This window comes from Prionailurus viverrinus, chromosome A3, assembly GCF_022837055.1.
Source record: "Prionailurus viverrinus isolate Anna chromosome A3, UM_Priviv_1.0, whole genome shotgun sequence".
In the NCBI taxonomy this organism is placed as follows: Eukaryota; Metazoa; Chordata; class Mammalia; order Carnivora; family Felidae; genus Prionailurus; species Prionailurus viverrinus.
The window spans coordinates 9,423,106-9,542,094 of NC_062563.1; the positions used below are offsets into that span (position 1 = coordinate 9,423,106).

The 118,989-nt window shown below is 43.1% G+C and overlaps 1 long non-coding RNA gene across 1 annotated transcript; it reads right to left on the reverse strand.

The window, feature by feature from the left end:
* Positions 1-13,391: 13,391 nt before the first annotated feature.
* On the reverse strand, positions 13,392-108,942 carry LOC125161569 (uncharacterized). The gene is made up of 3 exons (XR_007150672.1): positions 108,846-108,942; positions 105,406-105,460; positions 13,392-13,511 (listed from the first exon to the last, which is right to left on the reverse strand). It is a non-coding gene; the product is annotated as an uncharacterized LOC125161569 (long non-coding RNA).
* Positions 108,943-118,989: the final 10,047 nt, after the last annotated feature.

Sequence of the window (118,989 nt, forward strand, 5' to 3'; positions counted from 1 at the left end):
AAGTTTTCCACGAGGCCCTGTCAGCAGGTCTTCAAGCAGCACGGCTTATTTTAAATTTTATTTAAATCAACAAATTGTACACACTTGAACACGGAAACAGAATACAAGGAAAACACAAGCTGCCCTAACAGAGCAATGTCTAATAAACATTATGCTACTCAGAGATATTTGCTGTTTAATCACCCCATGAAAGGATGCATTCAGCCAAAAGATGTCAGATAGCATCTTGCTAAAGGCAATGGTGCCAGCTTTCCTGGCTTCTGAGTTCATGAAGTTAATTTTTTTTTCTCTTCTCCCCATTTGCCTCTTGCTTTTTTTTTTTTTTTTTTTTTTTTTTTTAACACCAAGATCTGAGAGGCTCTATCTCTTGGCCATTCAGAGGATAAAACATTTGTGCTTTGAGTAAGAAGAATAATATCCATTTATTCCATAGTTTCTTTTTAAAAAAATTTTTTTTAAAGTAATCTCTACACCCGGCATGGGACTCGAACTCACGACCCCAAGATCAAGAGTCTTACGATCTACCGACTGAGCCAACCAGGCACACCTACTGAATAGTTTCCTTGTCAGGACTGGCTACATGCTTTGTGGGGCCCAGTGCAAGTGAAAATGTGGTGCCCCTTGATCAAAAATTTCAAAATAGTGACAACAGAGCATTAAAACCAAGTGTGGGGCCTTTCTGAGTGTGGGTCCAGTACAGCTGCCCGGGTTATGCACCCAGGAAGCCAGCCTTGATTGGTGGCCATCTGGGGGAAGATATCGTTTCTTAGCAGCAGAGTCCTCCCCTGCTTCTCTGCTCCAGGAAAAGGCAACATGACTGGATCAATGAAACCCCATGAGTTTGACAGTGGTTGGCCCCTGAAGGTTTTCGAAGGATGGACCAGCTAACTGCTAAGCTTATTTTGCTGGCTGTTATGCAAGCTGAGAGCTAGGTTACTAGGGGAAATAGAAAATATTTGAAAGGCAGCATTGGGAATTACATAGGCCAGAAGAAAAGGCCAGGAAGACTAGAAAACATGGTCCCCTGAGGAGAACTTTGAGGAAAGAAAGATTTGAAGAGAGATTTTTATTTTTTTTTTAACTTTTTTTTTTTTAACGTTTATTTATTTTTGGGACAGAGAGAGACAGAGCATGAATGGGGGAGGGGCAGAGAGAGAGAGGGAGACACAGAATCGGAAGCAGGCTCCAGGCTCTGAGCCATCAGCCCAGAGCCTGACCCGGGGCTCGAACTCACGGACCGCGAGATCGTGACCTGGCTGAAGTCGGACGCTTAACCGACTGCGCCACCCAGGCGCCCCAAAGAAGAGAGATTTTTAAGATGACGTTTCAGTACATGGTATGTTGATGTGATTCCTTCTTTTCCTTAAAAATGCTTCAGCAAAAGCTACTTAGTCACTAAAGCAATCAGGAAGAATATGATAAGATGCCATGTATGGTCTTGAGGAGGGTGAAAGGGGAGATCTGAGGCCACTCACTAGAGTATCACTTTATGTGAGTCCCACATAAATGATTTATTTCTCTCGACAAAGCTATAATAACTTCATTACATAACTTCATGGGCTCATTTCCTATGAAGTGGCTGATTTTCTGAAAAATACTGATTTACAGGATTTCTTGGTAAGGAAACTTGTCCTTTGTCACATGAGTTACAAATATGTTTCTCATTTGCCTTAGTTTTGTTTTTGGCATCTTTCTCCCCATGCAAATTCTTTGTAAATATTTGTATTAGTTTGCTAGGGCTGACGTAACAAATTAACCACAATTGGGTGGCTTCAAACAACAAAATTTATTCCCTTACAGTCTGGAGGGTAGAAGTTCCAAATCAAGATGGTGGCAGGGTCATGCTCTCTCCATTGGCTCTTGGGAAAATCCTCCCTTCTTCTTCCAGCTTCTGATGGTTACCAGCAATCCTTGGCGAACGTTGGTGTGGTAGCATCTCCAATGCCTGACTTTGCCTTCACACAGCCTTCTTCCTTGAGCATCTGTGCATCCAAATTTCCCTCTTCCTGTGAGGACACTAGTCATTGAGTTAGGGCCCATCTTAATCTCTCACAACCTCACCTCGATGTGATTACATTGGCCAAGAGCAAGAGATTTTTCATTCTGTGGCAAAAAATTCTTCCATATTTTCTAGGACATAACAGGTTCCACTTAGTAAGTTACATTTAAATGCTTGAACATCTAGTGTAAGTTTTAATGGAGTGAGGTAGGATTCCTTTTGTTTGTTTGTTTTCAGATAGCTATTCAGACGTCTTCGCATCACCTATCGAATAATCAATCTTTTCCAAAATGAAGTTAGTGTCGCTCTTTTACGTCATAAATTTCCATGGCTATTTGTGCCTATTTTCTAACTTTATTCTGTTGCATTGATGTGTTTTTTCTGCACCAGAATCATGGTTTCGTCATTGTAGTGTTAGAATATGTTGCTGAATTTCCCCGGCACTTTTTATTTATACACTTTTTATTGAACTTTACAATTACATCTTCTAGCTCAAAAAAAAGTGATAGCGTTTCTACTGAAGCCATGTTAAATATATAGGTTTGCTTGTGAAAATGAAAATCATGCCAATATCCATTTTTTAAAAGTCTTTTGGGGCGCCTGGGTGGCGCAGTCGGTTGAGCGTCCGACTTCAGCCAGGTCACGATCTCGCGGTCCGTGAGTTCGAGCCCCGCGTCGGGCTCTGGGCTGATGGCTCGGAGCCTGGAGCCTGTTTCCGATTCTGTGTCTCCCTCTCTCTCTCTGCCCCTCCCCCGTTCATGCTCTGTCTCTCTCTGTCCCAAAAATAAATAAATGTTGAAAAAAAAATTAAAAAAAAAAAAAAAAAAGTCTTCTTCTAAGTCCCTTAGAAACAATTTGAAGTCATTTTCTTCAAAGTCTGTCCCACTGCTTTTTAAGTTTAATGCTAGAAGGAATTATCTATCAAGAAAGGATATTGACTTCTATCAAAAGCCTTTCAGCATCTATGGTGACACATTTTTCTTTTGATCTATTAATACAGGTTTTCCTAGTACTGAATTGTTCCTGAATGTTAAGAAGTCAGGAATTGAATTCTTCTTACACTTACTAGCTTTGTCTCCTTGTGAAAATTCCTTCGTCTTACAGAGACAGTTTCCCGTAAACTGGAAACAGTTGTAGTGCTATCATTTTTGTCTGCTCAGATTTCTTCTCCTTCGTGAAACCAAAAAGGGATCATCTTCCTTTGGGAAGTCAGCCTTCCCCACTCTCAGTGCACGTGGCACGAGAGAGGCTGACTCCTTCACCAAGCCCAGGGGTGGGCACTTAACCCAGGCACTTCCCCCACCCCAGTGACATGGATTTGTTTAAGGATAACACAAGCTGGGCCAACGGGAGTAGCTCTGGCCTTTTTCTGGAACTTACAGCTTTTGCTGAGCTTCTAGAGTATGAACATGTTCATGGCTGTCTTGTCAACACTTGGGAGAGGGCTTAAGAAACAGAGGAAGTAAAAGCTGAGAACAAATGAGAGGGTGACAGCAAGAGATTTGATGAAATGCCTTGAACACTCAGAACTATCACTCCTGTTTATCGCCTGAGTTTTTACTCAAACAAGAAGGGGAAGGAGGAGGCGGAGGGGGAGGTGGTGGGGGAGGAGGAAGAGAGAAGAAGAGGAGGAGAGGGGAGGAGAGGAAGAGGAGGAAGAACAATAACTAATAATAAAATAATAATAATAATTAATACCATAACAATAACTAACATTTACTGAGCTCTTACTATGCACCGGATACTGTTGTGAGCACTTTTCAGGCATTGACTTTTTAAAAAAGTCTTCAAAATAATACAGTGAGGAGCATGTTCTTAGTATTCCATTTTCAGATGAGAAAACAGAGGTCCGAAGAGTAGTAGTGACTTGTTCCATGTCACAGGGCTAGTAAGAACAGTGCTGGTATTTAAACCCAGGCTGTCTTGTTCCAGCATCTAAATACAGTCTCCGAATTATGATGGTTCGACTAACAATTTTTCGACCTTACAATGGTGCGAAAGCGATACGCATTCAGCAGAAACCAGTTTTGGGAGTCTGAATTTGGACCTTTCCCTGGGCTAGCGGTATGTGAGCTGATCCTCTCCTGTGATACTGGGCAGTGACAGCTCCCCATCAGCCCCATGGTCCCCGGAGTCAACAACCGATACACCGACAGCCATCCCGCACCTATTCACCATTCTGTCTTTCACTTTCGGTACAGTATTCAGGACATCAAGTGAGACAGTCAACGCTTGATTATCAAATAGGGTTTGTGTTAGATGATTTTGCCCAACTGGAGGCTAATGTATGTGTTGCGAGCACATTCAAGGCAGGCTAGGCAGAGCGGAGATGGATGGCAGGTTAAGTGCAGTAAATGCACGTTGGCCTGACTACATTTTGAACTTCCGACGGGTTTATCAGGAGGTCACCCCATCAGAAGTTGAGGAAGATCTATACTTGTGCTAAGAAAAGAGGTTTCTGCTCCAAGTCTGTTTGAGAAGTGTTTCTGTCATCTGCAACAATAACAATGTAATTTTAATTCCATCATCATGATACTTACTTTGAAAAGTTGTTGAGAGCCTTATGGGATTTTGGCTACGTCACCTCACTTGGTTGGTGCCTGGCACAGAACATGTGTCCCAATATTAGATGCTGCTGCTGCTGCACTTTGTCATGGGGTCTCACTGCCCGATCTTCTCAGAGAAGCATAGAGGAGTAAAGACTAGCCTTTTGGAAACTACTTATATTAGTCTTCTTGCCTGGGTTTACAGAAATTGCTGGAAATGCTAACCCACATTCTTAGAGGGGCCAGGTTCAGGATTTCTGATTTTTAGTACTACTGATGTCTTGGGACAAGTAAGACTTGTTTGTGGGGCTATGTTGTACATTGTAGGATGTTTAATAGCATCCCTGGCCTCTACCCACTAGATGTCAGTAGTACCCCCCAGAGCCCTATGGGACAATCAAAAATATTTCCAGATGCCGCCAAATGTCCCCCCCAAAGGGTGAAGTTGTCCCCAGTTGGAAATTACTGATGTAAGTGAATGAGGCCTATACTTAGAGTCTGTGAGCCATGGTGCCTGGTTCACACAGAAGATGTTGCTTCTTCTAAAGGCGGGGGGGGGGGGGGGGGGGGGGGCGGAGTCTCTACTCACCTCCAGCTGATTGTTGCTAAGGAAGAATATGGACCCATTCCTGTCAGATTGCCAGATCACCCAAATTTTCTAGTTTTGAAATTTGCTAGTCTATATATATATACATGTAAATAAATAAAAATATACAAATATATTTTATATAAAAATTATGTATATAACATATATAAAATAAAAATTATATTATATATAATAAATAAAATTATATATATAATACATATTATATATAAAATAAATAAAAATTATATATATTACATATATATAATTTTTTAAAGATTTTTAAATATTTCTCTACAGGGTTTTCATTTTTCTTATTAGAGAATGATATTAGAAATCAAGAGTTGGATACTTGAAAGACACAAGTTACTAACAATGGCATAAAAAGAACTAGAAATTCAAAATAACCCTAAATCTATTAAAAAAAACTTGATTTTATAATTACAGCTCTTCTCATAAAGTCAATTCCAGGCCCAGATGGTTTCACTCATAAATTCCATAAGATATTTTGAGAATAAATACTACTAATATTATACACGCTCAGAAAACAGAGACCATTTGCTACCTCATTTTTTGAGGACATCAATAACATAATGCCAAGAGCAGACAGAGTTACAACACGAGAAAATAACTACAAATAACTACCTCACGAACACAAGCACAAAAATCGTTAACCAGTACTTGTAAATAGAATCCACTGTTAGATGCAAAAGAAGTAGAACATCATGACCAAGGAGCACTTAATCCCAGAAAAGCAAAGTTGGTTTACTATTTGAAAACTGATAGAATTCACCATGTAACCGAATAAAGGGGGGAAAATACTGCCAGCAGAACAGATGCAGAAATAGTATTTGACTAAAATCAATATGAGCGCAGGATAAACATTTCCAACAAAATATCAGTAGGAAGAACTTTCTCCACCTGAAAAGGGTACCAAGAACAACCAAAAACTTCCACCGTTCGTGCCAAGTGGGGAAGGGCTGAAAACTTTCCCCCCAAGATCAAGAATAAAGCAATGAGGTCTGCTCTACCAGTTCTGTCCTAGTTGTCCTGGAGTCTTAGTGCAATAAGTCAAAGAAAAGTAATAAAAGCCTTTCCTAGGAAGGACAATGTTGAACTGTCTTTATTTGTAGATGGTATAATCATGAACAGAGAAAATCCTAAGAACTTTACAAAAAAGCTACTAGAACTAATTGATGAATTTATCAATGTCACAGGCAACAAGGTTGATATTCAAAAACAGTTGCATTTCTAGATACGATCAACGCAGAATTGGTAAATGATATTTAAAAGTATGATTTACAATAGCATCACAACCTATGAAATATGTAGGAGTATATTTAAAATAATATTTGCAAGAACTGTATGCTGCAAATACAAAATATTGCAGAGAATATTTAAAAAAAGACCTAAATACATGGAAAGGCACACAGGATCATGAATTGTGCATGGATTGTGCAGGATGATTCAATATTGTTAAGATGTTAGTTCTCCCTAAAATGGCCCACAGAGCCGATGCAGTCCCATTCACAATCTCACCAGGCTTTTGTAGAAATTGATAAACTGATTTAAAAATCTATATGGAAATATGGAGAACAGCCTAAATAACCTAGAATAGCCTTTTGAAAATGAAGAACAGGGGTGCTTGGGTGGCTCAGTCGGTTAAGCATCCGGCTCTTGGCTTGGGCTCAGGTCATGATCTCGCAGTTTGTGAGATCGAGCCCCACATCGGGCTGTGTGCTGACAGCATGCAGCCTGCTTAGGATTCTCTCTCCCTCTCTCTCTGCCCCTCCCTGGTGCTTGCTCCCTCTCTCTCTCTCTCTCTCTCTCTCTCTCTCTCTCTCTCTCTCTCTCACACACACACACACACACACACAAACACACACACAAAAAAAACAAACTTAAAAAAAAAAAGAAAATGAAGAACAAACTTGGAAGTCTTACACTATCTGCTTTGAGGACTGTGTGTACAAGTACTATGATCAAGACAGCATGGCATTCACATAAGAACACACATACAGATCAGATGGACTTAAATGCAATCCGAAACCACAACTCTATAGTGCTGCATCCCAAGAATCACTAAAATACAGTAACTGACAACAATAAGTGTTGATAAGGATGTGGAACAATTGGAACTCTCAAATTTTAATGCCAGGAGTTTAAAATGGTGCAACCACTTTGAAGAACGTTCTGGCAATTTCCCATTAAATTTAGCTTAGTAGGTGATCCAGGACTCTTACTTCCAAGTATTTACCTAACAGAGAGGAACGTGTACGTCCATACAAAGATGTATATACAAATGCTCACAGCACCTTTACTTATGATCACCTACAAACTAGAAACAATCCTGCTGTCCATCCACAAACGAATGGATAAAAGCATAGCGGTATATCCACGTAACGAACAGATCCATACCACTCAGGATTAAAAAGGAAGAAACTTATTAGACACGGATAGATCTCAAAAACATTATGCTAAGTGAAAAAGTCAGAACAAAAAAAAATACATGCTGAATAATTCCATGAAGTTAATTTCCAGAACAGATAAAAATACAGTGACAGAAAGCAGTTCAGTGTTTGCCCAGCGTTGTGGAAAGAGCTCAGAGTAAAGGGAATTAATTACAAAGAGGCACCAGGAATTTCTTGGTGTGCTCCAAGTGTTCTATGCCTTTGCTGTTGCGGAGGCATATACGTTCTTGAAAACTCATAAAACTGTACACTTAAAATGGGTACATTTTACTGTATATGTATTATGTCCCAGTAAAGTTGATGTAGAGGGAGAAGGTGCTTCGGAGAGAAGCCAACTTGCTCCGATTTTCTCTGTGTTTTCTCTTGGCACATTATATTTTTAGCTGCTTGAAGAAAATGACCAAGAAAAAGATGTTCCATTAGGATACAACCATATTCAAGAGAATATATAGAACTTGAGGGATGCCTACCCAAGAATATACCAATATGGCACTAAAAGCAAGGGTCGGCTATGATGTCACAAAGGGTCTATTTATTTAAATATAATGTAAGTTGGCTAACATACAGTGTATAGAGTGTGCTCTTGGTTTGGGGAGGGGGTAGATTCCCGTGACTCATCACTTTCGTACAACACCCAGTGCTCATCCCAACAAGTGCCCTCCTCAAAGCCCATCACCCATTTTCCCCTATCCTCCGCCCCTCCCCCCATCAACCCTCAGTTTGTTCTCTGCATCTAAGAGTCTCTTATGGTTTGCCTCCCTCTCTGTTTGAAACTATTTTTTCCCTTTCCCTTCCCCCATGGTCTTCTGCTAAGTTTCTCAAGTTCTACATACAAGTGACTACTAGGAATTTGCCCAAAGGATACAGGAGTGCTGATGCACAGGGGCACATGCACCCCAATGTTTATAGCAGCATTTTCAACAATAGCCAAATTATGGAAAGAGCCCAGATGTCCATCAACTGATGAAAGGATAAAGAAGATGTGGTTAATATATACGATGGGATACTACTTGGGGGTGAGAAAGAATGAAATTTTGCCATTTACAACAATGTAGGTGGAACTGGAGGGTATTGTGCTGAGCGAAATAAGTCAGTCGGAGAAAGACAGTATGTCTATTTACTGCAGAGGTCACAAAATCTCTCCCTATGGGCTACAGGTAGGTCCGTGGAAGCCCAGATGGGTGCCCCTTTTGCTCTTTAGAATCTAAATTTTAAAAAAAGATCATTTTCAACATTCTAATACTGGGAGATTTACACAAAACTCTGCATTTTGGATTTAGCTGGTACAGTTGAGCCCACATTCTTTCACGGCACATTGAGCTGAGCTGACTACTTACATCTAGACCTGTGTGCTCCAACATACTGCTGCCCAGAGCCCTATGAGGTGGCATGCCTTATTTGTGTCACCAGACAGACCATGGAGCATGCGAATTTGTGCCCCATAAAATCTTCTTGGTGCCATGCTTGGCCTGACACTCAATAAATGCCGGTGAACGATGTGGCCAGATACTTGGCTGTCAACACCAATGGAAAGGCCTCAAGTTGGCTCAGGGACTTGGGGCCTTGGTCACATAGTCCTCAAATCTTCAGAAATGGGAGCAAAACCAGTGACATCGTCTTCATCGTCCTGTCCCCTGCTTCTGTTTCCTTTCTTGTTCTTTTCACTTTTGTCATAATTTGTTTTGCTCTCCCTCCCTTCCTCTACCTCTCTACACCCCCCGCTTCTTTCTTTTTCCACTTTTTTGCACAACTGGGATTATAGCATTTAAGAAACAAAAATAAGAATGTTTACAATTAGATTTAAAGAATTTGTAACGGGAAAACTAAAGATCCAACAGACTCGGCTAAAAAGAGGAGATAAACAGGCATAAGTCCTTACTCCATGTGGGTTTGTGTTTCCAGGAAAGTAGATACTTTCATGGTGACTAAGTTTTACTGTAACTTTACTGTCCTAGGTTTCTTTGAAACCCGCTGAAAAGCCAGGAAGAATTTTGTGGGGTGTGCACTTTCCTTCATAGACTAGCCTTTGTTTTTTGCAGATTCCCAAAATATTCATGACCCCAAAGATACAGAAAACACCTCTTTAGCTATTGCTCTCCTGTCTCCGTAGGACAATAATCACTGGGACTAATTTCAGAGTCCCTAATAACACGACGTGTGGAATTTACACTCAACACTAGGAAAACATCGAGAAAATTGCCTACGTGTGTGGAGCAGACTGTATAACTGCATGCCTTTGGTGAAACAAATCGGTGAGGGCTTTGTACATACCTCAGGTTTATCAATGGCATTTTAATTAATGTATACTGAGGAAATAATCAAGAATGTGTTGAAAGATCTAGCCACAAGAATGTTCATTACTGCATTACTTATAACAATGAAAAACTGAAACCATTTATACGTTCAGCAACAATAGACCGTCTAAAAGAGGATAGTGTGTCAACCCAATGGTATACTGTGGCACCTTTAAAAATGGTGTTGAAAAATATGAGTGATGAGCAAAACATATCATCCTGTACCAGGAGTCTGCAAACTATGGCCGTGGGACAGATCCTGCCCCCATCACTCGTTTTTGTGAATGATTTGGTTGGAACATGGCCACACCCTTTCATTTTCTTACCGTTGATGGCTGGTTTTATAGAAGAGGCTTGCCAGCCTCTCTTTTATATCATTAAGTGAGAAAATAGTGTTATTTCACAGGGAGAAGGAGGGAGGGAGGGAAGAAGGAAGAGAATAGTCAAAATACACTGAAACGGTAAACAGTAGCTAGAATCGCAGGTAATTGGTGGTTTTATCCCTTTGCTTTTCAGTATTTCAAAATTTATATACTATTACTTTTGCCATCGCATACAAACGCACTTTTTTTTTCTTTTACATTGAAAGAACACCATTTAAAACCCCCACTCCATTTTCTCCAGCCTCCCATCCTTGCCCTGTGGTTACAACGGCAGCAGAAGAGTCCAGTTACTTTGTTGAGTGACTGTGAGGCTACCGATCGCCCTGTAACCAGGTCCTGTTCAGTATTCTACCTGGGAGGATATAAGCAACAGGAGAAGGAGGAACAAGGCACCAGTGCTTGGAGAAAATTAAGATCTGCAGACGTGACATTTCCTAGAAATCAGCCTGTCTTGGGTTCTCCCGTAATTATTCACCATTTTGTTTACAAATGGGAAATAGCATTCTCCTGTTCGGTGTCTTCCAAGAGACTGAAGTTAATTTGAAATCATCCTCCAGCAAAAGCACCAATAAAAGCATCTGGAACGCCCTGATGCCATCCCCTCTGGCTACTGACACGACATTATTGATACACAAATCAAAGCTGACTGCTCTGGTAACATTGAGTCCCCTGGCAGCAAGAGCTTACAACAGAGAAGGTGTTCTTTCTTAAGACAGGGCCAACTTAATACAAGATCTCATTGTAACAGCCTCAGTTGAGGACATTAAAGGGATCCCAAACAGAAATGTTCAATCTCCTTCCATTGTTTTCTCTTAGATAGAAAGGGCCCAGCGCGCCCCCCCCCCAAATATCATAAATAAATAAAAGAAGAAGAAATTCAAACTATGCAAAGAACAGACTCATGAGGCGTAAGGGAGGCTACAAATGTAATGTGATTTGAAGCCTGTCACAAGATTTCACCTGGCAGAGGCTGTGCTGGGCAACTTACGCCTGCCTGAAGTTTTCACCATTAGAGACATTTCGTTGAGACACGGTGTGTTTTCAAAGTCTCTGCTCAAATATAGAATTATTGAACTTCTGGATTTAAAAGGTCCTTAGAGGTCATAAATCCATTCCTGAACTGACATGTGAATCCTCTCTCCAGCATCCCTGCTAAGACATTACCCAGCCCCAGCCTTGGAAAGAACTTCTCCCAAGACAGGGAACTCATTACTTAAAAACAAAAAAAAAAAAAAACAAAAAAAAAAACAAAAAAAAAAACAACACAGCAGGTACTTCATTTTGAGTGGGCTTTAATTATGTCAAAGTCTTCCTCATGGTGAACTAAAATCTGCTTCTCTGTATTTTTTTTTTAAGTTTATTTATCTTTTGAGATAGACAGAGACAGCGTGAGAAGGGCAGGGGCAGAGAAAGAGAGAGGGAGAGAGAGAATCCCAAGGAGGCTCCACGCCATTAGCATAGAGCCTGATGCGGGGCTTGGACCCATGAAACTGTGAGATCGTGAGTTGAGCTGAAACCCAGAGTCAGACACTTAATGGACTGAGCCACCCACATGCCCCTCCCTCTGTAATTTTTTATTCTGTGAGCATTAGTGCTGCTTCATTCACTCCAACAAATATTTAATATACGTCCTTTCAGACATGGTCAACATAGTGGCACGCCAGATAATCAAGGTTTTCTCATCTCACAGGGCTTATGTTCAGTGACGAAGACAGCTAACACACGAATAAACCAATAAATAGGCAGGATAGCTTCAGACACGGTCAAGACAAAGTAAAGCAATAATGACCAGAGAAATGTGGGGCGAAGCTACTTTGGATGGAGAGTATTGTGGGTGGAATTGTGTCCCCCTTGAAATGATATTAAGGTCCTAATATAAAGTCCTGGTACCTATGGATATGATCTTATTTGGAATATGGCGTTTGTGGACGTAATCAAGCTAAAAGGATGTTCTTACAGGGATGTGACTGGCGTCCTCATAAAAAGAGAAGAGATATTTGCTGAGAGGGGACAATGTGAAGGATGTCAACCACTGAAGCTATGAGAAAGATATGGAATAGATCCTCCCTTAGAGCTTTCAGACAGAGCATGGCCCTGCCAACCCTTTGACTTTGAACTTCTTGTTTCCAGAACTGTGAGAGTTTTAAGCCATCCAGTCTGTGGTACTTTGTTGTGGCCACCCTAGGAAATAAGTACAGGGGGGCCAGGGGGGCCTCACCAAGAGGCAACATTTTGAGCTGATGAGCCAGCTTTAATCAGGAAGAAGACTCTTCTAAGCACAGGAGCCAGGAAAAGCAAAATCCCTGATGTTGGAATGAGCTTGGACTATTCCAGAAACAAGGCCAACGGGACAAGAGCACTGAACAAACCTCGGCAGGTAGGCTGGTGCCAGATGATGGCCGCAGAGGTTCCCAGCCTTCTGTAGGCAAAAATGCAGATGCCCAGGCCCCCATCCCAGGTATTGGCCCATGATGGGTCCGAGCATCAATATTTTTAAAAGCTCTCCAAGTGATTCTGAGAACCAGATCACCAAGTGATTCTGAGAACTTATATAGAGCTTCGTAGGCCTGGTGGGCAGTTGGGAATGTATTCTTTAAGCAATAGGGCAGCTACTGGGTATCTTAGTTCATGTGGAAGCTCTGCTCCTTCACAGCCTGCCCTCTCCAGTATTTGAAAGCAGCCATTGTATGCTGCTCCCAGCATCCCCCACTCCTTCCCCCTGCCTTCTCTTCTGAAGATCACCAGTCCCTAGTATGGTTTGATAAATATCTACTGCAGACCTAGCAGGAAGCCATTAAAGTAGAACACACGTATGCTCTAACATGAAGCACACATTTGTCTGTTAGATTAGCTAGTTCAGTGACCCCTGGCATTTTCTTCTGTCCCAGGACGCTTACATTCCCACCTGTCTTCCATATGCAATGTCAACCCTGGAACAGATTTGAACACCTGCCCCCTTCCCCAGCAGAGCCTCGGTTCTGCTTTCCTCCCAGGGGAGGATAACAGAATGGACCGGTACCAAAGAGACCCAAATGCTCAAGACATTTTGAGGTGGAGAAGACAAGAGTCGCCATGATTCATTCAGCAAATTTTGAGGCTGTCTCATAAGCCTTACCTGTTGAGGTGAGATCTCGTTCTGATTAGCAGGGAGTGTCAGCCACTGCTGTTGCCGGGGATGGGGACTGCTAAGGCAGATGGACGTGGCAGAGTCACTGCAGACACACTTCCTCACGTTCTGCGGGTTGAGAAGCAAATTGGCCAAGCGATGTCATTCACACAGTGAAAGGTTTTAAACCTCCACACTGCAATTTAGCCCGAAGGTATTTGTGGAAACCCCTTTTCAAAACCTACATGTAAGACCACGTTCAGACTGTATGCTTCTTCATGCTTGGTCCTTTCCAGAAATGGGCAAGAATGCTCAATGAACACACTTAGCAGCTCACCAGGCAACAAATACCAAAAGACCAGAGCAACAAATCGCAAAATTGTGAGAAGATGCACTGGCTTGTCTCTTCACCCTGTCTTCTATGGACCTTTCTTCTGTGAGAGTCCTTGACCATTCATTGCCCATGTCCACAACAGAACGGACTCCGGACAGAAGTGATGTGCTTATTAGAGGAGCGCGTACTATCTAAGCAGGGTAGGCACTGGTATGGCTCAGCCACCTGTTTACAGCCTGAGTCTATTCTGATTGAGTGGCATCTTGAGGTAAATACACGTAATGTTACTACTTTTTTCTCAGGGCTCATACAGAGCCCTAATATAGCAATGGAATAGCTGTTTTAAGACTCACATTCTTGGAGGACAATTATTGGGTTGCCTTCCAGGCTTGTCGTGATCACTGTCCTGGTTACCACCCTACTCTGACCCACACTGCTGGACTCACGGGAACCCCTTTATGCAATGACTTTGGCCTCACCCCCATCCGAGCCACATTGATGGGTTCAGGAGCCAGGGCTGCTCAAAGTCCTATCTCTAAGAACTAGGTTTGGACCCAAAAGAAATTAAGTCTCTCTGTCTCTCTTATTTGGTCTCACTCTGGTTTTTTTTTTTTTCTCCCCCCCCCCTTTGTAATGCGAAAACTTTTACAGCAGCCGCCATATTGTCTGGTCTAGAAATTGGGAAGCTGAACATGGCTGCCTGCAATAAAAGAAAAGAATCTATCTGATGCCATTAAGCTGTCTATAATTTACTCCAAATTATACTGAACCAGATGAAATTGCCAATCTTTGACCATTTGAAAATTGACCACACTGGATAAAACTGACATGAAGTATATTTCTAGCTGTGCTATGATTCACGGTGGTGTCATCCTCTTCCGTGTTCTCTGATAATTGATTCGTTTTGCTATTGTTTCTTTTTCCTGCAGAACTAAATATTACGGTATCGTCACACATACTGTGAATCCTTACGGCATACCTGAGCAAGCGGAAACAACAGTTTGGCCTTGGGAGAGGGCTTTGCTAGCCCACACCTACTCTGTGGTGGTTTAAAACTTTTGTTGTGGGTTACTAAACCTGAAAAGTGGGCCTGAAGGGAGGGCCAAACACATTTTAGGTGAAGATCGAGTAGAAGCCATGCTAAAAGCCAACCTTTAAACCACAGTGTGAGGCCCTTCAGCGTATTTAAGAGTCTCCGTGGAGATAGTTTCTCAGGAGCTGGGTAAAACTGGGAAGGTGACAAACTGGACAGCCACACCAATGGATGGAGATACACTTGCGTGCATGTTTACTGCTTAAGATTCAAAATGGTAGAGACCTCTTTTTGAAGGAAAATATGACAATAAATCTATGACAACAAATGGATACTGGTAGGCAATTGAAAGAGATCTGGACGCTGGCTGGAAGTTGAGGTGGCCTTCAACCATGTTAGAAAGTCATCGTTATGATCAAAGAATGTTCTGGTTTTTACATGGTGGTCTATAGAAAGCATAATGCAGCTCTTCTTTTGAAGGCTCTGTGAAAAATAACCACAGAATCATCTTGTCACAAAGTTTTCCCAAGCTTGATTTGTGACTGGTTCTGGGATCCTGCTGCTTTGGCAGACTCTTGATCATGTCACCATCATTAGGAATATGCTGTTAGAGCTACGGTTGGGAAACCTAGCCTACCAGCCAATTTCAGCCCACCACCTGATTTTGCACAGCCCAGGAGCTGAGAATCATTGTTATACTTTTAAGTGGTTGAAAATAATCAAAAGAACAATATTTCTTGACATATGAACATTATATGAAATTACAATTTCAGTTCATAGGTAAAGTGGATTGGAATATGCCAACACTAATTTGTTTACATATTGTCTGTGGCTGCGTTCATTGCTAAGACAGAATTGAGCGGTTACAACAGACTGTACTGCTTGCAAAACCTAAGAAACTTACTGGCTCTTTACATTAAAAAGTGTGTCCATCTCTGTGCTAGAGTACCATAGCCTTTAAGTACCATAGCCTTTGCTTCTGGAGGACTTTTTGAGCAGGATATGGTGGGGGTAACTCAAAGGAGAACACTGGGTCTTCATCGATAAGGAAGAGGCTATGCCTGTTCTGTGCCTGCTTGTTAAGAAATAAATAACAAAAATCTGGGGTGCTGGGGTGGCTCGGTCAGTTGAGCATACGACTCTTGATTTTGGCTTAGGTCATTCATGATTCCAGGGTTGTGGGATTGAGCTCGACGTTGGGCTCTGTGTTGATGGTGTGGAGCCTTTTTGTGATTTTTCTCTCCCCTTCTTCCCACTCCCCTGCATGTGTGCTCTATCTCTTAAAAAGAAAGAAAGAAAGAAAAAAGGAAGAAAAAAAAAAGAAAAGAAAAAAGAAATCACAATCTGGCCTGAGATTCACTTTCATTGGAACCTGATTGTGAATTGTGGGAGGAGACTCAGAGCTAACACATCCCTCTAACTGTTGGGAGTTAATGATAATGACTATCAGGACTTAATTGCGGAAAGCCCAATTTGCTTAGACACCTTGTAGCAGATATCCTGAGAGGGGCAAAACTGAGAGCTGGAACAAAATATTCATTGACATTTTAGCACCTAGTTCCAAACCTATCCCAAGACCCTGTGGCTTTACCACCTTTGCACCCCATCAAACATGGAATATCTTTAAAACGAATCTCTTTGGGGGCACCTGGGTGGCTCAGTTGGTTAAGTATCCAACTTCTGCTCAGGCCATCATCTCGCCACTCAGGAGTTCGAGCCCTGCGTCGGGCTCTGTGCTGACAGCTCAGAGCCTGGAGCCCGCTTTGGATTCTGTGTCTCCCTCTCTCTCTGTCCCTCCCCCACTCATGCTCTGTCTCTCTCTCTCTCTCTTAAAAATAAAATAAAAACATTAAAGAAAAAAACGAATCCCTTTTGTTTTGCTTAAGCCACATCCAGCAGATTTTTATCATTTGCAACCAAGTAGAATCCTTATTTATACACTCCTGATGGTCAACAGAAAGGACAAAGACACAAGAGTTGCAGGCATTCATTTTATGGAGCCATAAGATCTTCCTGAATTATTTAGGTAACCGTCCACCAGCACTTATGACCACGTACCTCTCACACTTAACCCAGAAATCTTAGTTATTAAGGTGATGCTTCATAATCTTTGCATCGGGCAACAACATGGCAAAAATACTGATACACCTTAGGTGAGACTGGGGAGTACATAGTGTGTTGATGGGTAATAAGTAACACACCCCAGCTCTTTTAAAGAGAGCACAAGACAACATACAACTAAGACAAACCAAATGCCTCATCTATTATTCACAGATAGTTCCAAAGATTCAGTAGGTGATCAAACTGATCTTCCAAAGATGTATCCCGGGTCAGTGCAAATATCATGTGAGAGCCAGTGGTTCACTTTGACTGTCGTTCATTCTTTGTCATGTGTGCCTTCCGTCCTCTCACACCCCACCATCACTGTCCCCACCTCTACTCTAAAGTCACCCCTTCCGGCTTTCCCACCAGTCTCACTGTTCGGTGACAATATCAGGAACTAAACGATGAGAAGACAGCAGGAATGTACTATCTGCACGGACACGCAGATCAACAAACACCTCCGTGCAAGCCTGTCCCAGTTAGTGGGTAAATGAGTTCCTGCTTTAATTACTGAACAAGAATTGGCAAGAGTCAACGGATAGGCACTCTGTAAGACATGAAATATTCCTAATACTGAACCGAATTGTGTGTCGCTTTCTTTGGATTCCATCATTTTCATCCTCCCTCCTAACAAATCAGAACGGAAGACAGTCTGCTGACCAACAACATGCCATGGAAGGACCATTTGTGAATTTTCCATTGATACAACATTTTGCTCTTTTGTGTCCACTTCCAGGGACATTCATCTTTTGATGAACCCCATGGTTCCTCTTGGTAGGAGCACCTAGGAGCCCAGGGAATTCTTTTTCTAGTCTACTCTAGTGGTAGAAACACATCAGTTTCAAAAAGGCTGTGCTACATCGAGCACTCACTTTCCCTGCACTAATTCCAATAAATCCAGGAGAGAGTGTGGCACGAAATGGATGGACCAGTCCTGACTCAGTATAATGGAGCTTTTATGCTGACATGCTCCATTAGGGACCACCACACACATCTTCCTCAATAAACAAGCTTACTGCTCAAGTAATAAAGTCATTTATGGAGAGAAGTCAGCCAAAAGACCAGGACTTATGGGAGGTTCTCAGAGAGGAATCATACCAAGTTGGGTTGAAAGAGAATCCCATATATTCAAATCAAGAGATCATCTTTCAAGTGGGAGCCCTAATTTTTATGGTCCTCACCTTACCTTTTCTTCACGGGTTCAGAAAAGAAGGCTCATGTGTACCGTCCCAAATAGGGAAAGGGAATTTGGTGACTTTAAAGTCAATTAAGCCCGTCCTGAATATTAGAGTAGTTTTCTCTGCTTTTTTTCCAAAACATAAGAATTTCTGATCAAACAAGAACTTTTCCACGTTTAATTAGCCCCTTGTGTTCTGAGAAGAAAAGCAAAGGGGAATGTTAGAAAAAAGTCTCTTATTGAAAGTCACTGTTGCAAGGATTTTAAATTTTTTAGTTCTACTGATTATTAAAAGATGTCACAAAGAAGTGGGCATTTCCTTTTCTCCGAGTTCCCGTATGCTCTGTGGTGGAGACTAATTCTGTGCCTTTATCTAGGACCTTGCAAATCCAGGAGCTACAGGAGATGTGTTGATAAGGGGTAAACGTGAGATCAAAGAGAAACTTCTTTTAGAACATGGCTGCCTGGGAAAGAGATTGGAAGTCCCTAATATGCTTTACTGACCCTCACGACATACCACCGGCTCTTAATAGGACGCAATACATGCTTATTGACATTGCTGTGTATTTGCATACATATCTCTTCACATACAGGATATAGGACATATACATATATATATGCATAGCTATGTACATAAATATATATATAAACGTGTCTCTATTTATTTAGCAATCTAAATGAGGGTGTAAAGACCTCTGTACTTTTTTTTTTTTTGGCAATTTTAAATCTTTTTCTCCTATATTAAGGGCATCATATACATACAGTAAAGTGAACTTCAGGTGTATAAGGTAATGTTTTAGAAGTCTATGCCTGGCTAACCATCACGTAGATTGAGATAGAAAGCGCTCTCAGGGCTGAGAATTAACCCCAATTGAGCAGCTGCATCCCACAGAGAGGAGAGCAGTACCATTAGCACTGAGCAGCACCCCTAATTTCACACCCTAAATGGTTGGTGTTATTACAAATCGCTCTAGGAGGTGGAAAATTCCCAGTGACCAAACGCTGGCAGATGTCAACCCAACCGGTAATTCCACCCCCTGCTTCCTGATGGGAAGGGGTTCCTCCCACAGGAGAGTCTGAAAACACCAGCCAGCCCTTTCCTGGCCTCCTTTGCAGCTAGCCCATGTGACTGTTCCAGCCAATGGGGGCCTTCCTTGCACTTAACTTATGCGACTATGTTCCAGCCAATGGGGGCCTCCTTGCAGCTAGCCATGGGACTATGTTCCCCGCAGTGTGGGCTGAGAGAGGTCTCCCAGAGTCTTCTGGTGAAAGAGAGATACCTGAAGAGAAAGCTCTGTCTCTCCTCAGCCAGGCATCTGTAGACATGGTGCTTCCAGCTGGGGCAGCTGTTCACGAGGGAAGGCGAGGGCAGTATGCTGAGGACAGCAGGAAGATGGAGGGCCAGCCCTTGAGGATATGGTCAAATCTTGGAACCAGGGATCAGGAAACTTGTGTAGTGAAGGGTCAGATAAAAAATATTCGGGGTCACACACAGTCTTTATTTCATATTCTCCTCCCCTCTTTTTCTTTTCCTTCCTCTTCCTCTCCTGATTTTTCCTCTTCTCCTCCTCCTTCCTCTTTTCTCCCCCTCCCCTCCCCTTCATCCTCCCCCTCCTCCTCCTCTTCCTTCTCCTCCTCTTCCTCCTTCTCCTCCTCCCCCCTCTTCCTTTTCCTCTCCTCCTTCTTCCACCATCGTTCTTAGTTTGGGGGCTGTACAAAAACAGACGATGGGGTGTATCTGACAAACCAGCCATAGTGTTCTCTTTCTCTAGGCCAACCCAGCAACCACCTATCCCTTGAGTTCTTATTAAGGAATAGGATTTAAAAGACAAACCTGCTGTTTTTAGGCTACTTTAAGCCGGATATTTTGTTACTAAACACCACCCCCATGATACCGCAATGGGCCTACGTTCTCAGACTTGAAGATGTGGCACCTTAAAGAAAAATGAACAATAGGGGCAGAAGTATCTGAGGGGCCACAGGGGAATATGCCAAAAGTGTATGAGGACTTTGTTCTCATGCTTATTTCTTTATTTTGAGAGCGAGTGTGTGAGCAGGGCAAGTGCAGAGAGGGAGAGAGAGAGAGAGAGAGAGAGAGAGAGAGAGAATCCCAAGCAGGCTCTGTGCTCAGCACACAGCCCACTACGGGGCTCAGTGAACCATGAGATCATGACCTACGCTGAAATCAAGAGCCCGATGCTTAACTACCTGAGCCACCCAGGCGCCCCAAGGAGGTGAGAAACTCTTAAGAGCAGAGCCCAAGTACCAGTATTCCCTCCCCCCCCCTCCCAGCCGAATGATTTATACGGGTTGCAGCTGGCATCTCACCCCCTTCCACACCGTCAGTTAGGGTTAATTTCATGTGTCAGCTTGGTGAGGCTCAAGCAAACACTCATTGAGGGGTTGCTCTGGACATATTCCGTAGGCTGGTTAGTATTTGCAATCAGTTGACTTTAAATGAAAGAGACTACGTGCAATCATGTGGGTGGCCCGGCCCTTATCAGTGGAAAGTCTCCAAGGGCAAAACTTGAGGTTTCCCTAAGGGAAGGAGAAATTCTGCCCCCACACTGCAGCATCTGTTCCTGCCTAAGCTCCAGCCTGCTGGCCTCCCTTCTGAATTGTGACCTTGCTAGCCTCCCACAATCACGGGGAGCTCATTCCTCGAAAGAAATCACAGAGGTACACTTGAAGCTCATTATTCGTGGGTTCAATATTTACAAGTTTGCCTGCTTCCTGAAATGTGTTTGTGACCTCAAACTTAACACTCATGCGGCTTTCAGTCAATCGCGACATGCACAGGTGGCAAAAGACTGGAGTCCCCTGATGCACGCGTCCCCAGCTGAGGTCCAACAAGGCGGTGTTCCGCCTTCTTGTTTCATACTTCCCTCGTGCTGGAAATAAGCGTCCTTTGGCAATCTATTCAGTGCCACGCTTTTTGCATGCATTGTGCGCGCTGTAGGCGGCTTCGCTGTTTAAAATGACCCCCAAGCATAGAGCCGAAATGCTGCCTGGTTGTTCCCAAGAGCAAAAAGGCTGTGAGGGGGGCTTGCAGAGAAATTGTGCATGTTAAATAACCTTTGTTTGAGCGTGAATTATTGTGCTCTCGGCCGTGATTTCGGTGTTAATGAATCAACAATGTGTTGTAAATAAGGTGCCTTTAAACACAAACACACATAAAACAAGGTTATGTATTGATCGGTTCATGAAACCATTGCGACCAGAGGTGCACCGGAACCTAACTCTGTATCTCCCCTAGGATCGATGTCACTAATGCAGCGTTTGTGGCAACTTTATAGAATATACCTACCACAAATAGAATCTGAGAAACAAATATATACAGTAGTATACATACTACTCTATACCGCCCCCTGCCCCCCAACGCCACCGCTTTACCCATGGTTTTACTTTCTCATGGTCACCCCTGCTCTGGAACCAGGTGATCCCCGTTCTCCTGTCTTGTCAGAAGATCAGTGGTACCTTAATACAGTGTCACACGCTCATGTCACCCACCTCACTTCATCTTAGCCCTTAGGGCATTGTATCCTCTCATGTCATCAGGGGAAGAAGGGGGAGGACAGTACCCATACGATATTTTGAGAGAGAGAGAGAGAGAGAGAGAGGGAGAGAGAGAGGGAGGGAGGGACTACATTCACATAACTTTCTTACAGCATGTTGTTATAATTATCCTAGTTTATTATTAGTTATTGTTAATCTGCTACTGTGCCTGATTTCTTTTCTTTCTTAAATTTTTTTCACGTTTATTTATTATTGAGAGAGAGAGAGAGAGAGACAGACAGAGGATGAGCAGGGGAGGGGCAGAGAAAGGAGGAGACAGAATCCGAAGCAGACTCCAGGCTCCGAGCTGTCAGCACAGAGCCCGACACAGGGTCTGAACTCACACACCCAAAGATCATGGCCTGAGCTGAAGGCGGTCGCTCAACCCACTGAGCCACCCAGGCGCCCCTACTCTGCCTGATTTCTAAGTTAAGCCTTAACACAGGGGTGTATGTATAGGAAAACATACAGTATGGATAGGGTCTGGTACCATCAGTGGATTCAGGCATCCACCGGGGGTCTTGGAATATATCCTCGCATATGTCTTATGTACATACACACACATATTTTTCTGGAGAACCCTGATACACCAGCTCATCAAGTGTGGGCTCCCCAAGGGCAGGTTCATCAGAGAACAATGCCTTCCCTCCCTCTCGGGATAAAACCTGAGAAACCAGATCATGACAGACCATTGAAGCCAGCGGTGATCTGAGCCCTGCAGACCTACTGAGCCTCTCCTCCCTCTGGCCTGGGTCTGGCCTTCAGCTGACCTCAACCACAGTCCCCGTCCACGTGACCCCATTGTCTTCGCCCATCTCTTAGTCCCCTGCTTTCTGGCTTTCGACTGTCAAACCTCTACGCGCGGCTTCAGCCACATTCCACAACCATCGGAGTCTCACTTGCCCTGGGCCAGCATCCCTGGGCCAATATTTCTGCAACCTCAGCCCTGTTCCGGCATCCCTGCCCCCTCAGTCCTGTGCCAGCATCCCTGGTGTCCTATAGCCCAGCCCATCTCAAGACATGTTGGTACATGGTTCCTCTCCCTAGAATGTTCTCTTACCCCATCTTTTCTAGTTAACACTTACTTTTCTTCCATAACCCGGCTCCCACTTCCTGACTCCAGGAAGACTTCCTTGGCCTCCCTCGCTAGGTTCTCTTTGCTATTTACCTTTCCTCTACAGTACTTGGCACGACTCTCAGTTTTGTCATCTTCCGTTAGTATTCAGTCAGTTCTTAATAATTTTCTTAACGCTTCTGTTCCATGGATCCTCCCGGCAGTTTGGGAAAACCAGAATACTGTTATCAAGTGCGTGGTACAAAATACAGAAGATCACAAAGAAACTTGCATTTCAATATAATTGGTTATCAAAATATTTTCTTAAATGCCGCATGCTAACAGATGTGCTTTCTTATTAAGACATTAAATAACAAGATCTAGTGGAAGGTCTAATAACCACTGTAATTTTGAGCGGTGATAAGTACAAGTGATATTTTATAGCATCTGCAACAATTGTAATAAGATACAAAATATGGAATTTAGGGAGCAAAGTGAACAAAGCCACAGAGATTGCTAACTCTATCAGATTGTTGCTTAAATTCATAATGGAAAGGAATGGTAAACAGTTTTGAAAGTAAAGATAACATTTATTTATTTATTTATTTATTTTTTATCCAGCTTCACAGATTCTCTACCCCCTGCTGAATTCCATCTGTGTTCTCTGGATTAAAAGTCCAGATTTGTGTCTGAATTCTCTACTGGATCCTGAAGCTCTGAAAGGCAGTCCTGTGTGATTTTGCTCACCATTGTACGCAAGGACTTAGGACATAGTAAACACTTAATAAAAAGCTGCTGGAGGGCAAAATGGAAGGAAGAAAGGGACTCCACGGTATGCTGGGTATGCTCGGCTGAGCAGCCTTTCAGCCAGTGTTTTACAGCTCAAGTCCATTTTTATCTCTTGCAAACAATCTTCCGTGCTCGCTCTCTGCAAACCCACTAGGTTGGCTGTTCGTCCTCTGAACACTCCTATCATGAAGTACTTCCTTTCCACCTCGCTCTTGCGGAAATCGATGATTTCATTATCTGTCCTCTCACTCCTACCTTTTGAACGGGAGCTTTATCAAGGGTAAGAGTCGTGTCTGATTTCACGCTCTGTGTCACCGGCCTTTTTACCAACGCCGGGATCGGGATGCGGTTTTGTACTCAATGAATTTGTAAAATGAAATCAAATTCGGTTCTCTCCCTTTTCTTCCCCCCACAGAAGTGCCCTCTCTGTTCCTCCTCTCATGTCGCGTGGGACCCAGGCTGCTCTGTGACTCACTCCCCTTGCCTTCCACAGTCCTGCGATTCCTCCTCCCTGGGCCCACGGGTCACGGGTCAGGCAATTCTACATTCATGCCTTGGACTCAGAAACACACTCCATGAGCGGGAACAATAGTACGCATTTCATAAACCACAGAATTTGCTTTCTTTTCATCAGTCACCGGGAAACCAGGGACACGTATGTTCTTTGAAACGTGAATAACTTTCCTGAGAATCCCAAAGCAGCATATCTACTTGTATTTATCCCACCCAGCAGAAGAGAGCCAAGATTCAGTGGCCCCCAGAAGTCCCCGGCTTGAATGGCTGGGATCAGCAAGACGGGCACAGCCTCTAACCCCCTGCTCCTTCTGTCGCCCTGGAGTTTGCCAGAGGGATGGACACTGGCCGATTGGGACTTAGGCTTATTCTATTTGTCCACGGATTTGTTTGACGAGTCCCTTTGCTGGCCGGAGGAAGAGGAGGAAGAACAAAATACTTTGGAACGCGTCTGAAATTAAAGCAGCTGCTGTGGGCAAAGGGTTGCTTATGGACGGAAGATCTCCCAATCTAAACAAACACAAACCTTGCTCACTCACTTTAATTGCTGCATGAATATACCACTTTGGGTTTATCCATTCCCCTGTGCACAGGCATTTAGGTTTTTCTAGCCTCTCAGTATTACAGACAGAGCATATTCATTTTTGCAAGAGCCTCCTTGGGTACGTTTTTGGAGAATTTCCCTAATGATACACACTAGAATAGAATTTCTAGGTCATGGAGTGTGCATATCTTAAACCGCATCAGAGATAGCCAAATTCTCCTCAAAACGCTTCCATTAGCAATACAGGAAAAAGTGGCTACTGTTCCAAAATGCGATATTATCGGACTTTTTCATTTGAGCGATTTGAGGGGTGTGAGCTGGTAGACAATTGTAATTTTCGTGTGCACGTCTGTGACTGGTACCTTCTGGGAACTGTAGCTACCCACAAGTGCTTCTGATGCATTAAGGACATGGTTGTAATTAATCTGTCTAACAGCCCCGTAAGGTAAGTATGACTCTGCCATATTTTACAAATTTGCTTTCAACCCCACAGCTAGAATTCAAATCCCGGCTATTTTATTTACTTATTTTTTAAATGTTTGTTTGTTTGTTTGTTTATTTATTTATTTATTTATTTATTTATTTTTGAGAGAGAGAGAGAGAGCGCGCGTGCACAAGTGGGGTAGGGGCGGGCGGGGGGAGATACAGAATCTGAAGCAAGCTGCAGGTTCTGAGCTGTCAGCATAGAGCCTGACGTGGGACTTGAACCCACCAACCATGAGATCGTGACCTGAGCCAAAGTTGGACACTCAACCGACTGAGCCACCCAGGTGCCCCAAATCCTAGCTATTTTAAAGCATATACTTAACTACCCTGTGTTATAGCCACTCCCTCCCTCTACGCCAACAGGTAGACAGTCGATCATTGCTAAAGATTGAAACTCAGTATATGCCACTGTGGTTGTCACTTAGCACTTTCTCTCCGTGCCCCATCACTGTCGCTAACTTAAAAACCCAGTGAGCCTCTCTTCACAACCCCAGGGCCAAGTACAGGTCTATACACACAGTAGGTTCACAGTCTGTGACTTTTATAACAAAGACAATAATGGTGGTAATAAAACCCCAGTGAATTTCACAGACATGATAAGGTGGTGTGTGCTTTCTCTCTTTGTGGAATTAAGCTCCATACAGGTTAGAATCTTGTGAATGCAATGATTCTCCATTCTCCTAGAGTCTTCCTTGGAAGCTGGGACTCTCTTACCCTTTTCCTCCTCCTTTTCTTCCCCATCCCTCAATCTCAGGCCTTCTCTGTCTGTCTCTCTCTGTCTCTCTTGTTGCCTCTTTTCTCTTCCTCGATGTCTGATGGAACTAAACTTTTTTTTTTTGTTGTTTCCTTTTTTGACCTTCAGGAACGAATTTGCTTTGTATATCACTATTGTGAGGACTGGAGGGGTGATATGAGAGTGCTTCTGATAGAGTGAAGGCAATAACCAGATAGAGTTCCTTGGGGGGGATGATTTCGTCAACTGTATTGACTCATTTTTATTTTAAACTGGACACATCTGCTGAGGGACCCGGCAGGGGGGATGTCTCTTTATCATTCGAGACGATCCTACGAGACAGGCTTGCATAGACAGAGCGGGGCTTGATTTAGGGCTGTGTCCCAGTTGCCTGAGTGAGGTCTAGGGAATCAGACTTTCCATAATACACCCCGGATTAGTCATTCGGCAAGCAGGTGAATATTTGCTTTTGCAATTGTGCCTCCCTAAATAATCCAGAGAGATATAAAAACAGTGAATTCAGCTGCTCGTGAATAGTATGGATATGTGAGCTTTTGTGTGGTACCAATCCTTAGCAATATTTTTTTGTATTAAATACTATGAATCTACTTCACCTGTCAGCACTATTCAAAACACAGAATGCTGTATGAATAGAAAGGATGTTCTGGGATCTTGCAGATGATTACTGTTGCTAGGAAAACCACTTCCTGATATCTTTGTGCTTGCTGTATGTGTCTCTCTTTGTGTACAGCTTTGCAGTGACAAGCAAATTCATAGCACGGTATTGGGGAGGGATTGGGAAAGTTTAGAAATGTTTAAAGAACACTGCTTAAAGTTAAAAAGGGGATGTCATCTAAAATAATAGTTAAGAGTTCTGCCTGCTTTCATGTGGAGAATTATAGCTCTCAAAGGAGAGCAATGGGGCTGCATTTGTGCTATGGTGGTGCCGACTTCAGGGCCATTCCAGCCATAATTTTCTGGAACCTCAGAACTGGGTTATGCTTTTTTGGTGCCTGAGGAAATGACCGTCTTTTTCTCCTTGTGAATATTATGCCAATTATTGTCTCTATAGTGTCAGCTCTGCTTAATGTTGCTACTCTACAAGACCGATGGGAGGGAACCACACGCACTGTCTCTGGGACATAGCTGGGAATGAAATCAGAGCCCAGTAAGATAAGCCCATTCATTCATTTGCTCAGGACGGGCATTCTTCCCAACTCTGCAGCAGAGGTGAGATAGGTATGGCTCGTCCCAGAAACCGGAACTTCCTGGGAGACCCAAAAGCAAATATGGCGTCGGTACCCATGCCGGGCACAAAGCCCTCCCCACAACCCGTGTGACACGAATACATAAATCATGGCAGTGACGTCACATCAAACATCTGCATTCTCGCAAGAGCCCCTCATCGTTTCTGTAGACCATCCACAAATTGAGGGACCCGGGATCAGGTATTTCACCCCTCTGTCCTCATCTGTAAGATGGAGATAATGTGCTCATCCATTTAATAAGGCCGATGAGGGGACTCAGTGGCAAATGCATGCAAATAACTCATGACAGTGCCTGAAACGTGTGAAAGATTTCATTAAGTGTTGCTTTAAAGACCCAGGAGAGAAATAGCATGCCCTAACATCTAGTCTGTTCCTCATGCCATGCTCACTTATGGATCTCACTCTTCTTCACAGACTGATGTTCCAGATGTTGACTTACCATTGTTTTCTTGAAATAGGTCAAAGAAATAATCTTGCCAGCATGGGTTACTGGGTTTTTTAAACGAGTAATGTAATCATCATCATCATCATCATCATATTTATTAAAATGTTTATTTACTTTGGAGAGAGCAAGAGAGTGAGCGAGCATGCAGGAGAGGGACAGAAAGAGAGGGGAATAGAGGACCCAAAGCAGGCTCTGTGCCGATAGCAGAGAGCCCAATGTGGGGCTTGAACTCACGAACTGCAAGATCATGGGATGCTTAACCGGCTGAGCCTCCGAGGCGCCTGATCATCACCATCATCATCATCTTAATAACAACAATGATAAAGTGAACACTCTTCAATTATTCTCTATTAGCCACCCAACTGCACTTTTGTTCTCCCATTTGAGCCACCCCTGTCCCGTCACCTCGACCACACAGGAGTAGGAAAGGAGACCCGGAGGCCCAAATAAAGCTGGTGGGTTGCCGAAGGTCCCGGTGAAAACAGGACGAGGCAGCACCACCAACCCACCCACCAGCTGGTTCCACCATGGAGAGCCACCCACGGAGCCATGAGGGAGAAAACCGAGAGAACGGTGTGGGGGATGCTCAAACGTTATTTCAGCGATCAGGACCCTCGTGCCTGTCTCTGAGATTCCATCCTGGTTTGTCATGAAAATTATTTTCATATCTTGACTCCAGGAAAGGTTTGAGATAAACTGCTTCTGAAATTGCAACAGGGAACCAGGACGTGTGAATCGGAGACTTTTCTGTCTATGTTTCAGTCCCACAGAGGCCGTGGAACATTCCCATTCCAAGGCCACTGGGAGCCAGGACAGACCGTGACATCAGGCAGACTACAGGGTTTTAGGGATACCAAGAAAATGGACTTCTTTTCTAAGGCGCACCCTCTGTGAGCCCCACCACAGTGTTTCTGCCTTTATGGAATGGAGAATGAGGGCCAAAGCCATCAAGTTACAGTCCTCTCGCAGAGGACCCAATCTCTAGTTGATTGGTTAGAGTAGCCTGATCCCTACAGAATCCCATGCAGAGGGAACATGGTTCTGTTGCATCTGGGGCTGCAGAGGGTCTGGAGTGCGCACTGGGGGTGTTGCGGCGTCGCCGAAGGCAAAGATAGAAAGCGAAACAGGAGATGAAGGATTTGTAGAGATAAACACCTTCCTATTTCACTGGGGGCAAGAGGTGACTCTATTCTCCCTGGATCTGAGATAACGGGGTAGGCAGCTCTTGGAGCGTAGCCTTGGATGACACGTGCCAGATACCCTTACGTCCAAAGTGTCACGTTGGGCGTATCTTCTTTATGACTGCTGGGAGAAGCAAGACAAAGCCACCCCAAGCTTCCAGTCCACTGTCAGCACACACAGACGTAAAGGCAAGGCCTCTCATCCAAAGACTCTGCCCCCCCCCCTCCCCACCCCGTGACTGCCACCCTGGCACTGAAGATAAACTCTGCATGGCTCTTGATGGATGCATCTGCTTGGGGGTGGGTGGGGTCCAGCGACACCAATAGCTCCTGGGCAGGGGTGGGGCTGTGATGGATGGGATCCAGTTTATCTCCTGGCTTCCACTGAGCCAGGCTGCCTGGTGAGCCCTCCCCCAGAGTTACTTTGCAATAAAGAGAACAAGGAGTTCCATTACATTCCGTCAATCGCTCATTTGTATTTACAACTAACATTTTTTGAGGGCTTCCTATACGCCAGGCCCTATGCTGTGCCTTTTCTATATGTTATCTCCAGTGTGCAAACTGATTTTCTCTTAATGTGTGAACGTTACAATTTACATATTTGAAGCAAGCCCTCATGGTTTAGTTTTCTACCGCGCTCCATAAAGGTAGATACTTGATTTTTAAATATCAAAATTAATAAAATGCAACCCTGTAATTCTAGTCTCAGGGACTTTTCCTAAGAGAGCAATCAAACAAATGTTACAAAGACAGACGCACAGGATGAGAACTGCAGCAAAATTTACAACTTAGAAAAATTGAAAAATAACCTAAATGCCCATCAATTAAGGATATGTGGGTATCTGTGTGTGTGGGTAAGGATATGTGGGTATCTGTGCGTGTAGGTGTGTTTATGTGTGTCTAACCAAGTATGTCTATGTGTGCACATGTATTTGTAAATACATACACATCTGCATGCACATACGTACACACGGGTATGTACACAAGCACATGGGTACAAATGTGTGTGCCTGTATCTATATGATGCCGGAGGTATATTTCACATATTCAAGGTACATTTTCGATGAAAAGGCCAAGTTTATCAAAATGCTAGTCCCATATCCTTACAGTACGTACGAATGAAAACCCAAGATGGACATGTATATACATAAATTGCTCACAGTTTTTTGGTTTGTTTTTTTTTTCCCCCCAGATGGGGGAATTTATGGGCAAAGACGTCATCTTTCTACTCTATATATTTCTGTATTTTTTAAAAACTAATAAGCATGTATTGATTGTGTAATCAGCTTCCCCCGGATAAAGTTATTTACACCTGGGAGGAAAAGGGAGGCAAGGCGTACCACACACACACGTTGTGCAGCCGTGAGACCTCAGCCGTTTAATTACCACCAATAGCGATGAAATAGTTTTATTTTCTTCATTTGCCTGATTAATTATTTTTTATCCAGGGCATTCGACACATCGAAATGGTGATTAAATATATAAAAGGAGTCTCGGAAATAAGAGAGCAAGTAACTGAGGTAAAATTAAGTACTTTGAGAGGTCAACACACTCATTTTTATAGGCCAACAGTCTAGAAAGGCGACAGCCTTTGGGTAAACACAGAACTCATTTTGATGAAAACAGGATCAACAAAATCCCCTCTGTGGGGTATCAGGACTCTTCTTGAAAGCTCTTACTTCCCTAAACACGCAAATACCTATAATGGGCATTAGGGGCCAGAAAGCCCCAGAAAGACTTGTATGCAAACTCAGAGCAAAGCTCTCACGGAGCTTTTGAGGCATAGCGGAAGTATATAGATTTGAGTGTCGTTAATACTGGAATCAATCTCAGTTCCCCCAAATACAAGTTTTAAAACAAAGGACAGGTGCCTTAATCTCTCTGCAACTCAGTTTCCTTATCTTTAAAATGGGAACAGTACCCACCTCTCTTGGAATGAGACAAATGCATCATGTTTCATACAATAGGCAAGGAACAACGTTAGCAACTTAGTGGAGTTCATACCAGCTCAACAGACATTTACTAAATAGTTATGTTCGCACCATGAACTTTACCAGGTTTGGGAGGATGAAAGAGTTATAAAAATCCACCTCAGACCTCAAGATCTTATAATGCAGAAGGAGGGATTTATTTTCTTCAGTTATAGTTCTTTATTTTCTGAGACATACTACCATAACACATTCATAAAGCCTGTGGCAAATAATGCATTACTGCTACCAAAATCCTGAAGTTTGTACATTTCAAGTTTTACAAATTGTCCGTGTCAATTTTGTATAGTTTGCAATTTTTATAAATTTGAGTTTATAAGTTCATGCACATGACATGATCAACTCTTTCTTTCTTTACCCCTTCCTTCCTCCCTCCCTTTTTCTTTCTCTTTCTTTTCTTTTCTTTCTTTCCTTTCTTTCTTTTCTTTCTTTTTCTTTCTTTCTTTCTTTCTTTCTTTCTTTCTTTCTTTCTTTCTTGTCTCTCCCTCTCTTCTTTCCTCCCTCCCTCCCTCTCCTTTTCTTCCTCTCTCTCTCTCACAGCTTTATTGAAATAGAAATCTACATATCGTGCAATTAGCCTGATACACTTTCTTCATTGGTAGAAAAGGGTAAGTGGTTAAAGAGCTGGCACAGGGAAATGATTTATGACCCCAAGCCTTCCATGCTTGGGCCGTATCCTTACTTGTTATAATGCACCTTTACAAACACCATGTTAAAAAAAAAACAGCCTTTTTTATTCAGCTGCAGATTATCTATTTGGGGGAGGGGGAGGGTGGAGGGATGGCATCAGAAATCAGAGTGTATCACTGTAAACGGACATAATCCATCAGGAGTGCTGGGGTAAGAAAAATGACGATGTGATCCACTTATCTAATGGAGTGCTGCACACAGAGACTTTACAAATAGACTCCTTCTCTCTGGGAGCTCTCAAAGAGCATGGATGGAGACAAATACAAGGATCTAATTTATTTGGTAGATAAGAGAATTAATTGCTGTTATCTGCCATAAACACAAACAGGGGTGTGGGATGGGGAAGGCGGCTGCTGCTTTGCTCCTCTGTTGCGGAAAGACTTCCTGGAAGGGGCGGGGCCTCGGGAACCATGTGACTGATGACAGGGGAAGAGAGTGCCCAGTCTGGAGACACAGGGAATTGGGGGCCTCCGAGGGAGGAGGCCATTTCCCTGCCTGCTCTAATGTGTCTGTGTCAAGACAGACACACTGAACGGTGACAGTGAGTAGAGGTGACACTTCCTCTCCATTGTGTGAACCATTTTCATCAAATGGTTGGGGGCACTCAGAAGCATAAGCACATGTGCGTCTCTCTCTTTGTCACTGTCTCATTCTCCCTTTCCTGTAAGAGGGACGCCTAGTAGACGGATACTCTCAGCCCCAGGTCTGTCTAAGGGAGTGAGCCAATGGAAGCAGGATTCAGATGCAGGAAGAGGGCAACAATTAAATCAAAGAGCCAGAACCCCACTGGGCACCTGGTGGTGGATGTGAGCAAATCGCTCCATGCTGTGACCGATGAGGCCATATGTTATCTCCAGAAGTGACCCCTCCTTAACAACCAGTCAGGCGGCCTTATGAACAGATTTCCTGACTCATGTGGAAGTTACCCGTGTGAGGCCTGATACTGAGGAATACAGCCAGCAGTTTAATTTATTCAGGCTCCAGATCGCTCTCAGAAAGAAAACAGGTCCCTATCTCAAGGCACTGCAGAAGATTCACAACCCAAGTGTGAAAGGAGTGTTAGGTTTCAATAACAAATTAACTTTTACATCAAGCCTTTTTGCTGCTGGCTGGAAGAATCGTTGTCAGTTCATGGTTCCTCAATCAAGTTATAATCGCGGGTCGACGTTCCGAGATATTCACAGGGCAAAGACACCAGGATGTCTCAGACCTGCGCAGTCTTAAGAAGGTAGCCACTAGCCGTGTGCAGCCATGAAACTGAATTAGAATTAACTGAAATCTGAAATGCAGTTCCTCAGTTGCACGAGCCACGTTTCAGGTGTTCAATAAGCACGTTTGGCTGGTGGTTGTCACACTGGACCACGCAGATATAGAACATTTCCACCATAACATTTGCATGATGGTCTACACCGACATCATCTAGCATCATAAGAATTTTCTGAGCTGCCCTCACTCTCTGCTTTTCAGCCAACGAGGCTGAGATTCAGAGAGCTTATGGAATTTGCCAATGGTCCCTCAGATTCTAGGTAGCAACACTGCGACTCAAACTTCTTCCTGGGGGACCCATAATTCTTTTGCCAGTCCCTTCTCTTTCCCATCACAAGCCTGGGATGGGGGGAGTCTAAAACTAATCAGAGAATGAGGTAACCTGCCTCTTGAGCCATGCTTGCCGTGAACTAGTTATCACATAAACTTCATGCCATCTTAAATTAAGATTTTCAGATACTCAGGGGCACCTGGGTGACCCGTTTCAGATTCTACGTCTCCCCCTCTCTCTGTACCCCCCATCCGCTTGCACTCTCTCTCTCTCTCAAAAATAAATAAACGCTAAGGTTTTCAGATACTCAAATGTCCAGAATTGTGAAACTCAAAGATTATTCTCTTTATTTCTCCTATTTTCACATTTCTCTGAGGAGTGACGGCCTCCCCACCTAGCTTGGCTGAAGATAGAAAGGCAAGTCCCCGAATAAAAAGCACATCAACTAATATAACAAAATATTACTCAGACTCCATAGGTCTAAGTGAGAAGGACTGGGTGGATGAAGGTAGGTCTTCACCGACCCCATTGCCTCAAATGAGTTCAGCCCTTCCAGTGTAGACAATCACCTTTAACTCTCAGAGGCTTAGCCCATACAGTTCATTTCTTATTCATACAAAGTCCCCTGAAGGTAGAGCACCTCCCGGCTGTGTGACTCTGTGGGTACAAATCATCCCGACCCGGTGACTCTGGCCACCTAACCCGTGGCCTTTCTGCTCACCATCTAAAGGAACGAGAGAGCGTGGGGAATCCCACAGGGACTTTGCATCTCTCAGTCCAGAGTGACTCCTTGACATGTTTCACTCCCAACAGCAATCTCAGTCACATCATCTGCCTCACTGACAAGGCACAGAGAATGGTAGGGGAGGGAAAGGACTGGTGGGTGGTCCTGCTTATCTTTGCCACACTGGTGAGTGCAAAAGGTTGACAGTAACAAAAATAGCAATACTTGATGGAGTACGTGCCTGTGATCGAATGCTCTGTGTGGAATATCTCATTTAATTCTTACTACAGATGGGAGGTAAGTGCTACTATTCTCTCTCTTAAAGATGAGCACAGAGGAGCTTAGATGGGTTAAGAGACATGGCTCAGGTCAAGTGCATAGCAGATGGCAAAGCCAGAGATGGAACTCAGGTCTGACCAATATCAAAGCTTTGTTAGGACTGGTTAAACATCAGATTTTATTTTTTTAAGAAAAAACTAAAGTTGCACTCTAGAATGGAACTTCGGTAGAACTTTGTGCAAAGATGAAAATGTCACTGCATCTGTGTGAGCCAATATGGTAGCCAGGAGCCACATGTGGGCACTGAGCACTTGAAATGTGACCAGTGTGACCAAGGGACTAAAATTTTAATTTCAATTTAAGTTGCATGGAGATTTAAAAAAAATTGAATTGGTAGTATTATAATTTAACTTTCCATGTTTAACTGCTCCTTCTTTAAATATAGAGTGAAGTTCTTTGAGGTCGAAGATCATAATTTACTCATCTCTTTATCTCCTTTAGGTTAGGAAGAGTGCTTTGCAGATAAAGATTGCTCAGTAAATGTTTATAGATTATTTCTTAATATTAATCCACTGCAGAACTTTATGGCTTATTAAGAATGCGGATTTACAGTGACCCACTCTACTTGCCTAGAAAGGGTCAATGGACTTTAAAGCTCTCTCTGACCAGCAACTTGCTTCTTCTTTTCATTTCACCTACAAGATTAGCATCAGCAATGAGACATCTTTGGGTATTTTCAGAACTTGCTTCCAAGGTTTTAAAAAAAAAATTACTGGTTTTTTTTTGGGGGGGGGGCGGGGAGTACTGAGTCCCTCATTTTCCCTACTGATTTTTTTAAAAAGGAAAACGAAGACCTAGTTTTAAGTGCTTCTTTCAGACCAAACAGGAACAGAATGAAACGGAGAAACTTAATGGATCTCTTTCTGTGAACAAAATGACAGATAAAATATCTATTTTGCTCACATATTTTTCATTCACAGACAGTTCATTTCAGTAAATATCTTACCACCTGCGCTTGTCTATTTTCCAAGGTTTTGGGGAAATTTCCAGTAAGTTCAGTGGGACTCTATGGTCGGTATTTATGAGGCTGTGCTTAAAGGGAAATTGCATCAGGGATGTCATCAGCTCACTTTTTTCTGTGTTTTTCTTGAATGTATAGTTGGCAAGCTCTCAAAACCCTTATCAGGTCATAATGCAAAGATACATGTGGCCTCTACAGCTGGGTTAATATTTGCAAAGCATTCTCTGCTCCCAGCCTTTTTCTTGTATGTCCCTTTCCCGTGGTTCCTGCCTTTTCATAGGTCTGTTATATGGAGATTGGAAGAGGCCACGTCTATACTGACAGAGAGTGCTTTCTGTGGCCTCCCTGCAGAGGAGCTCCTCACTGAATCATTAGGACTCAGATGCCAGGTTTCTAAATGCTCTACACCAGGGTTTCTCGGCCTCAGCAAATTTAGCATTTGGGGCCACATAATTGTGTTCAGGGGACTGTCTTGTGCTTTGTAGGATGTTTAGCAGCATCCCCAGCTTTGAGGGGTTAGGATGCCAGGAGCATCCCCCCACCCAGTCATGGCAACCGAAATGTCTTCCGATGTTGCCAAATATCCCCTGGGGGGCAACACTCTCCCTCCGCTTCATCCAGGTGACACCTATTTTAGTTGTCAGCTCACGTGTTATCCCCAGGGGATCAGGACATGGGTCATGTCTGTGGTTGTCGCTCTCTTAGGACCTTTGAAGCATATACTCTCAGTTTGTAGCTACCTGTTCCTCAATGACCATCGCCCCTGGTCCTGAATTATCACTGTGATGCACATGGCAAGGACCCAGTGAAGGTTTTGCACTAAGTAACTTGCTTTGAGAAGTGCCTTCTATTTTCAGAGTTCAGCAATACTTTTTGGGTTAGTTTCCTCTCCTCATCACACACAAAGGGTCCTTAGCTCCTGTGCCTTCATAGAATTCACTTGACCCTGGCGTGAAGTTTTTAATAACAAAGATTAGAGGTGAGATGATCACAAACTTTCCTTAACAGGATGATGGATTTAGTGTCATGGCTCCGACCTCTCTTTATGATAGAAGAATCCATTTTCAGTTCAAAATTAGCTTGCAAATCACATTTTCCAGCAGAAGAGCAAGACTGTGGAGCTGCACAGCAAGGGTAGTGCCCAAATGGTCTGGAAAAGACCTCAGACCCTCTGCTGATTTATGCCTTTAACAGATATTTCATATTTGTTGACTGAATGGATAAGCAACTGCTATAGGCCAGGTTTTCTGCTAAAGCTGGAAATACAATAATGAGCAAAAATAAGTGTGGTCCCTGCCATCTTGGAATGTGTCTAACTGTAGGATGACGCTAACTAAATAATTATATCATTGAATGTGTAGCTACAGACTGAGATTATATGCTTCAAAGGTTCTAAGAGAGTGACAACCATGGGACATGACCCATGCCATGTTCTGCCTCCCCGAGGATGACACTTGAACTGAGAACTGAAACATAAATACAAGTCAACTAGATGAAGTAGTGGGGAGAGAGTGCCAGAAAAATGGACCTATCGGACAGGGATTATGATAAGTTAAAGATTCTGGGGAAAACCCAAAAGGCAGCGGGTTTGGAACACAGGAAACACAGGGCGGGATGTGCATCGGGAGGCCATGTTGATAAAATTTACATGCTGTGCGTAGATCCCATGAAGCCGGCTGCTCTTTATCAGCAGAAGCTCATTGCTGAACTTTGAGCAGCCAAGTGAAAGATTATATCTGCCCCGTGCAGAGGTCTCACGCTGCAGTTTGGAGAATGAATTGGGAGGTTGTATGCAATGCGGTGGGAGAGAATAAACTCAGGTGGCTGTCCAGGTTAGAGAGGAAAGAACTCAGGCCAGGAGGGTCTCCTGAAGACTGAGAGGTAACAAGGAGGAGTGTTACTTGGAAGCTGAACCAAACAGGTAAGGTGAAGGATTTGACCAGTAGGTCCCACTGGGGGCAGACCAGTTACAGCTGGTATCTCTCCTGGTGGGTTGAAGTCCTTTTGAACCAGTGTTCGACATGCTGCCTCTCATCCCTAGGAGGATCAGAGAGGGAATTCAGGGGGAGAAAATGGTTCAGGCTGCCTCTTAAGGTTTTGGCATACAGTATTGGAAGGTTGGGGTCATTTGTCCAGCGAGTGAACACTAGGGAAGAAACAAGTGTGTGCTAGGACATCATGAGCTTTGTTGAGGTGCCTTTCCGATATTACGGGAAGAAGAAATCTGGTTTGCTGCCCTGCAAGGGAGGAACTTTCCCAAGGATGAGAGGTATTAACTGGGGGTGGTCATTTTGTAGGACATGCATTAGCCCTGTAGTACCTACTGTGATATTTGGACAACTGTTAAGCAGGGGCTGATTAGTATTAGCGAATGGCAACAGAATTGTAAAAATGAAAAAGTGACATTTGTCAACCAGTGTCCTTCCTCGTCCCCATTTCAGCTAGTCCTTGAAAACCCAAAACACATCCTGTGCACAGCTTGCTGCATGGGCACCTGGTGCAAGGAGAGGCTGCTGACAATATTAGGAATGCCCCATCCACTTCTGGACGGAGACAAGCCACTTGTCATGTTACGTCTCACCCAGGACATCTGTAGGAGAGATTCTCCTTTTCTTCACCTTGCATCTGCTCAGTATCTTAATCCCAAATTGTGGGAGTGAAACTCCGGCAACCTTTAAGGATATAATTTGCTTCCTATTACATTATTTCTTCCCGTACAGGAGAGACCAAGTGTTTGTCATTTACGAGTGTCATGTCATTACATTCCATATTGCAGTGTAATGATGTGAAATGATTAAATGACAAAATGCCAGCTCACTGCCAAAAATTTAAAGTGGCATACTTTTATTTGTAGATTGGAAAGCTATTATTAATTCTTATATTGACTTTGCCAGATGAAATGAAGCAAGCAAAATGGTGCATACAGAATTGGGGTGCCATTAGGTGAGGTCCTGAGCCCCAGTGCCAGCGTAAACAGGAAGAGCTCTCCGGTTCTGGCACCTTCTTCAGGCTACACGTCCAGAGCTAAACGTATTAGTTTAGAACAGTCCTGTCACCTGATGAATGTGGAGTGACAGGCATCAAAATACAACCTGACTGGAGTTTTTATTGGAAGAAAAATGGGAACTGAGAACAGGTGGCTAAGAAAATAAAATGGCCTGTGTTCTGCCCCCTCCTTCACCACCTTTTCTCCACTGGTGCTTATTGGGAAATTGAGTTTTATCCTTTTTTCTCTCTTAAGGGGGCGGGGAGAGGGGGGAGAGCCTACAAATAGCGTTTCGTTTCCGTCATCACATCACCAGAAGACTCTGCAGTTGGTAAAATAACAACGTCTCCTCTTTTCTCCCCCTAGGCTATAAAATCACACACGGAGATCTTTGAAGGAGGGTTAAAAGATCGCATTCTCAGAACTGTATGTTTTTTAAGCTTTTAGAGTTCAAATCTGTATGACCTCGTGTTTGAGGATCTGTGAAGAAATGTGTTCACACCTGCCATTTCTATCATTTATGCTCTCATTCTAGGAACCCATTTATCAGGCAACTTCAATAGAATGTTCTTGCAACCATAGTCGAGTGACTGTCTTTTGTTTCCTTTTGTTTTCTCTCCTCTGGGCGATTATATATTCCTAGTCTCTGAGGAGACGAGAGAAAAGCCATAGGTCTCAACCCGGCCACGTATCCCACTGGGTCTTCTACCTAAGCGATGCTCCTGCCTTAGGAACTCTCTGCCTTGACGTGGCAAATGAAATCAAGGTACACGGTGTTATTTTGCTTCATCTTCTTACTACCTGTGGACCCTCGCAAGGCTACTCACCTGTGGCACGATCATTTTAAAACAGGAAGGACACCAAACGCTAATGAGCTCCTAGATTTATAGACAATAACTTCAGGCCTGCCAAGGTGGCCAACAATCTTTGCTGTTGCTCCAATGCAGGGGACATGTCGCCTTGTTTCTGGCACACTGGCAGGGGCACAAAGAACACATTCTTCATGGAAAAGGACTGAAGTGGACAGTGGTTCAGGTAACAACACTGTCAGGAGGCCATTTGACTTGTGGCAAATACTTAAAGGTTTAGTGATTGGAAAAATATCACTCTGTCAGACAGTCCTCTCTGGAGATAAGATGGCTTGCCATTTCATTTGGATTTTCAATGAAAAGCCCTGTGTTGCGTTCATCAAAAAGTGCAAAGTGGGCACAAGCTTGTGCCTACAGCACCGTGCTCAGGAAATGCTACCTCTCCTGATCTTTCTGTCCATTGCTTCTTTTGAGGTTTCGCTTTCTACATCTCTCTGGCACCAGCTCGTATTTGGCAGATAGCGAGAACTGAAGGTTCTCTTGGAAGACAATACACGGAAGAGCATTGGAGGATTTTTTTCCCCCTTTATATATAGATGGCTTTGTCATTCTGCCCTAAATCATGAATGCATAAAATAGCTGCCAAGAACAGCTCAAATGGCTGCATCAAGGACCCTGAAATAATAGGCTGGTACCACCCACATCTGCAAAAGAGATCATATTATGCGTGTTCTGACTGGCACACATAGAAGAATGGGTTAACCTAAGACCTCTGTCACATTCTCATGGCTTGTGGGTATTGCATATTTTCATGAAGAAATTCTGTTCTCCAGTAAGTCATTCGCTCTCCCTGAAATCACCGAAAACCCGGGCCTTCTCCCTGGTGACACCTGTTTTTTTCATTTTCTCATGTCTTCAACACCTGCTTAGTTGTTCGTCAAAGCGCTCTAGGTAAGTGGTGAAAAGGACAGATACTGTCCCCGGGGTCATTGAGCTGAGGTCCCAGGAATGACTGAGAGAAAAGGAGCAAATAAGGAAGACAATTTCAGATGGTGAAAGTGTCATGGGAAGGTGATCACACAGAGCAGTGTAACTGAGAGAGAGTTAGGACTGGGCAAATACAGCTGGTATAGTCACAGAAGGCTTCCAAGAGGAGGTGACATTTCAGTTGAGAATGAACGCTGGAGTGGCAGTCACGTTAGTCTAGGGAAGCACCTTCCCGGCAATGCAGATGCAGGCATAAAGAAAGACTGTACATTAGGAACGAGCTTGGGCAGGAGGCAGTCAGTGTGGCAAGATAGCACTGAACTGCAGGAACATAAGAACTGAGACCACAGCAGTCAACAGGGGCCCCACTTGTGCAAAGACTTGCAAACTTAGGATGCAACCCCAGGCTTGCCTGGCCTTCCCTGGCCTTTTGTTTGTGCATTTTGGTTTTGCGCATATATATATATATATATATATATATATATATATATATATATATATCACTCCACTTCCACTTTCTGGACAATAAGAAATACCACCACCAATATAAAAAAGTGGTTCTCCAGTGATGTTCTGGGCATAAATAGGCGGCTAAATGTGGACCAAAGTGTAAAATTGAGCTTTGCTACACCGAGGGATACATATACTTACGGCAAATCTGTCAGCTGCAACAAGGGAGTATAAAGGATGCCCACTATCTAGTGGAACAGAGTACAGTTTACACTGATAATAGGAGAGGCCCTTCTCCCTCCTGCTGCCTTGAATGAGGGTGTCCTGCCTAGAGCCGTGGCCACCGTCTTCACATCAAGACTGGTAAAGGGAAGATCATCTCAGAAATTCTGAGCCCAACCCCAGATATCCTTGAATACTGAGCCAGGGTCAGCAACCACCTAGGTCCAGACTTCTTGTCATGTGAGAGGGGGAAATCTGACTTGTTTAAATTAACATGGTAAGTAAGAGCCTAGAATTGAGCTCAGCTTGCCAAAGGAAGAGCAAGTGTTGGTTAAAAATATGAGCACTTTGTCTCATGAGTGTGTGAGAGAGCTCAGTGGGGGCCACAAAGAGCCCCCACTCAAGCAATTGTCCAAAATCAAGACGGCCTGAGGGCATGGAGAACAATGGTGGTGAGGTAAGGGACCACTGCAGTGATGGTTTAGTTGTAATTACTACTATTTCAGCACAGCTTAGAGGTTTTGCTTTGGTTTTTTGGTCAAAATACAACCCACATTCCAGTGTGTAAAGAATAACAACAACAACAACAAAGTGTTACCCACTGACACAGCCAGATTAGCAGAGAGGAAAGACACTTCCCAAGAAGCAAAATGATAACCTCTGTCTGGCAGGTGACAGGTATTAGTATCAAGATCCTTCTGGAATCGCCATCCTGCCACTGAGGACAATTTATTCTGCCTGCTTCAGCCTGTCCACTCCTGCGCAGCATCAGTGCCAGGCCCTGGTTTGAGTTCCCTGCCTACATCATGGGACATGCCTTCTATTTCTCAAATCCTACTGTCTTTCTCTCCTTACCTCTACGTCCTCAGATTTGTACTGAGTAGTTTGGAAGGCCTGGCTAAAGATAATGATTTGCAAATATGTATGGGTGGGGGTGAGGGCTGTATGAGAAGCAGATGGCTTTCTTTGAGGAAAATTTTATAAGGAAACCCACTCGATCATAAGTGGAAACATCACAGTGAAAACAAAGTGGTGGTCTTACAGTCCCACGGACCCCATCTCCTGTGCTCTGCCAGCAGTCCTTGAGGACAGTGCCCATGTGGCAGAGATTCACCCGATCAAGAGAACTTTCAGGAAGGAATAAAGAGGCTCAGGAAACACCAAGTATGGGAAGGACAAGATGGGTGGCTTGGAAACACACCTGCAAACACGCCATGGTGGAGAAGGTACCTGGTTCCGATGTGGATTAGGTACTGTCTGTGGAGGGTCCAGGTCTTTAGTATGCATCACCCTCACCTCATCTTCATTATAGAATGCTGACTGAGAGATGGAATCTGGTCCCACAAGGGCTGTGTTCAAAGTCTAGCGTGTCCACTTCCCAGTGGGCCACATTCAGCAATCTGTTCAACCTCTTTGAGTTTTAGCTCCATATCCATGAGTTGGGAATAATCCCCAAGGATACTCAGAGAGTTTAAACCACCCATTCAAGGTCATTCATCATCCAGGGGCTTTGAGTTTCAAATCCTAAGTCCTCTTATTCTTTAAACGACAACAATATCCTGCTACAGATTCAGAAATGACACGAGTCTTGAGAAAAAGAGGGAGTGGAGAAGGAAGGCAGGGGAGGAAAGAGGGAGAGGGACCCCAGGGAGATGCAGAAGAGCAGGGGAAAGAGGAGAAGGCAGGGAAAGAGGGAGGGAAGAAACAGTGATTCTGCAACCACAGACAACTAGGCATTTGCCAAAAAAAAAAAAAAAAAAATCTGGAATTGGTTTGAAATTTCCACCATTAGTCATTCATTGGATTAAAACAGCTATTCCTTTCCTTTTCCTGATGGGATAATTCTCTTCATGTTGCCAAACTTTTATGATTACCACGAGGTCGATGCTGTGAAATGAAGCAACTTGCAATACAACGAACATGGCGTCATCAAGCAGCTCCCAGTTCACAAACAAGCGATTGAGATGATGCGCTGCCTCTTGAGTTGAGAGTTGGGCAACACAGATTGGACCTGGAGAGTCCCCATCACTGGATGGATGAGAGCAGGGCAAATGAATTCCAATCATATGGCGGAGACCTGCCCTGTGCCTGGGTGGGGCATGCAGGATAGCCGAGGAAGGGAGTGTTCATAAAACCCTGTCGCCAGTTCGCTGATCAGCGTTAATCGCACCAGAGGGCAAGGTCTTGAGGACATTGGACAAAAGACAAATAAGGAATTGATAGGGGTGGGTGAGGGTACGAGGCAAGAAGGTCAGGAAATATTTAAACCACAGAAGACCAGAAGCCAGGTCTGCCTCGCACACAAATGAAGAAACCTTACATTGTTCCCTCTTCTGGCTATAAAATGAACTGGGGGTTGGCGGGGGCACCTGGGTGGCTCAGTTGGTTGGCTAAGTGTCTGACTCTTGGTTCTGGCTCAGGTCATGATCTTGCGGTTCGTGGGTTCCAGTCCTAACTCCTGTCAGTGCAGAGCCTGCTTGGGATTTTCTCTCTCTCCGTCCCTCCCCCACTCGCACTGATGCGTGCGTGTTCTCTCAATAAATAAACAAACAAACACACTGTAAAAAAAAGAAAAAGAAAAGAAAAAGGAACTGGGAACCCTAACCCAATCTCAGCCATGCACACGTGAACTCCTGTTTGGGATGAAGCTGTCAATGGCATCAACACGAACCTGTCCATTCCCAACCATTTTCCTGCATCAAAGAGTCTCCGCAAAGCAGGAGGCCAGGGACTTACAATCCCTCCTTCATAATGAAAATGCCAGGAAGTGGCTGATTCACAAAACCCTCACCAAGGGATGAAGTTGACATGTATTATCTTAACATCTTCAATTTTCTTTCTAAAGAAGCATGGCTCCCTTCACTTTTGAAAGTCATTTTAATGACTACTCTCCCAAAATACTAGATAGAGCCTGACTTTCCAAAATTTATTTTGGAAGAGAGAGGCCTCCAACAAGTAATTCTCAATATTATTAACATTACCACGTTCAGATAAAGCTGGTAACAATAGAAGTACTTTTCTACCGGGAGAAATGTTACATTAAAACTGGAGCTCGTATTTGGCCGACTTCGGTGGGTTGACCAAAAATAGAAATTGGCTTACGTATCTTGCCATTTTTAGGGAAGGTGAAGATATGGATTTAGACACTTGATTTTCTTAGCTTAGGGAACACTGTAGGCTAAACTGCTTTGGCCCCGAGGGACTCTTTGCTATTGGCAGCCGTGGGCAGGGTGAGGTTTTTAAAATTCATTTCTGATATCCCGTTGACATGGATTTTTTTAAGTGTTTAAAATTGTACTGGTCACTACTGCAGCCCTCAAAGAATTCTGCTCTCCCTGCCTCCTAGTTCATGCTCTTCCTTCTCATGTCTCCCTAACTTCACACTGAGTTCTCTTTCCCAAGTTGGGTGTTTGGCACTAAGCCTAAGCAGGAAAGAAATATGTGAAAAATCTGGAAACAGGGAAAGCCAGGAGCTAGCTACATACAGACATCCCCTCACACCCAGTGGCCTCCCCGGGAAAGAGAAGGAAATGCGTTTGCAATAATCCAAGCAGGGTCCTGCTAAAGAGAGGCATCAGTACCTGATGATGGGTACTGTACGGGGGGCGGGGGCAGCAGGGAACGTGGCTAAGTAATGCGGTCAGTTGGGTCACACCCAGATCTTCATAGAATCAGAATAAGATGGAAGCCGATGTTTCATTTTTCATTTGCAGCTTCATTTTGGGGCTGGCATCCCTGTAAAAGGGAGCATGATGAACAGACTGTGTCTCCTCTCCCACCCTGGACTTTTAAGACCTACACAAAGCAGGAAGGGCTACATAGCTCCTAGAAGCTAAACGTCCACACCCCCTGAAGACAAGCCATTTCATCAGGTTTCAGAATGCATTGCTAGGCTAAGAAATTCGCTATTAAGGTGATTATGGAAAGACTGATGTGACTTCTGCTTACACAAAAACCATAGTGAAGGGTATAATGAAAAACTTGCTGGATGAGGAGTTTCAAAAAGGGTGAGTTTCTCTTCCTGGCTCTGCAATTTGCCGGCTGTGTGACCTTAGGCAAGTTGCTTCGCTTCTCTGAATCTCCCTCACACGTCTGTGATGCAACAATTACGATTGCTGTTCTGCCTACATCACAGAGTTTTTGTGAGGATCCAGTGAATTCATGCATAGGAAATTGCTTTGTGAGTCAAAAAGCATTATACTAACACAAATTATTATCAGTAGCTTATATTTTATTTATTTTTCATTCCTGGCTTCATAATTCCTCAGAGAGGAAGACCACAGGGGAACAAGAATATGTATTGCCTTCACAAAGGAAAGATGGAGGGGTGTTATCCCATCAAGGCTCTCTGCCCCGTTGTCCCCACATCCCCAAATTACCTACCACAGTAGCAAGGTAATGACTTAGGAAAGACATCGGTGTTCAGGGACAATGAGTGAAAGCTGCTTGGCAAGGGGGTGGGGGGCACCATAACCCCTGAAGTGGTTGGGAGATGGAGGCACCCTTAATATCAAGCACAAATCACTCGTACATGTGAGACACTTATGACGTGGAACTATAAATACTGACCAAGGATGACCAACAAAACGTAGGTGAGACTGTCAACAATTTCCATTCACAGAAGAGAAATCCTTTGTGAGGTTGGGAATTCAAGATATAGAATTATGAATAATTGGTGTGTATATGTATATACACATGTATATAGCATAGCATATGTGAGATGGTATATAGGAAACACACACACACACACACACACACACATATATATATATATACACACACATATATGTATACATATGCATATTTGTCCATGTATATATATCCATTTATATCCAAAAATATATATGTATATTATCTATGTTACATACGTACATATATTTGAATCAACAGTTGCCAGATACAAACTCAAGAGCAGGCAGAAGTCAGCAATGGGTATAGCTTCGATCAAGGGCAATCCAGTGGAATGGTTTTCATATTTCAATGAAAAACATTACAGATGATTATTAAAACTCTGGTATTTCAATTTCAGGTTTTCTGGTCTAAGTCCCACCCAACCAAGCAATCTTATCTAATCTAATCCAATCTGACTATGGATTTTGCTAAACTCACTTAACAAGTCATTTTTTAATTTTTACCAAAAAAAGTGATGACTATTAAAATATTAGCATTTCTACCTGAATAACAGATTTTTTAATGCAGAAGAATGGGAGAAAGAAGTAGTCAACTTGCAAGGAAGCTTCTGCTTAAATAAGTGAAATTGGAAGAACTAATTGTGGAAATCTCACACCTTTCAACAGTGTGTGCAAACTGCGTATCAATCCTGTTCTGTTGAGCAGGTGCTGTCTGCAGTTTGGTTGGGAGGGCAATGTAAAAATGAACCTTCTAGCTCTAATTTTCTCAAAGTGTGTTTATTCATCTTTCTGGAATCCAGTTAACAGCTCTTTTAGAAATACTGACACAGCTAATTTTGTCTAACGTCATGGACATATTACCCTCCACGAATATGGTTTCTCCCCATCCAAGAACCAATGGTTTCTTTTTCTGTGACTTGGCTTTTCATGGACCTTCATGGACAGGGATAGGGAATGGCCCGTGAGTAGAAAATTACTAGGGCTGAGTCGGATTGGAGAACTAGGTCTTCAAGATCCCCACCCCCCCACCCCTTTCCCTCGAGTAGATGGTCTGGGCAGAGGTGCCTCTGGAAAGCCTCTGCTGAAGTCCTTCACTAAAGAGACCTCCAAAGGGAGGCTCCTACACTAGCCATAGAGCCCTGCATGAAAGCATGGCCAGCAGGGGCTGATCCTTTATTGCAACTACCTTCAGAGACTCTAATGCCTTGGCTGTGCCCCAAACCTGGAGTGCAGAGGGCAGCTTCCTCCTCTGAGGTCTAGCCAGAAAACAGCCTTTGTAACTAAGTGTCTACGGTCAGGTCTGAAAGATCACATGTAGGTTTTTAACGAGGATCCAGACTCCAAACAAACCACCCTATATTCTTACTATAAATAAACCCCTCTCTTTATTTCACCCAATAGACTGAGCAATTTCTGTTGCTTGCATCCTAATTAATAAACCAAAAATAGATCCCAAAGTGGGACGCTGTCAAACAATGAGAGATGGTGAGGGTTAGTGACAAGGTAAGTATAGACACGGGAAAGATGAGTGCCACTGCCCACAAGAGGACATCTGAAGATATCCTGAAGGCTCAGTGTTGGGACAAGAGTTTGAGCCTGGAAAGTATCAGTAGCAAGCCAAAGAGCCCAACACAGGAGTAGGAGCTAGACAACAAGTGAGCAGTGTGGTCTATCCCTTAGATAACCTGCTGGCATATTCCCTGCCAGAAATTTCTATCATGTAATAAGAATGATAACAGGTGGGAAGAGGAAGAAGACAGGGAAGCCTTTGATTCTCTCTCCAAGTTCATCCCCTCCCCCCCACACCCCCGAGTCTCTTTTTTCTGTTGCCAGATAAGTCCACACCTTGGGTCCTGTGCCTGAACTGCTCTCCCCTCCAGCCCTTGTGTGACTTACGTCCTCGTTTATTCAAATCTCTGATCAAATATCACCTCTTCCAAGGGGCTTTTCCAATGATCTCATCCAGAATGGCAGCTCTACCACCTTTCACTTCCTAAAACTGTTTATTTATTTTTTCTCTAAAGCACTTATCACTATCTGACACAAAGATCGATTGACTGAAGTTTCTTTGTCTTCCTGTACCTGCGCCAGAACATGAGGTAAGGACTTTGTTCAGTTCGTGAAGCCCTGCATTCTCAGAGCCTACACTAGCTCCTAGGAAAGAGGGGCTACTCCATAAATAGTAACCTCATTAGCGTGTCAGTGAACGAATGAGCCAATGAATGAAGAAAAGAGTAATGGAGAAAGAAAAAGAGGAGGGTAGGGGAATAAAATATTTTAGGGTCTCTAATTAAAGGAGAAAAATGGAGTATAAAAACCGAACATATATTAGAAAAATCTGTGTGCCTTACCTTTAAAGTTGACCTCTTTGGTCTGTTTCATTCACTCACTTATTCCTCTGATAAATATTTATCATCTGAACAACGAGGTCACCTTCAGACGTGACCAGAGAAAGCCGGATCTTAAAGGTGAAGACCCAAAGAGGGGATAGTTAGATCAAAGGAAAAGATCCACAATAGGAATCTATAGAGAACTTCCACACATCAGGCATGTCTGAGTGCAGCTGGGGTGGGAAACGTTTTGTTTCCATGAATCAAAACCTACAGTATATTTTCAGATGCAAGAAAACAGAGGAAGGGACGGCCATACCACAGTGGCTTATGTCAAGTAATATTACGTCTTGGGATGGTATAGACACTGTGGGACACAGGAGGGTAGTTCCTAAAAAAATCAAAATAGAATTAACATATACCCAGCAATTCCACTTCTGGGTATGTGTATACCCCCCAAAATTGAAAATTGAGTCTCAGAGAGATGTTTGTACACCCATGTTCACGGCGGCATTACTCATGGTACTAACATGCCCAAGCAACCCCAGTGTCCACTGATGGACGAATAGATAAGCAAAATGTGGTCCATCCATGCAATGGAATATTATTCAGCCTTGAAAAGGAAGGAGATTCTGCGACATGCTGTGACACCAATGACACCTGAGGACATTTTGCCAAATGAAATAAGCTGGTCACAAAGAGACAAATACCATAGATTTCTCCTGTATGAGATACATAGAGTAACCAAATTCACAAATACAGAAAGCAGAATGGCGGTTGCCAGGGGCTGGAAAGTGGGAAATTAGTGTTTCATGAGTACGGCGTTTGTTTTACAGATGCAAAGAGCTCTGGAGATGGATGGTGTTGGGTGGATGGTTGCACATCATGAATGTATTTCATGCCGCTGACCTGTATACTTAAAACGGTTAAGATGGTAAATTTCACCAAAATATGTGTATTTGGCCATAATAAAAAATTTTAAAAAATAATGTCCTGTCTGGTGCTGCCGCTTTACCGATTGATGTGAACCAATTTCTTGGAATATTCTATTCCCGTCCTTGTGTGTAGCTTGAGACCTCATGGTTACGAGGTGGCCTTTGCCCTTCCGGTAGAGGTGACGTCCAACATATTCAACAAACGGCACAGGTCTGGAGACCCCTGCTGGCCCAGGCTTTCTCCTTTTGGAACCATAGGGAGGTCCAGTGGGCTTGGGCAATGCACTAGACCAAGGCAGGGGCGTGTGGGGACTTAGGAAAGTTGCCATTTACCAACATGGAGTATTTCATGGGAATACTTCATGGGAGTATTTCAGCATCAGCACAGCTGTACCACCGTATCTGTGATAGCAGACAAATATCAGTCCTGCCCCTAGAAATCAGGCAGAAGGAGAGGAAAGCAGAAGGGCATGAGGCCGTCTTTTAGCAGGGCTTTGTGGTTTTCTCATTTGGGAAGGAACATTCTCCCTAGAGACAAATACCCAACTCTCAATGGACAAAAATGAGTCACGTGACCACCACCACCAACCGCAAGGGGCAAATATTTGAGTTTTCCAAACCTCTGTAATCAAGGCAGGCAAGGGAAAAGGGAACTGTAAATGACTTCTGGAAAACCAAGTCCCAATTTCTGCCGCAGTTTACCATTATAGCTCAGGAAGAACACCAGAAAGGGCCAATTCATCTATCCTAGAGGTGGACAAATTGAGAAGGAGGATTTCAGAAAGCCAAAAGCCCAACTTGAAGTAATGCATTATATTTTCAACACTGAATGTTTGACAATACATTTCACAGCTCATTTCCTGCTACTTGTGAACGCTAGTAAACACTCAGAGAGCGAATTCACATTTTTCATGTCAAATATCCTTACAGAGCTCCCCTCCTCCAGCTTGTCACCAGTTAAACAGACCCTATGAGGACAGTCTGTTCACACTATAATCTTTTGCGACACTAAACCTTAATCTGTCTTACAACTTCTATTGTTTTCCACTAAAAGGTTATTCCAGAAATATTTTATAGTGCACATTCATTCTCTTGGCCAAGAATAAATTGTATGATCAGAGACACTCTAACCAATGCTGAGTCTCCCTTCCCGGCCCAAATTTAAGAATTTCATGCGGATTACTCATTGCCATCTATCTAGCTAATTCAGTGTCATTATTTTTCTTGGGTCTAGGCAGAATTTACCCTTCCCTGAAATGAGCTTATCTCATAATAAGATATTGGAGGAAGAAGGACTGAACTGGTGGTGGTGAACTCACTGAGGTCCACACATCCATTCCCAGGCCCGGGATTAAGAGGCTGTCAATACCTTCCATTAGAGGCTGAAATCTGGGTTTTAAAAAAAAGGATCGCAACATGCTACTTAATTTTTTTATATCATGCCACTGACTTTGCAAAACATGGCCTTCTCTAAATATTTGGTTTTCCTTTAATTCTATCCCCCAACGCCCTCAGCCTGCTCCCAGCCTGAATCTTGCTGACTACCCAGGTCACAGTTGATGTGTCTCTTGCCTTTCTCTGTCCCCAAGACTGAGAAAGGAACTTGAACTGCCTAGCCCTCTACTCACGTTTCTAACCTCCTACCAAGTACGCATCATAATGCATGTGAAATGCTGTCCAAAAGTAATAGGATACCAGCCACATACGCAATTTGGAATTTTTTAATAGTAGCCATGTTTATTTAAAAAAAAAAAGTAAAAAGAAACAGACAAGACTAATTTTAATAATGTATTTTACTTAACCAAATATGCCCCAAATACAGTAGTCCCCCCCCCCCCTTATCTGTGGGGGATACTTTCCAAGATTCCCAGTGGATGCCTGAAACCATGAAGAGCACTGAACCCTCTATATACTATGTTTTCATACCCATGAGACAGTTTATTTCATTAATTAGGCACACTAAAGGGATTAACAATAATCGATCATAAAAGAGAACAATTATAATATACTGTAGTAAAAGTTATGTGAATGTGGTCTCTCTCCCTCTCCGTCTCTCTCAATATCTTACTGTACTGTACTCACCCTTCCTGTGATGAAATGTGATGATAAAATGCCTACATGAGGAGACAAAGTGAGGTAAGTGACGTAGGCATGTGCCAGAGCGTCAGGCTCACTGACCTTTTGACGCTAGTCAGAAGGGGGATCGTCTGCTTCAGGACCACAGTTGACAATGGGTAACAGAAACCACGGAAAGCAAAACCATGGATAAGGGGGGGGACTACTGTACTATCATTTCGACATGCAATCAATAAAAATATTAGTGGGATATTATACAGCCTTTATGTAAATTCCATGTGCGTTTCAGACTTATGGCACCACTCAGTTCAGACCAGCCATGTTTCAAGTGCTCTATGGTCACATGTGGCTAAGGATTTCTAGGCTGAATGGCACTTTCTACGGTATTTGAATTTGTATGTCCATGTGTGTTTCCTCCACGTTGCGCTCAAGAGTGGGGATTACATTTATCTCTCACCATTGTACTCCTAGTGCCAAGTACATAGTGGAAACCTAATAAATGTGTGATGAAAAATAATTGAACAATCTCATCTCCGCCACTATTTAACCGTGTGACTTTGGGCTAGTTGATTTCTCTGGAGCTCCTACCTTATTAAAGAGGAGGATGTCATATTCCATGATTGCCAAGGTCCCCATAAATGGGAACATTCTAGGTCACTTAATTCAGTACCCGCTCCCCCGCCCCCCCCCCCCCCCGACTTAAAGCATCTAAACATATTCCCTTGATTCTCATGAACAGTGTTTTAATGCCAGGACCCACCCAAATTTACCATGCTCCACTTTTCCACATTTTCCCAATTGGTCCTTGGATCTTAGAGACATTTAGGATTGTGATGCTGTTCCCCTTTAAAAATAGTGTTCAGTGTTTTTCTTTGATTATAAAATAAAATACCTTCATAATAGAAAATGTGTACAATAAAGAAAAGTATGCAGCAAACAAATTGCTTGTGTAGCTACTGCACAGAGATAAACACAGTTAATATTTCTGTGTCTCCCCTTCTGGTGTATTTTCTCTATTTATGAGTAACAGTATGTGTATAAATACACATTTGGCTCTCCCTTTAGCAAAATGGGGGTCATGATGTGTCCTCTTGTTTCAAGTTACCCTTTGTTATTTAACAATATTTGAGGAACACACCCTCAAGTTATCAAAGGTTATCTCGCTGGATACAACATATAGCATCGTAAGACCACACGAAGCACCACCTTGAGGACATGAAGGAGCAAGCCAAGTGGATATCTGGGAGAAGATTGTTCCCAGCGGAGGAGACAGTAAGCGCAAAATCTCAGAGGTAGGAACAAGTCCCACATGCCAGCATGACTGAAGATGAATGTGCAAGGCAGAAAAAGGCAGAAAATGAGGTTGGGGCGATTATGCAGTGACTGTGGGATCTGAGGGGTGAGGGAAGCCACTGTAGGGTTTTCCGTGTCACAAGTGATGGTGGTGGGGTGGGAGGGTGGTCCTGTTCTCTCATAGACAGAGACCAGGGATGCTGCTAGATATTTTGCAATGTCACGAACGGCCCCTAACAACAAAGGACTATCTGTGCCCAAGTGACAATAGTGTTGAGGTCGAGAAATCTGGCTCTGTAGGAAGACAAGAACAGTAATCAGAAGACCAGACTAAGAAATTGTTGAAAAGAAAAATCGAGGCTTGGAGTGGGGTGCTTTGGACCCAGATGGGAGTGCTAGAGGTGCAGATCAGTAGGCAGATTCTGTCCAGACTCTGAAGATGGGGAGTTGCCATGGTTTGGTGATGGACACGCATGGAGAAAGAGGGGAGGGCCAGGGCTGATGCCAGGGCTCGGGGCCTACGCAGCTGGCAAGACGGAATTTCCATGAAGCAAGATTGGGGAAGAGCTCAAAAGGAGGTTGCGGAAGAAGGTTAGGAGCCTGGGTGGTAGAGATTTTAGAGACAGACTCAAGAGGACTTGAAAGTGAGAAGAAGAGAAGAAAGATCAGTGGAGAATGACCTCAAGTATATGGGCTGTGCCATGGGGCAGATAGTAGAGTCATGAATGGAGACAAGGACAGGGTTTTGTCTGTACCTGGAAGATGGTGGGTTTTGGCTTTGGTCATACTTAGTCGGGGCACATCCAAAGGAAGGACAACATCTATTCCATAACCGTCACCTGTCTCTTTGAGCATCAACTAAAGTCATGGAGGAAAACCATATTGAAAAGTTAAAGTCTCTTACATACAAAAGTGATCTTCAAAGTTGTATCAGTTAATACGGCTTTGAGTTCCTCTAGCCAATTTCCTGGGAAGCCATAATGTATGTCCTGTCACATTCTGCCCTTCAAGATTCTGATGAGAGTTGACTCTCTGCCATCAGGTAAAAATGCATATTTACTTAGGGTGTTTGAAAATTAAGTTTACAGCAATCGAACTTCCCTTTATTTGGCTTCAGAGCACATTAACATTCTTTGAACTACATGTTAAGAACATCTTAAGGGTTATTTTTACATCAGTAAAAGGCTTTTGGAGCCAGAGAGCACACAGAATGTATCATTCTCAAGCAAGACCAACCCTAGGTATAATGCGGAGACAATTTTCTTGTAAGTGGTTGATAGAGCTTATTATTAATTTTCATTGAGTCATACTAATAACACCATACTAGTCAGTCTTCATGTTCCTCATTCCCTCTAATTCTTTCAGAATCCTAGGAGGTATGTTCTGTTATTTCCTGCATTTTGCAGATAAAAAAAAAATGAAGTTCAGAGAAAGGAATCAACATACTTGGGGACCACTGGGGAGAATAAAGTCACAACACAGGTAAAGGATGGACGATGAAGAGATTTTAGAGGTCATTTGTTCACCTGACTCTCCACTTTACAGATGAGCCAAAGGATGCCCACAAGGCTAGCCATACATGACTTCTATCATCACAAGGCAGAAGAGGCCTCCAGCGCCAGAGGCATAAGATGGAATCTGGTGTCCTTGGAATCCATAAGCAGCTTTCTACCAAAGGACGTTCATGGAAGGAAGGGAAAGTCAGTCAAATAATGAGGCTGGAGGGTCTGGAAGATCCCAGATAAGTAAACCATGTAAGGCCTACCTTCAATGGCCTAGACTTCATCCTTCACCCCAGTATCTCAAAGCATGTTCTGCCCACACTAGTTCCTTGGGAATTTGCCAAGTGTTCCTTGAATGTGTACAGCGGTTATGAAGATTCAGAAATGCCGGAAACCCCAGAGCTTGGACCGCTGCGCACATCGGGACTCTCAAGGATTTGGTGGAACACACGACAGTTCCCAAAAAACACACCTGCCCAACGAATCTGTGTCCTCCCACAATGTAGGCGGAACCAATAGCCCAGAGAACACCAGTTCCAGAAATGCTGCCGTAGGGGGCAGTTTTAAATGATTTGAAATGGGGAGTGAGAAATGATGACAGTCACTTTTAGAAAATAGAATTTGGCATAAAAATCTGATTTTTTGTCAGCAGTTTCCTTTTTTTTTTTTTTTTCTGGGTTGCTGTACTGTTTCACACCTGCTATTTGTGGAAGGTGTCTGATAAGAGGTTGTGTGAAACAGTGGGGGAAGCTTTTCCTCCTTTTCTCCTCTTGCAAAGTTTCAGACATTCCTGTTGAAGTCTGTCGGTCTGCCGGTTTGTTTTCCCAATAGAGAGACGCCAAAGTAGACTCGCACTCACTTCTGGAATCCACTCACTGAGGGCTCCATCACACATGGACCGCACTCTGCTTCCCGTCCTCTGCAGGACCTCAGCGCCTGGGACACGGAAGTGGTCTCCTGTGCCCCACACTGGAAGGGAACGTCTATACTTTTATAGCACTTGGCACGCCCTTTTTACTCCCGCCTCTCTTCCTTCTGTCCCCTGGCAATGTAACGTTGCTAAACTACTTAACCTCACGGTTGACAAATGTGGGCACGCCAATGAAGAACCATGACTTGACATCTCCATGTATCCGGCATCTGGCACAGAGCTGCCCTGAACTTTATTTACCCACTGTCTATTTTTGTGGTGGTTTTTTTTGTTTGTTTGTTTTTAATTTTAGCTTTGATGAACTATGATCGACCTATAAAAATGGTAAGATATTTAAAGTGTACATTACGGAGATTTGGTACATGGGTACAGTGTGGAAGGATTCCCCACGTCTAGTGAATTAACACACCCGTCACCTCACATCCTTATCTTTGGGTGTGTGGGAGAGGACACTGAAATTCTACCCTCTTAACAAAGTTTAATTACACAACAAGAGTGTTATCAGCTACAGTGACCATGCTTTACATTAGATCCTCAGACCTTAGTCATCTTAGAGCTGAATGTTGGTGCCCTTTTACCAACCTCCCCTGATTTCCCCTACCCCTTAGCCTTTGGCAACCATTTTTCTACTCTATTTCTACTTCTAGGAGTTGGACTTTGTGTTTGTTTGTTTGTTTAAAGATTCCACATATAACTGATACCACCCAGTATTTATCTTCCTCTGTCTGGCTTATTTCACTTAGCATAAAGCACTCAAGGTTCATCCACGCTGTCACTAATGACAAGATTTCCTTCTTTCTCATGGTTGAATAACATTCCATGGTATATATACACCATAGCTTCTTTATCCACTCATCCATGGAAGACACAGGTTGCTTCCATCCCTCAACTCTTGGGAATAATGCTGCAATAAACACGGGGGTGCAAATATCTCCTCAATATGCTGTTTTCGTTTCCTTTGGCTATATACTCAGAAGTGGGGATTGCTGGACCATAGGGTAGTTCTACTTTCAATTTTTTGAGGAACCTCCATACTGTTTTCCATAGTGGCTCTGCACCAATTTACATCCCCACCAACAGTGCCCGAGGGTTCCCCTCTCTCCACATTCCTCATCAACACTTGTTATTTCTTGTCTTTTGGATGATAGCCATTCCAACGGGTGTGAGACAATATCTCATTATGGTTTGGATTTGCATTTCCCTAATGATTACTAACGGTGAGCACCTTTTCATGTTCCTGTTGGCCTCCAATGACTCTTTTTGATCGTCTATTACGTGCCAGGTATTTTGATCAGTCTGGGTATCTACTAATGAATAAAACTGACAAAGTAACGGTCCCATGGAAATCAGAGTTGAGTGGAGAGAGAAGTAACAAGCAATGAATGAAACATCATATAATGACAAACTCGGACTAGTGCTATAAAGGAACTAAACAGGACACAGAAGGGGGTTGATAATAAGAAGTCTGACTTTATTTTCGACGTTAGGCCACTGACAGCTTTGAAGCTCCACAATTCTGCCCTCCTCCATTTCTCCCTACCCCACAAAAGCTTGGGATCTCCCTCACTGGGCATAGGCAGGAAGTCCAAACCATGTAAACCCAATCCTGCCCCTAATCACCATAACATCCTACGCCGGTCCCCCCATCTGCTTGCAAGGCTCTGCTGCTCTCCCCCAAAACCTCACTGTGTGATGAATAACCCTTTCCATAATGTGTCACAGGTGCACCTGTGTGCCATGACCAGTCTCTTTATCTGAATCAAATTATGGGTGGCAGTTTCAGCCATTCTGTGAGATGACCACAACGGGATTGTCACATGGATAACATAGTCCCAACTAATATACTATACTCTACTGTAATACGATATAATAACAATGTAATACAATACATACAATATATTATATTTATAAATCAGTGGTTTTAATTTGTCCATCCCTCTTACTGTGATGGAATAACTTTTTAAAGAGTTCCAAAAATAAATCTTAGGTAGACTTGACATATATAGATTCATATTTATTATATAAAAGCAATAAATTCCATATGGAATATATATCCCATCATATATTATTATTCCATATATACCAAAATCTTCCATATATTGCTTTTGAATATTCAGACAGTATATTCAATTTTGTTCAAACTAGGGTCAGCTCTTCAGATAAATAGGCTGTGTGGTCTGGCATGCAGGTTATCACAGCCCCAAACTCCTACCCCAGGGATACCCACCATTAGACTCACTGTCAAGGACTTTCTGAAGTCATTTGTGGTTTGTATGTATATATGTATGTATTTGGAAATCATTTGTGTTTTAATCATGGGAAGGCATCACATGTCCTGCAGAAAGGGCAATTCTGAGGAAAACTATGTTAGGAGCAGTGACATCTGGAAAGAACATTCTACCTGGTGTTAGAAAGCCTGGACCAGGGCGCCTGAGTGGCTCAGTCAGTTAAGCATCCAACTTTGGCTCGGATCATGATCTCACGGTTCATGATTTGGAAGCCCTCATCGGGCTTTGTGCTGACAGCTCAGAGCCTGGAGCCTGCTTTGGATTCTGTGTCTCCCTCTCTCTCTGTCCTTCCCCCACTCACACTCAGCATCTCTCTCTCTCTCTCTTTCTCTCTCAAAAATAAACATTAAAATTTTTTTAATTAAAGAAAGCAAGCAATCAAGCAAGCAAGCAAGCTTGGACCGAGGTCCAAGCTCTACTGGCTTCAACCTGTGAGGCTATGAACACTGTGAGGCTATGTTTCTCATGTTCAAAAATTGTGATTTTCTTCTCAGTTTCTTTTCACTTCTGTTTTAGCCTGCCTCATCTGATTGAATGTAAAATGTGTGTGACCCTGAAAGATCCGATAGGGAAACAAACTATCTCTTTTGTAATCATTACCTAATGTCCCATCAACAACCAAGTTTTCCTGAGGGGTGAGGCAGACAGGTTAGGAGAGTGTCAGTTGGGGCGTAGGGCTCATGCTGTCAACGGGGCAGGAATTTTGGACTGAGAGACCCAGGGGCCAATGCCTGGCTTTGCCAGTTCCTCCTTTTCTTTAGGCATAAAACAGGGATTGTTTTTTAAGTTTATTTATTTATTTTGAGAGAGAGGGAGAGAGAATCCCAAGGAGGCTCTGCACGGAAAGTGCCCAGACGTGGGGCTCGAACTCATGAACCGTGAGATCATGACCTGAGCTGAAACCAAGAGCCAGATGCTCAACCAACTGAGCCACCAGGTGCCCAAATAGGGATCTTAATAGTAACTCCCTGATAGCCTTGAGGTGAGCATTAGGCGAGATATTTCAAGAAAAGCTCTGAGTAAACATTCAGTAAATCTTAACTGTCATTATTATTAGTATTTTTATAATCATTCTGATACTTTCTAGAAGGATGGGGAGACATGAGGGAAGTTTCCAGAAGCAGTCTCTAAAACTAACTGTGCCAGTTTTCCCCAGATCTGACTATCATCCTAACACTCAAAGGTCTCCATGGTAATTTAAAAATGAACCTTGAGAGGGAGAGAGAAAAGTGATTTCAAAATATTTTCTATGAAGTAGTGTTATGAGTGTGCAAGGAAAGATTTACTTGAAGGATATTGTTGACGCTTTTTGTAATTTATTTTTAAACTAGGATAAAGCACTTAGCTAAGCAGAAAAGGACTCTCAACGCCAGGTATTTGAGTAGTATCTGTGGCGGAGCGGTTATACGCACGATATACAGTCGCTTCATAGTCATGGGCTCTTTCCTTGAACAGACTGACGTGTTGCTCGCATAATGGACGTGCTGCATACAATGAGCACCAGGCACTGTTATTTCTCCCACCCTCGCACCTCCGAACAGAGCATCCGAAGTGTAGGTGAACACAGACCATTTAGGAAATAACTGGTCCGACCCAGTAGTGAAAGCAGCCATTTTGGCAACAGCGAGAGAGGGGTTACTCAGGTGACAGGAGACAATGAGGCTAAAATGTGAATGTAAGATTTCCCCAGTTGTCAACCTGTCAGCATAGCAAATAAAGAAAAATTACAAACACAATCCCAACCTTTTTGATGCTCGTCTCTTCAGATTCAGTTAAAAAAAAAAAAAAAAAAAAAGGCTTCTGTCCCATCAGTTGAACTAAAGTAAAGCAACTGAGTTAGGAAGGTTTCCTCTGTTTTGTTTTGTTTTGTTTCGTTTTCCTTCTGGTTTTATTACGTCTATATCAGGGGTTAGCCCATTATGGCCTGTGAGCCAAATCAAGCCTGTTTTTTATAAATCAGGGTTTGGGAACACGCCCGTCTCATTCTTTTATGTGTTGTCCACACCTGCTTTTGTGCGGCCATGGCGGACTTGAACGGTCGTGCCGAGAACTTGAGACTAACAAAGCCTAACGTGTTTCCGTCTGGCCCTTCACAGAAAATGTTCACTGGCCCCTGATCTGTTGTCATAGGACGATCAAGGTCATTCTCTTTTCTTTGTATGAAGTCCTTACCTGACATAATGGTGCCTCCGGAATAAGTCTAAATTGTAAGCATGGTCGGAAAGATCTACAAACTACCGTCTCTCTGCCAAGTTCACTTCATCATCCCTCTCCCACCCCTTAATGCTTTCTACTCCAGACACACGAGACTTCCAGTTCCTCTGAGAAACCTTCACTCCTGTCCCTTTGTATATGCTCTTTCTTCTACCTAGAACATTCTTCCCCACCTTCCCTCACTTTCTTTACCAAGGTCGCTATGTTTGTTTTGTTTTGTTTTTGTTTTCTTGGCTGGCAAGGTCTTAAATTGCTCTATTCCCTCTATTTATTCAGGTAGGAGTTCTGCTTGACCCTCTCTTGCGGATTGAACGTTCCTTGAGTGGTGATTGTGGAGCTGTGGATTTATTTTTGGTGAGACTTGGGAGCGGAAGCATTTGGGCAGCTGCTCTTGTGAGCACAGACACCCCATATTTCCCCCCGCTGCTCTGAATCAAGTGCCTCCATTTTCTGCTCTCGGCTGCATGTAGAGACCTCCCTGGCTGCTGCCTGGTTCAAAATGGCGGGCTGTACGAGTCAACCATTCTGGCCTGGCATGCCAGTGAAGTATCTTTCACTCTCCCACCTCTGCCTTTCCCATCTCGGGGCATGGAGCATTCTAATGGAAATCCAGTACTAAGAACAGACTATTTCTTATCCTTAAGTGAGATTACATAGTCCCTTTCTTAAAAAAAAAAAAAAAAAAAGTTTTCTACCATTTCTAGAAATTTAATGCAGAAAGATAGGGCCTGTAGCATTTCCTCAGCCTGTCAACTTGAAAGAGAAGATATTGTTTATCATGTCTCTCCTGCTAGACTATAACCTCCATAAAGGTGTGAACCACCACATCTGTCCTTTATGCCATTGTAGAATTGGCAGCTATTACAAAATCTAAAAGATGGCAGGTGCTCAATAAATATTTATTGAATGAAAAAAAAGAAGAGTGGCAGATTATTGGTACGTTGTGTTCATTATCAGAAGAATCAGCCACCCACAACACGACTGAGCCTAGAGCCCAGTTTTACAAGACGAGGAAGGAGCAAAGATTCTTAACCAAAATCTCCTTATGCTTTCAATTCCCATCCATGTCTATCTTTGTTGTAATAGGAAGAGGGTCTCTGGCTTTTAACAGGTGTTCAAGTACCAGTAAGCAATTGAATGACGATCTTTAGGTAAAATCATGAGGGAAGTAAAGGTATAGTCATGTCCCCCATTCGTGACTTTCCCATGACTTTGTAGTAGTGTGAATATCCTTATGTTGAGCCCGTTTCAATCAGTGACAAACCAACTCAACTCTCCCCAAGATACACATTGAAGCCCCAAGGAAGCATGTTAGTATTGACAACACTATTTCCCCCCATCTCCACAACCACCCTTCAAAACTTGTCTTGTATTCCATTCTCTTGAGCCTCTGTTCTCAGCTAAATAATCCTCTAACACTAATCTCATGTTTTCCTAGATTGTGAATCAGTGTTGCAACGCTGGATGATATCTAGGCAGTAAATTTGTGGATGCAATTTACCTTAAAAGGGACACATTTATATGATGACAAAATGCATAACCAGCCGTATCACTGGAGCATCAACCCCTTAAGGTATGGCTTCAAATTCAAGTAAGTTTATTTGACTTTAAATAGCCGTAGAAGAAACTTAGACAAAAATATTGAGGGACGGCTAGTATAAGAGGCATGTGCATACAGGGGAAAAAAAATTGGAAAGTAGTTTTCAAAGGACTGGAGCCTTGGAAATACCTCACTAATCATGTTGCCATGACGAAATGATCTCACCACTTAATGCCATACACTTCCCAACTGCAAAGTCATATTTTTTCTCTGGGACGTTTCTAGAGTCCTTCTTTTATCCAAAATATATGACTCTGTCCCATGCAACAGTCAGAGCAAATTCAGATGAGCAGCATTTACCCCTCTACAGATGGCATTTTTTTTTTCTCTGCAACCTCTTGACTGGCCCGAGGCTGGTATCTTTTCCCAAAATGCCAGGCTCAGGTATAAATCAGCGGGGCTATAAAAGGTCATCAAGTTGTATCACCTCCCTTCATGCATATTTAAAACCCATCCAGGACACCTGATTATCCATTTTCTTCTGAAAGAGCTATGGGTATCGAGATAGGCCCTCTCCCTTGTCGTTTCTGTGGTTTTTCAGGACATGCTACTGATCCAGCATCTCTGGTGGCACGGGGAAAGGCACTTTATCCCGTGCTAATGAGTGTAAGTTTGTTCTGACAAACCCATATCCTCTTACATGATCTTTTTCATGTTTAGCAAAGCCAAGTACTTAAAAAAAGGGGGAAAAAAAGCACTCAGCTTGACTCCAGCTTCAGCTTTAATGTGTAAAGAGCTTGGAAATCACCATCCCCACCCTTATGGCAAGAAAGAAATGGACAAATTGAAAACCAACCAATGTTTTGGACCCATCAGAGAACTGACTTCACAGGACAAAGCTACCACCATAAAATCTGCAGAGACAGGCAAATGCAGAGTCAAAGACGAGACCTGCGTATGCCCCAAGCAAAAGCTGTGGGAGCCCCAAACTGGTAGGAAACCTTAAATGGTACTTTTGATGATTTGCCAGAGGCTGAGTATAGAGGGTGAGACATCGTGGGGTTCCAGCCTTAGCGGGAAGGCCACACTGTCATGGGCTTTACTTCTAAGAACCAAATCAAGATGTCTCCTGGCCCTGGCAGGGGGAGGAGGACAACAATCACTGTGAAACAAGCCCAGGAAGTCCTTCATAACAATGGCTTTCTCTCCAGGAGAAAAGATTTGCCAGAACGCTGTCCCAGCAAGGGATTGGGAATCCCTTTTGCTTGAGCCTGCTCCAGCCCGCTGACAAAATTGGAATGATTTGAGTGACAAAATGAGTAAAGTAATATTGGATTATAACCCCAAGGATAAAATAATATCCATTCTGATAAATACATGATTGGGTGGATTAGTATACACATACATACCCACATCCACACATTCGTGGGGAAGAATTAACCTGCCTCGTGTGCAGAACAACTCCAACTTACTTAAGTAGATCGATACTCTGCCCTCAAGGAGGTAAAGCAAAGCTCCTCACTCCTTGGGCATGGGCTACGCAGAGCAACTTCTCTCCGAAGAATACAGTATGGAAAGCGGGGAGGGAATAACTTTGGAGCCAAGAAACCTGGCCAACACTACCTCAGCCAAGGGTGCAAGGTGAACATCAGTGGCATTAAGTCAGGCCGGTGGTTCTTACCCTTGACTTGAGATAAATGTAGCACTTCACCTCCGTGGCTCTTCCTCCCCCGCACACAAAACACGTCTCATCCCGAGAAAAACATTAAACAAATCTCAACGGGAGGGCATTCTGCAAAGTTACCCAACCTGTCTTTCTCAAAACTGCCAGGGTTATCAACCGCAAGCCAAGTCTGAGAAACTGTCACAGCTAAGAGAAACCGAAGGAGACACGGCAACGAGGTGTAACATGGAATCCCAGCTAGGATTCTGGAGTAGAGAAGGACATTGGGTAAAAAACGAAACAAAACAAAAACAAAACAAAACAAAACAAGGGAACCTGAATAAGCTGGATAAACTAACAAAACTACAGTATTGTAGTTAACAATACTGTATCAATAACGGTTCATTAATTGTGACAAATACACTAATGTAAGATGATAAGAAGAAGAGAAACTGGTGTGGGGTCTATATGGGAACACTCTGTACTATCTTTACAACTTTTCCAAAAAAGTTAATTTTATTCTAAAATAAAAAAGCTTATTTATTTTTTAATTTTTTAACGTTTATTTTTGAGACAGAGAGAGACAGAGCATGAACAGGGGAGGGTCAGAGAGAGGGAGACACAGAATCCGAAACAGGCTCCAGGCTCCGAGCTGTCAGCACAGAGCCCGACGCGGGGCTCGAACTCACGGACCGCGAGATCACGACCTGAGCGAAGTCGGCCGCTTAACCGACTGAGCCACCCAGGCTCCCCAAAAGCTTATTAAAAAAAAAAAAAACACAACACTCCCTTTACCCTAGAATCAGCAGCCAATATCTGATAAAAGCAAGTGTCTTATAGTACCAGGCACAACTGGACTTCTCATCATATCCTACCTCATTGCCCATTTTCTGGTTCTTTCTGCAGACTCCAGCTCCTGACCCTAGTTCTGTCTTTTGTTTATGGTTCAAGGAAGGAGGCCCCTAGGACACATACAAGATTCTTCTTCCTCTATATTTGGGGATGTCTGGTCTGATGTCTCCCCCCACCTCTCCATCAGAATTCTGTGCAGAAGAAGACACTTAAAATGATTATTAGCACAGTGAGGTGCAGCGTATCTGATTTAGTACGGCTCCAAGTCCAGTAATCCTTCCGAAATGCAGTTTTCCAGTCGAAGCTGTGTTGGGGAGCATGGACATTAGAGGGCCGACTCTCCCAACCCTCAAAAAAAATTGCTGAGGGAAAGGAAGAAAGGAGGGTGGGGGTAGAGGGGAGGGGGGTGGGAGTGGGGAAACCAGTTTCCCTTAAGGCAAGGCTGGTAGTTTCCATGATGGTGTTCTGTGCCCATTTACACTTTGGACATTCTCAACAAAACATAAAAGCCTAAACATGTTTCTTTAGGGCAGAACTTCTCAGATCTTTTGATATGCTGATACAAGGAATATCTAATATGGAGATATAGAAGGCAAGAGTTCCTAAACTTATTTAATTATGGATTTTTTTGTTGGTGGAGGTGGGGCGACATACCTATTAGCATCATGAGGTTTAACAAAAAGAGAGTTTCAAAAGCACTGTCTTAGAGGCATAAATGACCCTGTGTCCCAGTTACAATATCATCACCAAATATTTGAATGTAAGTCACATGTAAGACCATGGCACAGGCGTAAGCCTGCTTCTCAGGAGCTACGGAAGTGGATTCTCCCGCCTTGCTCCAATTCCTCCCACGAAGGGTAGATATTCTAAGGGTCAGGTCAGGCAAAGCCGGTGCACAAATTACTTAGTTGTCTTTACTTCATCACGGAAGTCGGCTGGAGATAGAAAAGGTGCAGTTAAATCCCCGAAAGCACCTTCCTGTCCATTGCTTCAGTTTTCCTAATGCTTCTTGGCCCTTTCCTGTCCAACGTGCAGCTGGCCTCCTCCAATGTACCCTGGCTCCTCTACTCAGTTCTGTACCTCATTTGCAAGCGGATGTTCCAATATTTACGTCCAAAGCTTAGAGAGGGGACCCACGGCCCGTGAAAGCAGACGTGGTTAAGTAGACTGCTGCGAAGCCTCACCACGACTGACACCTTTGCTCTCTCGGCTTAGTCAGGGACCAGCTGTACTTCTGATGCCCTTAAGGGCTGTGAACGTAAGACGGCAAATGTTCTGTGGTACACCATCTTTCTGCTTGGCCTTTCTCCCCTCGCCCCACCCCCAACCATTTCCAAGGGCTTCGTTTTACTTACATTTACTGAGTTAACTCCATTTGTGCTTCCTAACGGACATTGGAAACTTTGTCTAACAAAGCGATTTCCCTTTTGATTGACAATGCATTCTCAATACTCTCTAGGCACAAGAGAGAATAGAAATACTTCTCTATGTTAATAATATAGGGAAATCTAAGGCAGAATCTAGACGTAAACTAATAAATGACTATTTTATTGCATGCCCTTTAAACCCTTTAAAATGAATTGGATTGGAATCTCGTCTTTTAGGACAATAATTGTTATTTTCCCCCATTGTGCACAAGGAAGGGAGTCTACAAAAAGTCTATGAGACTTGCCAGTGTGATCCAGCTGTTTTAGACTTAGGTCATTGAACATCAAAAATGGCTGCCTCCCAAAACAGTGACTTCAACAAATTGTGCTGGGAAAACTGGATGGCTACCTGTACGAAGATGAAATTGAAAGAAGAAACTAGACCACTTTCTTACACCATACACAAAAATAAACTCAAAATGGATCAGAGACCTAAATGTGAGACCTGAAATCATAACATTTCTAGAAGAAAACATAGACGGTAATATCTTTGACATCAGCTGTAGACACATCTTTCTAGATGTGTCTTCTTTAGCAAGGGCTACAAAAGCAAATTTAAACTATTGGGATTACAACAAAATAAAACTCATTGCCCTGTGAAGGAAACCACCAACAAAACCAAAAAGACAACCTTCTGAATGAGAGAAGATACCTGCAAAAAACATAACTGATAAAGCGTTAATATTCAAAATCTGTAAAGAACTTATACAACTCAACACCAAAAAACCAAATAATCCATTTGAAAAGGGGGCAGAAGACATGAATAGACACTTTTCCAAAGAAGACATCCAGACGGCCAACAGACACATGAAAGGATGCTCAACATCACTCATCATGGGGAAATGCAAATCAAAACAACAATGAGATACCACCTCACACCTGTCAGAATGGCTATTAGCAAAAAGACAAGAAACGACAAGTGTTGGTAAGGATGTGGAGAAAAAGGAACCCCGTGTGCTACTGGTGGGAATGCAAGCTGGTGTCGCCACTGTGGAAAACACTATGGAGGTTCCTCAAAAAATTAAAAATAGAACCATATGATCCAGTAATGTCACTACTGGATATTTATCCAAATAAAACAAAAACCCTAATTCAAAAAAATACATGCACTTCTATTTTTATTGCAGCCGTATTTATAATAGCCAATATATGGAAGCAACCCAAGTGTCCATCAATAGACAAATGGATAAGGCAGATAGTGTGTGTGTGTGCGCGTGTGAGCGTGTATACTAACACGCGCACACACACACAATGAAATATTACTCCGCCATGAAAGAGAATGAAATCTTGCCATTTGCAACAACATGGATGGATCTAGAGGCTTTGGTGCTAAGTGAAATCAGTCCATCAGAGAAAGACAAATTATTATTTGATGTCACTCATTTAATACTCATGTATTAACAGTGCACTTTTGATGAGCACTGAGTCATGTTTAGAACTGTTGAATCACTATATTGCACACCTGAAACTAACATACCAGTATATGTTCATTATACCTAAACTTTAAAATTAAATAACAATTTTTTTTAAATAGCTGCCTCCCTATAGGTGCTTTTGTATGCCTCTCTGGGGGTTCTGGCAAACAGCATGCTTCATAGAACAGCACCTTTCAAACTGGGTGGGGACAATTAACACATATTTTGTGGTTCTTGTTTAAAGGAATACATACTATTTTTCCCCTTCCCTTCCCCCATGGGCATTGAGGAGGGCACCTGTTGGGGTGAGCACTGGGTGTTGTATGTAAGTGATGAATCATGGGAACCTACCCCCAAAACCAAGAGCACACGTTTATAGACACTGTATGCTAGCTAACTTGATGATCAAATAAAATAAATAAATAAGAAAATGCATTCAGCTTTAAATGAGAAACATAAATGAGGGAATGCATAAATATCTAAACACTGACAACACGATCACTTTATTACTCTCTGATTTCCAGTGTTCTCAAAGTATGTTGCTGCTTCTTGGGACTGATTTCTAAGTGACATGCAGGTGACCACTGCAAAATTACAGCACTTCCCTGATTTACTAACGCACATTCAGAGGATTTCTGGCGTCGATTTTCTATGCCCATCAGATCTTCTGGACTACTATCCTCTGAGACTTTGGTTCGTGGCCTGCTGCGGAAGGGCTCAAAAGACAGCACATTCTGGAGTTCTGATTTCACTCCAATCGGAAGGATGTGGTAATGAAATCTTTTCTTTTTTTATTTTCTTTTTTAGTCTCTTCTATGCCCATCACGGGGCTCCAACTCACGACCCCGAGCTCAAGAGTCGCATGCTCTGCCGACTGAGCCAGCCAGGCTCTCCTGAAATCATTGCTGCTAAGATGTTTCAGGTGTATTAAATAAGCATATTGATGAACTCCCGTTTTGTCTGAACGGGGCTTGTCATGGTAAACTGATTTCAGTGTCTGTGCATCAGGAAGAACTGAGCTTTCTCAGGATGATTTTAAGAATTAATTATTTAGGTTTTGTTTCTACTTCATAATCTCTACAGATTAGTGCATTAGTGCAGATTTGCAAATGTGTCTAATTATCGTTCTTGGTAACACCAAGCATCACATTCTTCAATGTGTTCATTCCAATCTGTGGGAAGGATTGCTGGGCTAGGGCCTCTGTAGGTAAGAAAAAACTTCGTAGGGCCAATTTACTAATAAAACTTGGCATGACGCTTGCTGCAAAGATGCTCCCTGTCAAGGGCTTAATCAGGGAGAATAATCTTGCTCACTGTTGCATCCGGGAAAGTCATTCCATGTGACTTCAGGGACTACTCTCTGGTTAATTCAAGAGCTAAGCTGAAAGAGAACCCTTCTAGAAAAGTACTCGAAGGGCTGGGGACTGCTTATTTAGGCTGTTTTCCACTAGTTCCACATCAGTGAAACTTCAAGGCAGAATTATAGAAATTGTTCTAGATTGAAGTTTTAGGGGGAGCTGGCTGATCATCTTCAACCTCTCCACATCATCTACACATAGCCCTGACCAGTTCAAACTTCAACCTGAAGGCATAGAGCAGCTGCTGCTGTATGGACGCTCAATACTTAATGTGTGGTACTCAGACCAGTAACATTGGAATCACCTGAAAGCTTGTTAGAAAAACACAATCTCAAACCTCATCCCAGACATACGGAATCAGAATCTACATTTGAACAAGATCTCCATGTTACCATAAGCACGTTAAAACTTGAAAAGCACTAGTTTGGAGCATTTACCCCAAGAGATGGCCAAGAAGATTCACTGGGGAATATAAACAATGTAAGAATGTATTTATCTTTGTAAGCTAGTATAACCTCTATTTTGTGAATTTTAGTAATGTGTGTAATATTGTAGAGTAGAACATGAATTAGCCTCATAAATAACACATATTGGCTCCACATGCTCAAAATTTGCTATTATAATCAAAAGGCTTACCTTGTACTAGTCTTCCCTGGAGCGTGGTCTGCAGACTACCTTCCTTCATGAGGATCGTCTGAAGGGTGCAAATCAACCATTTAGATCCCTGGGCTCCAGCTGGACTCACTGAAACTATCTCTGTGGGGTGGGCATCAAAAATCACATTCCAGGGGCCCCTGGGGGTTCGGTTGGTTAAGCATTCGACTTAACCCCACATTGCCCCACATTGGGGAGTGAAGAGCCTTCTTGGGATTCTGCCTCTTACTCTCTGCCCCTCCCCCACTCATGCTCACTCTCAAAGTAAAAAAAAAAAACAAAAACTTTAAAAACAAAAACAAAAAATAAAGTTTGACACAAAATCGCATTCCAAGCAATTTTCACTGACAATTCTTTGTACTAAAATCTGAGAACCATCATGATAGACCTCCGTTGGAGTGTGATGTTAGATGATGTTGATTTGCTCCCCAAACTTAATTACCACATCCATTGTTTTTTACTTCACCTGACACCCCACCACCAAGGTTTTAATTATCTTTTTATGACACTTATATCATTTGTATATCTTTATATTGTGTCATGAAGCCATTTAATAAAAAATACTGCTACTATGATCTTAGAATATGTTTTAGGCTCTTTAGATATATGTCATCAACAACAACAACAACAAAAACCCACAAGAACATCTCTACATACCTTCTTTCTCTAGAATTAGTTGATATCAGCATTTGTGAACTCTCCTTCCATCCTCCAAGACTGACAGAGACAGACGATAGCCAAGACCGATAGGAACTCAGAAACCAACAGTGGTCAGGAGGTTATTCACACAGGTATCATTTATTAACACTCTTCTCCACTGTAGTGAGGGACCACGTGTGGATTCTACAGGTGTCTTAAATTTGAAGTTAACTCTAACCCCGTCCCTTATTTGCAGGGAGGCCCAAGAAATAATTTTAGCCAAAGTCACATACCCCTCAACGCACTCCTGATTTTCTCATTTGTTTCCCACAAAATTTAAATTTTTTGAAATCTTTATTCATTTTGAGAGGGGGGGGGTAGGGGCAGAGAGAGGGAGACACAGAATCTGAAGCAGGATCCAGACTCCAAGCCGTCGGCATACAGCCCAACACAAGGCTCGAACTCACGGAGCGGAAGTTGGACGCTTACCCACTGAGCCACCCAGGTGTACCTATTTAACGAGCATGCATAGTGTAAGCCAACTCTTCATGTGCTCCCACTGTGCACTGGACGCACACAGATAAGCAAGGTGCATTGAAGTGCGGTATGAAAGTCACATAACCAGTTAAATATATTACAATGTGTAAAATGAAAATAAAATGAATTTAAGGCAAAAACCTATGGGAATAGTCAATGAGAGAGGAATTCCTTCTTTCTCGGCAAGGTTGCGGGAGGGGGGGGGGGTGGGGAAGGAAGGCCACCCGGCACTTGCTAGGCTAAGCTTGAAGGATGAATGGAATTTCACTGGTAAAGAAAGGAGGGATGAAACAGAAAGGAAATTCATTATTTCTAGCCTCGACTCCTGCTGCTTCTCATATCTGTTTTACATAGTTTTCATATCATGCAGTATGGGTGGGCTCATTCTATTGCCGTCATCATTAACATCTCCCTCAACAATATTGTCAGTTTCTTACTATGTACCTTGCACACATCCTCCTATATGTATTTTCTAGTTTGATCCTCAAAACCACCCTTGGATTATGTTCTATCATCACCCCTATTTTACAGATGGGGAAAGAGAGGCACAGAAGGGTAGGTAACTTGCCCAAGGTCACACAGCCCGTAAGACACATGATGGGATTCAGACCTATGTATATGGACGCGTGATGTCTCTCAAAATGACTTGTTCTTCCTGAATCACTGGCCCCGTTAACGAGACACACATCTATTGGCAGAGCCAAGGGCCATGGTTGTGACACCAGTCCCTGAACGAACTCTTCGGGTGAAGTTAATTCCATGAACAGCTGCCCCTCGTTGACCAGGTTGAAGCGCTCTTCAGAAAGGCGGCTTGTGCTGTATCATTTTTGTTCCTGAACAAGGTGATTTGTTGTAATGCTGCCAATTGCCTAGCAATCAACCGCCAGCTCTGGAAATAAACCCTGCTATTGTTTGGAGAGCAGTAAAAGGGGAGCCCTTGATGGCTGAGAGTTGACAGGAAAACGTGGATCCACCACCATCTAAATCCAACCTATGTGAAGTTAATCGTCCTTGTGGTGCCTGGATGTTGACCCATCTGGGCTGCGAATTTGGTCCCTGTCCAATGCACTCCTCGGATTATGGATCTGTGTCTCCAGGACTGTGAATATGGTCCTTTTCCCCAGCACTAAATTTCTCCTAAAATTTATTTTCCAAAACATTATTTTTAATGTTAAACAACCCCAAAATGCATTTTTCATGTTTATTGCCAGTGCATAAAATTACAATGCTGTGAACATTTTTAGCAGCATACCAATATCATGATCCATAATTTAAAAGGTGACTTTAGTACGGCAATAAATTTCACGAGACACGGAACCCTCTGCCGAAAGTATACAAATTAGGGGCCAGCCATTCAGCCAGCATTTAGGGGGATGTGGTTAATTGCTATGTTTCCGCCATTAGAGAAAACTGTGGGAGCGACCATTGCTTGCTCCATGGTAGACCTACAAGAATAATGAGGCACGGGCTCTGCAAACCCTCCTTTAGGAAGATGGCGGTGACATTCAGTACATGCAGCAAGAGTGCGGAAATCAGGGTAAGAGACATATGCCTTCACAGATTTCCCCCATTAAAAAAAAAATCAGCAAACGTACACAGACACACACCCAGACTCTGTTGCATTTACCAGAAGGTGAATGCTGTGTGTCGGAAATGGGGCTATTAGCTCTCGCTGGCTGAGTTTCACAGTTTGAAATTAATTTTTTTTCTGTATTTTCGCCCTCCTGAGGTCCTGACCAATTGCCACTTTGTCGGTGAGCTTTTTTAATTTTCAAGGAAGGTAGGTGGTGTGTGAAACAAATCAATTGCTCCTTCAGAAACCACATCTGTATGGCTTCCTCACTTGAGCTTCTGCCAAGCTGGAGGCAACTCAGATTTTTTTTTTTTCTCCGAGAGGTACGAGGCCCAATTAGGAAGCCAAGTGAATATGGAAACTGTTTCATCAGGCAAAGAAAGTGCACAAAGATCGCTTTCTTAGCAGAGGGTAGGCCACTGATGGAGGCTGGGGTAAGATTCTGGAGGATGAGCCGCGTGCCTTGCAAATGGACACCGAGGTCCCTCGTTCCCTCTGCGTGATCACACGAAGGGGCTCGGTGATGGCAGAAAGGTAATTATCAAGTGCAAGGCTCTAATGAAGCCAAGGAAATTAGCACAACCTTACAAGTTGCAGGGCCCAAGCCATGTGATATGCCCACGCAGCCGCGCACACACATGCCTGCCCCAGATTATGTGTTTAAGAAGACTCCCCACATTGGCATCATTACTCTATTTAGGCTAATGACGCCTGAGATAATCAGAGCTATCACTGCTCTGAAAATGATAAGTACCATATAGAAAGGCCCCCCGGGGAAATTTGGCCTGTTAAGGCTTTTCAGGTCTGATGGATTTTTTTAATCTATCTGCCAGACTGCTTTGAAAGCTAAATAGATGCCCATCAACAGGCTGTCAATGGTCAACAACTTCACATATTTTGCTTGTGTTGACATTTTTGTTTCAATGTAATGGGTTGTTTGCCAGATGGCTGCTGTCCTCATTAGGGTCTCTTAGCACATCAAGTGAGTATTCTTTGGGCTGATTTATGTACAAAATTGGGTGGCCCTTTGTTTCTATTCTTTTTTAAAAGATCTGAATTAATTCATGGGTGTTTTAAGGGATATCTGTCCATGGCTATCAGGAATGTGTATGAATAAGCATACATGATGGGCATTGGCAATATCTTCTCGTCTACTTAGCTGAGAGTAGAAACTGTGCTGCATCATTTCTCATAAAAATATAAATTCAGGAAAGTTGAACAGTAGTTAGGACATTATGTAGCTGATGGCAATTGAAAGTTCAAACTCCTTAGAAATACTGCCTCAAGTACTTCTCAGCATCATGGCTTCTGAGGGCTGTAACATTTCTCTTTAGAGTGTGACATTTGGCACTCAAACGAAAGATATTTTGCAAAGATTTAACCACTTCCTGTGGATAAGAGGCAACCAAAAATGCTTTTTCCCCATGGGACCCTCCAAAATGGGCCGCTCCCTCCTCTGCTCTCCTTCACAGCAAAATTTCTCAGTAGCGTTCTATGAGGGTTCCCTCCTTCCTTACCTCCTATGCAGGCTGTTAGGCTCTTGTAAGCCCTCTCCCTACCTACCCTTCTGTGTTCTCAACTCAACTTTCCACAGAGGCTCCCATTCCTATCACCCGATTAAAGCTGGTTTTCTTTGCTAATTCCCACCATGTTTCAGATCTATTACTCAAATCTCATGTTACTTAACACAATGCTACACAACTTACTTAACACAATGCTACATTGCCTATGTTGATGCTCATCCCATCCACCCTCCTAAATCTCTCTTCCTATGGTTCGTGTGGCAGCCTCTGGGCATCTCCATTGTCTCCTGTCTTACTTTTTCAGTCTTTTTCTTTTTCTTTTTTTTTTTTTTTTTTTTGCCAGTGTTCCATTATCTGCCGACTTCACTATGCTGACTTGTTCCATGGTGTGGTTCTCAACTTGTCTACTCTTCCTTAGCTGTACTGTTTCCTTAGGCAGCTTCATCTTGTGTTATGGTTTTAAATATCATCTGTGGTCTATGACTTCCAAATTGTATCCCAAGTTTTTTTTTTTTTTTTCACTGAGTTCCATTCATATGTCCAGCTACCTATTTGATTTTTCTATCTGGATGATATGCATCTCAATCTTTTTTTTTTTTCAACGTTTATTTATTTTTGGGACAGAGAGAGACAGAGCATGAACGGGGGAGGGGCAGAGAGAGAGGGAGACACAGAATCGGAAACAGGCTCCAGGCTCCGAGCCATCAGCCCAGAGCCTGACGCGGGGCTCGAACTCACGGACCGCGAGATCGTGACCTGGCTGAAGTCGGACGCTCAACCGATTGCGCCACCCAGGCGCCCCTATGCATCTCCATCTTAACATGTCTTCATAAAGACTTTCTAAGTGTTCAGCAAAAATGTTTCTCCTACAGGCTCCCATGTCTTGCTAAATGGCAGCATCATCTAACCAGTTTCCCAAGCTGAAGGACTGTGGGCCATCCCTGAATCGTCTCTTGGCCTCATTCCCCACAAGCCACCCATCTGCAAATCTTCTGCCGACAAAATATCCCTCATCTGTTTACTCCTCTCCATGTGTACTACCACCAGCCAAAATTTCACCGTGGACTTTTGCCACTGGCCTCCTAACTTATTTCTGTCCTTTTACTCTTGTCCCTCCACAACTCACTCTTCGTAGCATCAAAAGTTATGTTCAAAAAAAAAAAATTCAAAATGTGAGAAAGGAAGCCATCAAAACCCTAAAGGAGAACGCAGACAGCAAGCTCTTGGTCCTCGGCCAGAGCAACTTCTTATTAGACACATCTTCAGAGGCAAGGGAAACAAAAGCAAAAATGAACTGTTGGGACCTTATCAAGACAAAAAGCTTCTGCACAGTGAAGGAAACAATCAACAAAACTAAAAGGCAGCCTATGGAATGGGAGAAGATATTTGTAAATGACATCTCTGATAAAGGGTTAGTATCCAAAATCTATAAAGAACTTACCAAACTCAACACCCAAAAAAACAAAAAATCCAGTGAAGAAATGGGCAGAAGACATGAATAGACACTTCTCCAAAGAAGACACCCAGATGGCCCACAGACACATGGAAAGATGCTCAATATCACTCATCACAGGGAAAGACAAATCAAAACCACCATGAGATACCACCTCACACCTGTCAGAATAACTAAAATTAACTCAGGAAACAATAGGTAGTGGTAAGGATGTGGAGAAAGGGGAACCCTCTTACACTGTTGGTGGGAATGCAAAATGGTGCAGCCACTCTGGAGAACAATATAGAAGTTCCTCAAGGGGCGCCTGGGTGGCGCAGTCGGTTAAGCGTCCGACTTCAGCCAGGTCACGATCTCGCGGTCCGTGAGTTCGAGCCCCGCGTCGGGCTCTGGGCTGATGGCTCAGAGCCTGGAGCCTGTTTCCGATTCTGTGTCTCCCTCTCTCTCTGCCCCTCGCCCGTTCATGCTCTGTCTCTCTCTGTCCCAAAAATAAATAAACGTTGAAAAAAAAAAATTTAGAAGTTCCTCAAAAAGTTAACAATAGAACTACCATATGACCAAGCAATTGCGCTATCAGGTATTTTCCCAAAGGATACAAAAATGCTGGCTTGAAGGGGCACATGCACCCTGATGTTTATAGCAGTGTTATCAACAATAGTCAAATTATGGAAAGAGCCCAAAGGTCCGTTGACTGATGGATGGATACAGAAGATGTGGTGCATATGTAGACAATGGAATAGTGGCCATCATGAAGAATTAAATTTTGCCATTTGCAACAAAGTAGATGGAACTAGAGCGTATTGTGCTAAGCAAAACAAGTCAGCCAAAGAAAGACAAATACCATATGATTTCACTTATATGTGGAACTTAAGAAATAAACCAGATGAACATAGGGGAAGGGAAAAAAAGAGGGAAGCAAACCATTAGAGACTCTTAACAATAGAGAACAAACCGACGGTTGATGGAGGGACGTGGGTGAGGGATGGGCTAGGTGAGTGATGGATACTAAGGAGAGCGCTTGTGGTGAGCACTGGGTATTGTGGGTAAGTGATGCATCACTGGGTTCTACTCCTGAAACCAATATTACACTATATGTTAACTAACTAGAATTGAAATACAAATTTAGAAAAAGAAACAATAGAAGGGAAGATTCTGACTGGTGAATGCTTAGAAAAAGGCAACATAACTGCTTCCAGGGAGGACAGTGAGGAATGACAGGAAAAAAAAAAATAGCAGACCATGTTAATTTCCCATCAAGCCCTATCGGTGGCTTCACAACACACATAGGACAAAACCTCAATTCCTTACCATGTCACCTTGCAGGACTGGGCCATGCTTACCCCTCCATTTCCACTTCCTATTATTTCCCTTCCCCCACAATGTTCTAGAGATGTCCTAGAGATGTTCTAGAGCCTGCCCAGATTGTTGCTCGTAAGGGCTCCTGCATTTGCTTCCTTTTTTTTTTTTTCTTAGCCTGGAATGTTCTGTAAGCAGTCTTTATATATCCTGCTCCTTCTTGTACCTCAAGCTTTATCTCAGAGATTCCTGACTACCCTATCCAGAGTACCCCATCCCTAGTCACTATCATGTTACCCTGTTTTGATTTCTTCCATCACTTACCACTATCTGCAATTGTCCTGTTCACGTATTGTCTTTCTGGTTTACAGTCTTGTCTCTTGGAGCTAAAATGGAAGTTCCATGGACACTGTCTTGCTCACTTCTGTATCTCTGACATGTGGACCGGCAACTAGAAGGCTTCAGTGCTTAACAAATACTTATTTGCTAAACAAATGGGTATACATGTGCAATTTACTACAGAATTACATATATTCTTCGCCAGTTAAAAGAGTTTCGGGTCTTCCTCAACCAAATTAAAAGCTCTTTGAAGGTAAGGACTCAGATAATTCCTTACTAGGATCATTAAAGTACTAATAAATCCTCGTTAATAAAATGATATAGAAATAATACCACCTTTTAAGATATTCTTCCCAAAAGACAGTTATATTTCCTAGCTCTCTTCAGTTATACTCAACAAGAGGCACACTGAAAATAAAAATAAAACTGTGTTTATGGGAGAGCTGATATATATTCAAATACATTGAAAATTTAACAGGGGGATTTGTAGCAAAAGAGAAGAAAACAAAGGAATCCGGGGAAACCAAACAAATCATCCACCAAACGTAGAAAATGCAATTCTGAAGATCATTGTAAACCAACCCATGAAGTCAGGATTGTTAATTACTTTATTTACTCATTCGGAAAATATACAGAGATGTCAAACTACATGATGGGCTTTATCTGGAGAATAGTGACCTATTGATGCTATTTATGACCTTGGAGGATGACTGACTAATGAAGGAGACAGACAAGTGTGCAGGTAATTATGATCTGGGATGAACAGTAGTAGGATGGATAATCACAGGGATTGGAGGGGCCCAGAAGGCCTCATCCAGACTTGAGGGTCTAAGAGAGCGCCCCAGAAGAAGTGGTTCACCCCATAGTGTTAATGCTGTGCTCACCACATTAGTGCACTGAAGAATCACCTAGTCAGCTTATTAAGATGCAGATTTGTAACCCCTCCCCAAGATCTTGATGCAAGTGGTCTGTACATCACACTTTAAGGATCTATTCTTAATGAGCAGGATGAAGTTCTTTGACATTAAACACTTTTGGTTTTGAGTCTCATCTCTGCTTGCATACTCTGGATGTATGGTAAAATTTCATTCCCTCTTTTACCTCAGCTCCCTGACCTATATAGAAACACTCAGCCAACATTAGCAAGTATCACCATCATCAACGTTATCATTAACCTAACAAAGAAAAGGGGAATGTTACAAGCAGAAGAAACAAAACGGAGAAAAGCCAAAGGCGTGTGATAAAATTTACTGTAACTATGGCTGTAATGACCTACATGAGAGACCAAGAATCCCAGCCATTACATACAGTGTGATGTAGTCTAAGCCAATGGCCGAAATCTGGACCACTGCCTCTTTTTGTAAATAAAGTTTTATTGGCACACAGCCTTGCCCATTCATTTATGTATTGCCTATAACGGCTTTGGCACAATGGCAGTTGTCATACAACAGAGATGAGAAGTTGTGACAGAGACCATATGGCTTGCAAAGCCTGAAATATTTACTCTCTGGTCCTTTATAGAAAAAATACGTTGAAGCCTGCTCTAGAGGCAGTATGACATGATGCTTACGGGCATGGGCTCTGGAGCCAGACTTCTCGAGTTTGAATCCCAGCTTTGACACTTACTAACTGTGGGACCCTGGGTAAGTGACTTAACCTCTTTGTGTCACAATTTCGTTTTCTAAACACTAGGAATAATAAAGATACCTTCCTTGTGGTGGTGTTGTGAGGTTTCTAATTAGTTAACACAGCCAAAGTCCTTAGATGAGAGCCTGGCAGAAAATAAGCACTCTATAAATATCGGACAGTATTATTAGTAGTAAAGAATAGGTCTTTATTGACTGACTTAAAACTGGCTAGAATAGGGTATCTCTAGATATTCTGAGCCAAGAAGATGAAGGTAGGACAGACTGACTAATAGACAAAGTGAAGAACTTAGTAACCTAAACAGCTCTGATTGTGCCCTTCTGAGTATTATTTCATATATATATATATATATATATATATATATATATATATATGCATGGAAAGTCAACTAGACCCTTCACAAAGGTCTGGCAACAGATAAGCAGTCTACCCCAAACATGATCCGATTCCATGTATGTGAAGATACCCTTTTATTTTTTTTTTTTTTCACACATAGAATTTTATTTCGTTGGCCTGGCTACCTCCCTGTCTGTTGCCTCAGCTGTGGTGGCATTCTCTTAATAAATCCTGTGCAAACTCATTTTTCTTCTCTTGATTCCTTTTTTCAGTCCTTTCGCATCTTACAAATCTGTGTCCTACCTTAACATGGCTCTTTTGGAAGGTGGCGTAAACAGATCTGCTGCATAAGAGATGAACACAAGCACAGTGCTGAAGTCAGACAGAAAGACCTGAGTTTGAATTCCTTCTCTGCCCCTTACCTGCAGGCTAACTTTTCTCAGCCCCTGTTTAACCACCTGCAAAATGGGGAGTCCAATGATCCCTGCTTCATAGCGCAACATGGGAAGTCAGTCAGATAACGTACGCGCTACACTTGTCCACATGTAAAGAGTTCTCAATAGGTGAGAACTCCAGTGTTGTTTCGCTTTGTTTTGTTTAGTAAAATGCAATACTTTGAAAAATTGTGGTGGGTGCTTTTGAGTAACACTGCAATGAGATGTCTCATTCTGAGTATTCGGCAAGTGAATAGATTCTGCCCTCTTAGGAACACCATATTTTTTCTTCAAGAACATTTAGGTACTTTCTGACTGTTATTAAATTAAAATGTTTATCCCTCAGGAGAGAAAACAATCAACTCCCACACCAATTCTATTTATGAAACGAAATGCTTTGTTTTTTTTTTTCTACTCAAATCGTACAGTCTCTTTGAAACAGCAAGGTGTTTAGAATAATCTTCACACACACAATGTGTGTGTGTGCGCGCGTGTTTGTGTGTGTGTGTGTGCGTGTGTGTGTGTGTGTGTGTGTGTGTGTGTGTGTTTATGTGTTTGTTTCAGGGCTAAGTTGATATTTGGGGCTTGTCTTGAGCGCCATTTTTTATCTGTTCTAGGATAGAAGCCAAGACCATGGTGGCGGGGGTGGGGGGTTCTTGGCAGCAGGAGAGCTTCTGAGCCCTTATGGTGTGGGTGCTACAGAGCTATATGGAAGGTGGAAAGCTCAACAAGAGGCGAATAAGACTCAAATTTTCAGACATTTGTTATCTTTCTTGTGGAAAATCAGACATAACCAGACACCAATATTCTAAAGTTCAGCTGAACGCACACATCCTTATGAGGTTATGTTCACATCTGTGTGCAAGCCCATTCCTATTCCATAGGTTAAGCTGTCCGTCAGTATAAGGTCAATCCTGGGGAGAACCAAGTATCTTTCTTTACTTCTGTTGATGGAACCCACACTTTATAGTCCAGGTGAATGGAAATACCATTTATTTGAAATCATGAACCATGAACTCGATCCTATTTCTCCTTCAAGACTGACATCAGAGGTGACTTTCTCTGGAAGTGTTCTCACGCCCAATCTCGCGTATAACCTTCATCAGGGTTAGGTCACTTTGCAATTCAATTGCATGTTGTGATGGACCTATTGCATTCAAGCTGTTACTGTGTTGCTATTGTCTTTGGCAGAAGAGACTCTGTGCATCCCCACTGCCCAGCCAGTGCTCAGGAAAAGCTTGGTGGGTGACTGTGGTATGAGCATCAGAGGAAGAAGGAAAGAGAAAGTCAAGCAGAGTTTGAGGCATGATTCCTACTAGCATTTTCTGGATAGGGTGACTAGCTCATCTCAGTTTGCCAGGGAATTCCCGTTTTAGCAGTGAAAACCCTAGGCAAACTGGGATTATTAGTCACTCTACTTCTCGATGAGGAATCTTGCATAAGCTGTCAGATCACTCCAGATAACACTTTCTCCTCTTTTATCATCAGAACCGTCATCTTCAGAGCTGTCATTTAGTGCTGCCCAAACAAATGGAGTAGCTGTCTACTGACTGTGTCTGTCCAGTCTTCCATTTTTCCCTTCTGGTAACAGCACCCAGATCTCCTTTAGGGGGCCATTCCTTCTCCAAACTTAGTCTGAATGGTTGCCTCCACCCTTGACTCCAAGCTTGGACACATAACCCAATGGCCAATTGGAGCCATCTATCCCCTTGGCTGCCACGATTAATTAGTTTGTAGATGATCGTGTGACCCAAGTTAGGTCAAGGAGACACAATTCTCAGACTTTTGCTAGAAATTCAGAGGGCGATGTGTTCTCGCTTCATCGGGGCTTTCAGCTGATAGGCTAGAGGTCTGATGTCATAGGGGACAGCCATGTCAGGGAATGGTCTCCTTGAGTGTGAAACCAACCCAGAGAGAAGCAAATCTGAGAGATGGAGAGACACACATCCTGCCAATATCTTTGAGCCATTGGACCAAGCCCTGGCAGATTAGCCCTGGAGATCTTAGTAATAAACATAGACTCTCGTGTTTCGGTTCACCTGATGTGAAACCAAACTTGGGACCAAGGAGTCCCAACACAGCAGATTCACATCAGTACAAGATATTAAAAATCAGATTTTATATATTTCGCTTCCTAGTTTCTGAATCTGCTTTAAATTTTTAATATTAAAAAAATCTTTTCGGGGCACCTAGGTGGCTCAGTCGGTTGAGCGTCCGACTTCGGCTCAGGTCACGATCTCGCGGTCCGTGAGTTCGAGCCCCGCGTCGGGCTCTGGGCTGATGGCTCGGAGCCTGGAGCCTGCTTCCGATTCTGTGTCTCCCTCTCTCTGCCCCTCCCCCGTTCATGCTCTGTCTCTCTCTGTCTCAAAAATAAATAAATGTTAAAAAAAAATAAAAAAAAATCTTTTCTACCCATGATAATACAGTTTTGCATTTTATACTTAGGAGCCAAATGTAGTATGTTCAGCAGCAGATGGTAAATAGTATCTGCCCCCATCCCCTTCCCACTGAACTCTTACTGCAACTAGACACAACGTCACAGGCTTTCTATGTATCACTTCGTGTAGAAGTCAAACAACAGCCCCAGCAGGAGGTATTCTTATTGTCCCCATTTAACAGATGAAAACCAGAAGCTCACTAAGGTGAAGTAACTGAATCACCACTACATAGCCAGCAGTCCCAGAACTATAAAGGGAGAGGAAGCATAAAATAATAAAAATGTGTTCTTTTATTTATATATTAAACAAATGTTAGTAAGTGTCTGCTCTGTGTCAGAAACAGTTATAATGTGCTGAAAATACTGAGGTGAACAAGATAGTCGCGGGGATTTGCATTCTAATGGGGGGACATAATGCACAAGAAGCCACGGGAATATAATTTCTGGCCGTTATAAGAGCCAGGAGGAAAATGAAGGGGATTGTGAGTGTCTGTAGAGGGGCGACCACTTCCAGCAGTTTGTCAGGATAGCCTCTCTTAGAAGGTGATGTGTGTATGGAGACCTGAGTGCTGTGGGAGGACTGGAGCGGGGAGGACTGGGGCGGGGAGGACTGAAGCAAGGACGGAGGGGAGGGGTTGTGGAGTGCTCCTGGCAGGGGGGGCATGCTACCTACCCACAGGGCAGTCTCATGGGGCAAAAGAAAGCCTTTACAGGAAAGCCCTTGGTAAATTACAAATGTTATACAGTTGCTCACTTTTTTTTTAACGTTTATTTATGTTCAAAAGAGAGAGAAAGAGAGTGCACGGGGTGGGGAGGGGCAGAGAGAGATGGAGAGAGAGAATCGCAAGCAGGCTCAGCACTGCCAGTGCAGAGTCCCATGCGAGGCTCGATCACAAACCTTGAGATCATGATGTGAGCCAAAATCAAGAGTCAGATGCCTAATGGACTGAACCACCCAGGTTCCCCATACCATTGCTCATTTTTGATCTTCATTTTGAGTCAAACATCAGTGACCCCCCTGCCCCCATTCCTAAAACTCTACATAGGGCTGAGGCTCCGGAAATAAGGCTTGGCTTCTTTTGAGGTCTTCAAACACCATTTCCTTTTGTTGCATTTGACTTCTGTAAGCCAGTTTCCTCATGGGTAAAGAATGCACATAAAGCACTTTGCATGGTGCCTGCATACAACAAGCACTCCATAAATAATTCTTTGCCATTGTATTTAATTTGGGGAATGCATGAAAAGGATTCCTGTGGGGAAATGTTCTTTTCTCTTTAACATTTGTCTGTCTCGATAGGTATATCCGTTAAGATTCTTGTTAAGATTCTTTGGCTGATAACAACAGAAATCCACTTGGCTATGTTAAGCCAGAGAGAGAGAAAGAGAGCAAATTTAATGGAAGAGCTTAGATAATGGGCCACAAAGTCAAAAGCCAAGCTGGAGAACCAGGTCTCAGAAAGTATAGGAAAGGGGACTGCTCCATACACCTGCAGAGAAGAGACTGATGCCCTGAAAGGCAGTGCCAGTTAAACCAATATTGGACTCATTTTTTTCCAGATTCAAATCACAAGGGAATGAAACCATTTGGTTTAGCTTGGGTCACATGCCTACCTGCTGGCCGAGGCATGCTAGAGAAGTTTGGTTGGCTCTCCCTCTAGCTCTGTAATCAAAGGCAAAGGAATGGCATCCGAAATACAGAACAGCAGTAGTTATGATTCTGGGCAGGCAGAAAGCATTAATGGCCACTACAATGGGCAGATGCAAACATCGATGGCCAAGGAAGGAAACCGTTTTAAATTGTAAATAATGTACAAGGGCAGAAAATGAAAAAATATATACTCTAAATTGGTTTTTAGTATCCTTTGCAGAGGAAGTCCTGTATTATCATGAGGGGCATGAGATCTGGTTTCCAACCATTGGGGTTTGAACCCCAACTCCTCTGCTTGCCAGCTCTGTGAATTTGGGTGAGTGACCTCTCCATATCAGTTCCCAAGGCCTCATCTAATCATCGTACTTGCTTTATAACATTGTTGTTAGAATTAATCGAGCTCTTTGGGGCACCTCGGTGCCTCAGTAGATTAAGTGTCCAACTTCGGCTCAGATCATGATCTCGTGGTTCACGGGTTCAGGCCCCACGTCGGGCTGTGTGCGGACAGCTCAAAGCCTGGAGCCTACTTCATGGATTCTGTCTCCCTCTCTCTCCGCCCCTCCCCTAATCATACTCTGTCTCTGTCTCTCTGTCTCTCTCTCTCTCTCAAAAATAAATAAAACGTTAAAAAAAAAAAAGAATTAAATGAGCTCATGTATGCAAAGTTCTGAGGAGATGCCCAACATGTGATAAGAAATCAATAAATTTTAGCTATTCTTACAATAGTTGATATTATTGAGTTCTATATTTAATGTAATAGGTAGAATTTTGGCATTGTCAGATTAAAATGTGGTTCTGAAGATTATTGACGTGCAGATTTGTGTATATTCTGAGGCACAAACTGGCACCTTCACTGTGGTATGGTTTCCTTGCTCTCTAATCCCAGAAAGCGGTTAAACCTTTGTTTCTTTATGAAAAAGACCATAAGAAGAGTGAAATCTCTAGAAGAACTATAAAAGGTAATTTGGAGTCAGGTTGTCTTCAGGAAGTGGCTCTTGATGGAAGTGCATCAAAGAGAAATCCAGGAGCATGGAAAAAATTCCATTGTCAAGAATCATTGTTAAAACTTGATTTCGTATAGTTTGATCTGCTTAAAAAAGGTGATCATATAGCACAGTTAGGAACAGGAAGTCTACCTTCAGCAAAAACAGAAAATGGAAAATGGAGAAGTCAAGGAAGGAAAAACCTTCCCCTGCACTCCCCTCCAGTTTGTGGTTTGTTTGGTTTTGGTTTTTGGTGGGGTTTTGTTTTTGTTTTTGGGTTTTTTTTTTGCGTTTTCACATCTTTAGTGCCCATACTTACGTACATTACAGCTTTTCCAGAATTTCTTCCTAGTAGCTTTTCCAAACCCAGATGAGTCTTGTGCTAATCTGGCTTTGTATCCAGAAGCAGGACGATGGATTCAGGTGAGGTTTTCAGGATTCTAGTTTTGGAAATACACATTCTTCCACTTGGATTCCTTCGTGGCGTCAAATGTGAATTCAACATGGGACTTCTGCGGTCGGTCAGGAAATGAACAAGCTCTGTGAAGTTGGAAGGTACTTAGGGAATAAAGAACAGGACTCCATCCTATGGCAGTCCCTTCTCTCCCTCATCTCTCTTTGTCTGCATTTCCTTTTAACATGCCAGTGGTCAAAGTGAATAATGATGTTTTTGTTGTTGTTTAAGAGAAGCCCTTGAAAGCCATTCTGAGACTGAGGTCCAGAAATCTAATCTTTGTTTGATTCTGTGTTTAGTGGGGATTCAAATCCCAACTTAATTTAATCTTTTGACTTATCCTGCAGGTACTGCCTGATTATATTCCATTGCCACCAGTAATAGGATTGCAGGGACAGAATCTTGCTATTAGCACTTTGAGAAACAAAAGCAGAACAGAAACCTTCGCTGGTATTAGTCAATGAAACCTGCCGTAAATGAATCACTACCTCCCCCAGCATTTTCCCCACTGCCTCATTTTAATAAGCTATTGCAAGGATTCATATAGAAAGTTGCAGATCCCATCGATCTTCAGAAAACCTTGAATTTCAACTAAAATGCAGAACCTGAAATCCTCTGCCAATAGATATGTTAAAACAGGAACCCCCCACAACAGACAGGTTGTAGTAATGATTTGTTAGTAATTTTGATGATCTCCTCATATGTCCGTTCTTCTTAGGGTTTTATGATAGTTGGTGATTTTTAATCAACAGAGAAATAACATAGAGCCTAGTGAAGTGGAAAAGGTTTCCATCTCTGTAATTAGGCTTTGTGGGTTATAGTCTTCTTGCCAGTTGGTGACCATAGATGAGTTAATAACCCCTCTCTGGTTTAGTTTTCTCATCCATGAAATGGGGACAGTGATATTATCTATCTCAGGGGATTTTTGAAGGATTAAATGAAATAATGCATGGAAAGCCCTTGGAAAATTTGTTAGCTCATAGAAAACAGACAAGAAATAGTACCTATTATAACGATTAAGAAAAGAAAAAGAAAATTCAGAGACGTGGAAGAAAGAAACATAACACTCCCTGTCAAAGAGCCATGATCGGCCATGTTGTGTGCTCTTCCTTTAAGATTCTCCAACTTCATTTTCTATGAGGAAGGTGGAGCGTGTTCTATGGGGGGGGGGGGGTAAAAGCAGAGTGTAAAAGCCAGTTGACAAGGAAACATGTAAAAAGGTTCTTAAACTCAATAGTGATCTTTAAAATTTTTTTCAATGTTTACTTATTCTTGAGAGAGGCAGACAGAGCGTGAATGGGGTTGGGGCAGAGAGAGAGAGAGAGAGACACACAGAATCTGAAGCAGGCTCCAGGCTCCGAGCTGTCAGCACAGAGCCCAACGCGGGGCTCGAACTCACAAACCACAAGACCACAACCTGAGCCAAAGTGGGACACTTAACCTACTGAGCCACCCAGGCACCCCAACAGTGATCTTTAAAACCAAGGAGTATCAGATTTTTACCCGGCAGATGAACAGAGATGAAAACTATGTCAATACGCGTTGCTGTGGAGGGGTGCTGAGATGATATATTTATAACCATAGGGGCCTTCCTTGCATGGAGCAGTGGCCTATTTCAACTGATTTTAGCAAGACGGTAATTTGTCATAATGTTATTGGGTCACTCACAGCATTTCTGGGAAAGCTGGGAATGAAGTCCAGGACTAGTGGCCAGCCACATGGCCTCAGGCGACATACACAAGTAGCCCCCAGCACTAGGTGCTGCCATGTGGCCTGTCAATACTCCATGGCATTGAGTGCTGTCTCAGCTCCCTGCCAGTGTCCCTCTAAGAACCTGCTCTGAGGCTCAGAACCCGACAGCTACTGGGAGGATGTCCCTGCAGCATTTTGCTTCTTTGCCTCACCAGCTCCCATTCTAATATTGGGCAGGTCTGGACATCTCAGTGCAAGAGCTGACACAACACCTTGGCTTCAAAGCAACATGGAGACATACACACGACCATTTCAGCAGCTATAGGGGAAGGCAGCCTCCACCGCAAAACCGAGGGGATTCTTTCGACATAAAAAAGAGTCTATAGTATAAAGGGGAAAATATATTTGCACCATTGAAGGACAGCGTTTTATATTACCCATGAGAGTATAGCGTGGTTTATTCTTTATCTGAAAGCAATTTTGCAGTATGCTTCAAGAGGCTTAAAATCGTTCAGATCCTTTGACTTTCTAATAATCCCACTTCTGGTCATTTATCCAAAAGAAGTTATCAGAGAAGCAAATACTTATGTACAAGGACGTTCCCTTGAGAGCTTCATATCTTGATCCACACAAGTTGACAATCCCTAAATTTTTTAACAATTAGAGGATGATCCAACAATGTTAGGTCTATCATTTTAAATATTATTTAAACTAAGGGGAAAAGTAGGAACCGGGAAAACTCACATTTCCAATGCAATTTTGTGCTGGATGCTGTTTTAAGAGCTCCCCATTGTCCAACCCAATGGCACAGTGTCACCAAACTGGCACGTGTTAAGTGCTATTTTCTGAGGCACAGAAGTTAAGTGCTATTTTCAAAGGGAATTGAAGTAAATCGCCTCAGGGGAAGAGGAGAGAGGAAAGGAAGAGGGCTTGTAGAAGTAGAGTTGTTCAAGGTGGTGGGTACACTTCTCTTTGTTTGAGAATCTCCCCAACGTGCACCTTTGTTTCAGCAATAGGAAGCAGATTGTCAGGGTCTACTGCAGTGAAGCAGTGACAATTCTTTTTTTTATTTTTAAGCTTATTTATTTATTTGTTTATTGAGAGAGACAGAGAGACAGGGACAGAGAGAGAGAACAAGTGGGGAAAGGGAGAGAGAATCCCAGGCAGGCTCCGCACTGTCAGCACAGAATCTGCTGCAGGACCCGAACTCAAACCATGGGATCATGACCTGAGACAAAATCAGACACTCAACTGACTGAACCACCCAGGTGCCCTCTAAACACTAACATTTCTGATCTCCTTTTTGGAGCTGGACTCTTTCCTTCCCATATGCCAACCAGATAACGTTTCTTTTAATCCCCAGCCTCACTCCTCATGCATCACTCTCTATAAAGATGAACTGTTGTTTGCCTTAAAAAAAAAAATCTATTTTATTTTAAAATGGTTTTATATTTACAGAACAATTGCAACAACAGTATAGAGGTCCTGTCTACCCCACACCCAGTTGAACACCTGACATTAGAACAGTGCATTTTTCACAATGAATAAACCACTAGCAATACACTATTATTAACTAACGTCAATACTATTATTCAGTTTTCCTTAGCTTTTACCTAATGTCCTTTTTCTGTTCCAGGAGCTAACCCAAGATGTCACATGACACTTAGCCATCATGTCTCCTTGGGCTCCTCCTGGCTGGGATAATCAGTCACTTACCATATTTTTGACAACCAGACAGTTTTGAGGAACACCGGTCAAGTATTTTGTAGAATGTTCCCCAGTGAGGATGTGTCTGATGTTTTTCTCATGATTAGACTAGCGTCGGAGATTTTTGGGAGGAAGACCAAAAAGTGCCATTTTCATCACATAATAGTACATCACACAACTTATCAACACAACTTATCACCATTAATATTAACCTAGATCACCCGGCTCAGGTAGTGTTGGTGAGGTGTTTCCAATACAAAGGGACCCTCCATTTTCCACACTGTGCTCTTTGGAAGGAAGTCACTATGCAGCCCTACATCTGAGAAGAGGGGAGTTATGGCCCCTCTCCTTGAAAGCATAGGATCTACATAAATTACCTGGAGTTCTCTCACATGGGATATTTGTCTATTCTTTCCCATTCATTTGTTTATTCAATCATTTATATCAGCAAGACTCATGAATATTCGTATTACACTTTGGGCCAAAACTACTTTTTTTTTTTTTTTTTTTGCTCATATTGTTTGCTCTTAAATATCAGTAACAACACTGGATAAAACCATTGTCCAACCCAAACCCTGAGATACCTGAAGGCAGTTAAGAGTCAATATCCAACAAATATTTATTGAGCACCTACCGTGCACCAAAATCACATGGCTTTCTGCAGCAGATAATAATGCAGTTGACCATCAACCTTTTTATTATTATTATTATTATCCTTTGTCCAAGATCAGGTCTTTAATCTCAGCATGGAGCCAATCTGTCCAACGACCGGCTTCCGTGGCCCTTCCTTTAAAGGCTTCCTTGGGGAAATGTCTCTAACACACATTCATTCACTGGTGTGTGAGTGGGATCAAAAGCTTTCCCTAGTCTGCCATCCAGTACTCTAGGTCAGCAGCCTCTCTCATTCTTCACCATGCAGATTTCTTATCTTTCACCGGCTCCTTAACTGTCTCCCCATTCAGCATTGACATTGTTCTTCTGAATAACGCGTTAATTGGAGAGAAGATTCTACCGCGTGGACTCGTTCATCTTTCTTCTCTTTCATTTCCAAACTTACACATACCGACTTCCACCACCACTCTCTTTCATTATGCCTCCCATAATCCCAAGCCAGTTTCCTCACCTCTGTTCTTGTTCCTCGCCTATTTCCCTGGAGACTAACTCCATTAAATATCCAATTCCTGCTCTTTTAATCTTCTGTCATTGTCAACCTGCAAACACATCCACCTTCATCATTGTTATCAATGCTAACATTTTTTCCGTTCTTAACCATGCGCCAGATATTGTGATGAGCACTTTATAAGTGTTCCATTTAATCCTAACGTCAACCCCATAATGTAAGCAATATTAGCCTTGTTTTACAAAACAGGAAATAGGCTCTGTGAGATAAAGGGATTTGACCAATATCTTGTCACTGGAAAGTGGCAAAGCCAAGAAGGACCTTACAGCAAGGTTCTGCAGAAATGCTCTGATCTTCCCATTGACTCAAAGGATTGTTTTCTCTGCCTCTCACTGCCTTTGCTCTGAGCAAAATATAAAATACACTTCGCACAATTTTCCCCTCCACCATACCACAAACATACTAATTCGTGCCTCTCCTTCCAAGAGTCGATGTTCAAGTAAATTTGAAAACAACCATATTAAATCCTCGATCCTCTCCAGAGGGGACGGCAGAGGAGGCAGCAAGAACAACAAATAAACCTTGCAAACAAAAAGGTGGATTATCCAAAGTCACCAGGCGGTAAGTTTTAAGCCAGGCTAGGTGGGAGAAAACGGTATGCTTAACACATGCATAATGACAAATATCTCAACAAATGACATCCTCAGGGGTAAGAGTGTGAAAGGTCAGAGGAGGGAAGATATGTATCTTGGGTCCCCAGGATGAATGCAAAGTTAAGAAAACAGGGCTTTGATGTTAGCCTCAAATGCTTTTGATTTCTTTTCTAACCTTTCTTTTTTTTTTCTTTCTTTCTTTTTTTTTTTTTTTAATGGACGAAAGAAGCCTTCTAACCAGCGAGGTAAATAGCTCATGGGTTATTTATTTTATCTCTATTCCTAGTTAAATTGAGTTCAAAATAATTAGATAACCCTGGAAAAGCCGCGACTGGTACTGCTAATTCCACCTAATGATTTTCCCGTGTAGTTGCCCAGCGAAAGGGGTTATCTGTGAAAACAAGCTTTAAACTATTAATAGAGCAAAATTACAGCTTCAGCAGCTAACCCCAGGTAACATGGTTGTGGTAGGGTATTAAGACTCCGGGTTGGGGGCCAAGTTGCTCACTTCTCCCAAATGACCTTTCCTTTCTTACGCGGAGTTGACGGTTCCATACCAGACCTCACGGTTAACTTGCTCTCGACACCTTACGCTATTTGTGGCCTTAATTGAGGGACCTAAGCAAACAAATTAATCACCCTGGCCCATAAAAATGACAGAATTCATATGGTAGCATTCTTCATTCTCTCCAATTTGTTTTCCTGAAATCCCCGCAGCGATTTATTTGCTGAATATGCGAGTTTTTCCCCCCTTATGAAAATTACAAATTGTTGTCAAGGTTAACGAGTTAATATTCTCATTCAATATTTATTTTATGGGGAGACGGCAGAAGCACAACTATTCCTGTACTTCTCTCCACTGCAAAGTCTGGTTTCTTAATCAAAATGACAAGGACACTGTCCTTTGTATGATACTTGGAATCATCGAGACTAAAAAATGAGCTTTATTAATCAACAGACCCTGATTAATTATTATAAAGTGTGGTGCCTACATTTCTGTACATTTTAATAATTCCTGCAGAAGGCTAACAATGTCCCTGGAGGCTTGGAGGCTTTGGAGTTTGAATGTTTCTAAGCAATGTCACAATAAATAGTCGAGAGGAACCGTGTTCTTTCTCTAAGCCACTTTGCTTCAAACCGACAAACCAGGGAAAACCTTCTTTTTCCTATTTCCCATCTATAATTCATCATTTGCATACAAAGTAAGGAGCCAAGAGCCAGCAGCTTCATCAGCTTTCAAAATACCAGGGGACAGAGAGGGTGATTTATCGCAGGCCACGTGATCTAGTTCACATAATCAGAATATTTCTGCAGAAAACATCCCGACATGCTTTCTTGATAAGAGTGACCACACAGAAGATCAACGGGAGAAAGGCCAGGGGTCTGAGAACCTCCTGTGAGCTGTGATTCCCGGACCTCCTTTCCCAGACACGCCCAGTCGGAGTCCCTGTCAATAATGGGACATAGCCCACCCCAAAGGCTGCAGGCATACATGCGGTTTTAAGGCTTCTGAACCACTCTTTTAAAGTATCATGCCAAAAAAAAAAAAGAAAATTAAAATTAAAATAAATTTGAAATAAACATAAAAATAAAATAAAATAAAAAAGCATGAGAAAATCACCTAAAGCCATGGAGATCTTCTCTGTCTTGACTGTGGGGTTACCTCAGGGCATATGTTAGACAAAAGCATGGGCTCGTGCCCTTAAGATCTGTGCATTTCACTGTATATCAATTTGACCTCAGTTTACATGTTGGAAAAAAAAGAGCTTACAGGAAGTAAGAAGAGAATTAAAACAGCTATGTATCTATGTCTCTAACATCATTATCATCATCATCATGAGATATATGTATATGTAAATATATGTACGTGTGTATATAAAGGTATATATATTTGTATGCATATACCCACAGTCTATGACCCTCCACATTCTCCTGTTTCTTGTTCTCAAAATGGTTCTCAAAATACACAGCGTATAATAAACATGCTGAAGCTCCAGCCATTGCATCAACATTCCAAAGGGGGGAAAGGCCAGGAAGCAGGAGAAAAGCAAAGAAGAGTTAGACGTTCCATTTTCATCTTCTACATACAGACCTGTGCTTTCGGCTCATTGGCCACCAGGTGTTACACGGCCCCTGCTGGGATCCAGTATGGTTGGGAGATGCTGCCTCTTCGCTGGACTCACAACCTGAATGATTTTGGATACTTGTATCAAAGGAAGTAAGGGAAGATTAGATGTTAGGAAAGCGATGCGATGCGATGCGATGAGCCGAGGAGCCGTCTCCACACCAAGGTTCATAGTAGAAACTAAGTTGACTCCAAGAGCATCAGAGATACTATGTTTCTTCTTGCAAATTTGAATATATGGCCTGAGATCTGCACCAGCTTCATCGTTTTGTTTTTTTTTTTATTTTTTTCATGTTTATTTATTTATTCTGAGAGTGAGACAGAGCACGAGCAGGGGAGGGGCAGAGAGAGAGGGAGACACAGAATCCGAAGCAGGCTCCAGGCTCTGAGCTGTCAGCCCAGAGCCCGATGACGCAGGGGGCTTGAACCCACGAACCGTGAGATCATGACCTGAGCTGAAACTAAGAGCCAGATGCTTAACCGACTGAGCCACCCAGGCCCCTAGCTTCATCTTTAATAACGTAACTCCTTGAGTGGGAGAGACAAGGATGTGGCCACAGACAGAGCTCATGGATTTGGGAAAAGCACACAGACTTTCTTTTCCATGGTGGAGCCCCAGTAACTATTACAATGTGCCGTTTTCAGTTTTAACAGTTACGAATTACTTTCAAAGTTACCTCTCAGTAAAACTCTTTTTAGACTTCACCAAAGTCCAAATGCCCCCTCTGGAAATCCTACAGGTGACTCCATCACCCAAACCAGATGTTACCATGGTAAAAAATTGATCCTGAACACCTGGTCTGCACATTCCAAAGAAACACAAGGGGGGGGGGGGGGAATGTGATTCTACCTCATGATGTTTCTGGAAGGCAGTCCCTCTTCTTTTTTTAAGTCAGGCGTTTCTATCACATGTATGATAGAATCCTTATAAAACATCTATCGGAGACCTTCACGGGACTCAAGCAGTGTGAGTTCAGGACACTTGCAGGTGCCCAGGTCAGAGTTTCATGGCTTTTCCTGCACACTTTTGCGATAGAAGCTCAGTGGGTACATCTCAGGGCTCTGGAATCCTGGGCCTCATCACTGTGCTTCCATTTTACCCCGTAAAGTACAAGTTCAAATCACAGATAAGAAGTAAATGAGATTATGATGTTAGCTTTCTCCAGAGATAACAGCAGTCCAGGTCATAAAACTACCATATGGCAGATTTGGCAGTCTTTCCGGAGTGCCATGGATTAATTATCACATAGACAGACTCCAGTCCCCATTTGCAAGCAGCTTGGTCCCCCTGTGGCAGAGATTGGCAACCCGGTGAAGGCGAGAGCTTGTATTATGTTTGGCAGGGACACGATGTGACCTTACTGTGGCCAGTTCTGTCATCTCTTAACATTTCGCTCATGATTAAGTTTATCATTTCAAATAAACACAAAATGTCAGGTCTCTGGGTCTACTTAACATGGAGAGCCCAAATAGACCTCTCTTTGATTTAAAAGGGTCCAGGCCAAGGAACGATCTGATTAGCTCTCCCATCTGACTTTTATTAGAGCTATCAGATAATACAGTGAGGGCAAAATCCTTGCTCCAACTGGCTAGTTGCCACAAACCAGACCCCCACAGGGTATCTGCCATATTTCCCTTGACATCTCTAGGTTACTGACTCAAAGCGGTGGTCACTGGATTGATCCTCCTGGAGTTTTGCCTTTCATCCTGGCACCTACTCACCCTGAGTCAATTCTGCCCACGTTTATCCTGGTTCTCCATCCGTGGAGGATGCCTGATTGGCCTGGACCTTTCTTCTGTTCTGACTCTCGCTGATGAGGACAGATCAGAGTGCTTGTCAACCTCTGCCCATCTGGGGCTCCGGTAAATATTCCATTCTCTCAACAGACACCTTGCCACCATTTGCCACTGGACACAGGGTGTTGAATGATTTACTTCTCAAGTGCTGCTTCACTCAACTGAAACCACCAAGCAGAAGGCTTGAGGGGAAATGCTCTGAGTCCGTTTAGCTCTAAAGACGTTGCTGTAGATGAGAGGCAACCAGTTGACGTCTGTACTGAAGGTGCTGGAGACTTCCAACACTTCTGCCTTTGGTCCAGTCTCTGGTTTGTTTTGTGGTTACATCATGAATAGCTGTGCTAGTCAATATCATATAACTACAGACTCCGTGCAGCTTTTCAGTCTAGAGCAGAAGTCAAAGCCTCTGACTGCGCTGAGCTCATTCATCCGTTCATTTATTCAGTAAGCATTAAACTGCTTGCTCGGGCTCCATCCTGTCATCGCGCCGCTCTTCCTCTTCGTCCTGCAGTCCAGTGGGCCTTCCCTTTGAGCTTTGGACAAGCTGAGGTCCTTCCTCCCCGGGGAGACTTCTGCCCTGTTTCTTCATTCAATGTTTCCCTTCTCCATTCTATTTGACCACAGCTTGCCTGCTTCCCTTTGATGCGTTTTCACATCTCAACTCAAGGGTCCCTTCCTCAGAAAGAAAAAGGGAAATCCCATGGTCCGCCCTCACAACAAGAAGTAGAAGCAGAGAATAAAAACAATGATCACAGTTGTAATTAATAAACTGTGCTGATGACTTATTAAATATTAACCCCCCTCGCCAGCTTCGTGAAAGTCATGACTCTGTTTTGATTGATGCTGATCCTCGATGGCTAGCCCAGTGTCTTGCCCGAAGTGATGCTCGACAAATATTTGCTTATTGATACACTGAGCACTTACATGTGTCTCCAGGAGGGCTGCTGCTGAAGTGTTGGGAGAAGTGTTCCTGGAGGAGCTCACAGGTAAGGCATGAAGGGAAAACAAAGGATGGCAATCGGTGTAGAAAATACTATAATACATTGCAGGTCCTGCGATGGGTAAAAGGTTGGTATTAAAATATGTAGATTTCCAATACCCTTTACCACATTGCTACAACCCTCACTAACACCTTTGAGGGGAAGGTAGATACAGATACAGATTTTTTTTTAAAGCCAATTTTCAATTCATTGAACTCGTCAAACAAATGATACTGTGAAAGCCTAAGTGCTCTTGATTTTCAAGAACCAGGCTTGGTTCAGAGGAAAAGAAGTGGTTTTATCAGAATTCCAAATATCAATGGAAGAGCTTAAAAGACTGTGGAAATGCTGTTTCATAAGGAAAGCAAACAAGAGAAGCAGATATATGATGATGTTGTAGTCTTATTATCACCTGGTAAAGAAATTTTCTTTAAAAAATTACACTGGGTGGGAGAAGAGTTTTGGAGAACAGTATCTAAGAAGCAGCCCCGGCCTTTCTCCCCTCATAAAGAACAACCTTTAGTGGGAGAAGTCGGGTGTCGGACAAAGTCTCAGATAGGTTTGGAAAATCCTGGGTCATGAGTACTTGTAAGTCACTTCCTCTGGCATAGCCCAGTCAGCCTGTAAGCCACTTAGAAAAGGTCCTCTCCCATTCAACACACTACTACAAAAACATGGGGCCAGCAAAACCAATATGGCGCCCATGCAGTCTATTAGCAAGGGCTGAGAGACGTGTCCAGATGCAGAGTTCCAAGGACAGTGTCATAGAGCACCGATTGTGCCAGTATGGTATGAGGAAACCAGCCAAGAGTTCCTGCGCTCCCAAGGAGCACAGGGTATACGCTAAGATGTAGAGAATGGACAAAGAATGCAGAAATGCTAGCTATGAGAAGGAGATTCCAGAACACGATCCCCAAACACCAGATGAAATAACCTATTAGTAGTGGAGACCAGCAGAGCCAGAGGATGGTATGAGCCCTGGACAGTTTCTTCTTCGATGCCAGGATGACTGTCTCGTCAACAGCAATGCTTCAAAAATTATAAAACCCAGGAAGGAGGAGGATAGGTAGAGCATCTTAGACATTACGGGAAATTATTTTGGTGGTGACAGAGGTGATGAGATTAAGAGTTTTCAGCCATTGGTGGAAATCAAGGCACTTGAGTTAAAATTTTATTTTAGTTGTAGGAAGATAAGTCTACGTTTCTGCAGCATAGATTATGTGACTGTCAACACGTTGAACCTGCTACAATGCAGGTTGCCGAGAGCTAATGAAAGGAATGACCAGGTCTGTCTGTCAGTGAATAGAGGGAAGGTATTTGAGTTGGGTCATGAAACCTAAGTAAGAATGTATCCACTGAAGGTGGTCGGAAGTGAATTCCAGGCAGAGGGAGTAGCGGGTACTCAGGGAAAGGGGCACAGAAGAACACGGCCCAGTCAGGGAGCAGAAAGAAGGTCAGAGTAGCTAGAAAACATCAGCGTTTCTAAAAGAATGAGTCTGGGAAGTTGGGGTGAAGCTAAGTTAAGGAAAATATGCTCAATCCTGCAGCCTCTGAAAATGGAAGTTTTTAAGAAGAGAACGGAGTTGTCAGAGTTTTCCACAATGGGAGGGAAATGGGAATCACTTCTCTAAAGGATAATTTGGCTTTTTCTCTGTCTTAAATGCACATGACTTTGACCAAGGGATTCTGTTCTAGGAATCTGAATTAGGAATGTTTGCTTGCCCATGTCCACAAAGCTGTGTGTGCCTAAAGATGATTACTGCAACAGTGTTTAAAATAGAAAAAAAAAGCAGGTAGCCCCAATGTTCACTGTAGGGGACTCTGATATAGTGAATGGTGAAATATTATACAAAAGTTAAAAGGCGTAAGATTCATCATTCCTGAAATTGAAAGATATCCAAGGTATGATCAAATTCCAGCTTCATCCCTTTAATAACGTATGTTCTTGAGCAATTACTTTAACCTCTATGTGCCTGTTTTCTCCTGTGCAGAACAGGGATAGGAATATGCATATCTCACAGAGTCATCATGAAGATTAAATGAGTTAATACGTATAAAGGGCTTAGAAAAATATCTACTGAATATTAGACACACTATGCATTATTGTTATTATGTATTAAGATAGAAAAATAGCATAGCACAATATGCATAGTGTCATCTCGTTCGGGTTAAAAAGACATAGGAGGGCACCTGGGTGGGGGCACCCGGGTGGCTCAGTTGGTTAAGCAACCGACTTCAGCTCAGGTCATGATTTCACAGGTAGTGAATTAGAACCCCATATGAGGCTCTCTGCTATCAGCACAGAGCCCGCTTCAGATCCTCCGCCCGCCCCCTACTCTCTCTGCCCACCCTACATGCACTGTGTCTCTCTCTCAAAATAAATAAACATTTAAAAAAACATATGAAACTTAAGTGACTGAAGTATTTCTAATACCTTTTTTTTTAAGTAGGTTTCACACCTAACACAGAGCCCAAGGTGGAGCCTGAATTCACAACCGTGAGATCAAGACCTGAGCTGAGACCAAGAGTCGGATGCTTAACTGACTAAGCCACCCAGATGCCCCTATAATACCTTTCTGAAAGAAGGCCAATGGAACTGTTGGCAGGTGATATATCTAGGAGTTGGAACAGATGCTCAAGACTGGCAGGGGAAGGGGGCCATTTTATCATTTTATTCCCTCCTGTACTGTTTTTAATTTAAAACACATAATATGGGAGCACCTAGGTGGCTCAGCTGGTTAAGCATCCAGCTTTGTCTCAGGTCATGATCTCACATCTGGTGGGTTCAAGCTCCGTGTTCAGTTCTGTGCTGACAGCTCGGAGCCTGGAGCCTGCTTTTGATTCAGTGTCTCCCTCTCTCTCTCTCTGTTCCTCCCCTGTTCTCTCCCCCTCTCTCAAAAACAAATACACATTAAAAAGATTTAAAAAATGTTTTAAACAAATCATATGCTTGCATTACTTGTAAAATTACCAAAAAAAAAAAAAAAAACAACCAAATTAGGGATGATGTTCAAAATATGTATTTACTAAATCACTTGAGGTAGATCTACATGAGATGATGTCAACAAATACAATATTTAATGGAAAACGGTGGCATACAATAAATGTCCCGGTCATTAGGATGCTGTAATAGGTTTGGAAATTCTCAAGCTCAAAAAAAAATGACCACGGCCCTGTGTTCATTCAAAGTGCCACCTTGGAGGTGGAAAGAAAAGGCTTCCAATTATTATTATCATTACTATCAAATATGAACTATAATTATTAAATATTATGTCAATATAATTATCATTATCATTATTATCTTAGCTTCATAATGTACTAGCATAGTGACCTTGGCAGGTTTTATAACTTCTCTGGCTTCTTTTTCCTTTGAGTATAATAATGGTCCTTGGCCCCAGGTAGCAGTGAGGATTAAATGAGATAACGCATGTAAAGCACTTTGCAAAGTGGTTAGCATAGAGCAAGGGCTCAAAATGCATAATAATAATAATAATAATAATAATAATAATAAGGATACTACTAATAATAAATCACCTCTTCTTATATATTTTTTAAATTTTTTTAATGTTTATTTCTTTTTGAGAAAGAGAGAGAGACAGAGCACAAACAGAGAGAGAGGGAGACACAGAATCCGAAGCAGGCTCCAGGCTCTGAGCTGTCAGCACAGAGCCTGATGCAGGGCTTGAACTCACAAACCATGAGATCATGACCTGAGCCAAAGTCGGATACTTAACTGACTGAACCACCCAGGCACCCCATCACCTTTTCTTATATTAACCATACTCAAGGTCATTTTTCCCCACTGAGGCCATTCTTCTGAACCCCATGCAAAGGAAGAACTGATTCAAAGTAGTTTCTAAGAAATTTGAGCTTCTTTCTTATGGACACCATTCTCTACATGGAGAGCTTAACCCTTCTGATAATGGAGATACCTGATTTAAAAAAGAATAGTTAATGAAAAATTGACCTACCACGTTCTAACAATTTTGAAGCTCAGAAACTCTGGCAGGTGAATATATTTGGATAAAATTCACTTCCAACTCCTGACAAAAACGAAAGCAAATAAAATGACAACAGTTGCTTTCTCTGCTCAAAAGAAAATGTCCCATGTCCCTGTCCTTTGATGAGATGATATCAAGAAGCCATCATTCAGTGCCAATTCATGAGAATCAGCAATGCACTGTAGTAAGATTAAGTCATGGCAGGGATGCAGGACAGGGGTGTAATTAACACTGATGAGTGCTTGGATTTTTTTAAAACCAACATCAGGAAAACCACACAAAACTACAATGTAATGTAAAACATTCTCCTGAGCTGGCAGGGGAGTGGACAGCATGACCCACAGGGTCTCTGTTCCAACTCGAATTGCTATTATTCTCTGGGATGTGATGTCTTAATCAGAAACAATAGCTTGTCTAATTGACTAAGGTTGGGGGGAGCCCTGCTACCCCTCGCAGATATCTCAACAGCGAGCGCAGTAAATGAGTAATGCAGTGAAATTAAGAAAGGACAATTCAGACAGTGAGATCAATTAGATTGTGAACAGTCATACAAGCAGAGGCCCAGAAGCTTCTTCACTTGAAGTGCTTAACACTAGAAAGGTGACACAGAGACATTTTCTGCAGAATTATCTTTTATTTGCAAGATTACATGGGCTATTTTTTTTCAAGAGTAATATTGAAGAATGGCTCGCATTTATAATGTGCCTCTCACTTAAGGAGTTAAAAAATATTCACATGTATTAAGTGTATATCTCTAGTCACCATCACAAAATAATTTATTATAATCCCAAATTCGCAGATGTGGAAATTAAGACACGAGTGATCTATTATCTCTAAAATACCATATATATTATCATACATAAAGTAAAATATAATATACGAAGTATCTTAAATGAGAAATAATAGTCCTGGTACAAAACCCTAATGTTCCCTAATATATATGAGGAATATTGCACATAAACCATATAGCGTGGCTATTTTTGTTCAAACCCTTGCTGGCATGTAGCTGGACAAAAGCAGGAGAATCTTCTCTCTGAAAGTCAGTTTGTTAGAGAGGATTTGCTTAGGCAGTTTGAATATGGCTTTTCCATAAGTTTGACTGCCAAGTTAGAATGCAGTTTGAAAGCAAAGGATATGGGACTGAGAGCCAAGAGGCCTGCCGCTTCCTGACTAGGCATGTGATTTTTTGGACAGGTCACTAAACATCTCTGGAGTGACATTTCCTTAAAGTTTCCACTGCCAAGGACTCCCTTCCTCTCTCCCCTTTCTCTTCCATCCCAAGAAATTCACACTTATCAATTGCACTGCACTTACTATGTATCAGACCAACCACCCCAACCCCTTATTTATTATTATTATTATTTTATTATTATTATTATTATTATTATTATTATTATTGCTATTTGCTCATCACCTGCCAATAAGAACCTGATTAGGAGGCAACCGTTATTATTATACTCAAGTGAACCAACAACTTGATCTGTTGCTTTATTCTGGGTAAGATGTACACTAATACTGTAGAATATTAAAATGGGTCCATGTCTCTCCATTCCTCCCTATAGGTCTTCTACAGGTTCAGGAACCCCAAGTCTGGAGCCACCAGACTAGGTTCCTCCAACTCCAATGAACAAAGAAGAGGTGAGAAAGGACAGGGCTGATCTGAGAGCCTTGGTCCTCTCAACAGCTCAGAGCTATTCTGTTTCACTACAATTGCCATTGGTGTGGGATACCTAGAACCAGATTGAGGACCTTCCAACCTTTAGATAGAAACTGGAAATCCCAGCTTCTATGCAAAACGTCATGTTTAAATGTGGGTTACCCTGCATTCATCAAGTCTCAGATGACATCGTTCAAAATGCATCGTAATTTCTGAGGAATTAAGAGGTAAAAAAAATGTTTTCTAGAAGTTTTTAATCGTTTTCTTTTAAAATTAATTTTATTTAGAATTTTGAAAGACATAATTTCTTTTTTTTTTTTAATTTTTTTTTTCAACGTTTATTTATTTTGGGGACAGAGAGAGACAGAGCATGAACGGGGGAGGGGCAGAGAGAGAGGGAGACACAGAATCGGAAACAGGCTCCAGGCTCCGAGCCATCAGCCCAGAGCCCGACGCGGGGCTCGAACTCACGGACCGCGAGATCGTGACCTGGCTGAAGTCGGACGCTTAACCGACTGCGCCACCCAGGCGCCCCGGAAAGACATAATTTCCATGTAAAAGGATCATGGGGCTGAGTATGCCCTTTGGGTCACCAGCTGTTGTTATTGTCGTTGTTGTTGTTTTACTTCTGCCTAGTCTCCATGTTCTCCAGTGTCCCTTCTTGCTCTGTTATTCGACTACTCAGTCAAAACACTGAGATGATCATAAACGTAAACCTCTTAAAATATAATCTTCCCCAGGAAAACCAGTATGTGAAACAGATCAATCGAGAACTCGGTGAGTCCTAGATAGACGTATCGAACACATCCCACTTTAAATAAGCTTATATAGAGCTAAATAAGAGTTGGTTACAGCTTGATTCATTGACAAAGCTGAATAATGCATAACATTATTATGCTTCATCTAAAATTGATAAAGGATTTATCTATTGTTATTGAGTTACATTTTATATTTTAAAGCCATGATTTGTATTTTCAGGGCTCAAATATTTTCATAGAGTATCAGAAAACTTTTAGCCCCCCAGCCCTCAGCTTGTGTTGCCCCATAGATGAAATGGCCATATGCAAAACACCGGTCTATTTCATCCTTCAAGTGAGGACCCATTACTTGCCAGGAGAGTGTGCGTGGTATGTCACTTTGTCCTCAACTAACACTTTGAGGTAGGTATTACACACGTAGCTTCAGCTTGCTAAGAAGGAAATTTGGACATGATAAAAAGACTGACTCAGAATCGTAGCTGATTATGCTGTCCCTTTCTGGTTCCTTCTATACCAGCCCCTCATTTGCAGTGTCTTGGGAGGCTAAGCAGTATACACTACTATCAAGGGTTCTTCTTCCCAAAGCTTCTGGTTGGATTTGGCCAATAGGGAACACCACCAATAAATTAGAGGGGAAAAAAGAGAGAGTGATCTCAGTGTATTTCCCTTTAGCTCCCTCCCTGTGTGGAGCAGAACCCTCTTGAGATAAGGTGGTCATCTCCACATGGCCCTTGGTCTCTTGAGTCTACACCCACCTCTCCTTCCTCTTGCCTCTGAGGCACAAGGGTCACAAAAGGGCCTCTCTGTGAGTATTCCTTGGGTCTCCCTCTATCCTGGCGGTTTCTCTATACCTGCCCACAGTTTTGTAAATAGTCCCTTTATTTAACTCTCTTCAAAAATCTGCTTATTTTTGTGGCTGTCAAGCCCAGACAGCTCCAGGAACCAACCAGAGTTTCAAGCCCAGGTCCTAATAACTCAGAATCAAAAATACTTTCCAGCAAACCACAGAGCTTCCCAAATTATCTCCTTAGGAAAGCTCTGAGCCTGTGGTATTACAAGTCTGTTTTAAACGGGGGAGGGGGGGGAGGAAACACTTAATAAGATAGACAATTATTTCCTGTCATGTAACATCTTCTTCACTAATGTCAAATACCATTTCTTTGAGAACCATCTAGTACCTGTGAACTGTTCGGAAGAAAAACGCTATGTAAATCCAAGGTATTAATAGCGTATCATTTTTGCCTAGTGATAAAAGCCCCAGCGTCACAAGGCTACTATAGGATAAAACCATTTCAACAGGAGAAAATCTTCAGGAAACAGATTCTACTACAAAGACATTCAGTTTGTTTAAAAAGTATAGGTTTGCTGAACTCATAAAGGTGTTAGAGGATTTGCTAATGCGAGGAGGAACACAAGATTACCTGTACGTGGAGAACAGAATGTTCTGTTTCCCCTGTCACAGTCAGCGGTATCATTAATCGCATAGGTAGTCACCTGGAGCTGCTTGGGTGCACCTCAATGTTTGGTTCCTACCGACATTATAAAACAACTTCTCTCAATGCCAATAATATCCCCCTCTTATTGTTTTCAGCCACACGGTTTCTATTTATATTCTAAGTAACTCACCAGGCAATTCTGGGTTCCGGTTTATTTTTCCGTAAAACGAATAATATGGTACAAAGCAAAAGAACAAATACTTTTCATAAACACTTACTTGGACTGGGCCACCGCTAAACTGTGTCTTTGCATTTTCTCAGTGGGCATATTTTATTCAACTGAATGTTTACAACATACTATACCAGTACACTTTATTATCCTCGGGTTACAGATGGGGAAACTGAGGCCCAGTGTGTTTACTTATCTTGCCCAAAGTCAGCTCAGAGACAACAGAACGCAGGCCTGAATCTCCTGCCAAAACACTCAGTTTTACGCGGGGTTACACGGTCAAATGCAAACTGAGACGGGATTGCTGCACAGACTTAATGGAGCCAGCAGGGGAGGATGATGAAACTGGAAAGCAGGTACCCCACCTAAAGGGACAGTCAACGTCCAGCTCCAGCTGACCGATCATTCCCGTAAAGAGTGCGGACACAGGACAGCCATGTCTTTGGCTTTTCAAGGGAAGTGAAAATCCTGAATGTTTCTATGTGAATCTCCTGATTTTTTTTTTTTATTTGTTTATTTTGAATGAGAGTGTGAGCATGAGCAGGGGAGGGGCAGAGAGAGAGGGAGAGAGAATCCCAAGCAGGCTCTGCGTTGTCAGCCCAGAGCCAGAGGCGGGGTTCAATCTCATGAACTGTGAGATCATGACCAGAGCCCAAATCAAGAGTCGGATGCTTGGCTGACTGAGCCCCCCAGGTGCCCCTGAATCTCCTGATTTTTAAATGCAGGTTATCAGCTCATAAAAATAGTTTAAGTGTTCAAGCTAAGCTCACGGACCACAGGTCTGTGTGCTGTGCCTTTCCCTCGACTTCTTGGTGTGCAAAGCCAGGAAGCTCAGCTCTACAGTACCTTGACCATCTTAGCTACTTTCAAGGCCGGGAGCATCACACAGGTCATGGAGTTGGTCATGAGGGTGACCAAGCCATCCTCATTTGCCTGGAACTTTCCTGCTTTCAAAGCCACAGGACCCTCGCCCCAGGAAACCCCAGCCCCAGACAACGTGGGGCCCTTGGCCACCCGGTTAAAGCAGAGAACTGACTTCTGGCATCTGCAAAACTCCAGAAGGTCAAATAACCTGACCTTTAGAATGTGTCCTTTCTGGGGAATCTCACTCTCCTTGGAGGTGCTAATTTGCTAAAGCTTTTGTGTTTCCACTTCAAAAATTAAGCTGCCTCTGAAGTCAGGGTGGAACATTCCCTAGGACAGCCCCCCAAAGCAAGCGTCCCAGAAACTCTCCGCAAATGAGGAGAGGAGGGCACTGGAAGGCAGGCGACGTCCCCGAGAAGGCTTCTGGTTGTTATTTGTCAGAGCATCCTAATTCGAATCCAAATGGGAGCGTGCCATTATCGGGGATTCACACAGCTCCAGGTAAACAGCTAATGAGCAGGCTGCCAGTTCCATTTTTATCAAGAGCCCTCCGAGACTCAACCGTGCCATTTCATAAAATATGCAGATGATAGTGCGCGGAGAAGAGCAAAGGCTTTGAAAATGATTCACACAACCTAAAAATGATGTTGAAAGGGAGGAATTAAATATTCACAAAGTGAGAGAAATTAAGGCATATTAACGGTTCGAATGTGGAAATGAAATGAATAACACGCACAGAGTTGATGAGAACGGCGTGATTACAGATCTGCCCAAAGTTTCTAATTCTGACACCGTGCGGTGTGGAGGTGCCCGTGTGGCTGGTAAGGGCAACACATGAGGTATGGGACAAGGCTCACGATGCGGACGGATCAGAAGCAAAGCGAGGAAGACACAGCAGTGATTAACATGAGGCTCCGTTCTGTGCTGAGGGTGAACTCCACGTTCACAAAATGAATACTAATTACGAGCACAAAACAGACTTTAAGTTGGCCAGACGCTTGATGTTGAATGTGGCTATTAAGTCCATAATGAGGAAGGCAAGGGAAGGCGTTAAGTCTGGAGGGGCTACATTCGGTGAGGTCACCCTACCCTCCACTTTGAAAAAGGGGACAGAAAGCCAAAACTGTGGCCCATCCAAACTAGAATTAGCAGTAATTATTATATAATATGTAATGATGAGATTTAAATGGCTAACACATTTTCTCTGCTGAGATCATTTAGACATGATTCATACAAATGATGAAATTAATAGATCTCCCCCTTTCAGACGGCCAGGCAGCCTCAACTAGATTTTTCAACAGAGACGGATCCTAGTGAAATCATATGAATAGAGAGATTTACGGAAATTGCAGGAGGGATTGGTTCGGTGCAGAAGAACACATTGGGATTTAGAGAAATTCACGCATTCCCGCTGGCGATGAGGGCATAGCTCTTGGTCTTTGCTTTTTCTTTTCTTTTTTTTTTTAATTTTTAAAAATCTACCTGTAGTTTTAAGAGGGGTTTTAGAGGTAAAGATAAGAAACCAACATCCTCCGAATAAAGAGACATAACACCGAAGGCTAAACAAATATTTACAGGGCGATAGAGCTGCCCTTCTTGAGTCAAAAATACAAAAGGACACAGTGTCTATACGTACAAATACATTTTAAATAGTGATAGGGAGACGACTCAAGAAATTTAAAATTTAACACCTATGGCAAACAATTTAAGAGATGACGGTATTTGCATAGGAGGTATTTTTTATTTCAGTGCACCTAAAATTTTCAAGAGAAAATTAAGGAAAAAGTAAATAAAAAGGAAACAAAAAGAAAGCTCAGAGCCATCTTTGATAAAGCATTTCTTTAGCATTTCTGCTTAAAACCCATCATTGTTATCAGATTTGGGGCTTTTTTTCCCTCCTGCAGAAGTATAAAGCAGTTACGGGGGACATGAGGACTGCCAGAGATCCGCTGTGTTTTCTGAGGGGACAGTTCCCTACTCCTATTCACTGCACAGCACATGAGCAAATTAACAGGCACTTGGGGAGGAAGCCCACAGTACGGGGCTCAGGCATGTAATAATTAACATAGCCTTGCTACCTCCCTGGCATCTTGGGATGAAAATATTAATCATTCACAGCTGTGATCGCCTCAAAATCTCCTATTTTATGGCTTTGACACATCCATGAATAATGCCATTTACTATAATGTGCAGCATATCAGAAAGAATATTTTTACAGTGTGGCTGCTTCTGCAGAATTCCTGGTAAACCCAAAATGAAACCTTGGTTCCCTTCAGCATCTACAGAAAACAGAATATGACACCGCACTACCGATATATTCTGCTTTACTGATCACCTACTGTGTGCCAGAAATTCGGTGTGTTCTTTGTCTAAGCCTTACAATGGCTCTATGAGGGCAGTGCCGTTATTGTGTCCATCCTGTTCATGATGAAATGGGGGCTTGGCAGGTTGAGGTCAAACAGCCAAAGACATGGAGGCAGGGTATGAACCTCCATCTGCTTTGCTCCAAAGCCCGTGCTCTTCCCACAGCATGGAGTTCAAAGGCAACTTTCCATATAACCATGACATTGGTTTCCATCATGTCCCGGGCCCCACTGGGTCTCTGAGGGGTTCGCCCTGGCAATTAATTCATTTAGGGAATCTGTTTGGAATTTTTTCTACTCTGCTTCATCACTTTGAGGACCTTCTTTTTCACTTTTCCTACCCTTGACTTGAGAACGCAGCTCAAGTGCACGCCCTGGCCAATGCATTCTCCACCCCACAGTTGAGACTGAGAATTTCCCAGTGAAAATCGAGCCGGGAGCTCCCTTGTCTAGAATCTTGGTACTTTTTTCCTTACACTGAGGACAGCGGTGGGCAATACAGTGCCTACGATGTCCCAGGTGATCTTAAACATCCTGTGCCCTGTGCCCCCAGCCTCATATCCTGCTTTCCTCCTTCAAGGTCTTTCACTAACATCCAGCAAAGAAAAAACCATGGGTCTCATTCCGTCTCCAGCCATCCTACATGCTGAGCTGCCTCTACCCAGAACCCCTCGGCTAATTCCTCCTTGTTCTGTCGATCTTCCTTCCCTTACATTTCACAGAGCTCTCAGAGTTCACACTTTTAACTCCCTAGTCTCCTTGGAGTTTTCTAGATGTTCTCATAACTCTGTGTTCTCCCTGACCATTGTCACGATTAGGATTGTCCTCTGTATGATTGTTTGTGCCATAATATCTGGTCCCCATGGGAGATTTTTAAATTCCATGATGGCAGAGACTATGTTCTCTGGCTTATGCACATAGTAGGTGCTCAATAAATACGTATGAGAGGGAGAGAGGGAGGGAGCAAGAGAGGGGGGAGGGAGGGAGGACTGGCTGACGCATCTTCGTTTTAACCAGAATCCTTCCTGCTTCCATTTTCTGTGTTGTCTAAGCCCGCACTGGAAGTCCTTCCTTGTTGATGTTCACAGCACTTAACAACAACCAGCAACTATTGCATCATGACCACTGTTGTTTTATCAGGAGTGGGGAGGCTGAGCTTGTGTCCTTGGAGAATCATCTGACTGCAGGAGCCTTGACTCCCCTGGGGCCCCCATCCCTTCTCCGCACACCTCTCTCAGAGGCTTGTAACTCTGTGTGCTGCAATTGCTTATGCGCATGGCTCCTCCCTCCCTCGCCAGACTGCAAGCTCCCCACACTCAAGGACTTACCTGGGGCGTATCTGAGTCCCTTCAGGGTCCAGCACAGGAGATACTAGGTACATGGCTGTTAAAAAAAAAAAAAAAACAATTCCGGGCATTAATGACGCAGGGAGTCCTTGAATGAACAACTAGAGGAATTAGTAAATTGGTGAGTTAATAAAATAACTCAACACGAAAAAACAGTTATTCACACAAGTATTTCCTAAAGTGGAGTTATTGCCTACCCCGCTGGTGGTACACAAGATAATGTTTAGGGATACGTAAACTGACGTTTCAATTGTAGCTGCTAAGGGACAAAGAAAGAGATGTGACCAAAAAAAAATTAACCTGCACATTAAATCCCTTATATCATTGATACTATTGCTTAGGACGATTTAAGTTAAATTAAAATATTAAGCAAATACAGTGGTATTATAGGTGTAGGATATGGCAAAAATCATGAAAATGGTACATAAATGTGTGAGGTTGGGAGCATATGGTTTGAAAATGAATGGGAAAAAAAAAACCCTAAGATTTCATGAGCTTTTACTATGCTCCAGGTAGTGCTTTATTGTTGTTGTTGTTGTTTAAGTGTTTACTTATTTTTGAAAGAGAGAGAGAGAGTGTGTGCACGTGTGAGTAGGGGGTAGGCAGAGAGAGAGGGAGACAGAGGGTCTAAAGCAGGCTCCGCACTGACAGCAGCGAGCCCGATGCAGGGCTTGAACCCACAAACTGCAAGATCATGACCTGAGCTGAAGTCAGATGCTTAACTGGCTGAGCCACCCAGGAGCCCCTGTTCCAGGTGGTGGTTTCAGCATTTGACCTGTATTAAACTCAGGGACTCTTTTTTTTTTTTTTTTAATTTTTTTTTTTTTTTCAACGTTTATTTATTTTTGGGACAGAGAGAGACAGAGCATGAACGGGGGAGGGGCAGAGAGAGAGGGAGACACAGAATCGGAAACAGGCTCCAGGCTCCGAGCCATCAGCCCAGAGCCCGACGCGGGGCTCGAACTCACGGACCGCGAGATCGTGACCTGGCTGAAGTCGGACGCTTAACCGACTGCGCCACCCAGGCGCCCCAACTCAGGGACTCTTCATAATAGCCCTCTGAGTAAAAACTGTCCCATTTTACAGGTGAGGATAAGGAAACTGAGCTGTAGAGAGGGGCAATCTTTGCCCAGGGTCGTATCACCGATAAGTGTTTGAACCAGGGTTCAAACCCAGGTGGAGCCTGAGGTCTTACATGCAGTGCTGCTCAGACTCTGGCAGAGAAGGCAGAAAGGAGCAAATGAGCAAACATGTGGGTCAGTGAGTGAAGCACGGGCTAAGGGGTCACAAGAAGGAATAACTAACCGCTGAGCCAAGTGCCTTTCCTGAGCATGACTCTGAACCGGGAAAGATGCCGCAAGGGACCCCGAGTCACCTTTGTTCTGTTTCTGGCCTTTCCGCAGCCACAGCAGTGCAATAGTCGCCCCAGACCTCCACGTGGAGGCCAAGTTCTCCAACTACATCTACTTGTGGCTCACGAAAGGGGAAAATGCCCCATTTGTCTCCACTGGCGTCTGAGGGCCCTCCCTCTGAGCTCTGACGTCCAACTAAACAGGCGGATGTGAGGCCGACCCATTTGCTCCTGGACGATCTGCTTGCACCCGCGTGGGAGGGGATGGGAACAGAGGGATCCTCATGGCAGCCGTCATGGCCCAGGGGATAGGACCCGAGGGCCACCCATGCCCACTCAGAAAAACACGTGTCTCTTCTCACTTAATGATTCTCTTAGAGAGTGCAGCATCCTTCCCCATGCACCAGGATCATGTTGCCCGTGACTTTTCAAGAATCAACCAACTCCCCTTCCCTTTCCAAATCTTCTTCTCATAGTTCTCCTGCACCTCGTATGTTCCCCCTATAGCTCTTTATGCAAATCCTAAGTCTGAATTCTATCTAGGCCCCTTCTTAGCTGTGCATCACCGGGTACCTGAGTGATGGCTCCCTTCCCCAGGTGTTAAGTGGAAACGCTATCAGCCCCCCCCTTATCGGGTCTCTGTGAGAGGTGGAATGATCGAACTTAAGTCACGGAAAACGCGGTAACTGGCACGTGTTAACACTCAACATACGGTGACTTGAATCCTATAGTGGGGTTGATGGCAATGCCTAGGGTCGCGAGAGCAACATTTACTTTTGCAGCTCTACGCTTCATTTCGTTGTCCGGGCTTTTTCCACCAGGTGAAAGAAACTTAATTGATTCAGGCTCTCACCTCCTCCCTCTCCTTGAGGTTGAAACTTAAATTCCAGAGACCGGGTTTCTGGTGCCCGGTCACTGTTACCTGTCTATATGGATATACAACAATGTGTCCCTATTCAGTCTCGAACAGGAGAGTTAAAATTGCCTCCCCTCAGCACAACGCAAGGCCCCGTCAGCAGTCCCCTGTCACTTCCAGGCCATATTCGGATGGATGTACCTTTCTGATTCTCTCCACTTTGCCCTACAGGAGGGGAGAGCTCTGTAGGCTGCATTAGAACTATCTGCACGTCGGGGCCCCTGGGTGGCTCAGTCGGTTGAGCAGTTCTTGGGTTCGAGCCCCGCATCCGGCTCTGTGCTGACAGCTCAGAGCCTGGAGCCCGCTTTGGAATCTGTGTCTCCCTTTCTCTCTGCCCCTCCCCTGCTCACGCTCTGTCTCCATCTCTCTCAAAAATAAACATTAAAAAAATAATAATAAGGAACTGTCTGCACATCATCCTGCATCAGTCCAGATTTGGAAGCACAAAATATTAACGCACTGAGGCGCTTAACAGTCGACGGAGGAGCGGAGGGTCACCTTCTAGGAATGAGTCCTGAAAAGGTACTGCGGGACTGGCCTGCGAACGTCAGGAGTATGGAGAATCAGGAAGCTGCCACCAGAACTACCGGCTTCAAATCCACTTCTTCAGGATTAAGAAGCTGCTTCACCACGGCCAGCTCGGCAGCCACCCCTGCCGCGTCTGCGGTGGCGACAGCGGAGATGCTCTGCCGTCCGCCTCTGACATCCGCGAAATCAGCATCTGGATAAGGGGACTGCTTTTAAGACGCGCCTGCAAACGGCAACCTTCCCTGACCGTGCCTTCCAGAAGAAACCGCAGAGGCAGGAGGAAGGTAGCACCCGCCTCTTTCCCACCCTCTGTTTATCAGAAAAATGCAAGGTGGAGCAAGGATGAGGAAAGGTGAACCTGCAGACAACCAGCAAAGAATTGTCCCCCCGCCTCTTCGAGGACAGGCCACTAAGACCCTGGGGATGGGACCCTGTGGTGAGCTAATGCCAGAAGAACCATACGGATGTCACAGCAAGTTCTTCACTGGCGTTGAGCCAGGAGGACAGGGGGCGACCTGGCACCTTCGGTCTTGTTTCCAGTTTTCGCAGACTCTGGGTCCGTGAATTTTGTTATGTAAGCCCTTTCCAGTGCCTTCGCCTCTCCATGTTCCCTTTACAGCCACTCACCTGGTGTCATTAGCGCCCATTTACAGGTGAGGAAACTGAGGCCAATGTGGGATGAAGTATTCAGCATCATGTGGTTTTGTTGATGTTAAAACTTCTTCCATTTGGATCGTCCTTTAAAAAAAGAATTCCAAATTACTGATACAAGATTAGAAGAGAAAGTAACTTTATTTGGAACGAGGAAATACAGGCTGCCGAATTGTAAATGTTAAAGAGCCAAAATCTGGAAAAATAACTCAATATTTTAGTAACTGCCTGACATCTCTAAAAGATGTTTTCCTACATTTTTTTGTGTGTCATGTTCTTTGTCTTGTCCTGACAGAGATTTTATAAAATATCTTTCTATAGAGGAAATAGAAAAATAACATCATCCTTCCCCAGCATGGTTGATCAAAACCTCTTCTATTATTGGTAGTTTATAAATGCTTATGGGAGTTTTGTATCTCAGAGGCAATGTCACATACATTTTTAGAATAGTTCTCAGCTTGGGGAAAGCCTCCGTCAAGTTTCTTTCCTACGTAAGCTGTAGGATGTCAGGGATATTCCAACTTTTTCATGGAATGACTAACCCTAAACACTCTTTGAATGAACAACCCTCAGTTACCAGTTCGTCACTGATGTCCTTATTTTATGGTGTATTCCGTATTTTACTGTCTCTCGTTTATGCTGGTATTCTGTGCCATATTAGTAAGGAATTTAAGCAGTGGCATTATGATAGTTTCTTTTAATTTCCCTTAAAAAACAAAAAAATAATGTATGGTGCAATTAGTTTTTTCTTTATTTTTTAAAACTTATTTTGGGAAAGAGAGAGCACTAGCTGGGGAGGGGCAGAGAGAGAAGGAGAGAAAGAATCCCAAACAGCCTCCGCACCGACACGGGCTTGAACCCACAAACGGAGATCATGACCTGAGCCAAAACCAAGAGCCAACAATGGAACTATGCCCAGGATGGTGCGTTTATAATTGTGTCTGCTGCAAGAGTGACTATTCTCCTGAGAGAACAGAACTTCCAAGTAGACCATTGACGAGTATCATATTCTCCACTTACTAGTATACATATCTGATGCTCAGAAGAATTTTCCACAGACTGGCGTCCAACTCATTACCTTCCTAACCATGTTTGTCTTCTACTGACCATTGGCGGTACAGACACCTTAGGCTATCTTCACATCCGAGGGCTGCCATTGGCTTTGTGCCTTCCCACCACAGCACTGGGTTCATTGACACAGTAGGTGTAGGGGCGTTTCTAGAAGCCACTCCAAACCAGGATACTAGCAGGATCTTGACTGATTGGAGGAGCACAAAAATATATCATACCAACCCCCAAGGAAATCTGTCCTCCAAGCACATTTCCTATTACTAGACCTTAAAATACCAATGGTCATTCTGATGCCACTCAACTCTAAGGTTAAGTATGGCTGAGGCGAAGTTGGAGAGGAAAAAGGCAGCATCTTAACCGATTCTGCCCCAAACATTTTACTTGCACAGATGTTATAGATCCATATCGCCATGACAACACATTAGAAGGACCCCTCCCAGGGCCTGAAATGTGAGAGTCTCTGAAGCTCAAGCTTGTTTGGCCTCAAGGTACAGCCAAAAACCCAGACCGGGAGCGTCTTTCCGCCATGCCTAAAGACCTCCCTGTTCCAAGAAGCGTCTGCCTAGTCTGGGGACATCTGCTTGCTCTATATTAGCCACAATTAATAATCAGAAGCAGAGATGTAGCCGCTTAACGTATATCAACCACTCTTCTGGGAGGGAGCTGTCATCCTCTGGTTCCCTTTTCCCGAGATAGGGAAATTGATAGGTCACTAGTGTCTGTGAATAGCACTCAAAAGGTATCATATTTATTCTAGCTTCAGCTTCAAATCAGTGGCTATCTGCATTATGAAGAACATCATTCTATAAAACACATTTGGTCTTCATTTCACAAATGCTCCTGAAGGGAACATATGGTAATCTGTTTAACTTTGTATTCCACAGAGATATTTAAGCCCCATCCACCAAACTCTCATGCTATTTTTATTATAAAATTCATGTCCTTTTTATACCCTAAATATCCCCCCTTTCTGCTTAGATGGTGAAAACCACCCGAGGCTACAAAACTACCCTGTTTACCATCAAATTCATGAGTCACGCCCTACGGTCATTAAATGGAACAAAAATATCATTGACAAGGGGGTTGACAAGCACATATGGGTGGAGCCCATATTCTTTTGGGTTTCAGGCATGAATGATGTTGAAGTTATTTGTTTTTTTTTTAATCAGAACCTATGCTAACAAAATCTCTCAATTTGCTCTTCTGAATTATTTGTTTCCTGCTGGAAGCTAACTCCTGTAAGTTTTTCTCCATTGTCCATTTTTGAGGCTATATTTCCAAGTCTGATTACTTTCCCAGATAGGAATATTGCTTCTCCTTGCTTCTATTTCCCCATCCACAGTGTGGTTTAAAGCACTAATTTCACTTCTTAAATATCCCTAAGCTCACTGCCCTTCCCCGCTCCCAATGAGAGTTCACTGTGGGATAGGACAATGGGAACTCGAGGTTTCCATTCTAATGAGTCATTGATGTTCAAGCTGTAAAACAGAGCTGGTACTTAACTGGGAGCTGCTTGTCAATGCAAGGAAGAGAGCAGTGTTCCTAAAATTTGGTCTGGGGGAGAAGTCATTTCTCAAAAAAAAAAAAAATCAATGCAATTCCTTCTCCCAAAGTAGGGGGGAAGTAGGGGAGGAGGGCAGTTCATATAACGCGAAACAGCGGCTTGCCTCTCTGTATGCCCATCACCATTTATGAAACATGGTCTATGACCAGGTGATTCTCAGTGGTCAAACATGTTTGGAAAACAGTTCATTTTAAACCCTCATCGGCTTTCATTGATACACATTAGCATATTGAAGGCTCCAGAAGTCCTTCACTAAAACAAGCAAAATTTAATTTTTTTGTTGTTAATTTCCCAGTTGCCCTTAATCATGTGACTCTCCGACAAAACTAGCCCTCCACAAATCACACTTTGGGTAATGTTGCCATAATTAATTTTTTTCTGATTTTTAATGGCATATTATGCCTTTAATGAATAGATTTTATTCAATAGAGGAGAATCTCAATAGGTTTCAGATCATTTGATTCAACTCATTTTTTTAAGACTGAGAAAAATGATAGAAGATATGCTTGCATAAAATAATGTGGAAATTTTACGTAAGCTTCAGAATGAAGAATCAGAATTCAGAGTTTGGGTTCTGAAGACCTTGAGTTGCCTTTCTGTAACATTCCCAAATCATAATTCGTGGGCAATTAGCCTAATACTCATCTACTCATTCATTGTTCACTCGTTCATTCTTTTATTTATTGAGCAACTACAACATGCTAGGCACTGTCGTAGACCCTGAGAGACCATAGATAACTTGCTCATAGGGAGTTTGTAGCCCATTAGGAAACTACATGATCGTAAAAAATAACACAACTACCCATACTTAGTTTTAATTGATGTAAGTTCTACCATAGAAGAGAAGAAACTAGTGCAGTGATAATATATAACAGAAGAACATGACCCAGTTTGGGGGGAAGAGGAAGATGTCAGGGAGGTCTTCCTGGAGGAAGTAACATTAAGCGATTGCCAGAGAGATGATTGGGGATCAGATCAGGATATTCCAGCCCCCAAAACTAGAATCTGCAGAAAGAAATTTCAATTTCAAAGACATGGAAGAAGGTCATGTGACTGGAACCCAGAGAGAACAAGAGAGAAAGAGGAGATGAAGCTAGAGAGGTAGCTTTTGGGGCCAGATCTTCTAAGGCCTGGAAAGCCAGTAAATACATATGAGAATGTCAATTCCAACATCAGTGTGAAGCATTATTGATCAAAGCTTTCAGTTTCAAGGTAAGACAAAAGGGGGTTCTTGGTTTGGAAAACAAAATGGATTCTATCCTAATCCCTGTAAGTACTATTTAAGCTTACATGCTTAAAAATTCCACCCAAATAAATGGTAAGAATTAAGCAGCCCAGGGGCACCTGGCTGGCTCAGTCAGTGGAGCGTGAAACTCTTGATCTTGGGGTTGTGAGTTCGAGTCCCAAGTTGGGTGTAGAGGTGAAAGAAAAGAAAAGAAAAGAAAAGAAAAGAAAAGAAAAGAAAAGAAAAGAAAAGAAAAGAAAAGAAACGAAAAGAAAAGAAACAAGAATTAAGCAGCCCCAAATAAAAGAGATCTGAGCTATGCAAGATGAGCCCGGTCAGTTCAAATCCAAAAATTCGCCATGAGAGGAGAGTGTTCTGCTGCCTAAGCAAAGGCTGGGTCCCATGGAAAAGCAACTACAAGTTCCATCACCCAGTCCGTGTGGACCACGGGGTAGCTGTGTCCCCAAATCTACCTTCTATCTCTCTTGGCTACATCTGAAATATATCGGCTCTAATCCCAGTGAGTGAATGGGGAGAAAAGGTGGGATTTCCATCTCTTTAGTACAATAATCGTCTCAGAACAAGTCATCCTCATAAATAATTCCATATTATTTACATCCAGTCACACTGTCTGGATATCTGGGACTCATTTAATGAAACGGTTAGCTTTAAATATTTCCGGAAGAAGCCTTTTAAAATTCAGAGCATATGTCTTCAAGACTAGAGGTCAGGGTTTGTGATCAAATATTATGCCCTCAGACTTGAAATACTGTGTATGACCTGTGACCGGAAGAAGGACAGCCTACCAGAAGTTACTAGCTGGTTCTGGGGAGGCAAATGCCTGCTTGAAATTATTTATGATGGATAACAATACTGATAAAATTGCCTTCATTCTCCAAGCCATTCCACTCGTCTCCTTCATCTCTGCAAAACATCATTTCCAAGATACAAGGCACCCACCCACGGGCAAAACCTTGCCTTTCCTACATGCCTCCTTGTCCATATCTGGGTGCAGACTCGAAGCCTTGTTGGACTTGTCCCACAAGGTCTACCTGCCCGCCTCTCCTTCCCAAGGCCAACCAACCCAGACCAGTTTCCGTCGCGTCTCCCCAGAGAGGTAATTTGGATGTCACAGAGAGAGACACCTTGTAAAGTGGGTCCATAGCTACTGTCCTAGGGTAATGATAGGACCATGGGGCTTCTCTACCAGAAAGATAAGGGCTCAGATTCAGGTTAAAATCTCAGAGAAGCGACTGTCCTTCTCCAAGCCTTGTTTTCTCCATCTACAAAATGAGCAGGAAGCCAGGTTGGGGCTGTACTAGCAAAGGCAGTTATGAGCCTGGGACGTGGAGGCAGATCTGCCTGAGTTCCATTTACGACTCTCCCATGTGATTTTGGGAAAAAAGTGTTGAACCCCTATATACCTCAGTTTCCTCATCTAGAAAATGGGGATAATAATAGTACGTTGGTTGTGAGGACACAGTGGCACCATACATGTAAAATCCTTAGGATGGTGTCCAAATGAGTGCCCAGTGGTTATTATGAACACCAAGACTACTTTAGGTCCCCCAAGGCTCATCCAGATGGCACCTCAGCAGGGGCATTCCGGTCCTGCAGGATCATCTCCTAATGCCATGGGCCTCTTGCAAAGTCATGGTCTAGCCCCTCTCTGCTACAGTTGTTAATAGGTGCATCAGCCCCGTTAGCTCTGAATCTCCTCCCCCATCTTGCAAACCCCTTGCTGTACCTTGAGGCAGCCTGTTTTCACCCCTTTCCAGGCTTGAGAGCTCTTTAAGTCAGAGACGAGGTCTTGTTTTGCGTACGTGTAATTGGCAATGACGATTTCTTGGCAACAAATATACGATGCTTTGTCATGCTGCCAGGTAAAGCCGCGTTCGCACCGGGTCCAATCCTCACGTGAAGGAGTCCCCACTGCCCTGCCAGGTGGGGAGCCGTCGCCTCTGCTGCAAACCAGCCCCACGCAGAAGGGTGTCAGCACTCCCTCCCCCACAGTGTGAAGCCCACGGTGCCCAATTTCCCCTGGGCATGTACAGACTCAGGGTCCTAACTTCCCCAAATCAATCTAAGAGCTGGGGGTGGGGGTGGGGGTGGGGTGGAATTCACATATTGAGATTTTGCTAGTTTTACTAGATTCTTTTCTCAGATGTACTGGAGTCATGAAACCAAACAAATCAATTTTTTTAGTAAAGTCAGTTTCTTGCTTTTTGTTTTATTCTTAAATTTTTTTTTTAAAAACTTAAAAAATTTTTAAATGTTTTTATATTTTATTTTTGAAAGAGACAGAGCATGGGCAAGGGAGGGGCAGAGAGACAGGGAGACACAGAACCTGAAACAGGCTCCATCTAGGCTCTGAGCTGTCAGCGCAGAGCCTGACGTGGGACTCGAACTCACAAACTACGAGATCATGACCAGAGCTGAAGTCCGATGCTTAACTGACTGAGCCACTCAGGTGCTCCTTAAATTGTTTTAATTTGTAATATTTTTTTTGGTGTGGGAAATACAGTGGAAACATCCTCTTACAATGTTAAGGAGCAAGAATTACACTTCCTGGGTGTCCATCCCAGATTTTATTAGTAACCTCACTCAGATTACTAATCTCCCAAGTTCTTTTCTCGTCTATAAATTGGGTGATAATATTAATTCTTCATAAAATTGTTAATACACACAAATGGTTAGAATACTGCCTGGCACAGGACATTCATCAATTAGTGCGACCTACTAGTACTTGTTACTTCAGTGACACAGTAACCAGGTCTAAAATTAGATCCCCAGCCCCCCACCCCCACCCCACCCGCCAACTTGTTTAAATCTCACCACTAAGTACGTTCTTGTAAGTTTCCTTTATTGGCTTTGCGCGCCCGCGGGCTCGAGTGTGTGTGTGTGTGTGTGTGTGTGTGTGTGTGTGTGTGTGTGTGACCTGCTAGGTGCCAGGCACTGTTCTACCAGGTTGGGAGAGAGATGTAAAGACAGATCAGATGCCTGTTTTTCTGCAAGGCAAGAAAAAACAGAAAACAAATATATAAACAAGATGATTTGATTTATAGTTACCATGAAGCTCAAAATGCAGGATGAAGTGACAGAAAACCAATAGACGGACAATTTTTGATCATGAAGGAGGATTCTTTGAAAAGGTGACTTTTACACTGAGATCTGAATAGAACAAAGAAATTCTCATGCAAAACAAAACAAAACAAAAAACACGGGAATAGAAGACAGATGGAAAAAATATGAGTCATCAAGTACTTATCAGAATAATGTCTATCCCACTAATGTAGACCAGAGAGTGGGACGGTGGCCTGTTTCGGTAAATAAGGGTTATTGGGACACAGACGCACCCACGTTTTTATGTGTCATCTACACCACACACATGCTCCAGCTGCACAGTCGAGTAGTTGTGACAGAACCCAGATGGCCCCCCAATCTAAAGGATTCACAATCAGGCACTTACAGCAAAGTGTACCGATCCCTGGTCTAGATCATAAGACCCATGAGGGTAAGCACCACATTCTGCCTGCCCTGCTGCTTTCTTCCCCCCTAGTTGTATGTCACCAGCAGATCCCAGAAAATAGCGGGACAGGCAATAAACGCAGGACATTTTTGTACCCGCATGAATTTTTTCAGAACTCTATTTTAAATGAAATCTCTTGAAATGATAGCTTCAGAGCACACGGTTTTCCTTCGGGAGAACATCGCTGGCTCCCACGTGTCCAGAGAAACAGTTTTATTTCCCCCGATGAATTTCCTGCAAGGTGCTCCCACCGAGACGGGTTCCAGGCTGACGCGGCAGCAGTTCCGTAGAATATCAGCCGAGCTGGCAAGGATGAGGTGCAAGGAAGTCGCCCTCTTCGCCAGCTTTGCAGGTAACGCACCCTGTGCACGATGTAAATTCAAACCAGCATCCCCCCTGGTCTCTTCCCACTGGATGACGGTAGCTCCCATCCTTCGGATTTGACAGTGACGTCTCCAGACAATGCCAAATGGCCCCAGAGGGTTACGGGGGGATGGAGTGAGTAAAATCAGCCTCAGCTGAGAAGTACTGGCATCCACTGAAAGTGTCCTCCTCTTTCTACGGGAACTTTTAGACTTTGATAGCAAATCTTCTCAAAAATGCACGCGCAGAGAGCCGTAATATTCGATGTTCGATGTTCAGCTTTTCAATTCAAGCCACCTGTGTACTTTCACATTCACCTAGGTGGGGCGTGGGTGCTAGTTAAAAATGACAATGTTGGGGCGTGCCCGGGGGGCTCAATCAGTTAAGCGTCTGAATCTTGATCTCAACTCAGGTCATGATCTCGCAGGTTCCTGAGTTCAAGCCCTGCATCAGGCTCTATCGGTGCGAAACCTGCTTGGGATTCTCCCTCTCCCTCTCTCTCTGTCCCTCCCCTGCTCACACACACACTCACACTCTCTCTCTCGGAATAAATACACTTAAAAAAATGCTTTTTAAACGACCATGTCGGTAATTCACAAAAACTTTATGGAGAATAATTTTCTCTACTAGGGGCATAAATGTTTTTTAATTGTTAAATTTAATCTGAGATGGAGAGTCGCATGTCCTCTTTGGAGATGAGGCGGTGTTGTGGCGGTTGTTTTAAAGACTCTCGTGGATAAATGCAATTGGAGTGCTGTGATTCCCTTCGCGGCTCCTAGATCAGGCATGATAAGAAATCCTTAAATTCTCTCTCTGCTTCTCATAAAACCTGAACTAAATCTACCTGCCGGCCTGCGGCTAGTGCTCCACAAGCTCCAACACCAAGGACAGCTGCACACAGGGATGACCCAGGAGGTGAGCCCAGAAGATGCGCATAGGGACGACCCAGGAGGTGAGAGAAGGGAAGAGAGGAACAGGGAAGTAGAGAGAGTGGTTATCTAGGTGGATTCTGCTTTTGTTTTGTTTTGTTTTTCCAACAAAAAAAGCAAACAGCATTAATATGACCTCCTGGGGAAGGAAAATTCAGACCGGGGCCATCTTGGTCTAATAGGACAATGAGCCTAAACATTCATGGTTGTTTAGGATGTTGTATATTCCCAAAATCAGTAGAATTTTTGATATGGTACACTTCATTATTATATATCAAATAATTTCTGCAATGATCTCCTAATGAAGAAGCAATCATAGCTTGTAACCCAGCAACCTATAAATATATATTGTATATATGTATACAGCATATACATATACAAAAATACATATACATAGGCATATATTTCACTCATATCTTGGTTTTAGCTGTGAATCATCAACTTTTTAAAAAAGAGAAGCTTCTCAGGGCACCTGGGTGGCTCAGTCGGTTAAGCATCCAACTCTTGAGTTCGGCTCAGGTCATGATCCCAGGGTCGTGGGATTGAGCCCTGCATCAGGCTTCCTGCTAAGTGTGGAACCTGCTTGGGATTCTCTCTCTCCCTCCCTTTGCCCCTCTCCCTCACTCTTGCTCTAACTAACTAACTAACTAAATAAATAAATGGAAACTTCTCATGAAAAAAGATTTAGATCGCTGGCTTCTCTTCAAAATATAAAAGATACCACACCCACCTCCTTGAATGCTGACAATCCACGGGAGGTCAACAGCATGGCGTGTGCTCAGCAGTTTGCCACACTCCCCACCACCCCCCAGTATGGATCCTTGCCTATTTCACACACTCAGGTTGGCTACCTGGAACCTGTGGGCAGTTTTGCTTTGCAGCTGCAAGTATAGATTCATTTTATCTTTTTCTTTGGCCTCTTCCTGCAGCCAGGCCAAGTTTCTTTTTACCTTCAAACACATTTTCTCCAAATGCATCGCTCTCAGAAACATCTGCCCAACTAATCTTACCCAAATTTCTTAGGCCAGCCATTTTCTCCACTCAAACGTATCATATGTCACTTACGGCAGCATTTCCCAAAATGTACACCGTGAAACAATCTGTATTGTGTAGAGAAAATAGAAGAATACTATGGTTGAATGAATTAAGCAAATGCAGTAGTATACAATGTTAAGAATCTCTGCAGCTGTACTTTTCAGAGCCTATAAAATGCAAATGTGCTCTATGAGTTTCCAAGGTGGGGCAGGTATGTGAGCAAGTCCTCGTTTGCCACGGGACTCTGGAAAGCTGTGCTCTATTGTCATATTTGCTTGTCTTTAAAAAACTGCATATTCATGGCATCCAATATTTTTTGCTAATTGTTTTCAACCACAGAGAAATTGCAGAGAAGGGAGGTCTGGACCATCATGGGGGAGGGGCAACTTTTTCTCTTGCACGCT